The sequence below is a fragment of the Schistocerca piceifrons genome, chromosome 6, assembly GCF_021461385.2.
Source record: "Schistocerca piceifrons isolate TAMUIC-IGC-003096 chromosome 6, iqSchPice1.1, whole genome shotgun sequence".
Classification (NCBI taxonomy): domain Eukaryota; kingdom Metazoa; phylum Arthropoda; class Insecta; order Orthoptera; family Acrididae; genus Schistocerca; species Schistocerca piceifrons.
Window position 1 is genome coordinate 336,430,950 of NC_060143.1, and position 144,179 is coordinate 336,575,128.

The window sequence follows — 144,179 nt, forward strand, 5'->3', positions numbered from 1 at the left end:
AAGAAAAGAGAAAGCGGATTGTATTAAAGAAGTACAACACCGTTATATGGTTAATTTCGGGAAAGAAATAACGGACGGGCAGATAATGAAGAAACTGCACAACATGAAATCTCGTATCAAGGCGAAAACAGATGTGAATAAGACGGGAAACATTAAGATTTCCCTGAAAAATTGGGAGCAGATAATTTTAAAGTTTTTGGACGGAGGTGACTGCAACCCAACTATCCACAGAGTTCCTGGTAAGTCCCATACTTTCCGATTTTTTAATTACGCGCTTAATGCTTTGAAATTGTGATTCAGACAAATACGTATTTTAAACATGTGAAAATGAAACAATGTTTGGTAAATTTCGTCTACTATATCACCACATTTCAGTAAAAGTATCACAGTGTACTATGCATGAAATTGGACGAACCTCTCGCACATTTCTGCGTAAACCTGTTTGGTATATTTACTAACTAGAAACTGAATCCTGACACACTACTATTACTTCTTTTTTTTAATTTTCATTAGGAGCTTGTGCAGTAGGTGGTGGTTCCACCTCTGTCATCACTTCACCAAGGAATTCGGAGGTAGCTGACACAGACTGCATGTATGAACAAGAGTCAATTTTGCAGCTACCACTAACTGTTCCAGCCGACCATATGGATCTCGTGGGCCCCGAAGTCGTCATACCTTCACAATCGCCTGCTTCGGGGCATGAGAGTGTGCCTAAACGTCGGAGATTAAGCATGGAAACAGATGAGACACGTAATTTGTCTACTCCAGAGCTGCAAAGGCTGGTGCTATTGTATCAATTGGACATACTCAAACGAAAGCAGCAGAAATTGATGCGCGAAGAAGATAAATAATAAAAAAAATTGTGTAGTGTCTTATTTACATAACGAATTTTATTAATAAAAACATCTTTTTAATGTGAATGTTCATTTTCATTTTTCATTTACCAAATTCCATATCCTCTTACAAAAATTATTCAGTACAAATGTCTTTTCAGTGAAACAATAAGAGTAATATAGTCCAATCTGAAATTTTAAAAAAGTGTATGCACTTATATTGTTGTGTCTGGCCAGTATCTTCACCACATCATTGAAACAATTTCTGGTAAAGTAAAGCAAAATGAATAACTTGTTTTACTGTGGCATCTGGCAAATACCTTCACCACTAATTTTTGGTACAGTAAAGCAAAAAGAGTAAATTGTTTCTATTTTAAATGCTGCAGGTAAGACAGTTGTGCTCTTATTTACTGTAGCACCTGGCAAATATCTTCACCACATCCTTGAAACAATTTCTGGTAAAGTAAAGCAAAGAGAGTAACTTGTTTGTATTTTAAACGCTGCACGTTAGACAGTTGTGCACTTATTTACTATAGCATCTGGCAAATACCTTCACCACTAATTTTTGGGACAGTAAAGCAAAAACGGTAACTTGTTTGTATTTTAAATGCTGCAGGTTAGACAGTTGTGCACTTACTTACTGTAGCACCTGGCAAATATCTTCACCACATCCTTGACACAATTTCTGGTAGAGTAAAGCAAAAAGAGTAATTTGTTTTTATTTTAAATGCAGCAGGTTAGACAGTTGTGCACTTATTTACTGTAGCATCTGGCAAATACCTTCACCGCTAATTTTTGATACAGTAAAGCAAAAACGGTAACTTGTTTGTATTTTAAATGCTGCGGGTTAGACAGTTGTCCACTTAATTTACTGTAGCACCTGGCAAATATCTTCACCACATCCTTGAAACAATTTCTGGTAGAGTAAATCAAAAAGAGTATGGGTGAAGTGGGGTAAGTGTAACCATGGGGTTAATGTAACCATGGCTTATAGTGCCATAAAGAAGCTGTATTTTTACCTCTGATTTATCACACATGTTAATTTACTCCTTTCTTTGTTGTATTTAACCATAAGTAGTCAAATCTAACATAAATTGGAAATTAATTTTTGGACTTGAATGGACGTCTACATTTTCATTCTGCGAGAGAGTGACATACTCAAAATTTGGTGGTCTGTCATTTTTGCAGTTTTAAAGATAACTGCACAATTTTTTGGTTACAAACTAACTTTTGCATGATAATGCAAAGGTCTTGTTATGCCAGGCATGGTGACACTTACCCCAACTTTTTCCCATGTGGGGCAAGTGTAACCAACCGGCTGGGGCAAGTGTAACCGTGGGGGGGGGGGGGGGGTTTACACTTGCCCCAAACAAACTTACCGGAACCTATTTAGTTATTTAAGCTGTAACCTTGTTTTTGCCACCACACTAGATCAACTAAACTGGCCTTCCTGTACATATGGATACCAGAATACCTGATGTGCTGGATTTGTAGGTCTACTGAGTTTGTGTGAGATGTATTTTATTTTTTATTTAAGTCTACTATATTTTTAAATCACGTTTCCTTTTATAAAATATGACACAGAACTGTAAAGAATGCCGCCATTTCAATTAAAGTGCAGTATGTGAACCATTGTTTGACTTTAGTTCAATTTCCATGAAAAATAATAGAAAGTGAACTTATAAAGTGAATTTTTCTTTTCTCTTGAGGCTAGATATTTTATTATTTTTGTTAAATTGCCTACTAAAGAAAAAAATTACTTTTGTAGAATTTAAACTAATAAATTACTGGCCTAAAACAGAAATAAATCATATATGATGCATTCTGTTTCAGTGTTTTATGGTTCAGGCTAACACTTATTTTTTGCTTTAGCTAACATTTTCTGTGTATTTCATAATATACAAAGAGGCATGTGCAATAAAGTTCATATCTTGAGCAAAATCTAAGATATTTTAATAATTTAAAAACATTCAAATTCAGTAAAAATTGGGTAATCATGTCACTTATCCCAAGTCTCTTTTACAATGATCTGTATGGGTACAACAATGCAGGGTTACACTTGCCCCGAACCATGGGGCAAGTGTAACCTCACAACACAAAATTTTGAAAACAATTATTTGACCATATTATTTTTTTTCAAAAACAAAATGTGTATTGTTTAAAATTCAGTAAGTCAAACTTAAAGCATGAGAAATTTCAAAATCATATCTTCAATAACAAGTTGGCAATTTGGTGTCAAAGTTGAACTATGCCAAAACGTGGTTACACTTACCCCACTTCATCCTAACTTGTTCGTATTTTAAATGCTGCAGGTTAGACAGTTGTGCACTTATTCACTGTAGCATGTGGCAAATACCTTCACCACATCCTTGGAACAATTTTGGTAAAGTAAAATAAAAACTTGTGCCATCAGTCTGCTGAAGGTACAGTACAGAAATTACATTAAGGTTCCAGCAGTTCATGTTAACCTGTTGTGTCCAAAGCTATTTACAGTAGTATCTCTGTTCCAGTTTGAATAGTTACATGTTAAACAATTTTTGTTGAAAGTAAAATCGATGATAGAGAATGAAAAAAAACCAACACTAACCAGCATTTTATTACGTAACATAAGAGCACTGTGCTTTATTTTCATGAGGGAATAATTACTGTAATTACAAAAAATATCAAATTGAGTTTAATTATTCAATGTTTGGGCAGACACCCATACATTACAGTTGTCGTATTACATTTACAATTTCCCGTCTCCTATTTGTTCCACGTACACGTACGTTTGCTGTTTCCTCTTCTCCCAGTACTGGAAGATTGTTGTCGTCATCACTAGGTGCCTCAAAATCCTCATCCCCTACATGTTTTGCTACGTTGTGCAAAACAAAACAGGCTACTACCACACTGGGGATTTTTGTTTGGGGTAGCCTTATTTTATTTTGCAGAATTGGGAAACGCATTTTCACCTGTCCAAAGCACCGTTCGATTATCACCCTTTCCTTAGAGTGAAGTCTGTTGTATGCCTTCTCATCAGGTGTTTCTGGATTTTGAAATGGTGTCATTAACCACGGTGCAATGCCATATCCTTCGTCTCCTAAAATTAGGGCGTTGCACTGGTTCTCACGCAATATACGATAGACATCGGAGTTTCTCCATATCCTAGCGTCATGTACAGACCCTGGCCATGAAGCATCAACACTCGTAAACATTTCACTGTTGTCATACGTCGCCTGGACGTTTATAGATGGAAAGCGCTTTCGATTGACGTATTCGTCTCCATGTGAAGGAGGTTTCATTATAGGTATGTGAGTGCAGTCTAGGGCCCCTACCGCACATGGAAACTTGTACCTCGATTGCCATTTAACTTTCGCTGTTTCTAGTTCGTTAATATTTCTCGGAAATCTGATCCATAACGGTGCTTTCCTGTTGACCTGTTGCAGAACAAACAAAAATGTTAGTGATTCTGTAGTCTGGTGTACTCCCAAATCTTCTCCTACACCTATCTGAAAGCCTGGATCCGCTAAAAAGCGCAAAAATATTTTCATTTTGCATTCATTGGAAACGGCGTCTCCTCTTCTTTCGTGATTTTCCGGAAGAAAGTGATTCGCCAGCCAATTAATGTTTTGACTGTTAAATCTATACAAACTTCTACAGTTCCTTTCTTCTGTGTTCCTGCGTACTACGTATATCTTTTTTTGCCTTTCAAGAAACATAAATTCCGCCATTTTCGTTAAAAACACTCGGTAACGCTTAATCACAACCCAACACAACACAACTCACTCAGCTCGAAGTATGCTATGGAGCTCACTCACAAAACAGAGAATGTTCTCCGCTTGTGAGAAACTTCTTTGGCTTTATTCATACGAAATCGGAGAATATACTTTGCTTTGAGCAACTTCCTCCACCCTTCAACACACACTGAGAACATACTCGGGTGAAGTATGTTCTCAGACTCGCTTAATTCATGCCAACCAGAGAACTTTCTCCGAACATCTGAGTATAAAGTATATTCTCTGTTTTATTCATACGACTCAATATTCTCCATTAAACTCTGCTTCTCTCCTTGGGAATCGTCAGCAGACACTCTCGGGATATCAGCACTCAGTTTGGTTTACTCAGCAGCAGAGTACTGTGCGCCTACCTGGCTTAATAACCCACACGTAAAGAAAGATAGACGTACAACTTAACGGGACCGTGCGCATACAGTTGATCATGTTGTATCGACATGTCCCGCACGTGCCTATAAGGGTCCTTTCGAAAATTTCCTCACAGCGACAAGCGATTTGTACATACACTGGGTAAAATTTTGTGAGAAAATTTTATATTGAACCAGTGTTGGTCAAATGTAGTATCCATTGAGTAGTATCATCGCTGCTCAACAGCGATTGCTGGTCAAGGTGTTATGGATAATGTGATTGGAGTAACACTCTCAAGGGTAAAGACGTGTTGTATCCCACGTGTGCGGAACATATACTTATTCACTACGGGCAGTAATGATTTTTTTATTTGCAAGATACCATACTGGAAATACTTAAGGTAAAGAAAGTTGTTTTGCTACCAATGCAATCCGCGTATTCACAAATAATAATTGAGAGAATGTATATCACTCACATCCAATTATTTTGTAAAGATAATTATTATTTTATAATCAGTTTATTGTGTGTTAATTGTGAGCGTTATTAATTTTCAGATGGTCAAAATACAATTTTTAAAGTTAGTGCCATTTGTTACTTGCCACAAGTCAGTTCCAGTTCCCAGATCCATGTCGTTTTTGATTAACTATTTTGTTCAAGAAGTTATTATCTCAGTCATATTCCATATAATTAAAATTTATGCAATACAGCAGTCATGCACAGTGCAAACTATACAGTTTAAAGTACTAACAGAGAACAGTGTGAAGAGAGTTAGCATAGCGTAGATAAAGGCAAGAAATTCTAATATTTCAGGAATAGCATTGATTAAGCACAATGGCCATCATTTTAAAATTGATCAAGTTTTGTTTTATTACCAGGGCCCATTTCAATTCAATAGAATTGCATCAGATTCAGTTTTTTGTGATGCAGTTTTGGTTTGGTTTTAAGTTATTGACAGTTTACATTCTCGCAGTCAGAAAAGTTCAGTACATGGCAAAGCGCATAAGCGACGAGATAAAATACTCTTCCAAATACGCTTCTAACAGAAGTGTTGTCGGCTACTGAGATACATAATTACAATCGCATTGCAAAAATAAAATGTTTTAGTTGACGATAACTTTGTGCAGATCGAAATTCTTTTCGGAATCTTTTGAAAAAATACACTCATACACTCTGCTCTGTTACTTAGTAAGTGTAGTTAGCAATTTTGCGCTGCGCATTTACAGATCTGCGTCAGTTATTCCTTACAGGTCAACCGCAAATTTCTCCTTATGTCTTGTCTACTTGTTAGTTCTTTAATTGTTTAAGTGTATCGTGCCGCGTAAAACGATTAATAGCACTACGAATAGCTGACTCATGGACAATGCCAAAAATACTCATTTGCCAAATAACTGTATTGCAACGATACCAGTTCTGACAATATTGCATTGACGACAGTGCATCACATTACAGTCAATGAAAGTGCATCTTCAATGCCAGACAGTCAAACTACATTGAAATTCGCTTTACCTACCGATCTCGCAATTAATCAGAAGGCACTTTCTACAAAAGCGGAATCTGCTGGTATACATACTTCTCGCGTACACAATTTGCACTCTGATCATTTACCTTTAAAATCCATTCAATATGACAATACCCAAACCTCACAGACGTGTCAAATGCTGACACTTTTGAACAGCTTACGTAAAATACTTGAAACACTGATGGTCAATTAGCGGATAATAGCATTATGATGATGTTTCAACAAATCACGGATAGCAATAAAAAGTAGCAGCAGGAATAAAAGGAACATTTCACTCAAATTAGTGGCGCGATGAACCAACAGACACAAAACTCAGTGACCAAGTGAATAAAGTCTCACAAAAACAAGAAGAACTGGCACACATTACAAAACAGCATATTAACGAAGTTTTGAACAACAGGAATCGTTACTTGATGAACGTCTTAATCAGGGCGTAGAAGCATGTAAACGATTTCAAGAGCAAGTTACTCTTCCACTCCAAGCGCAAAATGAGACCATTCACCAACAAAACAGGAAGATCGAACAGATAAAATTACGTTCACGAGCACATAAAATTGGCAAAAATGTAATAGCTCACTTTGAAAATACATAGACAATTGCTACAGTAAAGTTTTCGGTGATCTGGAAAGCCTACAAGACACGAACACAGAACCTCAAACCGATTTTACAGAGCGTAAAACACAATTTGAAACGCGTTTGAGTTAACACCACATAAAACACCAATAAGACGTACAAACTGTCACCTGTAGACTTAGAGTCTTAGTAGTAGAATTAGAGCTTGATACTGATTCTACCGTAGTCAAATCTGACATACACAAACTTAATAAATGTACAAAGAAGCTGCAGAATCAAATCGATAAAAATGACACCAACAATACTGCTAAAATTTCATCATTTACAGAAACACTTGATAACCTCTCGTACAGGGTAGGAGTTTTGGAAAGTAATACCGATACTAAATCTGAAGACATATTTCCTTCTCCTTTCATTCGGTCTGAACAATTTCAATCTATCAACCGAAATATTAATGAGCTGATGACACAGCAGTGCACTGAATCGTAAAGTTAACAGTTTGCACAATGAAACTGCCACGTTAAAAGATGGACATCATAAGTCAAGTACATGCTAACCTCCAATGTAACCAGGCAAAACAATTTGACACTACAGCACTAGAGCGCAATCTTGGCAGACTACGACGTGTGAGAGGATTAGAAGTTGAACAACGTCCGCAAACACATCTTTTAACGATAGTGAACTGACACAAAATTTCTAACAAGGTGGTTTCGATTACAAGCATTCCTTATCAGAACGTAAGTTCAAAGTATTCCGCAATAACAGATCTCCATCCCATAGACTGGGTACAATAGTTTTCATTCTCGTTACCACCTAACTGCCGTATTAGCCATAAATTAGAATTCATTTGCAATTTCTGGTGGCCGAGCCCGGCACCAGTATACGCCCCGTTGCAAGATAATGCTCCTCATTACAAGAATAACAAAATGCCTTTTTGTCAGCTTGTTGATCGGAAAGTACACAATGAGGAATTAAAGATCAGTTAGTCAGTTTGCCTTCCTTTGACAATTTTAACTTCCCAACCATTACCCAATTTTTTAACACATTGTTCAACAAAATGAGCACCTTATCGAGCCATATAAAACTATATTACATACCACGCCTTACATATGCATCGCGTTTTGCTATTGTTACACACTGTTATTATTTCAGTGCACTATCAAACGAATTACGTATCACGCATTACATTTGCATCCTGTTTTCTGTCTATCAGCATTAATACAGCTATGTATCTCTAAATTACCGCGTTCATTACGAGTCTCCCTTTTAACGGTATAACAAAAAGAAAGCATTACTGCATTTCGCCATATTTTATAGCTTTTGGAAGTACAACCTGACTATTCCTTTGTCAATCAAAATTTCTCCCAAAACAGCAACAGTTATGACACGTATGGATATCAAAACTCATCCAGAAATTTTAATGACGGGCATAATAAGATAGTTAGGAATGGCAACAACTTTCAGAATAATTTTCACAGATGTCAAAATTTTAATAATCAATATTTACAAAACCAGCAAGAGAATCAATAGTTGTTAACAATAACCAGAATTTTCAACAAGATAACGAACAAGTGGGAAATTCCGGACAACAACATTCTCCGCAATATAAAACAACTTCAATGGTTCGACGCAAATTTCGTGAACACGCAACAGTATAGTAATACTTTCGTGTTTAGAAACCAGACATCGCATTTCAGCCGAAATGTTTCGTATCAGATGAATTACAACAACAAACGAAGAGGTCATAATCGGAATTCTCAGCGTGATTATGGCAATAACAATTTTTTTCAAAATCGCGGGCAACTTTAACAACAACCTCCAGTTATTCTGAATGAACCTGACGTACGTTTACACCCAACTCAAAATCCTAATGACCACAATAGCAGAACTGTACAATTAGATGTCACAACATGATTCGACACGTTATCAAATTCCGAATACTACATGACTAGAGGGCAATCCCGTTGCTTTAGCCTGCAACGACGATCAGGAAATAGAACCTCACGAAAGAGTAACTAAAAATGTAATCACTTTCACCGCCATTAGAGAAACGCTTTTACAAGAAAAGAATCAGACTAAGAAGACATCTTCAACCCCATAATAGAAATACAAGTAGGTACACATTAATTTATTGCTGTGATGGATTAAGATTCGCCTGTTACTTGATAAGTGATGCTGCATTAAACAAATGTAAACAAGGTAATGCCTGTCCGACTTTTCCACTGAGCAAAGCACAAGTACGTGGCGCAGTTTCTAGCAAAGGCCTAGACGTAAAACTTCAAACAAATTTACCTTTCTCTGTACATAGTCAAACATTTTATTCTAGTTTTTGGATTGTTCTCTTACTCACCGCCGACGTAATGTTAGGTATGGGGTTTCTGATCGAACATAAAGCTATTTTGGATTTCAAAAACTTGTAGCTCATGTTAAATGAAAATGATCACCAGGTTACTTTGGAATTTCACCAAACTTTATCATCTATGAAACAAAACGTCAATAAAATTGAACTTATTTTTGTTACCAAAAATATGCATTTGCGTACATCCTTTTACACTGAAACTTATTTTCATTACGCTCATGTACCAGACGATACGGAATACGACTTTGAACAGTTACCAACAAGGTCAGCGAAAGCCAATTAACAACTGATGTCGAACGGTGAGATTTACATGACGTTTTACCACAGCATTCACGAGTCTTTGTTAACATTCCAGGTACTATGAGAGGTTTCATACATGAATTTAAGGTTCAGTTTCGCCGTTCTTTCAAACCTAAACATTGTTCCATAAAATTTTTTATAGAGATCAGGTCAAACAGGAATTTCAAGGATTACAGAATAAGGTGTTGGACACTATACTTTGTTATTAAAAGGGTTGGATCATTACGCTTTGTTCTCGATTCACGCCAGATCAATGATATTATAATAACGGAAACTGATTGACCACAGACTTTAGACGAACTTTTACAGAAACTTCATCGTACATCTGTTTATTCAACACGAGATCTAAAATCGGGTTTTTGGCAGATTAAACTTCACCCTAAATGTAGAAGGTACACCACATTTCTCCGTTTTGGCAATTGCTGTCAATTTTGTAAACTACCATTTGGCTTGATAACATATTCTGCTGCATTCATACAAGGTATGAACACTGTAATACCGGTTAAATTGGAAGACAAAATAACCATGTATGTTGATGACATTTTAATCGCGCAATCCACAGGGACTGACCATAACAATATTCTTCAAGCTTTACTTCATAAATTACTTCACCAAGGCCTCACAGTTAATCTGAGTAAATTCCACTTTGTAAAGCTTCTGTTAGTGTTCTAGGCCATGTCATTCCTGCCGACAACATAGCACCCAATCCAGAAAAACCTCAATCAATTCAAGTAAAATTCCTACTTCAATAAATTAGCTTCGTAGCTCCCTAGGACCGATTAAATTTGTCGTCTATTTAGCCATTATTCTTCTCTCAATATCCCGAGATTATGTCACTTCACAGACAAAATACTATCTGGACATGAGCTGAACAAACTCCTTCAGAATTATTGAACCCTAAACATGCACTCTTAAATGCACCGATAGTATCACACCTTCATCCAACAAGAACTTTTCGATCGCCACTGACAGTTCCAAAACAGTCCTCGGCCTATACATTTTTCAAGAGATAGACGATGATGGCATCATTGTTATTCAAAGCATTGCATTTATGAACCGCGAACTGCAGAGCGCAGCTATTCGAGTACAGAGTTGGAAACCTTATCTGTCGTTTGGGCCTTTATTAAATTTAGACGCTTCTTGTATGGAAACATACCACTGTTTATACTGACCACCGTGCTATTCAATTTCTGCTTTCTGCAAATTTTCTGTAATCCATATTCCCAGTTCGCAAAACGTCGTAGCTGATGCTTTATCCCATTCTATTACTACCAGACAACAAGACATTGCCCCACATTTTCGCAAAAGCAATTACAGTATTTTTGTATATACAAGTTGCTTTTGAAGACGTTATTTCCTTATCGCTTTAAGACATTTCTAAAGAACAGATCAAGGAAAGTATTTGGAAAAAATATTAAGCACCTTTGGCATGACAAGACCAATTCAACAATCAGACATAACTACTTAGTACGTAACAATACTCTGTTTCGACGTACACATCCACACAGTTACAACTGGGTCTTATGTATACTTGAAGATATACTCAAAAAAATAATTTGGAACACACACTTAAGTTATGCACGTTATGATTCACGAATGTGTTTCCTCATTTTCAGACAGAATTGTTACTCTGCAAATATGGAAACATGCATGCAACATGTACTAACAACATGCAAACTTTGTCAGCAAGAGACATCATTGATGACTGCTTATCTCGGCCCATTATATCCCATTATACTAATTTAATTACGTCACATGGCTACTGTAGATATCTATGGACCAATTTCCAGGAGCAAAACAGGACTTTCTTACATTTTAGTAGCAGTAGATTTAACTACTAAATTTGTAGCATTCACACCATTACGTAAAGCTATAGCCAAAACTGTTTCTGCAGTTTTTACAAAACATTTCTTAAAGATTGTTGGTCATGTACAAAAGGTTTTCTAATAATGAACCACAATTCAGATCAGTTATGTGAACACGTACTCTGAAAGCTAGGAAGATTACACCTATATACATATCCAGTTACCACACTTCCTCAAACCCATCTGCACGCATTATGAAAGATATTTGTAAGCTTTATCATCTATTCTGTCACAAGAAACACTCTGATTGGGACAAATATATCTACACATTTCAAGAAATTATTAACTCCATTCCAAATTATTCTGCATTGTTGGCTCCGTACGTGATATTAAACAATGTTGAACTGCCGAACAAAATTAAGCAATTAGTAGCATTTCGTGCTTCACGACGACTACGTCACCATGAAGTCGTCCATATTGCAGTCAACAACATTAAGCGTGCATTTGAACGAAGAAAGAACCAACCGAGACAGGTAAATCATATGCACGAATTTAAAACTGGTGAAAAAGTATTGGTACGTACTCATCATTTTTCAACAAAACGAAAAATAGATGCAACATGCTAGAGTTGCTGTGAAGTAGTCCGTACAGAATAAGACATATTCTGCATTGATACGTTGTTCATGCAGAAACTTTGCATGTGGGAAAGACATGAGGGAACCATCATAATAGTAATGTAAAACATTTTAATGAATGAAAACATATTTTTCCTGATCGAGGCTATATTTGATACTACACTGTCACAGCGAAACTTAATAATCCTTTTTGCATTTTTCTGTAGTTTTAACATTTTAATTTGCACTATTTCCACTATTTCCGCTATGCACTATGCATTTGTTATTTGTCTTGTAACTTAGTATCATTTTATGCGCTAATATGTTTTACAGATAGTACCTTTTAGGCAGAGACAAGCTTCCACTTGCTTCCTGTATATTGTCATTACTATTTACTCATCGTGCTCATTCACTATTTCAGGACAAGTTGTTGCCATGTAAAGTAAAATAAAAGGAAGTAAACAAATATACATTCTGAAGCATCGAGGATATGCAAGATGTTAGTGCAAAATGAAAGAAACAAGTGTAACAAAGGTCATCCTTCGTCATATAACAACAAGTTTTGTCCTTGCAGGTTTTACAGGAAACAACAAAGTATGATATGAAGGGTAACATACGTATGCCACAAACTTATTTATATACTCTCGCTAATCAAGTCCTTATATCAATACCACGAAATAAATGTGCTAACGATTTTTCTTTGTATGCTAGATGTAAATTTCAATTTGGTTATGGTAATATTCTATGAAGTCATAATAAAGAAGAGACAATTATGTTCTGCTAATGAGATAAACTAAAAACAAGTGATACACAGAGGTCACACTGTTACAATGAGAAACGTTTTATGATAATTTAAAGTTCACGAAAACACTTAGCAATGGTAAAAATAAATTTTTTTAGGTATTGTAGAAGTACATGGCATTAATTGGTACACAGATATATTACTTCTTGAATTATAGAGAAAATCTTTACTTCTGAATGGTAGAGTAGTTATGCATGTTTCCCTTGAAACACTGCATTTTTCTGGACTAATGATGCTTTTGCATAATACATACACTAAGACTTAACTTGTGCTGATATTACTCATTTTGGCATTAACTATGCCATCAACAATTACAGCATAATAAATTCCTCCTGCTTTACAGGTACAACAAGCAATTTTCCATCACTGACTTCTTTTTCAGATGCTTTGCAACCTATGCTTATAATATATGCTTCTAGTTGTTAAGTCATTCTGATGTCTTTAACATTTTCATGTCTATGCTTAGAATAGTCGTGTGACCACCCATTTTTATCTTGTTTTATATTGAGTGAGCAATTTGACGACTACGCACGATGTTGTTGTTGTTGTGGTCTCCATACAAATACTTTCAGAAAAGACGTCCTGACACATAAATCTGTACTCGATGTTAACAAATTTCTCTTCTTCAGAAACGCTTTCCTTGCCATTGGCAGTCTACATTTTATATCCTCTCTACTTCGATCATCATCAGTTATTTTGGTCCCCAAATAGCCAAACTCATTTACTACTTTAAGCCTCTAATTTCCTAATCTAATAGCTTTATCATCAGCCGATTTAATTCGACTAAATTCCATTATCCTCGTTTTGCTTTTGTTGATGTTCATCTTATATCCTCCTTTCAAGACACAGTCCATTCCGTTCAGCTGCTCTTCCAGGTCCTTTGCTGTCTCTGACAGAATTACAATGTCATCGTGGAACCTCAAAATTTTAATTTCTTCTCCATGGATTTTAATTTTTACTTTAAATTTTTCTTTTGTTTCCTTTACTGCTGCTCAATATACAGATTGAATAACATCGGGGATAGGCTACAACCCTGTCTCACTCCCTTCCCAACCCCTGCTTCCCGTTCATGCCCCTCGACTCTTATAACTGCCACCTGTTTTCTGTACAAATTGTAAATGGCCTTTCGCTCCCTGTATTTTACCCCTGCCACCTCCAGAATTTGAAAGAGGTTATTCCAGTGAACATTCTCAAAAGCTTTCTCTAAGTCTACAGATGTTAGAAACGTAGGTTTGCCTATAATCTATTTTCTAAAATAAGATGTAGGTTCAGTATTGCCTCACGGGTTCCAATATTTCTACAGAATCCAAACTGATGTTCTCCGAGACCAGCTTCTACCAGTTTTTCCATTCGTCTGTAAAGAATTTGTGTTAGTATTTTGCAGCCATGACTCATTAAACTGATAGTTCGGTAATTTTCACATCTGTCAACACCTGCTTTCCTTGGAATTGGAATTATTATAATCTTCTTGAAGACTGAGGGTATCTCACCTGTCTCAGACATCTTACTCCCAAGATGGTAGAGTTTTGTCAGGGCTGTCTCTCCCAAGACTATCAGTAGATCTAATGGAATGTTGTCTGCTCCCGGGCCTTATTTCGACTTAGGTCTTTTAGTGCTCTGTCAAACTCTTCACACAGTATCGTATCTCCCATTTCATCTTCATCTACATCCTCTTCCATTTCCATAATATTGTCCTCAAGAACATCGCCCTTGTATAGGCCCTCTACATGTATCTTGCACCCTTCAGCTTTCCCTTCTTTGTTTAGAACTGGGTTTCCATCTGAGCTCTTGATATTCATGCAAGTGGTTCTCTTTTCTCTAAAGGTCTCTTTAATTTTCCTGTAGGCAGTATCTATCTTACCCCTAGTGAGTTAAACCGCTACATCGTTACATTTGTCCTCCAGCCATCCCTGCTTAGCCATTTTGCACTTCCTGACGATCTCATTTTTGAGACGTTTGTATTCCTTTTTGCCTGCTTCATTTACTGCATTTTTGTATTTTATCCTTTCATCAATTAAATTCTGTATCTTTTCTGTTACCCGAGGATTTCTACTAGCCCTCGTCTTTTTACCTACTTGATCCTCTGCTGCCTTCACTATTTCATCTCTCAAAGCTACCCATTCTTTTTCTACTGTATTTCTTACCCCCATTCTTGTCAATCGTTTCCTAATGCTCTCTCTGAAACTCTCTACAACCTCTGGTTCTGTCAGTTTATCCAGGTCCCATCTCCATAAATTCCCAGCTTTTTGCAGTTTCTTTAGTTTTAATCTACAGTTCATAACCAACAGATTGTGGTCAGAGTACACTTACTACTAGAATAGCCCAACCATGAGTCTAAAACTTATTCTACATACCATATTGTTAGATACTGGACTGTGAACACATTTTCTCGTTTATATATTGATGGCACTGCCATAAATAATGCAGTTGTTACCTGCATAACTTTAGGATTTTGTGTTTATATCCTCCATTGTTATACTTTACAATCTTAAATCTTGTAATTCCTCTTTAAATCCCATTTTCTCTTGATGATATTATCCTTCTCTGTCTTATCCACAGAGATTGCTACGAAACATACAGTTGTTTTCCCATCTGCAACAGCATAAATATATGCAAGCTTACCGATGTCGACGATAATACACTACAAATGGAGAGCTGTAATGACACGATTCATTGCGCTCACGTCGTACTATCAGCATTTAATATATAATTGGCTGAGTTGTCCTTGGGTAACACATCTACCACTGCCACAAATGAGTCTCCTCAATGCCAAATCTCACTACTTTGACATATATAGAGATGTTAAAAAATATTCAAGACAACAGTACTTGAAAATATTGTCCTCTAATGAAGAAATATGAGCAATTGTCTATGGATCCTCGATTTGCAGACCATCCAGACCGTACCTTTACCTCAGACATGATATTATCCTCACCTTTTTCACTCTTTATATTTTATACTCATGATATAGTTGCGTTATGCCTTGTGTAACAGTGCGTATAGTTAGTGATAACTGTGAAAATTAGCGTTATAGCTGGGTACTTGATCTCACATACTAGTGCACATAAGCACTACATTTCTTAACAAGTTTGTGATTACGTAGTAATGTTTCTTTATGACTCTGTATTATAAAACTCAGGTTGTTTTAATTCCCATGTACTTTGTAAAGAGCGAGTTCTTAGATGTTAGGCTACATTTTAAAGTTCCATGGTGCACCTGAACACTATCGTACCTCACTATTTGTACATTGATCATTCCTAACCACAGAAGTCAGAAGGTTAAAGAAAATACTTCACCAGTTACCCATGATACCTTTACGTTATTCACACAGTCAGATGCTCACAAAGATTTGTGTTTCTTTATTAATTAACTCTTTATGCTACGTTTCCGAACTTTTATCATCCTATACAGGGCTATTACAAATGATTGAAGCGGTTTCATAAATTCACTGTAGCTCCATTTATTGACATATGGTCACGACACACTACAGATACGTAGAAAAACTCATAAAGTTTTGTTCAGCTGAAGCCGCACTTCAGGTTTCTGCCGTCAGAGCGCTCGAGAGCGCAGTGAAACAAAATGGCGACAGGAGCCGAGAAAGCGTATGTCGTGCTTGAAATGCACTCACATCAGTCAGTCCTAACAGTGCAACGACACTTCAGGACGAAGTTCAACAAAGATCCACCAACTGCTATCTCCATTCGGCGATGGTATGCGCAGTTTAAAGCTTCTGGATGCCTCTGTGAGGGGAAATCAACGGGTCGGCCTGCAGTGAGCGAAGAAACGGTTGAACGCGTGCGGCCAAGTTTCCGCGGAAGTCGGCGAATAAAGCAAGCAGGGAGCTAAACGTACCACAGCCGACGGTTTGGAAAATCTTACGGAAAAGGCTGAAGCAGAAGCCTTACCGTTTACAATTGCTACAAGCCCTGACACCCGATGACAAAGTCAAACGCTTTGAATTTTCGGCGCGGTTGCAACAGCTCATGGAATAGGATGCGTTCAGTGCGAAACTTGTTTTCAGTGATGAAGCAACATTTTTTCTTAATGGTGAAGTGAACAGACACAATGTGCGAATCTGGGCGGTAGAGAATCCTCACGCATTCCTGCAGCAAATTCGCAATTCACCAAAAGTTAACGTGTTTTGTGCAATCTCACGGTTTAAGGTTTACGGCCCCGTTTTCTTCTGCGAAAAAAACGTTACAGGACACGTGTATCTGGACATGCTGGAAAATTGGCTCATGCCACAACTGGAGACCGACAGCGCCGACTTCATCTTTCAACAGGATGGTGCTCCACCGCACTTCCATCATGATGTTCGGCATTTCTTAAACAGGAGATTGGAAAACCGATGGATCGGTCGTGGTGGAGGTCATGATCAGCAATTCATGTCATGGCCTCCACGCTCTCCCGACTTAACCCCATGCGATTTCTTTCTGTGGCGTTACGTGAAAGATTCAGTGTTTAAACCTCCTCTACCAAAAAACGTGCCAAAACTGCGAGCTCGCATCAACGATGCTTTCGAACTAGTTGATGGTGACATGCTGCGCCGAGTGTGGGAGGAACTTGATTATCGGCTTGATGTCTCCCGAATCACTAAAGGGGCACATATCGAACATTTGTGAATGCCTAAAAAATCTTTTTGAGTTTTTGTATGTGTGTGCAAAGCATTGTGAAAATATCTCAAATAATAAAGTTATTGTAGAGCTGTGAAATCACTTCAATCATTTGTAATAACACTGTACTTACGTAATGTTAAGAATTTGTTGTGTTATTATGGCCAATTGCCATAGTAACCCTTCCAAATTATTGAGGAGGTATTGAGAGGTATGTACAAAAGGAAAAATTTTGTAAGAAAATTTTATATTTAATCAGGATGATCAGATGTAATATCGGTTGTGTTGTAACATCGCTGCTCAACAGTGTGCTACAGGTAATTTTTTAGAGTAACTTTAGATAGAGAGGTGTATGGATGTATGGAGGACTCTCAAACGTATATAAGTATTGTATCTGATGTGTGCTGAACATACACTTATTCACTACTGGCAGTAACTATATTTTTATTTGCAAGATACCATACTGGAAATAATTAAGGTATGGTAAGGAAGGTTGTTTTGTTACCAATGCAATGCGCGTATTCATAAGTGATGATTGAGAGAATCACATCCAATGACAGTGTAAAGCTAATTGTTATTGTATAAACAGTTTACTGTGTGTTAATTGTGAGCAATATTAATTTTCAAAGAGTCAGAATACAAGTCTTATAGTTAGTGCCATATTATTACTTACCACGAGTCAGTACCAGTTCCCAGATCCATGTCGTTTTTGATTAACTATTTTGCTCAAGAAGTTATTATCATAGTCATATTCGATATAATATCCTAATCAACAGTTATGCACAATGGCTGTACGCCAACTACACAATTTAAAGTACTAACAGAGAACAGTGTGAAGAGAGTTACCATTGAGCAGATAAAGGTAATAATTTTATGATTTGAAGGATAGCATTCATTAAGCACAGGGACCATCATTTTCAAATTGATCAAGTTTTCTTTTATTACCAGGCAAATTTCAAATCAACAGAGTTGCATCAGATTCAGTTTTTTGTGATGTACTTTTTGGTTTGAAATTATTGACAGTTTACATTCTCGCAGTCAGAAAAGTTCAGTACAGGGCAAAGGGCATAAGCGACGAGATAAAATACACGTTCGCATGTCATTCCCATTGTAACAGATGCATTTCAGACTATTGTCAGTTACGTTATTTTAATACTTCTTTCCATGTTATGAAATACATAAAAATCCTTGATATCCATTTATAGCTGTTGTTATATCTGTTATATTATGCTGGAGAGCTGTACTCAAATGTTTACGTAGTAGTTTGGTAATTTTGTTTGTGTAATTCCGTACGATAAATAAAATAAACACTAACATAAATTCTTTACAGAAGAATGCAAAATCTGGTATAAGTGCACGTTGGGAAAGATCGGTTTCGAGTCTGGAGAAATGTAGAAACATGTGAGGCAACACTGACGCTATGATTTCTTTTAGAATGCCAATCCTCTGCCAGGAACTTTATTGTGAATAGTTATCACGTAGATGTAGATGAAGATAGGCTTAGGAAAGGCAGACCTACGTTTGTAGCATTTGTAACTTTAGAGAAAGCTTTTGACAATATTGACTGGAATACTCTCGTTGAAATTCTGAAGGTGGAAGGCGTAAAATATTGAGAGCGAAATGTTATTTACGACTTGTATAGAAATCACAAACCACATGGTAGTTATAAGGATCGGGGTGGGAGGTGGGGGGTGGGGGGTTCGCATGGGAAGCAAAGGAAATGAGAAATTGTTGTAACATGTCCCCGATATTATTCAATCTGAGCAATGAGATACCGGTACAGAAAACTAAAAAGAAATTGGAGTAGGAATTAAAGTTCTGAAATAAAAACCTGAAGGTCTGCCGATGACATTGTAATTATGTCAGAGACAAGAAAGTACTTGAAAGGGCAGTTGAACGGAATGGACAGCGTCTTGAATGGAAGATATAAGATGAACATCAACAATAGTTTTATTTTACCATCAAAAGTAATGATTCTCAATTGGTGCTACTCTGGATGCAAATTGAAATTCATAAGATGAGGAAAAGTTACCTTTCACACAGTAAGTACAACCTTGATCTAATTATAGTTACTACACCGGTGAAAGGCACTTAATGTGTTGATAAAGACTTGGCAGTGTGATACACTACAGGACAATACCGAAAGAGCATTGCTTGCTATCTCCTCTCTTCTTAAACGGAAAACAGAGGCATCACAAACAAGCAGAATGCCTATGACACACATGTGCAAAATCATGTTATTTTGAAACGATATCTATCTGTACTAGCGATGTATTCTGAACAGTGCTTGTGGGGAAAAACCATACAGCACACAACACGCACATAAGCGTTCGTAGTAAGGTATACTGATTACAGGATTTGTGTCTGGCCCATCTGAAGGCTCAATCCATAGGTATTAGTCATGTTCTACGATTTCATCCATAGCTGTATAAGTAACATCTGTGACAGTAAGAAAAGAATTCACAAGGAAAAACAGTTTATAATAACGGGAATTTAAGAAATTGAGGTTGAGTTTCAGAATCTAGTCCATGAAAAAAATGCGGTAGAGAACATTCCAAGTTAACTGAAACGATTATGTGCGGTTCGCGACTACGCAAGGACGCTGTTGAATCAACACTTTCTACGACAGAAGAACACTATAAAAATTTATGACCGGTCAATTGTATTTTGATGGGAGTGATATGATCTAAATTCTTGTGTGAATAAACCCACTGTACTGAATACACATATCATTTAGTGCTAACGTAATTTCAGTAACTGCAGCGTGCACAGTTTTATCAGTTATAACCTAACAACACTATAGCCCACATAATTTTTATATCGAGACAATAAGTATTACCTCAGAAGAAAATTAAATATGAATTGAGTTCTTCCATTACAAAAAATATTTACACTCCAACATAGCCGTCCACCGTATTGCAAGACCATCTGGTTAACAGCCGTCGTATAGAGCAATAACTTCATCGGTCGGGCGCATGGGTTCTGCGGTCAGCGCGCCTGACTGCTATGCAGTGGGCACAGGTTCGATTACCGGCCGGCTTCGAGATTTTCTCCCTTCGGAGACTTGGTGTTGTGTTGTTCTCATCGTCATTTCGTCATAATCGACACGGAAGTCTCTCAATGCGACAGCAGTCGGAAAGACTAGCACCTCAGCGGCCGCAGTTGCCCAGGTGGCGACTCCCGGTTATCAATGCCGTACTATCATTTCGTAATACTAGCGGAGTCAACTGAAGACGCAAGCAAACGGACAGAAGTACGTCTCAGTTAAATGCTAGAAAAAGAAAATGCGTAATAGTTGCAGATCATCTTATTTTTCAGTTTTGTGCAGTCATTCTTGTGGTAAAGGAGGATGTGCATTACTCAGGGGCATCATTTTTCACAACTATATAGTTCTATTTATAAACTCTAAAACACTCAGGGTGACGAAAAGTACTTTGATGACAAACAAAATTAACTTAGGTAACGCTATCGCTAAATTTTGGGCGCTAGTAATTTGAAGCAGCGCCATGGCAGCCGTGTGCGAGGTACGCAGACAGGCACAGAGTCCCTGGTATGTAATTTCACGAGCGAGTCGGTACACCGTGAGATGGCAAGATTGAGGTGAGCAATCTTCGCGACATCGCAGAAGGGGTCTGCAGCGACAAACAGGCGTGTGTTGTGAACCGTTTGCCGGACCGGGAGTTCAACTCGGGACCTCGCGAAAGACAAAGGTCTCGAGTTCGACTCTCAGTCCGTCACACAGTTTTAATCTGCCAGGAAGTTTCATATGAGCGCACACTCAGCTACAGAGTGAGAATTTCATTCTAAACCCAGCCGTGTGGTGTATTCCTACACCGCTGGGGCTCCAAGACGTTGTTTACCTGTACGTGCTTGGAAGCAGTGCTACTAATCGCTATAAATACATTCTAATTGTAACAGAGTTATGTGCAGTCCGGGCCGGCCGCTGGTGCCGAGCGGTTCTGGCGCTACAGTCTGGAACCGCGCGACCGCTACGGTCGCAGGTTCGAATCCTGCCTCATGCATGGATGTGTGTGTTGTCCTTAGGTTAGTTAGGTTTAAGTAGTTCTAAGTTCTAGGGGACTTATGACCTCAGCAGTTGAGTCCCATAGTGCTCAGAGCCATTTGCAGTCCGGGAGCACCCTCCATGACTTGGGTCCACGTCAGTTTCCAGCTTGCTATGGGCCAACCAACAGCGAATCCCAGTGTGAGCAGACAGCCCCACCAGACCAGTTCACGATCACAAGTCCACCGCCGCGGACTTAGGCAATATCAGAGAATCATCCGTTATGGGCCACAGCAGCATCCAATTTCTGCATTGAGGGCAGTGGTCCCAGTCACAACGGTACTGGCGCCATCCGCCCACAGCAGAACGAACTCCTAAGTCAGAAGCTGTGGCCCCCTACGAGAATCCAGCAGATGTACATATTGCTGGTACCTCTCACTCAGGCTCGCGTAGTGTCGCAAGCACTGCTGAATAAGGTAACAAGTGTCAGCAAAGCACCATGTGGATGCCAATCGACTATCACACAGCAGCGGCTTTCCGACGTCATCGGCGTCGCCCATGGACCACGCACCTCGCACCAGCAGAGGGCAGGCATGTACAGGGCTGCCACAGCGCTCAGAAGTTGTAATCCAAGACGAATGAAATATGTTGTATATAGCAGCGGAGTCTCCTTAACAACCCCCGACCAGCACTTCCGCATCTACATCCCGCCACTCCAGCACCTCTGCACTGTAGTGCTGCATTCACACCTGGATCGCCATACTTAGCAGTGGTTGTCACAAAAGTAGCAAACATTTGAAGTTCTGGATTTATTGCAACGTGCTCCTTTAGTTCTCTGCTACGATAAGAGTTACTACAACTTATCACAGTCTAAGCATAGTGCAGTGGCTTTTTTTCTATGTGGAATACATTAATGAAGTAAGCAGCAGTTCCAGTGTGACTGTGATAATTCAAAGGTGTACAGTGCTTAAATTTTAAATTTTGTCCAGAAACACAAAACACACACACACACACACACACACACACACCCACACACACACACACACACACACACACATACAAACGCCTCTAGACAAACAAGTATATTGTTGATCTGTAGTACAGCAAGTTGATACATTCTGCTCACATTGATGTCTGAGCATTCGTTGCTGTTATTCATGTTTAAATCAGCGTCCTAACTCTGGAGTGATGAATCTTGCTGTTATATTGAAAGTGTTCGCAGCATTTCTGCTTATTTGACTGGACTTGTTGATGGAACCAGTAGTATATACATTGTGAAGCTACTGAGCAGGCACTGAGCCAAGGATTTGGGGTTTGAAGGACCAGGACATATCCTTGCCTTCGACGTAAAGATACGTATTGGGTTGGAGCGTCTGCCAGATGAATGACCCGTGGTTCCACAACATATCAGACGTAGATGATTGTGGAGAACACTTTATAGTCTCTAGATTTGGAATTAAAACTGTGTTGGCGCACTGTGGAAGAAGCTACTCGTTTTGCTACAGTGATTCACCACGTAACATCCATTGTAGCGACAGTGATAGATGAATGTAACGGTTCTGTACCGAACATCTGGAGCGTCTAGGAGGCTGTTTTGAAATGGGTGCCTAATTTACTGGTCTACCTGTGGCAAGTCATCGTAGTGACTACTGAACTGTCAAGTGCTGCATTTCTGTGTGACGTATGTGTGCCTGTGCACCGCTATGCATGTAGCAGTTGCGACTGCTCAGAGCTAGTGATTCATCTTCGATAACTGTATCATGTCATCATCAGACAGGCATTCATAGGAATATTCTGATCTGCCAAACGTTTAGTGATTACTGGTAAGTCTTTTGAGCCCCGTTTCACGAGTGTCGTATGGTACTTACCTATTAAGTATTTCTCCTCATCGTCTGTTCTAGAGGTGCAGCTCTGCAGCATCATTTCAAGTTTTATGGTCCGTAGCCGAGTAATATAAATGACATGGTTTGCAGACATTGTGTATTCCATTAAAATACCAGAGTAACATTGATTTTCTAATATAAACGGGCAAAACTCAGTGTTGCTAATTAAAAAAAAAGCATTTAGAGGACCACCATGACTGCTAGAGAAATAACTTGGATGGGACACGTAATATCTCTAATTAAATGCCTATCACTTCTCTCTTTCAGCTAAACCAGTTTCTTTTAACTCGGGTCTCGCGACGTTTTTGTTTAATCAACAAGCAAGATATAAGTAATATTGGGTACATTAACTATAACTCAATTGTAAGCTAATTTATCATTAGCGTATGTTCAAGGTCAATTTAGTTAGTGGTCCAGAATTTCATAATAAAGAAATGTGTCTCTCCACAACGTGCAAGCTCTGTGATCTCATATGCATGCGAATCATGTTTAGATCTTGATATATGTGTATATTTTGTCAACATGTATGGGAAGCTGTGAGTAACAATGGACACTTTTTGACCTTTTGTGATCTTGGTAGCTCATAATCTAAAAAGGTTCATAGTAAGCATTTAAAGCCAAGTGATGTTGTATCACATTTGGTTGGAATAGCTCAGAGCAGGAAGCTGCAGAGAATTATTGGTTCATCGATGAAGTCTAAAATTTTGGCCGATCATTAACACTGAGTAGCCAACATCATTGCTTCGTGAACAAGCAATATCTGTAACACGCCTATTGTTAGCCTTCAACGCAGGCTATCTTTGGAATTATACAAAGTGAAAAGCACTTTCTAAGACCATTATTGGTATACTCCTGCTACTTATCGTTAGAGAGTTGTAAATAATGCGCTCATGCTGCAACTCACTTCCAAAGATCAAGTCAAGTCGGTTCACAGACGGAGCTCGACACTCAAGTCCACCAGACACGACCACTTTACAGAAAAAAAAGTGAACTTCGTGATTGGAAGAACAAGGTAGTAAATTGTATTTTCTCAAGTGAGGCCCTATCTTTTGACCTCTCTATATACGATTTGTAGACCAATTTTATTGGAAGGAGTATTGCTTAGTTGAGGTCATCAGCCGTTTGCATCAGTTAACGGTGTTTCAGTTGTTGTAAAAAAGATGTACTGTATTCCAGAAATATCTGACAGCAAATAATTGTTTATTCTGTTACGGCTCGTTTCGAAACAGCGTCATCAGCTGGCAAAAATTACATTTTAAAGTGGTATGAATATTTTTCAGTACGTGCTGCGTCTCAATTGACTGGAACCTCTTATGCGGTCTGAGATACGTACGTACACTCTTTCACCTAATCGCAGCATTTTGAACTTGCATATTGCGCCATTATACTTCAAATTTAAAAACAATATTGATCCTAACAATGTCTTGCTTAATGTAAACGCTGATGAGCCAAAACGATAGGACCACTGCCCACACGACTTTGAGTATCGCCTGATGTCGCTGTTGGGATGTGACACGGTAACGGAAGCATTAAACAAATGAAGAAACGTTCTAGTGACGAAACGGGCGCAGATGAATAAATACACTGACATGCACTCCTGGAAATTGAAATAAGAACACCGTGAATTCATTGTCCCAGGAAGGGGAAACTTTATTGACACATTCCTGGGGTCAGATACATCACATGATCACACTGACAGAACCACAGGCACATAGACACAGGCAACAGAGCATGCACAATGTCGGCACTAGTACAGTGTATATCCACCTTTCGCAGCAATCCAGGCTGCTATTCTCCCATGGAGACGATCGTAGAGATGCTGGATGTAGTCCTGTGGAACGGCTTGCCATGCCATTTCCACCTGGCGCCTCAGTTGGACCAGCGTTCGTGCTGGACGTGCAGACCGCGTGAGACGACGCTTCATCCAGTCCCAAACATGCTCAATGGGGGACAGATCCGGAGATCTTGCTGGCCAGGGTAGTTGACTTACACCTTCTAGAGCACGTTGGGTGGCACGGGATACATGCGGACGTGCATTGTCCTGTTGGAACAGCAAGTTCCCTGGCCGGTCTAGGAATGGTAGAACGATGGGTTCGATGACGGTTTGGATGTACCGTGCACTATTCAGTGTCCCCTCGACGATCACCAGTGGTGTACGGCCAGTGTAGGAGATCGCTCCCCACACCATGATGCCGGGTGTTGGCCCTGTGTGCCTCGGTCGTATGCAGTCCTGATTGTGGCGCTCACCTGCACGGCGCCAAACACGCATACGACCATCATTGGCACCAAGGCAGAAGCGACTCTCATCGCTGAAGACGACACGTCTCCATTCGTCCCTCCATTCACGCCTGTCGCGACACCACTGGAGGCGGGCTGCACGATGTTGGGTCGTGAGCGGAAGACGGCCTAACGGTGTGCGGGACCGTAGCCCAGCTTCATGGAGACGGTTGCGAATGGTCCTCGCCGATACCCCAGGAGCAACAGTGTCCCTAATTTGCTGGGAAGTGGCGGTGCGGTCCCCTACGGCACTGCGTAGGATCCTACGGTCTTGGCGTGCATCCGTGCGTCGCTGCGGTCCGGTCCCAGGTCGACGGGCACGTGCACCTTCCGCCGACCACTGGCGACAACATCGATGTACTGTGGAGACCTCACGCCCCACGTGTTGAGCAATTCGGCGGTACGTCCACCCGGCCTCCCGCATGCCCACTATACTACCAGTGTTAAAGACTGCGATGGAGCTCCGTATGCCATGGCAAACTGGCTGACACTGACGGCGGCGGTGCACAAATGCTGCGCAGCTAGCGCCATTCGACGGCCAACACCGCGGTTCCTGGTGTGTCCGCTGTGCCGTGCGTGTGATCATTGCTTGTACAGCCCTCTCGCAGTGTCCGGAGCAAGTATGGTGGGTCTGACACACCGGTGTCAATGTGTTCTTTTTTCCATTTCCAGGAGTGTAAATGACGTTCCCAAAGGGCATATTGTTAGCGTCTCGAGCCTGGGAACAAGCATCTGGGAAACGGCGAAACTGATAGGCCGTCCTGGTGTTAGTCTCATGAGCATCTATGGAGAGTGGCTAAAGGACGATGAAACTACGCGTAGGCGTCCACACCTCACCACACAACGTGCAAGTCGGAGGCTTGCCCGCTTTCTAACCTATGGCAGGTATAACGGCAGAGCAATGTGCTGGTAGAGACGCAAATCCTTTGGAGTAAACCGTTCAGCGCACTTTGAGGTACATGCAAGGCAACTCAGTGTATTCCCATGCAGACTGAACGACGTTGTCAATTACAGATACCGTGGAAACAGGATCATCGTCACATTCCTTCTTACACCAGGTCTTGTGACATCAACCAGGTGAAGAGCTGCTCGAAAGATCCACCGCCTGTTGCTGTCGTTGGGTAATAAAGGCAGTGTCTTGCTACGGCGAACATTCACGTGGGCTTCCATGGAACAGTGGTAGTAATTAATGGGAACATGGTAGGTGTTACGTACCTGAATAATATTTTTGACCGTCTTGCGCCATTCATGATTGTCGTGCTACAGGAGTATGAACGCCATAACAACGAAATTATTATGATGTCCATCAAATGTGTCATACCTGAACTTGATAAGAACACCTCTTGGAAACTATCTGACGCCACTTCAGCGTCAACATCCATCTCCCCCAAATTGGGAGGAATTATGCAATCTATCGTTAGAATTCTGGTGCCACATACCTCTGGAAAACCAACAAGCACTTCCTGAATCGATGCTTTATGGTATAGTTGCTGTATAGCGTTTCACATGTGCACTGATACACTATAAAGTAGGTTTTCTGAAGGGTTTGGACTCAACGTTTACGTTTCATTATTTACAGTCGAGCAAGTATTCTGTATGCCTCCTTACTGTGCAGATTCTGAAGACAGTCTTCTGACACTACTCTTCTGCTTAACACACCAGAGAGAACGTGTGTGTGTGTGTGTGTGTGTGTGTGTGTGTGTGTGTGTGTGTGTGTGTGTGTGTGTCTGTCTGTGTGTGTGTGTGTGTGTGTGTGTGTGTGTGTGTGTGTGTGTGAGAGAGAGAGAGAGAGAGAGAGAGAGAGAGAGAGAGAGAGAGAGAGACAGACAAACAGAGATAGAGGGAATGATATATATTTCTTGCTTTGGCTATATTTAAATGTGGATTGTTGTTAACGTGCGTTTAATTGATGTACTTATCAGCCCACAACTACAGAGGAAGATGTGAAAGTTACCAGAACAAATAAGCATGAGATATGTGTCGTCGAAACGCAAGGGCGCTGTCATGTCCACAAAACCCACGGCAGAGAGACAAACGATTGATAAATGGCCAAGCTGGTGTAACCATTACAAACGACTAAAATTGACTAAATACGCGAAATAGATATAAAACACATACACACACAAACTATTGTCAATAGACATCAAATGATTAGTTACTTGCTGACAATGCTACAGAAAATGAAACATAATAACATGGTGTTTGGGGCATCTGCTGAGCTGACAAATATTATTGATGGTGGAGCCAAATAAACAGGTTTACAGTAGAGCAGCAGTGACACATTTAGTACGACACCAACACACAATGTAAATGAGGAGGAAGCCCCCAGCCAGAACTGGCTGCAGTTTGTAAACATAACTGTACAGTATGGAGTTGAAAGTACTGCATTGTGCTGGAAATGTGTGCATATCTGAGACCTTTAAATATGTTTCAGTAAACTGAGGTAAAGCTTGCCTGACTTGAGGTGAATGTCATTTATTTTGTGGCACATAGAAGTAACTTAATATAATTTAAGTAATTTATTATTAGTAACTGAAGGTAGAAGAGTTAACAATTTAAAAAAAAGTGACAAAACATTTGTTTTTAAAATATTTATCAGTGCAGAGGATTGCGTCTCAGGTTAAGCACAGGTGAGATTGGTCGGTAGAACAAATGACGTTAAGCCCATATATTGGAGACCTAATGTGTGGCTTAGGGAGATACTTAACAGTATTGATTGTGAGACTTTGTGCAGGTTGCACAAGCTGGCGTTTGTTTCTTACATAGATCAAATGATATTTTGGACACAGCATAAATCAAGTGGCTTTCTAGTATCAGTCAGTTGATACTTAACAGGAATTTGGGAGACATTAGCACCACTCCATTTACACGAGATTTCGAAAACAATGGTATTACAAACCTATTTCGATCAACTGCAAGTAAGACCGATTTCATTCTTAAAACACCATTGTACACCTTTAGCTCAATGTCCTGCGACACAGAGGAGCTTCTCGAGGTGAAAGTTCTACCTATGTCTTTGAAAAGTTATCCTCCAAGTTAGTGTCAATAGTACATTTATTTTAATGTACAATTGTTTTTAGACGGAACAAAATTTTCTTCCTCATACAGTCGATCTACTGAAACAAGGAGAATTTTTGCTTTAATGCGAGTAACTGATATTGAGTATTAATGAATCACCTATGATCTGGTGTAATTGTTACCGATGGACTACACACGAACATAGAACTGCTCTGTAATGAAAAGGCACTGTATTAAGGAAGACGTCTATGTATTCAATTTGTTTGTACACACAGCTGTATTCTTTGAAACTTTATTAACGGAACTGGGATAAGAACAGAAGCAGAGGCAGTGATTTAAAATTTGTTAAACAGCCGGGAATCGAACGAGGTGGCGCAGTGGTTAGCACACTGGACTCGCATGCTGAAGAAGGACAGTTCAAATCTGCGTCTGGCCATCCTAACTTAGGTTTTCCGCGACTGTTCTAAACCACTTCAGGGAAATACCGGGATGATTCCTCTGAAAGAGCAGTGCCGATTTCCTTCCCCATTCCCCATTCCGCCTACGAGACCAGCATGAACTACACTAGTCCAGTGATCTCCGTAACACAAACTTCAATACCGACTGCTTAAGTACAGAGAAATGAGCTGAAGCTGTGTTAGAACGGACATCACAATGCTATGATGCTGTAGTAGTAAGCGGGAAGCCTGGGTTCAAGTCCTGGCTATAGCACACATATTAATTCATTGCTTAAGCTTCTATCCACATCGATGATAAAGTTGAGATTCATAAGTCTCCAGTGAAATGAAACTCCATCAGATCGAAAGATAACTTGGGATAGATACAGGGTATGTAAGTGGGTGGTGGTTGAACATTGTGACCCATGCAGGCTTGAGATCCTGAATGCCGCTGTGTTTCTCAGTTGGATTATTGGCGGTCTCAAAAGGATGCATGAGGATAATTGACGTATACTGAAATCATTAGCACATGAATAAACTACCAAAGAATGCCGTTCTATGTGCAAGCGAAATTGCTATATAGAAGCCAAGCATTACAGCACAGCGGTTACTCTTCCATCTTGTTGTGGAATTTAAATGCCATTTTGAAGGAGATGTAATAAAGGGCTTTTATAAACTTTCTGGTCTGATACGTAGCATCGTGTGGGAAAGAAAGATAAGATTTGTAGGTCTTATAAGAAGAATTCCGAGGAATATCTAATTTGATGTTAGTGAAGGGTTCTACAATTTTGAACGACACCAAGTAAACATGAAAGTGAATTATATTTAATACAAAAAAATTGTTCGTGGCACTAGGAAAATACGAGTATGCGTGACTAATAAAGGAAGAATGAACGGACTTATAGAGTTCTTATATCATCTACAGGCAGGCGCCTGATTGTGTTCAGGGAGCGGTAGGGACATGACTTCTAAAATAAGAGAAATATATCACTAGCCAGCTCGTATCACAGCGAATAATGGCTGCCCAAAATACTTACTACAGGATGAAGTGGAGCACCACATCAAACTTGTTACATACAGATCACGAAGCAAATAAGTTGAATGTATACACTCATATTCAATTACAACATATTTCCATATATGTACGTTTGCGTATCCAACTTCTACAGCAGCTTCACTATCTCAGTTATTACTATTTTCCCCGTCGTAAGTTTTTTTTTACAGGTTAACTATGTTGGTCAACAGACGCTTTTTCCTTTTATTTACAAAGTAACGTCAGTGCTCATTCCGAAACTAGTGTTCACATCACGTTTCTACATCTAAGTATTTGTGCACGAATAAGAATTTTACTTTATAAATTTTTATGCGCAATTTTCTTTGGGCGTTCATTGCAGTTATTACAAACTATGAAAATACATCCAGTGGCCATTCTGTAACTAGTGCTCAAAATCCGTTTCAACATTTAACTGTGTGTAGGTAAATAAGGATTTTACTTTGGAAATTAATAGTGCTATTTTCTTTCCGTGTATGTTCCTCTTAATATATATTCGGAAGTCGACAACTTTTTTCGTCGTTGTTGGCGGAATCCGAAACAGATGAAACTATACCAATATTTCTATGAAGAGAAATTTCGTGAAGGTTTACAAAAGGGGTGCAAAAAATCAAGAAGCTTGAAAGTGTATTGTGTCGGAGATGAGTGAATTTGAACATCGATAAACCGTTGGTGCTCATGTGGTGGGTAACAAAAGTAGCGAACGTGTTTGGTCTTTCACGAGGCCGATTTATAACGCATACAGAGAAAGTGAAAAAATATCATCTGCTAAGTCACAATGCGGATGAAAATGTGTGTTGAATGAGCGCACAGACGGTCATTGAAGTGAACTGTGGGGGAAAATAAGATGACAACAGTTGAAAACTCATTACATAACTGAATGTCGCACTCGCGAAACAACACGAAGACAGCTCCCTAAGCAGGGGATTGCAAGGCGAGCCGGAATTCTTAACCACTCATCAGCGATGCAAATACTCGTAACAGGAAAACATGGTGCCGAAACCATATAACTTGGACTGTGGAACGGTGGAAGGTACTCATTTGTCTGCATGAGTTTTGTTGCAGCTGTCAACTTCTGGCTGAGTTTCCATCCCAAGAGCAAAACACTGTGAGGGTCCGGTGATAATCTGGGTAGCTGTATCGCAGTATTCCAGGACCTCCATGGTTACATTGCAAGGTCGTGTTACTGCCTAGAATTATGTGACCACTTTGGTGGATTGTGATGCTGTGTTTCAAGAGAACAGGGCCCGTATTCACACAGCTCGGATCGTCCAGGACTGGTTTTGTTAGTACGAGGACAATATTGGCTTCTCTCCCCTGGTCTCAACAGGCAGTAGATTTCAATATTATTGAGCCTTTGTGGTCTACTTTGGAGGGAAGAGAGCATGACAATTATCCAAATTTATCATCGTAGCCCGAAAGTGCCAATATTTTGTAGGAAGAACGGGGGTAGATTCCCTCGAAAACTTTACGGGACCCGTATTTCTCCATTCCCATTCGACGAGAAGCTGTTTTGAATGCCAATGGGATTCCTACAACGAACAAGACATCACAATGTGTTGTGTTTATTTGACACTACGAGAGTGAAGGCATAGTCACAGTACATAATTTTTTTCTTTGAAGTACATTATGTACTGTGACTATAGCTTCACTATTGCAGTGTCAAATAAACATTTAAGTTATATTTTGGTCACACTCCTTACTAACGACAATTACGTCAGAATATAGGAGCGACGTGTTGTGTCTTTGGGTTTTCTGTATTTTTGTTTACCCACAGTATGTACAACAGTCTTCCTACCGTAAGTGCTTAAGATTGCAAAGGTAACTTTGTCGTTACCCCTACAGGGTACCTTCACATGTGAATGGGAAAGTCGGAGGTTTACCATAAATCAATGAAATCCCAATACGAGCTGTCGACGTTGAAGATCGCAGCATCAGCACGAGTCGACTGGGACAAAGATCTATTTACGAAAAATGGGTTCGTCATATTTTTCGCTGATTCGACGAGATTTGCTGGGACTCAATGAGTTGTAGGCAAGTCATTACCTCTGATTTCATTCCCCATACCCACCTCAATACCATCAGTCAACGACTGTTTGCCGGTAACACTGTAGGGTACAGGCACATGTTGGCTTTTTAGTTAATGTAGGAAGATGCAGGATAACTAGTACAAAATTTTTATTTATTGTGATGGACGCAGCTTGCTGCAAATGTGGAAAAATGTAAGTTAATGGGGTAAGTAGGAGAAACAGTGTGGGAATGATCATTGTATTAGCGGTGTTTTGTTTCACACAGTCATGTCGATTAAATGTCTTCACGTTGCGCTACAAAGATACATTAACTGGAAAGAGAACGTAACGTCGGTTGCATGGCAGCCGAATGGTCGACTTCGGTTTCTTCGATGATAACGGAAAGCTAATCTCCTATAAAAAGGAGACAGCAAATAAGAGGCGTACTTCTACGTTCAGTTATAAAGCAAGTATTAAATGAATACAAACTGGGAAATCCTACACCGAACCAGAGTTCTATTTTCGAAACAGTATTGAGAAACTGTAGAACGGTGCTATTGCCACCAACATTCATCTTGGTGTAAGGACCGCGAAGACAACGGAAATCAGGGGTTTCACTGAAGCGTATGGAGATTCGTTTTTTCCTCAATCTGTTTGAGAATGGGGACAAGAAATTTAATAATTATCAATCATTCAAGCTACTCTCAGACGTGCACCATATGGTGATATATAGGGTATATACATGATTGTAGATGTAAATGAATAAACTCCAGGTGGTAAGAAAATATCATTGATTACTTACTGATCAGCGAGGCGGAATACATTTTGACGAATAGTGCGTGATATTGTACATCACATATGTGTCAGACTCCCGACGGTGATGGCAATCAGGTACAGTGAAATGTACGTCGGCAGTGCAGTGCGATGGATTCTACACCATTGGATACGACCTCTGCCATGCATCTGACAGCGCTTTGCAGAGTATAAATGCAGACGTAGAACATAGCTAGACATCCACTTCATAAGAGCAATTTATGATACAACTGCTAAGCCAGAGAGGAATAAGAGCACAATTCATTATCATCTAGAAAATCCCAAAGCCATTTTTCACAACTTGTGAACATCCTGAGGTAGGTTATGTGAACTATGTACATAACCGGACCTTAGTTTATTCCGTTTCACTACATGCTAATACGCTGACTGCACCTTGTACTGACTTCCCATAGTAAGGGCTGAAGCAAATATGTGCAATTCTGATCATTTGTGTGCTGTCACATACCTAGTCATTGGTATGATGTTCAATTTAGTCTCATGCCCCGTTCTTGGTTTCGCAGTTTTGTTTGTGAGGAAAGAACTCTCCCAAGGAGGGTATGCTACGTTATAAATCATGTAGTATAGCAAATCGCTACTACTATTCTTGACGTGTGCGCTGGTGATTATGTTTCACCTGGAGTACGTCAGAATCACGGTCCAAAAACAACGTTATTTATTCAAGTAATATATTTGCTGTGTAGTCGGGCTTATTGCTGTTACTGCTACAGATTAACTTTCATATTTGCGTACGCTGTTCTCATGTCTCTTTTAACGAATTATTTTTCGCGGTATATAAATTAATGGTACTATATAAAGCATCTGGAGCTATCATGAAGAAAATATACCGAGCCTCACAATGAAAAATAAAATGTTGTTGCTCAATTTTGAAGTCGTGTTCCTGTGTAACAGAAGAAAGCGTGAGAAAAGCATTAGAAGCGCGCTATTCCTCTTCATTCTTGAAATTTCGCAGTATTGCGAAGAATGAGTAAGACACATTGACGACCTGTAAAAGAAGAAAAATGATGAGTGCAGATTCTACACATATTCAGGTATTTGTTGAGAATTACTTCGTCGTTCTTCGAGGTCTGTTCAAAAAATTCTGGAACATTCGTAATTTCGCGCCAGTGGTGTGTTGCAGAGAAATGCGGTTGGCATTCCTGCACTTCCCTGTGCTTAATATGTTAACTGCTGGAAGTTTGATCGTTGTGTGTCTGTTAGCTATTGTTCAGTGCTGTATTGAGTAGTTCGTTGTGTCTCGCAGTTTGAGAATTTCGAGATGTTAGAGTTAGAGGAGCAACAAGACTGCATTAAATTTTGTGCGAAACTAAATAAAACCTGTACAGAGACACACCAAATCATGCAGAAAGCCTACGGTGATGAGTGCTTAAGCCGTACTCGGTGTTACGAATGGTTCACACGGTTCAAAAATGGCCGGACCGAAGGTAAAGGTGACTCTCGTTCACGACGCCGTTCGGCGTCTACCGATAATGCTCCTATCAGGAACGCCAACGAAAATGTCCGTACCAGTCGAAGACTCCCCGAGGGATTGCAGAAGAGTGTAACATTTCAGTTGGATCATGTCATGACATCCTCACACAGCATTTTGCATTGCATCGTGTCGGTGCCAAGTTCGTCCCACGGCTCAAGAAAAGAAATACTTTCACCTCGCAGTGTGTGAAGAGCTTTTGGCTTGCACAGATGAGAAAGGGAAGTTGCTTAAGAGAATGGGTCTACGCTTATGATGTTGAAACCAAGGTTCAGTCTTCACAATGGGACAGGGAAGGTTTTCCAAAACCAAAAACAGCTCGTCAGGTCAGGTAAAATGTCAAAGCCGTACTGATAATTTTTTTTTGACTTTGACGGATTAGGTCATGAGTTCGTGCCACAGGGACCACCTGTAAATAGACAGTACTACCGGGGCGGGTTGCGACGCCTGTGAAAAAATATGAGAGGCTAAACGTGCTGAAATGTGGGGAGATAGATCATGGCTCTTGCACCACGATAACTCTCCCTTTCATTCGTCCCTGTTGGTGCGTGACTAATGCACAAAAAACGAAATCATTGTCCCGCCTTATCCCTCGTTACCTGCAGACTTGGCTCCTTCGGACTTTCTTTATATTTCCCAAGTTGCGAATCCCATTGAAAGGATGACGATTTATAACGATAGACGGGATAAAAGAAAATTCGCAGACGGTGCTTCGCGCGATCCAGCAACAGGCGTACGAAGACTGCTTCCGGAAGAGGGAACTGCGTTGGGAGCGATGGGGAGTATTTCGAAGGAAACTATGCTCAATAAGTAAAAGACAAGCTTACAAAAATTTTGTAGATGATGTTCCGGAATATTTTGAACAGACCTCGTATAGTGGCAAATATGAATTAATCATTGATACCAGATTACAAATTCTTATGAAGTCAGAAACTACTAAGCCAATTAGTTGTTTTCGAATTGTTGCCAATACTAACATGTCAGATACGCTATCCGATCCTGGCAACATATTATTACATTTACTTCATTGTCCATTCTATTGGTTTACAATGACATGTGTACTTGTAAACATCTAAAAATGTGAGATTTTAATATACTGATCAGTACGCTGGGAATCTCTGGGGAAGGCACAGCCGAATGCCTTTTACTATATGCAGGCCTGCTAATTAGTGGAGAGGTTATGCTAAAATTATCTACGTAGTATTTACGGTGCCCTTTATAGAAGGTGTTTAGCGTCATTGTACAACCCTCCCACTAAACAGTTTCTTAAAATTTAACAGTTATGTTTTAGTAAGAAAAAAACATTTTTTCATTTTTGCAGGACTTGTGCTGTGCAGATCACCGCTTTAACAGAAGTGAACTGTGTAGTGTGTGTAACAGTTTCCTTCTATTCACCTTTGTATGGATGCCACAAGCTGGAGTAGAGTTCGAGAATAAGCAATATCAATTTTTGCGCGCTGATTAGTTCAGACAAGATTGTAGCCTTTTGGATTCTGTCAGTAAAAAATTATACAAAGAATAAATAAATAAATAGATACGAAAATCCAGTTCTAGAGACCAGTGAAGCCGTCGTCTGTGGTTCCAATATGTGACCATGTCAGTGACTTTTATACTTGTAGAGGACTTCAGGTGGCTACTGGAGGAGCGAAGTTATTACTGTCTCATAAGACTTGACTTTGAGCTAGTTAATACTGCAAACAAGTAAAAAAAAAAAAAAAACAGTAAATAAATCAGGCTGAGAGAGGGCATGGGCATGGTTGACATTATCCTTGTCACGATAGGTTTTTTAACAAAATAGAAATACTTACCAAGTAATGATCACAACTCCTTTCGAAATAGCCCCCTTGGTTATCTACACATATTTGCCAACTTTTCTGGAGGTCTTGGAAGAAACAAGGGAAATTTTCAGCTGCTATGCTTGTAGGATCATTTATCAAATCCCGTACGATGTCTGTAACACACTGATGAAATTTTCCTTTCAGCTATCAGTCGTCTTTCCACTCGCGGAAAGAAGAAGAAGGAAAAAAAAACCACAAGGCGAGAGTTCGAGCGAGTATGGCGGATGTGGGATGGCAGTAACAGAATATCTGGCCAGATACTCAACAGGTGAAGCATTAAGGGGTCTTGCTTTGTCAAGCAGTAAGAACCAGTCCTGAGAAAGTCACAAATCAGGGCGGGACGTTGAATTGCTCACTTTTTCACCTCGAGGAAACATACACTTGGTGAACTAATCCTTTACTATCAAGCAATCAACATTGTCTTTGTTCTCGAAGGTTCTCGTTTGACAGTTTTCGAGACTGGTGATCCAATACTCCGACATTCAGCACTTTGACACTTCGTATGAGGGTCCTACTGGTAGCACCAACTTTCATTCACAGCCATAATCTTTGGCAGGATATGTGGGATCACATGTGGCTCTATCCATTAGTCCAGCAGATTTTCTTCGTGTTTCCTCTTTCTGTCTGCATGTTAGTGTGTGAGATACAAGTTATGCATTAAGTTTCCGTTTCCCTAAATCTGCGCGTAAGGCCTTATAACACACATTAACATTCAAATTAAGTTTTTCTGATACCGCACACATAGTTATATTACCGACCTCTTGCAATAACTGAATTACCCGCACCAAGTTTGCATCGGTATGTGCTGCTGACGGGTGGCCAGCTATGGGATCGTCTTGCACTGAATCTCTGTGTGGTGTGCGTACTGTAAGACCTTCGGTACACACACCATCAGATTATTTGACTTGTCACCCTAACGAAGTAGGCGAGTGTCAGCAATATGTCTCGTGGTCTTATCGTGGCGTGTTTATCTTCTGCCGTTAGGTCAGACGATAGAAATGACACTTGCACGCTTAGAGTAGCAGATTGACGGTGACCAACTTTAAACCGAACTTGATTAATTTCACACACATTTATTAAAATAATAACAAGCATAAACATTACGTAACTTGATTCTGGATGCTATTTACAATTGACAATCTGAAGTTCCTTTGGTCTTGGTACGTTAATCTTATTCTCACATATCTCTGATACTTGACAAAGTATCTATACATTTATCTTCATGGCTATGTACAGGAATATGACAATCTTATTAGGCGCAGACTGAAACGTGACTACAGACTAATGCAGACTAATCGGAGGTCTGTACACTCGTTATAATACCTCGAGCGTTTAGGTATCACTGCGCGAGTGTGATCCGCGAGGAGAAAACGTTCTACGTTAGCAGCAATCTCATTGGCTGCGTTACATATTAATACGCGGATCGGCGGAAGCAGAATTTGGTCCGTCTCTATGACAGCGCCATCTCGTAGTGCGGAGACGGACGAGCGCTGCGCCTGCTCTGTTGTGCTTAGCGGGGCGCGCTCTAGTGGGAAAGTTGTGTACGCGCTGACTACGCGGAACTATATACACAACCCTCTGCCTCCCGAAAACCTATTTTGCCACTCGAAAACACAACTCCTTGAAAGTGCCTCTCCTATGTATGTTTGCTTAATGATTGGCCACGTTCCATTAGGGGTTTTCCTGAGATTAATTCACTGGAGTCAGAGAATGATTTCTGTGTTTCCTGAATCGCAAAATGTTTGGGGAGCTGTGGTATACAAAATGGAAACCTGAAATCGTCACTATGATTCTGACATCAGCTGGTAATGTGTTTAGTGACCCATCGTGAAACAGTGTGGGTACAGTGAGTGTGTTGACGGGGAATGCGAAACGAATGAACAATGTATCATTAGTCTTTTACATTATTAGCCTAAAGGATATATTTATAGAACTCTATTGTACACTGGGGATGTAACTGACGAAGTAGCATGGTTTGTAAAGGCTGGCCTCGTATTTCAGAGGGTGGAGTTGCTAATCTTCATTCGGCCATTCAAATTTAGGTTTTCCGTGGTTTCCCTAAATTACTTCAGGCGAACGACGGGTTAGTTACTACTACATGGCCGCGACCGACTACGTATCCAATCCTTGTCAAACTAGACCTGTAAGAACGTAAATGCTTGTATACACGAATTACGTAATTTTTATTGTCCTTAAATCGTAATACCACGATATGTCTAATACTCTCATAAAAGTGATCGACATGTGAATAAAACTACTACTACTAATACTAAACATGTGGCATGATTGTTTAGTTTCTCAGTGTTGTTGACCTTAAGTCCCTAGAAAGCTCAACAACAGTAGTGCCGACCTTACCGGTCGGGGCGGATAACTCAACAAAACACTTCATCATTTCTTTCCCTGTCGTAGTCCAGGGAAGGAGGTAATACCAATTTTGTACTGGTGAGTCATTATTGAAAAGAGCATTACCTACTCCTCAGTTGCACTGGTATAAAAAATTTACTAAATTTTGAGGTGTGAATATTCATATTAGGCATGAACCATAAACTTGTTCGCAGAAATCATTCTAGATTGGCGATATGGGGCAGTCACTAATGAATTCAACGGTATTAGTATACAAATTGCGACAGTAAAATGGGTATCTGTTTCATTTAATTCTTGAATTATTTATGATAAATATAGATGTACACTGAACACAAATAATATCTGAGTTAATTTTCAGTTTGATATTTCAAACTACAGTTAAAACAGTTTATGTATACTGATTTAACGTATATTTATAATTTAACGGTTTTTCTACGTTTTTATCGTAGTGTCGAATAATTTTAGAATCCCTAATATGTAAAGACCTACTTAATGATTTTTAATTTTTAAAATTATGTTTTGGAAATAATATGTGCAACACACCGTGCCCAGAAATTTTTAACGGAAACTCTCTACTAGCTCTGAGCACTATGGGACTTTACATTTATGGTCATCAGTCCCCTAGAACTTAGAACTACTTAAACCTAAGTAACCTAAGGACATTACACAACACCCACTCATCACGAGGTAGAGAAAATCCCTGACCCCGCCGGGAATCGAACCCGGGAACCCGGGTATGGGAAGCGAGAACGCTACCGCACGCCCACGAGCTGCGGACGAAATTGTCTACTACTCTAGGCTGATTTTCATAAACAGCAGTTTTATAGTTAATGAACCTACCACTACCTAGAACAGAGAATTATAGAAAGCGAGATTTCAGCTTTCTCTTAATCACTATCGATAAAGGTGTAAATGTACCACTCGGAAATGCGTTTTCGTTATTGCTCATTTCACAGTTTTCAGACAGCATAACATTTTCTCTCGTAAAAACAAAAATTGCAAACTAAATGTCAGATATTAAATACGTACATAAAGTTTTCGTTTGCTACTCATGAAAATATTCTACCATGACATTCAGAAGAAAGTGAAAGTGCTTCAGTGAAAGCGAAAATATCTTATGTCCTGTCGATATCGACGTCATAAGAGACTGATAACACATAGCCCAAGAAAAGGATGGAGGAAGGCATTAGCTACTTTAGAAATCATTGTGATTTTTATGAATCGTAAGGAAAATCTGAAGATATCTATAAGAAATGGTCTCGGCCTGGATCTTCCTGAATACGAAAACATTACGATCACCACTTCGCCACCAGAGCTGATAAAATTCTTTGAAAACTTCGACAGATGACGACCACCTGCGTTAGCAAATAGTATCTACCATAGAATTTGAAAGATGTAGGTTCCAGGAAAATGAAAGAGACACATTCTTCTGGTTCAGTTGGCAGAAATTTCCTAGACGGGCTGCGCATCGCTGGAGCTTCCTGGCGTTATTTTATCACAAACAGCAAAAGGTTTTTTGCAAAATTCTTGGCTCTAGAAAAATCAGAGTTAGATGCAGAAGTACATAACAGTCCAATCATGTTTTTTTTAGAGGGCTTAAATCTGTATGTACTCCAGAGTTTAAAACATGCTCTTCCACTGGAAATAGTAGACAAATTTCGAAGATTTCATTTGATTCAGCGTTTAGTTTAACCATTACCGTATTTTTTGTGTAATAATCGGAATCCTTGTATTATACAGAGAAACAACAACTCTTGTAGTTTCAACCTGCATGGTACCAAACAGCTGCCACGCGGGATTAGCCGAGCGGTCTAGGACGCTGCAGTCATGGATTGTGCAGCTGGTCCCGGCGGAGGTTCGAGTCCTCCCTCGGGCATGGGTGAGTGTGTTTGTCCTTAGTATAATTTAAGTTATGTAGTGTGTAAGCTTAGGGACTGATGACCTTAGGATTGAAGTCCCATAAGATTTCACATACATTTTTTTAACCAAACAGCTGAGGTCATCGGTCCCTAAGTTTACGCACTACTTAATCTAACTTACATTAACTTATGCTAAGGACAACACACCCACCCATGCCCGAGGGAGGACTCGAATCTCCGACGGGGGGAGCCACCCGGCACCCGGACCGTGACAAGGTGCCCTAGACCTCGCGGCGAAGTGCAGCCTGATTTACTGTGGCACCCCACAGACTGACGAGACAGGAAAAACTTCAAGATTCGCGACTTGAAGAATATGAATATTTACTGCTAGTGCATTAGAATTTTTTAACAATGTTTCGAGGACCTTCTGGACAACACTTCAAACTGTTTCTGTAACAGTAGCTGCTATCAGTTTTTTTCTTCTTGAGAGCGAGGAAAGGAAAGCTACAGTTTCACGTCAGCTATATACCACTAGATCTTTCACACATAAGGGTGCATGAAGATACGTACGGTGGGCAACGTGTAAAGTGTTGCTGATAAAAGTGAGAGTTCTCCGTGAGATGCGCTGTACTACAAGTGAAATATTAATTACAGAATGGGATCAAGAATACAGGACCAGTCGCCTTACCGAGACAAAGGACTCCCTGGAGAGTGGGAAGAACCCACCGGCGGTGATACACAGAGGACGCTGCGCGCGTTGCATCACGAGCAGCAGCGACCGTTTGATGGACACGGGACACTCCAGCAGCGACGTCACCGCGTCGTACGCCGCCAGGGCCACGTTCTCGCTCTGCAAAAGACCACCACCTTCAGCAAGCAACTCGTTGTGAATGAATACAATCATCTTACGCAGAATAGTTTCAACATTAAAATGTCATAAAATACTGTAACTTGCGAATAAAAGTATGTGATGTACATCGAATTATGGATAAAAGATTAAGGGACTGTGAAATCCTCAGTTTAACGTTGTCAGAATAACTTTGGAAATATGGAATTTTGGAAATAATCAGACTCGAGCAGTAGAGTTGTTACTACAACACGTAGCATGGTGTGAATTACAAATGATATACTGCAGGGTACCATTGTCCGTTCTGTGTTGCGGCGGCCTATGTGACCGAGCGGTTCTAGGCGCTTGAGTCTGGAACCGTGTGACGACTGCGGTCGTAGGTTCGAATCATGTCTCGGGCATGGATGTGTATGATGTCTTTAGGTCAGTTAGGTTTAAGTAGTTCTAGGGGACTGATGACCTCAGATGTTAAGTCCCATAGTGCTCAGAGCCATTTGAACCATTTTTCTTTTTTTTTTTTTTTTGTTGTTCTGTGTTGCGTATATATCTCTGACATGTAATCAATCTTATTTGCCACATTTTGTGGAAGCAGTTTTCTTTCCAGATGCAAAAGTGCTTTTGTATGAAAAATTTGCTGCGCGGCAGGGAGTATAATGATATGAAATTTCTGGAGCGAAACAACATTCTGAACCGAGTCTTGAGGCAGTACCCTTGCCTCTTTCAGAGAGTTCTCTGCCGAATGAATCGTCAGAAAATGTCTGAAGGATTCAATCTGCCGTTGAGAGTTGGTAAGGAAATTCTAGCGGTTGAGTAACGGGTTGAATGCTTGCTCTGAACCGTGTTTAGATGGTCAAGTTGTTAAAGCGTTGCGCGCAAAAACTACGGGTTTGTGAAATGCTCTGAATCGATATTCTCAGGAAAAGGAATCAATAAGGCAAATTAACGAGAATGAATTGAAATAGCTTGTGTCACTGGTATTACAGTGATAAAGTTGTGGGATAACTATTCCGTTAGCAGAAAATTGTTCAACTCTTCTATTCAGTGAGATTTAGTAATAAAGTGGAAGAAAGTAACTAAAACTTGTTTGTGGATTCTGTGTAAGTAATCACTGTTATGAAATTACTAAACGACTTCGATTACTAACAACATTTAGGTAAATATCATGCGACATGTGCGACTTATATAACAACAATTTACAATACATTTCTATATAGATAAAATCGTACTGACTAATCCGTTCTAGTCCTAGTGAAAGTGCAAATTCATAAATTTAGCTCCAGGAGGGAACATTTATTCTCTGTAAACCGTAATTCTAATATAGCTACACGGTGTTCGATACTTATCAAGTAAAATAAGTTTTCTGAAAAGTGCCAGTTTAATTTCTTACAAATAATCTATACTCGTATTATTTTCAGTATTTGTTTATGGTATTTTACAGTTTTGAACATGGCTGTTATTCAGCAACCATATACTAGTTTCAACATAGGATCAAACGGCCAACTGTTTATACATACAAAGACAATAGAAGAAAATATCTAAATACAGGATTTAGCAACATTTCATTCTGATGAAGACACATGTAGTAGGTGTCGAGAACTAAGTCAATGTACCTATCGCTTATGTGCAACCGGTTGGCTGTTTAGTCCTATGTTGATGCAATAGGTGAGTCTTTGGAGAAACATATGTATACAGGCTCAGTGCTAAAGTGCCAGACTACACGCCCAAAGAGATCGGGTTTGATCCCCAGTCAATTCAAGGTTTTTTATATGTCACTAATCACATTTCTTGCAATATTTCGTAACGTGAAAAATGATGAGCTACACTGTGGTTCAGAATCCACATTAAATCTTAGCCTCCCATACTACTGGCTGGGTAAGTCAGTTCAAAGGTCGGAGGAAGGGATCGACATACCACCTCCAACAGGACCATGCCTAATGACGCACTGTGGTGTTCAGAACAACGGTCATACTGATGACTGCTTTACTTGCTTGCTTACAGATCCATATCAATAGCGTGTATTTAAAAATTCAAAATTAACTTTGTACAGCTATGTACTATTTCTGTCCTTCCATGCTACAGAAACATCTGAGTGTCATTTATCAAATATCTAATTTCTCTAGAGATTGTTCCATATTCATGTGTTCAACATTCTCATGACTTACTTTGGCATTAGCATATTTGTTCCAATAGTAAATATTACTCTGTTGTAAGATACATGTACGTAGATATCCTTTTCTTACCATCTGCCGCAAAAAATAAATAAATAAAAATTAAAAAAAAAACAAGATTCACATATGAAAAAGCGTTGAATTTTCATGCATTTCAGGATGTGTATGTCACTATTTAACCCATGTGGTGCTTTGATATGCACTCGATGGCGTGGTATGACCTCTTTACCCAGGTAGGTAAGCAATTGTCTCTACCACATCCCACCTGGGGGGAATGTGAGCTCTCCATTGCGCCGACTTATCGTGGTTCCGTAAGAAGTTGCCCTCACTCGTATACAGCTGTCAGTCAAAGGATCAGTAGTATCAGTCAGTTCGTTAACTGAAATGTTTTTGCGTCTGTTCCAGCAGTATGTGACTTCATACTGACCTTTACTGAACAGATTTGGAAATAGAACAACTTCAGTAATGTCACCATTTTAAAACTGTAATTTCTCAGATATCAAATACTTGATGTTTTTGATGACTTTCTACCAGTTAACTGAGTCTGTCAAATGTAAGTTGTTGGGAAAAGCATAATAACAGTTTGCACAACTTGTTGAATAAAATCGGTTCACCATTTCTGGCACCTTACCACTTGCAGTTCCTCACTTGCTAACCTGTTTCACTAGTAAAGGAAATGTCTACTGAAAGAAATCTTGGTAGTGAAATAAAACCAAGTGCAAGTGCAGATCACATATTCTACAATGAAAAACTCACTTCTGTAATGAGGTCATCTCCAAACCAGCAATATTCAAACAACTCTGCAAGCATTACAGTCAAATGGCAGCCAAATTTTCCTGTCTCTTGCAGGCCGTTTTTATTCTGTAAAAAAGCTGCTATTAGGCACAAGAAATCAAAATACTTTGTGCGCTGCCAAAAAAAAATGTACTCAGTCGAAATAAAGAAAAATTATTCTAAAATGCAGCAGAAGGGAAGAAATTGGAATATAGATACATGGAAATCTAGAAGACAATGCTTAATATAAGAAATAGAAACTCAAAATCGAAAAACCTTTGATGGTGAGACAGACATGAGGTTTCCTAGAAGTGAACACTAGAAGTTAGAAATGCCAGCTGGGATGAAAAAAATGTAGTCTTAGTTCAGAACGTAAATAAATTGGTGAAGGAGTTTGTTTTAGATAAGTCAGCTGAGAGTTTCTTGACTTTGCACTAATAATAATTATTTTCCTTTATTTTATATTGCTAAACAGCGTAAATCAAGGTATAATTCGATCACATGACTGCTGTTATTTACGTGACGTATCAGTGCATTTATCTTCTTCATGTTTCGTTGAAATGGATGTAATGAAATGCTGTACCGCCATCTAAATTCTTTCTTTTGTGTGACTTAGTGCCAGTGGGACTCATCTAGAAATACTGAAAATACATGGAGATACTTCTTCTTTGTTTTCGAAATTTAATAGATGGATAGCTGAATAGTGGAGTGGTATATCTTTCCAGGTATATGGTCTTCGTAGTGGTCGTTTGAAAGTGAACTAGCAATGGAAAAGGAAAGAGTGCATGCTATGATACTGGACGTGAAGCTGCATAAAAATATCTGGCACCAATTTTGTTTCAGAAGAGAGGAGAGTACGTTATACGCTAAGAATTAATAACCAGCTAGGTCTGATTAGATGGAAACCCATTTGTTGAATTGAGACTAAATGCAAATACGAAAATGACTGTTGAATCATTGTAAGAAAAAATCCAGTTGATTTGGCCTACCATTTTGTTACTACAGCAGATTGTGCCACTCTGTGCCGCAAACGGAGCAAAGAGGTTGATGGAAGCCTGTAGTGAGGCGTTTTCTGGAATGCAGAGTACGACCAGTCCTCTGGTCAACTGAATGGAGATAAACCGAATGAAAGGGACCATATCACAAATGATGAAGTGACGAACCACGGTGGGTCTTTTAAATCCCACACGACTTTGCTCGACTAAAGCGTATCATTATAATGATCCTTAACCTGGTGTTCAACTTTATCAGGTCTGGATGTGAAATTTTCATGTTCACCCTGAAGGTAATGTGCAATATGTTTCTTGTCGCTCTTGGTATTCATGTTTACAGCAGAACTTAGTGATGTAACAGCCTCTTGACCACTACCGACTCCCTGTTGTACGGTGAGTCGGAAAGTTCGGGTCTGTTGGTCAGCTGTAGATAAACTCCTTCACGAGTGGGTTATCTCCGATTTATTGCGCAAGGAATTTTCGGCTGAGGCATTTGGACAAATTTCAGACGACTTCATCTCACCTGTCAGCCCTTATCACTTGAGTGTCCCAGACTGTAGCTGATAAGTTGAATCAGCATCTAAAATTGTGCTGGCGTAAGCCGTTGCCGGCACCCTGGTCAGCAAAGATGTAGTAAGTAGAAAGAGGGCAGACGCTGGATCAAGCGCACCTATCAGGAGAGCAATACGCTGCTAACGCCATCTTAACCACAACTATTTAGATCAACGCCGCGGACTGGACAGCTCAGTCAGTCTCAGTCACTAGCTCAGTCTCTGTCGCACGAACTCCCACACTAGTTTGACGTCTGTCATTCATCGCATAGCGGGACTTGTGCTTCATCAGCAGCGAGGCTAACGTGGACTACTACGAAAGAGCTTGTACCACAACACATGGACCCTCTTAAAATAAGTAGCTTCCAGTTAATGTAAAAAAAAGAACCCTTTTAAAACATTTGCGCAGTTGTGTTGTAGAGAGGGGATACTGGAAACAAACAACATCCTCTCCCTTGGTCCCTATGGTACAAGACTCAACAGTGGCGACGAGGACACAACAAAAACTATAACATGGCCGGAAAGTTTACGCGAGATATTCTCCAAATTTCTCCCCAAATGTTCTGCCACTGTTGCATCTGAGGTATCAGGTCCATACATTATTCCTTAGGTCCATATTTTCAGGAAACCATCTGATACCAAAACAGCATCAATTTGGCTTCACAACGGGTATCAGTTAGTGTTTTCCGGAGACGCAGGTCAGATCCAGACGAAATGGCTTAAGGGATTCCACCATATTGGAAATATGACATTTGGGATGACATGATATGTTTGTCAAAGGTGTACTCTTACCTGGACTACAGAACCTGAAAGAAAAGAGTTAGCAGGGAGAAATTCCAGGTATTTGGTGTCAGTTAGCAGTAAGTCCGCTTAGCGGAAAAGTAAGAACAGTGCCCAACGTCATGGTGGAAATAGCACAGTCTTACGTACAGAATGATCGGATCCTGTGCCATATTGCAAATCTGAATATGACAACAACCGACAAAATCTCACAGTTGATGAAAGGAGTCAAAGAAATCATATACCAAGGTTGTCTAGCAAAGAACATCACAAAAGCCGTGCATTTCATCAGATGGTACCAGCACATCCCGAGAGCGCTACAATTGTTGGACGATAGAGGTATGCCGGCCGGTGTGGTCGTGCGGCTCTAGGCGCTTCAGTCTGGAACCGCGTGACCACTACGGTCGCAGGTTCGAATCCTGCCTGGGGCATGGATGTGTGTGATGTCCTTAGGTTAGTTAGGTTTAAGTAGTTCTAAGTTGTAGGGGACTGATGACTTCAGATGTTAAGTCTCATAGTGCTCACAGCCATTTGAACCATTTGAACCAAAGAGGTATGACCGACCTTAGAGTTTGGTTCCTAATGCACATGTGGCACACCATCTCTATGCCACCTCCCTGACATTCCAGGTGGTGCGAGAAGAGATATAGCATTTTATGCAAGCCAGAACTGATGAAATGAGTACCAAATACAATCGACTCCTCCACCTATAGAAGAAAGAGCAACATGCCGTTTTGTTTCCATTGTGGAAGTCCTGAGCATGTTTTGAGCTACTTCAAAGAGAGAAGACGAATGTTCGACAACTACTGCAATGCTAGGTGTCAACCGTCACAACAGATTTTCTCACGCCAGTCAACTGTAGACAATGACAGTCGTCATGTCACACGAAGTTAAACACTGTACCCCGGTCGAAGGACTTTCCAAGACTCCATTGTGTTCCCCTTTGCTGTACAGAGGTCATCCGCACGCCAGATCGTCAAATTCAGGAAAACTAAGCTAGGCGAAAGTCTATAGTGCTGAGACTGCCACGGATGAAGATAATCCGAGTACGTCGGTTATCAAGATGTCGGGAAATCTCATCAACATCATCACTGATGGCAAACCTGTCCAGGATTTAGTCGACTTGTGGACTTCTTTTTCTCTAATTTCATATGTTTATCATCAACCAATTAAGGTAATTGTGCTGAAATTCGCAAATGGGAAATACAGCCAGCTAACAGTAACACGGATTGGAAGTACACCTAACAATGACAAAACTTAGTCCTTTGAATTTTCCATTTTACCAGACTCCAGTGATAATATTATTGCTGGGTGGAATCCCTCGCACACTTCCCAAGCTGTCACGGACGATGGAAGGTCAGAGCTCCAGTTCGAAGAAGCTACTACAACAAGCAAAAATAACTAAGATTCCTTCGAGCGGTTGTTTGCTGTTGGAAATATTGTTAGACCGCCACCATCGACATGTTCCAGTCACAATTCTAGACGCTCAGCGAAACTGTGAAGATTTTGTCGATTACAAAACGCTTCTCAGGCCTAAAAACGAAATCTGCATAATAGCAACCGATCACAATCATTGTAGATGGAAAATTGTGTTCATGAGAGTTAATAGGAAGAAAATTCTTTCACAGCTCCTGATAGGATGTATGACTTCAGGGTTATGTCGTTGGGACTACATTCTGACACCATCGAATGCATGATGGACAATCTACTTCCGCACCTTAAATGGACAGCACGTCTTTGCTATTTGAATGACTTTGTAGTTTTATGAAGTCATTTAATTAAAACGGAAGCCACCTGAAAACCCTGTCGAAGTGTGTTTAGATTGCAGCTCTCTGACCAATTCCGAAAAAGTGCCTCTTCGTTCCCCAAGGAACAAAATAACTTGAGGCAACTAGTTCATGGGCATGGTGTCTTTCCCGGTGCTGTGAAAATAATAAAAGTCACAGATTTTGCAACTCCTTCGCACATTTCAGATTTGAGAAGTTTTATCGGAATGAGCTTGCACTTAGAAATTCATACACAAATTACGCACGTCTCTCACAAGAACTAATATGAGGAGACGCGAAACTTCCATGGAACAAGACAAAGGAAAGATCCATCCTCGTTCTTAAGAGAGTGCAAAAATCTTCTCGAGACATAGCATAGAATAACGACAATGTCGTGAAATTACTTGAAGCCGACACTAGCAGCTACATGATAAGTGCAGTTCCAGTACAAGTTCATGAAGGGTCTTTAGAGGTGATTAGTCATGCTCCCAAAGTACTCTACATATCCAAGGCGAATTACTCCACAACCAAGAAAGAAATCCTTGAAATTGCTTAGGGCTTCAACAAATTCCCGTCATATATTTATTTGACAAAGCATTCATATTTTATTCCACTTTTCTTTATGGACATGTCAGGCCAACTAACGAGAAAGTCACTGAGGTTTCAGGTGGACTCTGTGTACAATGTATGCAAAATCTGGCGAAGAAACGAGGACGATATTGCCTTTCAAGAAATCTTTTGGTGAATCGCAGCAGTGAGAACAGAATTTCAGTTATCGCTGCATTAAATGACATTGATGTTGATCAGGGGAAACACTCAGCATTGCTGGAAACCATAAGAGCCTTGAGAGTTAAGAACTAACCAAATGAAAATTTCAGTATTTAAATGTAACATTGTATTTGCAAAACTATACTCATCCTCATAAATTAAGGATAATTTCAGAATGTGGTGCCACACAACGTGGCACTATACAAAACTGGCGCTAATAGCATAGGCACATAGAGAACACACACGACACAAATCTGTAAGTCCACGGTATTGGTGATAAGTTGAGACAACCGTCCCAAAACACATGTGCTACAAAACGCTACTGTTTACTGCGCATATACCTCCACATCAATATGGAATATGATCACCATGCACATGTACACAGGCCGCACAGAAGGTTGACACACTCTGGATCAGGTGGTATAGCAGCTGCTGGGGAATAGCCTCCAATTCTGGCACCAGTGCCTGTCGGAGCTCATGAAGTGTCGTAGGGGTTTGAAGGCGTGCAGCGATACTTCGACCGAGAGCATCCCAAACGTGCTCGATGGGGTTTAGGTCTGGAGAACAGAAAGGTCACTCCATTCACATGATATCTTCTCTTTCAAGGTGCTCCTCCACGATGGCAGCTCGGTGGGGCCGTGCGTTATCATCTATCAGCAGGAAGGTGGGACCCACTGCACTCCTGAAAAGGCGGACATACTGGTGCAAAATGACGTCCCGATACACCTGACCTGTTACAGTTCCTCTGTCAAAGACATGCAGGGGTGAACGTGCACCAATCATAATCCCACCCCACACCATCAAACCACAACCTCCTTTCAAGGACATTAAGGGGCTGGTATCTTGTTCCTGATTTACGCCAGAAGAAAAACCGGCGAGAATCACTGTTCAGACTATACCTGGACTCGTGCGTGAACATAACCTGAGACCACTGTTCCACCGGCATGTACTATGTTCTTGGCACCAGGCTTTACGGGCTCTCCTGTGACCAGGGGTCAGTGGAATGCTCCTTGCAGGTCTCAGGGAGAATAAATCATGTCTGTTCATTCGTCTGTAGACTGTGTGTCTGGAGACGAGTGGCTGTGGTAAGGTCCAAAGCAAGGCTACCTGCAGTACTCGGTGGCCGTCTGCGGGCACTGATGGTGAGACATCGGTCTTCTTGTGGTGTTGTACACTGTGGACGTCCCGTACTGCCGTCTGCTTCACGTCTGCTGTGCAGCGAGCTACCTTAATTTAAGTATTAACTGTATTTTTCTTACTTGTCACTTCTTCCGTGTGTTTTTGCTTTTAGGAAGCTTTAATTCTCGAGTGCTAGTAATAGTGTTCCATATATTTCGTGTTTGTTTTGAATACAGTCAGAGAGAGTCCCTTTGGTCAACCATAGTGCCAGTAGTGCTAGTGTTTGTTTTCAATACAGTCCAGAGACAGTTAGCGCTATATTCATTGTTTTCTACAAGAAGTGTCTAGTAACCACAGTTTAGTCAACTATCAGCCGCCTTTAGTGAATTAGCAGTCTAGTTAAAAGTTGATTAACTCTCTACAGTAAATTGATTTCTTAGGATGGATAGGATGTGTGACTGCTGTGTACGGAAAAAGGAGAAGCTGTCCACTGTTCGCGAACAGCTGAACGTGTTGATGGCCGCGGTCAGCCGTCTTCAAGCTGCTGCCTCGGAGTGTAGCGGCAGTGGGGAGTCTGGTGCGTCGCATCGTACACCCCAGGTCTTACATGCTTCACCCACTGTCCCTGCTATCGAGACATCTTCGGGCGCGGTTGGGCCACCCTCTCCCCAAGGGGAGTGGCGGGTTCAGCGGCGTTCGCGGTGCACGAGGCGGAGGGTAAATGTGGAGGCTGGCCGTGTGGCATCGCCCGCTCTGCCTGTGAGTGGACATGTGGCCGCTCCTTCAGCAAGGTCCGAGCAGGCACACGGGGGGAGGGGTTTATTAGTTATTGGGAGCTCCAACGTTAGGCGGGTGATGGAGCCTCTTAGGGAAATAGCGCAAAGGTCGGGGAAGAAGGCCAGTGTTCACTCTGTCTGCTTGCCGGGGGGTCTCATCCGAGATGTGGAGGAGGCCCTGCTGGCGGCGATAGAGAGCACTGGGTGCACCCGACTGCAAATTGTTGCTCATGTCGGCACCAATGACTCCTGCCGCCTGGGTTCAGAGGTCATCCTCAGTTCGTACAGGTGGTTGGCGGAATTGCTGAAGGCGGAAAGCCTCGCTCGCGGGGTGGAATCAGAGCTAATTATTTGTAGTTTCGTTCCCAGAACCGATTGCGGTTCTCTGGTTTGGAGCCGAGTGGAAGGCTTAAACCAGAGGCTCAGACGATTCTGCGGAGATCTGGGGTGCAAATTTCTCGACCTCCGCTATCGTGTGGAGAAATGTAGAGTCCCGCTGAATAGGTCAGGCGTGCACTACACGCCGGAAGCGGCTACAAGGGTAGCGGAGTACGTGTGGAGTGCACATGGGAGTTATTTAGGTTAGAGAATTCCCTCGGCCCGACAAGACGCCTCCTGAGACGCCGCAAGGTAGGAGTAGGCAAAATGCAACAGGAAATAACATTATTAATGTGCTAATAGTAAACTGCAGGAGCATCTATAGAAAGGTCCCAGAACTGCTCTCATTAATAAACGGTCACAACGCCCACATAGTACTAGGGACAGAAAGTTGGCTGAAACCAGACGTAAACAGTAATGAAATCCTAAACTCAGGTTGGAATGTATACCGCAGAGACAGGCTGGTCAGTGAAGGGGGAGGCGTGTTTATAGCGATAAGAAGTGCAATAGTATCGAAGGAGATTGACGGAGATCCGAAATGTGAAATAATTTGGGTGAAGGTCACTGTTAAAGCAGGCTCAGACATGGTAACTGGATGTCTCTATAGGCCCACTGGGTCCTCAGCTGTTGTGGCTGAACACCTGAAGGATTATTTGGAAAACAGTTCGAGTAGATTTCCCCACCATGTTATAGTTCTGGGTGGAGATTTTAATTTGCCGGTTATAGACTGGGAGACTCAAACGTTCATAACAGGTAGCAGGGACAAAGAATCCAGTGAAATTTTTTTAAGTGCTTTATCTGAAAACTACCTTGAGCAGTTAAACAGAGAACCGACTCGTGGCGATAACATATTAGACCTTCTGGTGACAAACAGCCCCGAACTATTTGAAACAGTTAACGCAGAACAGGGAATCAGCGATCATAAAGCGGTTACTGCATCAATGATTTCAGCCGTAAATAGAAATATTAAAAAAAGGTACGAAGATTTTGCTGTTTGGCAAAAGTGACAAAAAGCGGATTACAGACTACCTGACGGCTCAACACAAAAGTTTTGTCTCAAGTACAGGTAGTGTTGAGGATCAGTGGACATAGTTCAAAACCATCGTACAATATGCGTTAGATGAGTATGTTCCAAGCAAGATCGTAAGAGATGGAAAAGAGCCACCGTGGTACAACAACCAAGTTAGAAAACTGCTGCGGAAGCAAAGCGAACTTCACAGCAAACATAAACATAGCCAAAGCCTTGCAGACAAACAAAAATTACGCGAAGCGAAATGTAGTATGAGGAGGGCTATGCGAGAGGCGTTCAATGAATTCGAAAGTAAAGTTCTATGTACTGACTTGGCAGAAAATCCTAAGAAATTTTGGTCTTATGTCAAAGCGGTAGGTGGATCAAAACAAAATGTCCAGACACTCTGTGACCAAAATGGTACTGAAACAGAGGATGACAGACTAAAGGCCGAAATACTAAATGTCTTTTCCAAAGCTGTTTCACAGAGGAAGACTGCACTGTAGTTCCTTCTCTAGATTGTCGCACAGATGACAAAATGGTAGATATCGAAATAGACGACAGAGGGATAGAGAAACAATTAAAATCGCTCAAAAGAGGAAAGGCCGCTGGACCTGATGGGATACCAGTTCGATTTTACACAGAGTACGCGGAGGAACTTGCCCCCCTTTTTGCACCGGTGTACCGTAGGTCTCTAGAAGAGCGGAGCGTTCCAAAGGATTGGAAAAGGGCACAGGTCATCCCCGTTTTCAAGAAGGGACGTCGAACAGATGTGCAGAACTATAGACCTATATCTCTAACGTCGATCAGTTGTAGAATTTTGAAACACGTATTATGTTCGAGTATAATGACTTTTCTGGAGACTAGAAATCTACTCTGTAGGAATCAGCATGGGTTTCGAAAAAGACGGTCGTGTGAAACCCAGCTCGCGCTATTCGTCCACGAGTCTCAGAGGGCCATAGACACCGGTTCACAGGTAGATGCCGTGTTTCTTGACTTCCGCAAGGCGTTCGATACAGTTCCCCACAGTCGTTTAATGAACAAAGTAAGAGCATATGGACTATCAGACCAATTGTTTGATTGGATTGAAGAATTCCTAGATAACAGAACACAGCATGTCACTCTCAATGGAGAGAAGTCTTCCAAAGTATGAGTGATTTCAGGTGTGCCGCAGGGGAGTGTCATAGGACCGTTGCTATACACAATATACATAAATGACCTTGTGGATGACATCAGAAGTTCACTGAGGCTTTTTGCAGATGATGCCCTGGTGTATCGAGAGGTTGTAACAATGGAAAATTGTACTGAAATGCAGGAGGATCTGCAGCAAATTGACGCATGGTGCAGGGAATGGCAATTCAATCACAATGCAGAAAAGTGTAATGTGCTGCGAATACATAGAAAGATAGATCCCTTATCATTTAGCTACAAAATAGCAGGTCAGCAACTGGAAGCAGTTAATTCCATAAATTATCTGGGAGTACGCATTAGGAGTGATTTAAAATGGAATGATCATATAAAGTTGATCGTCGGTAAAGCAGATTCCAAACTGAGATTCATTGGAAGAATCCTAAGGAAAGGCAATCCGAAAACAAATGAAGTAGGTTACAGTACGCTTGTTCGCCCACTGCTTGAATACTGCTCAACAGTGTGGGATCCGTACCAGATAGGGTTGATAGAAGAGATAGAGAAGATCCAACGGAGAGCAGCGCGCTTCGTTACAGGATCATTTAGTAATCGCGAAAGCGTTACCGAGATGATAGATAAACTCCAGTGGAAGACTCTACAGGAGAGACGCTCAGTAGCTCGGTACGGGCTTTTGTTAAAGTTTCGAGAACATACCTTCACCGAAGAGTCAAGCAGTATATTGCTCCCTCCTACGTACACCTCGCGAAGAGATCATGAGGATAAAATCAGAGAGATTAGAGCCCACACAGAATCACACCGACAATCCTTCTTTCCACGAACTATACGTGACTGGAATAGAAGGGAGAACCGATAGAGGTACTCAGGGTACCCTCCGCAACACACCGTCAGGTGGCTTAACGAGTATGGATGTAGATGTAGATTTCCTGTCTGCTGAAATCGTTGCCATAACCTTGAGATCAGACTTTGTGGCACACCGAGGGCCTGTGCTACATCCTGCTGTGTTTGCCCAGCCTCCAATCACCCTAGTATTCTACCCCTCACTACGTGTTCGATATGTGTTCTTTGAGCCATTTTGAAAACACAGTCACCATTAGCACGTTTGAAAACGTCTGCACACTTACTCGCTCCACCGTACTCTGACATTCAGCAACATACCTCTGCTTATGTGGACTGCTGCCAACACCACCGTGGGACGCCCGCAGATTAAATGCACCGCATGGTTATACCCCGAGGTGATTTGAACCGGAAAACCGTCCACCAGAGCGTTGTTTCACCATGTATCAGCATTATCCTTAACTTATGAGCATGAGTGTATCTTCTGATGGGCAGAAAATGATTTATCATCATCCTAGAGCATTTATGGCCTGCTATCTTGATGTTTCTCCATAACACAACAACATCTGATCACCAGACGTTCATGAAGGCTCAAGACAGTATAAAACGAAAATGACACTTTCTACAGTAGTTCTCTAACGTTCCGTAACTGTAAAGAGTGCCAGTGATGGAAGCACATCCTACAGTTACCTCCTGAACATCTGATACTACCACTTCCACGGCAGTGTCATTTCAACGATTTAGGAAAAACCTCTTTGGCAGGTTGCCGATGTCTACAAACAGGCCCCGATGGATTTCTACACTGAGTACCACACCATCTATGCTGTTACCAAAGCTGTGCGACTGCCAAAGCTCCAGAAATTGCAAAGTTCCTTGTAAAAGATATCATTTCGAAGCAAGGTGCACCACAAATTATTGGCTGTGATAGTGGAAAGTTTTGTAGTTGTATATTATCAGAGGATATTTTGAATACAGCCACAGGATGACAATGATCTATCACCCCCAGACGAATGGCCTCGCAGAATACTTTTATGAGATGTTGGTCAATATTCTCTCAATATGTGACGGTAATACACAGAAAACATATGATACAATACAGTCTGTCGTAGCACCTTCATATAAGACACTGAAGAGAGACACTAAAGGCTTCATACCATTCTTTGTGTCCGCCTCCATAGCTACGTAGTAAACACGGTAGGATGTCATGCATCGCGCCCAGGTTCGATTCCCGGGCAGGTCCACGATTTTCTCCACTCGGGTACAGATTGCTGTGTTGTCTTGTTCAACATGTCATCCTCATCGACATGCGGGTTGCCCAAGTGGCATCAGCTGAAAAGATTTGCACCAGGAGAACGGTCTACCCGCTGGTAGCCCCTAGCCACACGAACTTTGATTCATTCCATTCTTTCTACTTCACGGTCGCGACGCCGAAATTGCAATGGATACACACGCTCCGTTTGAAATGGGCGAAGTTTAGGTTGACTGCATGAAACATGTCATCATCAAGGGCAAAGAAGCAAGACATCTGGCTCGTATCTACCGTATACTGCGGACAACCAGCGTAACGGCCGAGAACGCTGTAACGCAAAAGTCTGACCAGTGACATATAATCCAGGAAATATGGCATAGATTTTTATGACTGCGGAAAGTGGGACTATTGAAAAAGTTATTAATGCCCTAGATTTGGCTATACGATACCCTTTGTCGCTTGTCAGATGTCACTTACGAAGCTGAGGATTTTGATCTTTCATCAAGAAGTGCAAAGTGCAAAGAGGTCGTCCATGTCCGCTGTGTGAAGATATACAGCAGTCCTGGGGCGAGACCCACCATGGGGTCTTATCGTCCGAGCAAACTAGAGATCCTCTCAAGAATGGAATATACTCGATGATTACACTGTGCAACAGTGAAAATCTAAATCGAATGAAAATAGCCAATTCCTAAAGTGCTGATTGCGAATATCACAAAGACAATTTAAAATTAGATCTAGTTTTTATTTTACACTGGTTTACTACAGTGAGATTGTTATATAGGTATTTTTATGTTAAGTTTAAAATCATATATTATAATGGTTTGTCAAAGTCATATTAACTAGTAAAAATGGATTATATTATTATCCCTGGTCTTACTTGTGTGCAATATTTTGGATGTAAATATTTTTATACCAACATTAGTGATCTCTTTGCCCACCTCCTCTTCAACTTCAGTGACCTTATCAATGGATGCAATAATTAGGCACATTTGTTTCCAGAATAACGACCAGTTGTTGATTATTATTGAAGTGAACAAAAATGCCACGAGTTTGTGTTAACAGGGCTGACACATTTTGCTATGTGTACGGAGGAGTGACATTTGCTTCCCAAAAACAACAAATAACTACATTGATTAAAAAAGCTTACAGTTGTTATTTTGGTAGCAACATAGATGATCAGGATAAACCCTGGGCTCTACATGTGATCTGCAACACTTATGCTAGCAACTTCAGGCACTGGATGCATAGCAAAGGACGTTCAGTGCCCTTTGCAGTACTCATGATCTGGCGTGAGCCAACTAACCACGTCAGTGACAGCTAATTCTGTATGGTTCGTCCTATCAAGAAGGGAATATATAAGAAGAAGAAGAAGCGGACAGTAATCTATCCAAACATTCCATTTACCATTCGTCCAGTTCTACGTGGGGAAGGATTGACAACACCTGAACCACCGACAGAGTACGAAATTACTTCTGATTGGGATTCTGATTGTCCTGAACCATGTACATCACAAGATCCAGAGTTTCTTCTAAATATATCAACTGATGATCCACAAAAATTGTCTGAAAATGAGTTAAGTGATCTCATTAGAGATTTGGAGCTCTCTAAAACTAATGCTGAGATTTTAGCATCAGTATTGCAGCCACACAATTTTCTAGAAAGCAGTGTAAATGTTTCCTTCTACCGCAGAAAAGAGCAGCAATTAAATGTTTTTTTTTAAATATACAAGATAGTCTTGTGGTATGTGTAGACTTAAATGGTCTAATGAAGGCTCTCAGAATTAATTACAACGCTGATGATTGGAGACTCTTTACTGATTCGTCAAAGTTGATCTTAAAAGCAGTGCTTTCTTCTATTCCAGATGGGCATGGAGAGTATATGGAAGAGTCTCACTAAAACATGAAAATTTTACTAGAAGCCGTCAAGTATACTCAATGGCAGATTTGTGGTGCCTTGAAAGTGGTTGCACTGCTATTGGGTATGCGGTTAAGGTATACTAAATATTGATTTCTCTGTGAATGGGATAGCCGAGCTCGTGCATCTCATTACAGTAAACATGAATTGCCCACCAGATATAAAGAACATTAAGAGTGAACTTCTAGTAGACCCTAGAAAGATTCTGCTCCCGCCCTTGCACCTCAAGTTGAGCATCATGAAAAACTTTGTTAAGGAATAACAAAGTTGGTGACGTATTTAAGTACTTAAGCCAAAAATTCCCTTACTTAAGTGATGCCAAAGTAAAGAAGGGCATCTTTTTAGGCCCACAGATTCGAGAGCTTTTTGGAGACCCTACTTTTGATGGCATCATACAAGGTAATGAGAAGCATGCATGGGAATGTTTTAAGGCAGTCTGTTTACAGTTCTTAGGGAAGGAGATTGTAGATAACATGTTGTCATCTTATGAAAAACTTGATTGCAACATGCCATTAAAAATGCAATTCTTACATAGTCATCCTGACTTCTTCCCCAAAGATTGTGGTGCAGTATGTGATGAACAGGGGGAGTGATTCCATCAATAAATTGCCACAGTTGAGAAGAGGTATGCCGGAAAGTGGAGCCCTACTATTTTAGCAGATTACTGCTGGACTGTCATAAGGGATGTTCCCGAGTACGTGTATAAACGTCAAGCCAAGCGAAAACGGTCATCTTCTGAATTTATCACTGAACAAAATATGTAATTGTATATACTGTACATATGGAAATTTAAAATTTCTAATCCTTTATATACATATGTGACCAGTTAATTTATATAGTTTCTTTTGTGTTTTACATAATTATGGTACAAAGTAGACTTACAAATTATTATCATTCATGCAATATTATCCTAATTTCTTCTTAATTTTTACTTTCGTACTTCCAGAATGGCACTGAAATTTGTCAGTGTATGACATATAACATAATAAAAGTAATTATTCATTTAAAATTTGTTATGCTGAATCCTGGAACATGAATGCATATTTAGTTAGAGTTATAGGTATTTACGAAGATGATGATTTTTGTATCTTTTAATCTTAAATGAACATAACTAACTCAAAATCATGCAATTTACACACTTTCATTTCAAATTTGTTGTTCAGTGGTATCATAATGAAGAGGTGGTGACAACGAATCTGCGAGGAAGCGCCAGCGCTGTCACGAAGAGGGCCTCCGACAAGACCCACATCCAGAGTGCTGTGGCCAGCTTCTGAAATAGATAGTGGGTGTGTTGCTCAAAGCGAGAGAGGGCAATGCGGTCAGCTGTACCGTTTGCTGTTTGGTGTAGCGGCTCCCGTCGGTGGCCCTCGTGCTACACGTCACCAGTTCAGACGCGACCGTCAGGTATTACCTGCTGTTTCGTAGTTATAATTTCTGGAAAGTCCTAGAAATTTTCAGTCACTAAAATGTTTTTACATTTTTTAATACTGGATGTTTATATAAACAGCTGCATGCTGAGGCCATGGGATCACTTCTCTTTTATAGTACTTGGTGCTCGGTAATAACGTTCTTCGAGTGCTAGACGTTGTTCTTACTGACTTCATGATTTGGAGTTGATTGTGGATTACGACAAGATGATATCTGCCACAGACTTCCTTCTTTACACCTCCTCTGTTAATAGTGTTGGTTTCAAACATTTAGAAATGTTACGTCTTAGATGCTTCTCAGTTTAAGTTTTTCCAACCACATTTTAGTGTAACGACTGGTAACATGTGCATACTATGACATGTATATTTTTTCGGTGCATGTTCCTATATTCAACAGTCTTTAGTCGCTTCACAGGAGACCAAAATTCTCCCTTCAGCTACTTAACTTATGTCTTCCATTCGGGTTCATCTGATTCTGTGAAAGCCCAACACAGAAACCTATACAGTGATTAAGGGAAGTAACTGAAAAACTGACTCGTTCCACGTCATTCTAACAGATGACGTATAAGGAAATAAATAAATAACTAACATTAAATGTAGAATAGAAAATCAACAGCGAGTGGATAATACTATAGGTTAAACAATATGTACCATCAAATCTCAGTTCGTATAATTACTGTGTGCGTTCACTCACCGTGGCAACTTGGAACATCTGGAAGCAGGCACACGCACCGATGGCTAGGCTCTGCGCGAGTAACATGGCTCCTAGGCTCTTCTCTAACAAGTCTGCATTCCTGTTAAATCACACAGCAGAGGAGATTTACTATCAGAAGTCCGTCAAGAAGTCTAATAAAATTGGGCAATACCAAGCGACATCCAGTTTAGGAAAAGCCGATGTCCAACTGTCCCAAGTGAAGTGCTTTCATAACTCGTAATTGTTTATAATTCCTTTCACATTCTTCAAAATACACGGACGATTTTGAAAATTATCAGCATCAGCAGGCGTGATCTAGTTGAATCGAAATTTACATCATAGTTTAGCTCCACGTAAAAACACGAATGATGTTTTACTTTGAGAAATCAGCGTGGGATGAGAATCCTAAGTCCTGCAATCAGAGCTTCTCAATAATGTGGCCATGTTACTGGGGGGGATCTCTCTGCATGTAGTTTTTTTACGGATACCATAAGTAACAGTGGACACTATAATCCCGCAAAGTACAGCTTATTATTCGACAAAGGGAACCGTGGAACCGGCTGCAGTGAGAACTGACTTGGACGCAATAATATGTACAACCGCGTTGTAGTTCAAGGCGATGCACTTTCTTTTCTGGAGGGTAAGCATGGCAAGTGGTAGTTGGAAATGGCTTAAGATGTTAGCCTCGAAAGGTTATTGTTAACGTTTTTAAATTTATGGACCGCTATAATAGCTAACCAGTGACAGTGCTGACGGAGAAAGTGACGGGATGTGCAATCGAACTGTTAATGTTGGTTTAGTCAAAAATGGCTCAAATGGCTCTGAGCACTATGGGACTTAACATCTTAGGTCATCAGTCCCCTAGAACTTAGAACTACTTAAACCTAACCAACCTAAGGACATCACACACATCCATGCCCGAGGCAGGATTCGAACCTGCGACTGTAGCAGTCCCGCGGTTCCGGACTGCAGCGCCTAGAACTGCACGGCCACCGCGGCCGGCTTGGTTTAGTCGGTGGAATACAAATTATGACAGCAGGGTGAAAGGAGTGGTAACCAAGTGTGTACCCTAAAGAAGCAAAGCAAAGTACCGGTCTGCGTTCTGTCACTGATTGGCCAATCAGGGCCAAGCGATCGCAGTGTCTCCACTGGCAATGACGTCAATGGATAGAGTTGTGGGGTGCGGGATGAGCATGTCGCACTCCCAGCGATTGTTGGCATTCTTGACCTTGGAGACTCTATTTCTCACACATGTAGCTCCTCAGTTGGCATCACGAGGCTGGGTGCGCCCATTCTAGTCCTCACACCTAGGAAAAATCGCTGATAATACCAGAACATGGGTCCTCCATATGACAACCAAAAATTTAGAATATAGATGGACTACCCCAAACAAGAAGTTACAGTAGGTACTTCATTTATGTGATGGTAAATATGTTGTTATGCAGTAAACTGAGAGATATCGTGAAGAATACAGCGAAACCTGCCCGGGTAGTTATGCGTGTTAAACTGCTGGCCCCAGATCACATGTAGGTGACAGATTAACGATGAATATTAGTGTGCCGCACAGCTTGGATAAGGTTTTTAGGCAGTTTTCTACATCCCCATGGGTGAAAAAAGGGCTGGTGCCCGAGTTCCACATCAGTTACACCATTCACAAACATTTAGAGGAACTTTCGCTTAGCCTCACGTGCAAAAAACTACGTGAAGATAGTTCAAGAGCATCTGGCCATCCCTTAAATTAACCATGCCAAATCTGTTCATAAACATGCTGACACTGTGCTGATGCAATACAAAGGCAGAAGAAAAAGAATGGTATGTGGATTACAAAGAAGTTTAAATTTTGCGAAAACTTGACAAATTTTGTGGGACACAACTGAACATCGTGACTTGAAAATAAACACAACAAATACTGTTCTCTCTGTGGGATTTCGTTTTAAAAGAATCCAAAAGCATGCTGTCATGTGCGGGAATGCAACAACATAAATGGTACGGCCAGAAACTACCCAAGGCGTAGTTCAAGCACCCCCCCCCCCCCCATAAACAGTGTTGCTGGATATTAAAAAATACAAATGGAAAGCGTGTGACAATGAAAAATGCAAGAAAATGACGATGTGACATTTAAGCAACTATAAGGTGGCTTGGCATAAAATTTGGTAATACAAAGTTATCGATGGCGTAAAATTTAAAAATTTAAATAGCCACAAAAATTCAAATTGTATTTTTATAAACTCTACCCTTCCCACCCCTCTCCACACAATCTTAGCATAATATTTTAGCAGTTATTAAAATGAAATAGGAAGTCACAGCCTAGAACTTTAGCAGGCACTAAAATAAAACAGTCACTCATAGTTTTTAATGGTAAACCTTAACCAGACGTACGCAAACATCACAGAACTCACATCCTGCGACACCTCACTTTAGTGAAAACTAACCCTTATTCAGAGATGGCAGTAGACCTTTTGAGTTGGCCATAATGCCGGTGTAGGCGTGGAGGGGATCCACCTCTGTTTAAGAGTCAGTCGAAGTGTAGCTGCCAAATTATGTAAGCTTCACCTGAATTGCCTAAAAATGGCACCACGTTCACAAACGATTTTGCCAATACCATCGTACTTCCAAAACAGTTAAATGTTTTACCTGTATTGTATTAAATACTTATCAAGTTCAAAAAGTAATGCCAGTACTACACTACTTCCAAAATTCTGTACGCTTCATTTGCATTGTGTTAATTGGTGTCTTTCAGCACATCACCTCCATATTTCATATGCCAATCAAAAATGTGTTTTGGTCAAATACTGCACTGCCTGATTATTATATTTTATTTACCAGGTTGGCACACAACCTGCTTTATCATAATCAGTAAATTTTGTACACTACAACAAATGTTAATGTCAAACAACGTTGCAGTAAATTCTCTCTCTCTGTCTCTGTCTACCTATGTATCCATTGTCTGCAATCGTTACTTTAATGATGGACCAACATTTTATTTCAGAGTGAATGGGTGGTAAAAACGAAAAGAAAATATTCTAAATATCGTTTTACATTTCCTTATAATAAATCACATTTTCATACACACATTGTTGCCTTGCAGCACAAAACGTTCGAGTTTTATGGCGTCACAATGTGGAAAAACGTGGATTTAATACATATCCTAATTAACATTCATCACCTTTTAGAATATCATGAACTCCAAAAGCAACTATCTGTTCTGAATGTGCAAACCTGTCCTTCTTGAGTGACTGTTATTTTCACTTTCACTTCTGAAGAAACGTTTATATCATAATCACAACCAATGAGATTGTAAGAGGAAACTAAAGATTCTTGTGAATTAAACGAAGAGCCACAACAGTATTCTTTTGGAAAGTAAGATCATTATCTCTTGTAGCTCCACTGTGTGATACCTTATAAACAGAAGCTGACATTTTTATACACACCATTTTCTACCGGGCATATATAAAAAATTTACAGTAGGGTATATGACTCTTCTTGAAATCAAATGTGTCAATGTTGCTCACCCTCTATCACGATATATCATGCACACATTGCCACTAGTCAGAAAGTGAAATTCACTATTACCAATCTCCGAGGATCTTGATAGTCAATATATTTTGCAGACCTTCAGACAGACTTGCGCTGCCACTAAAAATTTGGTGTTGGCACATGTTGCACTCAGAACTAAACGTGCTCTACCTTCTCCAATGCTGGTAGTCTTTCAGTGCATATTATGCTTCTATCCTCACCCAGATGATTCGGGTTACGCAACATGCGAACAGACGAACACTTGCTTTCTGTAATTACAACATGTAACTGATCGCCAAAATATTAAAATTATTAAAGCAACAGCCCATAGTGCAGGCTAGAATATTTTGTATCCAGTAAGAGGAAACCATTGAACAATGACAACGAATAAGCCAACTAGATCATAGATCGTCCAGTATCAGTAACATGCCAACTGCAGTGGTTGCTCTTGTTAAAGACCTTCTTGTTGAGTTAAAATTTGGTTCTGACTTGTTACGACTTCCTCCAAAAGGCAAAAAATGGAACTGATCAACAACGTTTGACATGAGTCAGCAAGTCATGACAAGTCTTTCCCCTTTGACATCTGTAGCGTATTTCAATTCCACATTTCTAGAAACATAAAATACGATCTCAAAGGTATTTGTGGCATAATCAATGCAATCTCAAATGGAAATGTTGTGTCTTCACCTGTGTACTGTCATCATATTGTGCCTCCACATTACAAGGTACAAGAAACAAAATCTTGAAGATACGTGACTCAAGGCTGTCAAATGCAGATGTTGCCTCTCGTCACATCTGTTCTGCATGGTTATGTTGACGGGAAGTAACCACAGTTACGCAGTAAGAAAATTAACAGCGGCAGTTTAGTCACGAGTGGGAGCACATTATAATCGGAGTTGGCCCTTCTCATGTATCACAAGAATTTTGAGTGGCTGACAGCATCACTAGGAGGCGAGATTAGTGTTCAGAAGAGCTGCATCCCACACAGCAACTCTGTTAAGTGTCAGCCGTTTATAAGGGTGACCTCGTAATATTGTTGCTTTAGCTCAGGCTATATTTTCAACCAAATATAATACGTTGACATTTGCTGCCAGAATCAAATGTGTGCTGTTTGATATGTGAAATCCGACGAAGCTTCTATGCGAACTGTTTCCAAATTACCAAAACGCACTTTCTGCAGGAATCTTCCAGCTGACAGAGTGTTCTAATATGCAGCATCCCTTTGTGAAATTGCATACTTCACTTTATTATTTTCGGTAGCCGTCATAAACCTGAAGCAATACTCGACGCTTCCTGCAGCTCCGTAGATATAATTTCATCATCATGTGAATTATTCCCTGCCAGTCTCAAAGCTAGGAACAAATCAATCATTCCACCAATTCATTCTGATTATTCCACTAAACAAAATTATTGTGTTCTTGTGATTTCCTAGAGACTATCTTTCATTCTCGAACTTCAAGTGCATTTCTGTTGTTTTTCATAGGAATATGCATGTCACCATCTCTCATTAATGAGTCACAACTTTAATTTAACGCGGGCTTAATGGTACAGGTATATTTATTGCCTCTAGTAGAATTTACTTGTCTGTGGAAGAGATAACTCTGTTAATGAGTATTGGGAGGTCCGAGTACTGTTCACAATTTTGAAGGTCTGAAGTTGTGTAACTCGTTTTTAGGTGTTTAATTTTAAACAATAGATAATATAATAGTCAGTTCTCCAGTATCTTGTACTGTGAAGTACTAAAGCATTTCATTGTGAAAGTTAGCCTGTTTGAGCGCTATATAAAAATGATCGAGAATGTACGCAAAATCTAGTTTACTGACAACATGTATTTTCCCAAAAAGAAAGACTGACTTAATTTATGCATAACACGTTATGATGGAATATCGTAAACAACTTGCAGGTGGTTTAAGACCACAATGGACAGTGATCTTGGTTGGCAAAAGTGACACAAGTACTCTGGCCCTAAATATGTGAATAACGCAATCTGAATTGATCTGACGCTTAGTAGACTTTGATCGATAATCAACAGAAGTCTATACAGGTGCAGCTGAGAACAAGTGGCGATTGTGATTTGTACACCCTGCCAAGGCCGGAGCAGCAGTATGTTACCCTGTTTGTTTCGTTCGCCGATGTACATTGCAGCTGGCGAGATGTTTGCGGTGGGGCCGAGGCGTAAGGCAGCACATGTGAATCGATCGAAGCCACGAAAGAAATGCAAAATCTCACGGTCTAGCGATCAGGTAGACGGATCGCAATTTACTCTATACCAGAGCACCGAAATCACAGCAGATTTCAGTGTGTGACACACTTGTTCGCTGGTTGCGACAAGGACCAATTTGGCTCACTTATACGACAGAGAGCACAAGGGTACCAAACGCCGAGACTGGTAAACCAAAAACGAATAAGTGGGCTCTCAGCAAACGAGTGGTCCAGGACATTTGAAGTCACACTGCCGGTACAGTAAGAACTTCACCACAGGCTGCCCAGTCTAACTACTCGCAAGTGAATTCAGTCCCAAGTACCAACCACATATGCCAGACCTTCGACCAGAAGTTGCTTCCAGACCAAAGTCCAGATTCCGCGTGGCTCACACCTCTCCCAGAGAAAACAATTCTGTTTTTCTGCAAAGTGCACGAACAACACCGCCTTCACCCATCTTAAGCCAATCACAGGGCTTTAGAGGCGGTAAAGCTCCCCTCCTTCACGACAGCACATACGCATGTTGAACCAGCGCAAGAGTTAAGAAACCTGCATCTCTGGAGAAAAAAGCAACTGCCAATTACAGGATTTTTTAAGTTTTCGCAGTGGGAGAATATGTATTTCTCCTAAGTCGCGTCGCTTCCCACGGCAACAAGCGAACGGATACAATCTTAAAGATTTTTATGTACATTGTCTGTGCCTTGGGGCATGGTAGTCCTAGCTATGAGGTGTCATGAAGAGTCTATCTCTAAACGTTTCTCAGACGCCAGAGTTTCTTATACGACTTAGGCAGCCGACGGAAGTGGGTCACAGGCCTATTTGCAGTATTGGCAATCACGGAAACCTGTGAATTTTTATTAGACGTGGCGCTGCACACAGTCCCGGCTTACAACTCCACTGTGTGGACGCGTCCCTTCAGTCCGTCGCCCCCAGCCCAGCCTTCGGGTGGCGCCAGTGTAGTTATAGTGGCCACTTCGGCGTTGGCCGGTGGGGATGGGATACTCATTCTGGTGTTGGGCGGTCTTCACGGGATGAGGGTGAGGGGAGGTCACTGTAAGGTGTGGAAGTGGGTGGGGGGAGGGAGAGAATAGAAAATCGTGGTACTGCAAGAGGCGGCAGGCGGGCGGGCGGGAGGGGAAAGGAAGGACACACACTTTTCGCGCTGGAGGATCACGTATGCAACCTAAAATGACGAAAAACTTCTGCTGATTATACACACGGCTGCAGGACCACTGCCTGTATGGAACTACCTACGAGTAAGACAGAGACAAGAAATGTTGTATGCGCCGACATACTCGAAAACAAGATTAGCTATTAATTAAAGTGAGGTAATAGGCACAGTCAAATTTCGATTTTAAAATTAGGCAAATAGTGGCTGTTTCAACAGGCAAAAAAGCCATAGGAGAACTTAGTTCAATACCAGAAGAAAAAATGTTGCGTCGATTTGTAACGGTGGTGCACGCAGGTTAAGGTCTGAAAAGTGAGTCAGGGCATTTCTATGTGAGTTACTGCAAACACAGAATTCCGTCGCCTCTGTGGTAATTATAACAGGGAAATGGCAAGATAACATAGGTTTCGAGAGAAGTACACAAAAGTGTTAAGGACAGTTTAACTAGGATTTCAGAGACTATTCAAACAAGTGAGTATGGAAAGGGTACACATTAATTTCACTGGGCACAGATACGTTTCTATGTACCCCAGTCTGGCATCTGCTTGTTATACAGTTTATGTGGTCATTCCACATAAGGTCGCTCCGGATTGACACTCCTAGATACTTTACGGCAGTTAATGTTTCCAGCAATTTGTCGTCGATGTTGTAGTACAGTAGCGGATTTCTCTTCGTATGTAACTGCAAAATGTTATATTTATGTACGTTAAGGGCTAACTGCCCGTCCCAAGCGCCAGTCCCTGTACTGTTCGTCAGTCATTTGTAAGTCCTTCTTCAAATCACTGTCGTCTTCTGGCGCTGAGACCTGCTTATAGACAACATCATTCTACTCCGAATACCGTCCAAACAAGCCTCGGAAGCCGGAACTGTACTAACCGAGCGTAGTATCTTCCTCAGCCGATAGACGTCATTGGTGCGGTCTGGAGGGGCGTGTTTTCACCAAACCGCTCTCACGGCTGTAGTCAGTTTTCGTGATCGGAGCCGAATTTTCTTAGTAATTAGCTCCTCAATTGGCCTCACAAGGGCTCAGTGCACCCTCAGGGCCAACAGCGCTCATCAGAGCCCGGACGGTCACCCATCCAAGGGCTGGGTGTTGTGCCGGGAACCAGTGTTATCACTGCAGCGAGACCATCTTCCGACGCACTCTACCAGATCAGTTATATTCCATGCAAATAGTAACGGTCCAACCGCACTTCCCTCAGGTACTCAAGAAATTACATTTGTCGATATCGTTAAGAGCAACGCGTTGAATTTCATCTGGGAAGAAGTCTTGGAATCAGATATCAAATCTTGTCCGATGCTCGGCGATGTAGTATTCACTAAGCAGCAATGCAGCCCAACTTCAAATGCCTTTTTTAAATTGAGGAACACAGCATCATCCTGAACACAGGTGTTTACAGCGCTGTGGATCTCATGGAGGAAAAGAGCGAGCTGAGTTTCGCTAGCATCAAAAGTGGGACCAAAATGGTATTCGATTGCCTTTATAGATCACCTGCGTAATGAGCTGCATTGGTAGAGCGCTTCGGAGAGATCTTCCAGAATGTCGTCAATAAGTATCCCAGACATGCCGTCGTAATAGGGGGCGACTTCAACCTGCCCGTCTGAGAGAGTCATAATATTGAAGCTGGTGCCAGAGAGAGGCATTCTAGTGACAGTATCCTGAATGTCTCGTCCGAAAATTACTTGTGAAGGTTGCAACACCTTACGCTTCCTAACAACAAAAAGCGCCAAACTTTTCGAGTTAGTTAACATAAAGGAGGGTATCAGTTACATCATCTGTGACTATGGGTATTACAAAGAATGTTAAAAAAGGTAGGAACATATTTTTGCTTAGCAGGATTGACAGGGTACAAATTACAGGGTATATGGGTAGTCGACGTGACGTATTCAGTGCTGAGGGCAAATATGTGGAGCCCAAATGTAAAAAAATAAAAATTGTAGTTCAATATGCCATAGACAAGTATGTTCAGAGCAAAGTCTTAAGGGATGATGGCTACCCACCTTGTTAGAAAACTGCTACATAAACAAGAGAGCTCCATCTCAGGTTCAAGATAAGTCAAAACCTAGCTGACAGAGGAAAGCAGAATGAAGCTAAATTGAGAGTAAGGAGAGCGACGACTCTGAAAGTAAAATTTTCTCAACCGGTCTGGCTAAATGCCCTAAGAATTAGAAGTTTTATCCCTACATAAAATCAGTAAGCGGTTCGAAATCATCTGTTCTGTCACTCACTGGTTACAATGACACTTAAACGAGAAATGACAGAGAGAAGGTCAAAATATTGAATTAGGTCTTCCGAAATTGTTTCAGTCGCATTGTTTCAAGAGAGCCCCGTGTGAAGGCTTTGGAGGAAGTAAAATGGCTCATATGGCTCTGAGCACTATGGGACTTAACAGCTGTGGTCATCAGTCCCCTAGAACTTAGAACTACTTAAACCTAACTAACCTAAGGACATCACACACATCCATGCCCGAGGCAGGATTCGAACCTGCGACTGTAGCAGTCGCGCGGTTCCGGACTGCGCGCCTAGAACCGCGAGACCACCGCGGCCGGCGGAAGTAAAATGGATTAAGGATCTGCAAGTAGACTGTGAAGCTCGAAATATTAAGAGCAATGGCTGTCCCTCACTTATTGTGTTCTGAAAACAGACAAAAAAGAAAAGGAAGAAAATGTAATGATTTTTATAATTACATTTATACCTTTGCACATCAAGAGCTCAGATGGCAACCCAGTTCTAAGCAAAGAAGGGAAAGCAGAAAGGTGGAAGGAGTGTATAGAGGGTTTATACAAGGGCGATATACTTGAGGATGTAGATGAAGATGAAATGGGAGATAAGAGACTGCGTGAAGAGTTTGACAGAGCACTGAAAGATCTGAGTCGAAACAAGGCCCCGGGAATAGACGACATTCCATTAGAACTACTGATGGCCTTGGGAGAGCCAGTCATGATAAAACTCTACCATCTGGTGAGCAAGATGTATGAGACAGGCTAAATACCCACAGACTTCAAGAAGAATATAATAATTCCAATCCCAAAGAAAGCAGGTGTTGACAGATGTGAAAATTACCGAACTATCAGTTTAATAAGTCACAGCTGCAAAATACTAACTCGAATGCTTTACAGACGAATGGAAAAACTAGTAGAAGCGGACTTCGGGGAAGATCAGTTTGGATTCCGTAGAAATGTTGGAACACGTGAGGCAATACTAATCTTACGACTTATCTTAGAAGAAAGATTAAGAAAACGCAAGCCTACGTTTCTAGCATTTGTAGACTTAGAGAAAGCTTTTGACAACGTTAACTGGAATACTCTCATTCAAATTCTGAAGGTGGCAGGGGTCAAATACAGGGAGCGAAAGGCTATTTACGATTTGTACAGAAACCAGATGGCAGTTATAAGAGTCGAGGGGCTTGAAAGTGAAGCAGTGGTTGGGAAAGGAGTGAGACAGGGTTGTAGCCTCTCCCCGGTGTTATTCAATCTGTATATTGAGCAAGCAGTAAAGGAAACAAAAGAAAAATTCGGAGTAGGTATTAAAATTCATGGAGAAGAAGTAAAAACTTTGAGGTTCGCCGATAACATTGTAATTCTGTCAGAGACAGCAAAGGACTTGGAAGAGCAGTTGAACGGAATGGACAGTGTCTTGGAAGGAAGATATAAGATGAACATCAACAAAAGCAAAACGAGGATAATGGAATGTAGTCAAATTAAATCGGGTGATGCTGAGGGGATTAGATTAGGAAATGGGACACTTAAAGTAGTAAAGGAGTTTTGCTATTTAGGGAGTAAAATAACTGATGATGGTCGAAGTAGAGAGGATATAAAATGTAGACTGCCAATGGCAAGGAAATCGTTTCTGAAGAAGAGAAATTTGTTAACATCGAGTATAGATTTAAGTGTCAGGAAGTCGTTTCTGAAAGTATTTGTATGGAGTGTAGCCATGTATGGAAGTGAAACATGGACGATCACCAGTTTGGACAAGAAGAGAATAGAAGCTTTCGAAATGTGGTGCTACAGAAGAATGCTGAAGATAAGGTGGGTAGATCACGTAACTAATGAGGAGGTACTGAATAGGATTGGGGAGAAGAGAAGTTCGTGGCACAACTTGACTAGAAGAAGGGATCGGTAGGTAGGACACGTTTTGAGGCATCAAGGGATCACAAATTTAGCATTGGAGGGCAGCGTGGAGGGTAAAAATCGTAGAGGGAGACTAAGAGATGAATACACTAGCAGATTCAGAAGGATGTAGGTTGCAGTAGGTACTGGGAGATGAAGAAGCTTGCACAGGATAGAGTAGCATGGAGAGCTGCATCAAACCAGTCTCAGGACTGAAGACCACAACAACAACAACCTTGGCACAACTGAGCGGAGTGAATATTATTCTTGAAGAATGAAAAATAATGGTTTTGCACTAAAATACACATTTTGACATGTCTCTTTGGCGGAATAATGAAAAATGTTAATGTTTTTTTATGACAATATGTGGGATGTACACTGCTGCTAAACAATAAAAGAAATGTAATGCTCTTCTTATAATTAAATTTATATTTTAACAAGAGCTTGTGGTTGAACAATGAAATAAATGTTATGTTTTAGTGATGTCATTGAGGAGAACTTACGCTGTTGTTATACAGTGAAGAAATCGCAATATGTTTTTGGTTCAAATGGTTCTGAGCACTATGCGACTTAACTTCTGAGGTCATCAGTCGCCTAGAACTTAGAACTAATTTAACCTAACTAACCAAGGACACCACATGCATCCATGCCCGAGGCAGGATTCGAACCTGCGACCGTAGCGGACGCCCGGCTCCGTACTGTAGCGCCTAGAACCGCACGGCCACTCCGGCCGGCCATATATTTTTAATAATAAAATTAATATCTAGTTTATTTTATTTGTTCTCTCCTACTCCATCTGCAACAAATTATATAAAGAAATACTTCATTGTTGATACCTCATTCTGACAATACATTATTCATGTTACTGCCTTCAGTGTACTCAATGTGTAAGTCCAAATAGTTGAAGTACTGCATAATACATCATGCTAAATTTATCTAAAAAGAGTGCTTATCATGAAATGAACTGATATCCTTCATCAAACAGATGTGCCTGACCTGACTGCATATTCCAAATACCATTTAGATGTATTTTTAGCAGTAATTGACATTGCGGTGGTTCGGTGCATTGCAAAGTGTATGAAGTTTCGTTCACCTCGTAGTGAACCTCTTCTTACACGCACGCCTGTTTGAAGTTACTCACAAGCAGTTCTTGCCCCGAAAAAGCTATACAAACAACTGCTGTATACAATGTAACTACAAATCGCACGTAAATTTGTCGGTGGAAGGAATAGTTAAATTAAAGTATCAATGTGTAAGCCCGCCCGGTTAGCCGTGCGCTCTAACGAACGGCTTTGCGGACTGGGAAGGAGCGCCTGTTCCCCGGCACGAATCCGTCCGGCGGACTTGTGACGAGGTCCGGTGAGTCGGCCAGTCTGTGGATGGTTTTTTTGGCGGTTTTCCATCTGCCTCTTATTCCCGTTATTCCGCCTCAGCTACACTATGTCGGCGATTGCTGCGCAAACAAGTTCTCCACGTACGCGTACACCACCGTTACTCTACCACGCAAGCGTAGGGGCTATACTCGTCTGGTGTGAGACGTTCCCTGGGGGTCCATCGGGGGCCGAACCTCACAGGAACCCTGAAAGAGTGGTTCAGTGTGGGGCGACGGAGGGGTGAAGTGGACTGCGGTAGTCGTCGTGGGGTTGTGGACCACTGCGGCTGCGTCGGGGACGGAGCCTCTCCGTCGTTTCTAGGACGCCGGTTGACATACAATACGATACAATACAATCTATGTGTGAAAACTTTACTCTGTTACGGTAACCTTGCAAACACCAGTCACTACCAAGCCTTACTGTAAACTGTACAAAGTCAAAAAAGTCCACATGTAAACATCATTCATAACCGTAGTAATTATAAATTATTCCTCACCGAAAATTTACAAACGGATTGTTTCTTTTAGAATAGCTCGCTCAGATGTTCGCGAGTGAGCAACACTCCTCCCGGAATTTAGTTATTTAAATGTCACCAAATGTTCTGAATTTCACACTGTGCTTTAAATCGAGCTACTTGCCACACTTTACGGCGTTTCTCAAACATTTTGGTGGCTAAATATCACAATATAATAATAATTTTCAACGGAGCACGTAACCGTAGGCCTGGTCACTATGAGATCCAAGCCCCGACTGCACTCTCTTTACACAAAAGAAGCTTCTAGTTCCCAAAATACTCGCGAATATGCTAATTTCTGCTTGGCAGAGAGACATCACAGGCAATCAGAGAGCAGCATCAAATCCGCTCAATCCCGCGCATATGTTGTTGTTGTTGTGGTCTGCAGTCCTGAGACTGGTTTGATGCAGCTCTCCATGCTACTCTATCCTGTGCAAGCTTCTTCATCTCCCAGTATGTACTGCAGCCTACGTCCTTCTGAATCTGCTTAGTGTATTCATCTCTCATCTCCCGCGCATGTATACAGAACCAATTACAAATTTTCACTGAAGCAAAACAGTAAATTAACATAAATAAATTTTGAAAATCCACAAATATAAAATTTATTCCCTCTTAACAAATCAACTTTACCAAAATCATAATCTGATTTTTCCTCTACCATTAACTGACGAAATATTTCATAACAAATGACTAACACACACACCAGTCTCGGCCATTCCCCACCTGACCAATTATTTTAATGTATAATGCAAATACTTTCCATGAAACATGATTTCACGTTCACACCTTCATTTACTCTCATAACTAAGCACAGTAATAGTAGTTATTAATAAAACAATTAGAAAATTAAACAAACAAACCTGAAAACAAAAATGACAGTATTCTGACTGCGGCTCGAACAACGACCTTCAGCTAATGACCTCTACCAGATCGCAATGAAGCTACATACACACCGGCCTCTGGCGCCAGCTGTCCTGCGCGTAACTCATGCGGCACGTCTTATCATTTCTGTAATGTCAGCACGATGTGAAGGCGCTACGCCTCAATAAGTAATCTAAATATAGATGGATAGTGCCTCTGAATTCGTTTTTAGTACTGAGGTTGCAGATCAATTTAGGACACTGTACCGAAGCTATAATTTGATTCCTAATCATTTGTAAACAGACGTAAGAATTTTACAATGGTCATTTCAAGACGCTAATTAAAAACATAAGAATCATCACTGCCGATAAATTTCCTCCTTGAAAGCTCCAGTTGTTAAGTGATCGAACTGTACTCATAAAGGAAAGCCATTTAAGTATTTCATTGCTCTTTGAAATAGACTGATATAGCCCAATATCTGGTCAGTCGGTATTATCACACATGGAACAATAGCACTCCAGTGATCTATTTCCAGCTAGGGAGAGCTTTGTGCAGTCTGCCGTCTAGTACCTGTTCACACTACATCAAATTAATTTAATGTAAGTATTACGTGATGTAGATTGAATCCAGTGTAAATGTGAAAACGGTAATGGATTCGAAAGCAGAGTTAAAGCTCACAAAAATACTTATATGTACGAAGGACACTCCAAAAGAAATGCACACTATTTTTTTAAAATCCATCTTTTATTCTACATTTTTGAAAGTTTTACAGTGTATAGATACATCCTTTAGGAACAATATTTTCATTTCGCCACATAATTTCCGTCTCTCTCAACTGCCTTACGCCATCTTGGAACCAGCCCCTGTATACCCGCACGGTTAAATTCGGGACCAACCTGTTAGAGCCACTGTTTGACAGCGTTCGCAAGGGAGTCATCACCTTCAAGTTCGTTTCTTTGTTTCCCAAAGAGATGATAGTCACATGGAGCCAGGTCAGGACTGTAAGACCGGTGTTTCAGTGTTGTCCATTCGAGTTTTGTGATCGCTTCCACGGTTTTTTGACTGACGTGTGTCCGTGCATTGTCGTGCAACAGCAAAGCATCCTGCTTTTGCCGACGTGGTCGAACACGACTCAGTCGAGCTTGAAGTTTCTTCACTGTCGTCACCTATGCATCAGAAAATTTATGGTGGTTCCACTTGGAATGATGTCCACAATCAAGAGTCCTTTGGATCCGAAAAAAAACGTAGCCATAACATTTCGAGCAGAATGTGTGGTTCTGAATTTTTTTCTTGGGTGTATTTGCATGATGCCACTCCATTGGTTGCCTCTTCGTCTCTGGTGAAAAATGATGGAGCCATGTTTCATCACCTGTCACAATCCTTCCAAGAAATTCATCTCCACCATTCTCGTACTGTTCCAAAAGTTCGCTGCATACCGTTTTTCTTGTTTCTTTGTGAGCCACTATCAACATCCTGGGAACCCACCTGCCACAAACCTTTTTTTAACCCCAACAATTTCAGTATTCTGCAAACAGTTCCTTCCTCTGTCCCAACGTGGCGTGACAATTCGTTCACTGTGATGCGTCTGTCAGCAGTCACCAATTCGTTAACTCTCTGGACATTGTCTGGAGTGTGTGCAGTACAAGGCCTGCCGCTGTGAGGACAATCCTCAATATTGCCGTGCCCACTTTCATCTCGTAACCTGCTTGCCCACCGACTAACTGTACTGCGATCGACAGCAGCATTTCTATATACCTTTTCCAGCCTCTTTTGGATGTTTCTCACTGTCTCGTTTTCACAGCACAGGAATTCTATGACAGCACGTTGCTTCTGACGAACGACAAGTGTAGCAGCCATCTTGAAGACATGCTATGACGGCACCACTCACGGGAACAGGTTGAACTAAGTTTAAAAACAAGCGGGAAGGATGTATCTAAACACTGTAAAACTTTCACACATGCAAAATGAAAACTGTATTTTTACAATAATACTGCGCATTTCTTTAGGAGTGACCCTCGTAAATGCCCGTTGCAACTGCCCATTTCACGGACAAACACAAGAATTCATACAAACGTTTTCAGCAAACACGTAACTGTACTAATGTGACTAGCTGCTTTTAGTCTTACTTGATAATTGCTTGATGGTGACGCACACACTTCTCCAGGCGATAATGAAGTTCACGATAGGCAGACGTTTTTGAAGAGTGGACCGGTCTCTCGGACATTTCTTTCGCGAGACTGACAAGTTTATTATTGAGCAGCGTGAGTTGTATACGCAGCTGTGCGATGAGGCTGACATTGAAGGAGTCGAAAACCATGGTCATCACCACAACGTGCATGGTCACTATAGAAACGTAGATCCACGTCACGGCGAAGCCTAAGGGCTGCGTCGCGTCAAAGGGCACAGCCAGTATGACGGGCAGGCCCTCGTCACTCACAGGGGAGAAAAGATAGTAGACGACGGCGCCGATGCCGAACCAGATGTAGATCAGCGTGAAGCGACGCACGGCGCGGCTCTGCGAGCGTAGCATCGGAATGTCGTCCAGGGTCAGGAACTCCGCGAAGTCATTACCGACCTGCAGGCAGAGAAACTCGTCAATGAGTACGATCTCGAGGACTTGATCGCTTCCGCCGCTACATATCGTTAAGAGACTTCTCAGCAGAAAATACTTAAACTTATTAATAAAGGAAATGAATTCCCTAAATGAGTCTGTGATCGAGTTTGTTCGACAGCTCTATTTAACAACAACCGAAACTGTGGAATTCAATCTGATTGGCAATGTAATGATCCAACTACTTGGAACGGTATATTCCATAGTTTCTGACGATAGTACTGTCAAACAGAGCGAATACCGTCAAGAGAAAATATTGTCTGCGACATGTGGCTGCCCTAAAAGTTTTATTAAAACAGTGTTTTCTCCCCATGCAGGCAATACCTGCTCTCGCTGAATCCATGATCATTGTGGAATTCAGGGAATAATGCAGTCTTGGTCGCTTAATGTACTCTGTAATACCAAAATAAAAAAAAAAACAACGAGGCAGCACGAAAGATTATCTTAATGGGACGGGAATCAGTAGATAGAAGGCGCTAGTACTAATGATTACCATTTCAGAAAATTTCGATTATTTATTCAAGACAAAAGGATTCACAAATTGAGCAAGTCAATAACGCATTGTCAACCTCTGGTCCTTATTTGGCTTGGAACTGATCGACAGAGATGTTGGATACCCTCCTGTCCAACTGGTGCTTCAGCTCGTCAAAACCTCGAGTTGACTTTAGGGATCTGCTCATGTTGCTCCAAAAATTCGCAACTGCGAAAAGATCCGCCGACCTTGATGGCCAAGACGGGCTTTTGAAAGCAGAAACACAAGCAGTAGGAACCCTCGCCGTGTGCGGGCGGCCATTACCTTGCTGAACTGTAAGCCCAGGATGTTCAAACAAATTTCGGGCTTGCAGCCGGTCTTCGTTCAATACTTCGCACGATATTTCAACAGGGCACCTGCCCATCATCTTGAGGTGAGCCGTCACAGACTGGCGAAAACATCTATTTTTTCTTTTATTGAATTTCTATTCCCCCTAAGGGGGCGGACTGGCAGCAGCTTAGTACGCTGCTCTGCAGCCTACAGAATATTTAAAACGTAAGAAGAAGGTAAGAAACAATAAAAGCAGGCGATAAAACGGTGACTTAAATTGTAAAACGGTGGGAAATTGTGGAAAGTTAAAACATAAAACAAAGGGTTGACAACGCTAATGAAATACACAGGAAGCAGACAGGTAACATAGTAGACAGACAATTAAAAAAAACATGGCGACACTCTGGTTTCTGTTCGCAAGAGATATAAAAATCACACCGAGCGACGGTATGATGTCCATTCGCAACACTTCGGAAAAGGCACACAGCACTGAACACTCACTGTAAACACTGCACTAAAATGTCGGCACAAAGACGACACACCCTAGCCAGTTGCAGATGGGGGTGGGGGGGGGGACCTGGACAGATGAGAGGGAAAACAAGGAGGGAGGAGAGGAAAAACGAAAGGGGGGGAACCAAAGGAGGTAGAGGACATAAGGGGGGGGAGGGGCAGGGCAGACGTGAGAGGGAATGGGAAAAGGCAGAGGAAGGAAATGCAAGAGGACTCGGGGTAGAGAAGGGGGCAGAGAGAGGGTAGGTGGGGAAAAAGAGGATGGAAGGGGGGAGAGGGAGACCAGGAAAAGGATGGAGGAAAGGAGGGGGGGTGAGGGATAAATGGAGGGAGAGAGGGCAGCATCCAGGAGGGGAAGTTGATGGAAGCCACCTTGGGAAAGGAGATGAAGAGTGTAGAGTTGGAGGGTAGGGGGGACACAACAGTGACGACATGGCAGGGGGTAGGGATGGGAGAGGAGAGGAGCAACCAGGAGGTGAGGGGGATCAAGGCGGCAGGACGTGTAGAATATGTGGATATGTTCAAGGAATAGGAGCAGATGGGGGAAAGGAATGAGGTCATAGAGGATCCGCATGGGGGACAGGAGGTGGAGTGCTCGACGCTTAACTATCTGGAGGGACTTATAGAGTTTTGGGGGGTGGGGCAGATATCCAGGCGGGAGACGATTGTGGGCTTTGGGTTGCATTGAGCGGAGATGAGGGATCCAGGTGAGGTGACGGTCAATGGTGAGGCCAAGGTAGGTGAGGGTGGGGGTGAGGCAGACAGGACTGGCGCACACGGTAAGGGAGAAATCCAGGTGCCGGAAGGAGCGAGTGGTACGACCTATGATGATTGCCTGGGTCTTGGAAGGATTGATTTTCAGGAACCACTGGTTACACCATGCAGCAAAAAGGTCAAGGTGATTCTGGAGATGGCGTTGGGACCGTTGGAGGGTGGGAGCGAGGGCGAGAAATGCAGTGTCATCAGCATATTGCAAGAGGTGTACTGAAGGGGGGGGTCAGGGCATATCTGCCGTGTACAGGAGGTAGAGGAGAGGGGAGAGGACAGAGCCCTGGGGCACACCTGCAGAGCGGTAGAAGGTATGGTAATTGGCATTATGGATGGTAACATAGAAGAGGTGGCGGGAGAGGAAGGAGGCCATCAGACGGATGCGAAAACGTTCTCCGTTCCGCAGTATATACGTACTGTAACTATTCTGCGCAAGTGTCGAAAACTTGAGAGATGAACCACACTGCCCACCGGCAGCGCCCTCGCTTGTGGAATAGCAGAACTCAGTTGCCCTCTGCATTGCTGTTTGCCACGGCCGTCGGCGCATTCTGTCGTCTTCGATTAGGGCAAATCGTGGAGATGATGGGATTCCATGCACTGTCCAGCTGGTAGCCGCTGTCACGGTTTAACAGATTTTCCGCCGCTCGAATTTCTACGGATTCTTTAATAATGGCGTCCCAGAAAGACGTTGCTGTGGACAAAATCATTGTTTTCTCATACTCCATTGAATGTCCAGTACAAATACAATGTTCAGCAATAGCGGACTTGCTTGGCTGCAAAAGGTGGGTGCAACGTTGATGTTCAGTGCAGCGTTCTTTCACGGTACGTGTGGTTTGATCTATGTAAGCCATACCACATTGGCAAGGTATCTTGTAAATTCCGGCCTTTTGTATCAACAGATAAATGCACACATAGCCAACAGATTAGTGATTGCCGGCCAAATACACATCGTCTGGCAAGACGACCGACCGACGACCAACCAAAGTGATCTCCACTCCAATCGTATGTGTCAGCAATGGTCGGGTGATTCATGGCGGTCCAGACCTCACTGCTGCTGCGCTCCGAATGAACTTTTGCCGCATGCAAACTCAAACAGTGCCAGGTCCAAACTAACGGCTGGCACATTCCAACTGAGTGGCAGAGCCGAACTAACTCCCTGAACACACGACAACCAGGAAGTAATAGCAGTCAGCAAAGATAAAAAGCCAGGGTTTATATCGATAAGCGCCGCTGCTGCCGCTAATGGGCAGGCAAGGCGGAAACTCAGTGCCACCAGTAATTGAAATTAACATAACGTGGTGGTAGAACAGTAAAAACGGGATGTCAAATAAGGTATGGCACGAACACGATCCATGCACGGCTCACTCAGTACAGGCATTTCTGTATGGTGAGTCTGATTTGTTTCAAATGATTTTTCAGCATCCTGCTGTCACTGACAATCAATTGTTGTGTCGTCAGTGCCAGCCACCTATACCTATGGCCACACCTCAGGATCGGCCCCCCCTCTCCCCCCCCCCCCCCCCTCGTCCATCTCTTGATGGTTGTCCACAGCAAAGGCATTGTGCTGTGCTTTCGGACCCAGACTCCACTTCATTACCATTCTTCCTTCACCAAGACCTCCAATTATGCCACAGGCCCAGGACTCACCACCTGCTGGTAATCTGCCTTCACCCATCAAATCTTGCATGCAGTACTTCATCAACCACAACAGTCCTCCTCGTGATTTCTGACACCAGTTGGTATCATAAAGCTGGAGTGTGTTTGTAAGAAATGCTCCACATTGATCCTTCTTATGTAACAGTGGTCCTGCTTTTATATGAATCGCACCCTCAGGATTGAGAAACTGATACTTGTACCCCATCGTTTGGGATGCTATGCTCACTTCATATAACAGGATTCACTAGGACAGACCTTCAGACAGCTTCCTCCATCAGTCACCAGCCCTCATGCAGGGCCTTTCTGATGTTGTTGTTCTGGTGAATGTCACTCTTTCTTTTATGTTGTACTTCGAGGCTATTTCCATTTGGGGTCGCTTCGCCACCAGGTGGGTCTCCCACGCTCAACAGGCTGCTCCTTCCATTTGGGCCTGTGCACTGTCTTCACGACTCTCCTTGTGGTACTGGCTCTACTACTGCATTATGGCAGCACCCCATCTTTGTCAGTGGCCTGAGTGCATTGACTGCTCTTACAACACTGACCTATACATGTGCATCAGTCCTTTCGATATATCCCCATCTGAGAACATTTCTCAATTACAGATGCCATTACCCCTGCCTAGAGGCAGCGACGAACTATGCCAGTATTGATGGCTGCACACTAAATGGACGTCATCTCAGCTGCAGTTCCTGATCACACTGAATGTGCTCTGCTTCCCTTAACGCGAGGAAGAGCGGTATTACTTCATCTGGGACTCGCCTGACAACATATGGTAAGATGCTGTACGACGGGTTGCACTCTCCACACATTTGGACATTCGAGAAGGTTGACAGCGACGACCGCCTTAAGAAGGCACCACAGCTGATTGAACTACATTGTTGCATCTTCCATGGACGGCGATCTGTCGCCAGAGGACATAGTGGTACGTTGTGAGCCAATGTGTAACTAGCCTGGCGGCAACCAATTACGATGATCGAATGTACTCATCTGTGTGATAGTATAACCAGCGCCTTTGGGCCACAACAGGCAGTCTACACTTAGCTCATAACAAGTACAGCTGGAGTTCACGTCAGCAAACCATCGAGATACGTCCTGCAGAAGTCATCAATAAGTGGTATCACCGAGAATACAGTGAATTTTCAGGAAGCTATCTCAGTATACACTGTGGTTGATACCGACATGTAAGAGGGACTGCCGGACTTGTGCTCCACTGTCAGGTAACGGACTTAGATATTGGAAGTTAAAACTATTTAGGAAGTTATTTGTGTTCATTTATACCAGAGTTCTATGTTCTGTCTGGTTGTTCTAAAAAATAAAGCTATGTAATTTGGATGATTTATTCGTGTAGTTGTCTCCCATACTAATCTTCCACAGTTGTACTGACGTGACGTGCTACTGGACAGAGTGCCACGCCATAACAGGCATCAACGCTGTTTTATAAATTAATTTTTTAAGAAGGTCTGTGTGAGCCATGGCTGAGTCGTGTTATGCTTTGTATTAAACCTTGGTTGCTATTCTGTGATTAGTATCCCGCGGTTATCGCGATTATGCTGTTATTCTCTCTCTCCAAAAGTGGCAGCAGCAGCGTGTATTGATATTCGCACCCTTGTACTATCTTTGGCCTCATGGTTATAGTGTGCGGAAAGTAGGTCGGTTGGCGTGGAGCAGCGAGGAAGACTCTGTGGCACCCGTCTGGATGGGGCCACTGCCAGCGTCCACGTGTGATCGGAGTGTGATGGGCTGTTCCTATTGCTACAAGGTTCGTGGCTCAACCATCCTGGACACAAAACTTGAGTCTTTACTTATTCTACTAGGCAGCCCCAGTTGTTCACATTGTGTCGTTTTAACTTCATTGTGGGCTGTTGGGACATTCCCGCGAGCAAAAACGTGTGTTTCCAAGTTGATGAGATTCTAGCTGCCCTCCTGTGGAGTCTAACTTAACTTGATTATCTTGGAATTGAAATTCACCAGCGGAATGTTGTGCCTTGTGGCCATTAACGTTCCGGTTACCTGCCCTGGCTGTTGACGTAAATTCAGGCAGTGTATTTTCCTCATCGCGTTGTGGCTGTCCAGCATGGCGTGTATTTTGACAGCCGAATATGTAATCCGTTGTGGGCGCCGATACCTTCTCCATTGTTCCACTCAACTCCATGTTATATACTGGTCATGTGGAGTGAAAGTAATCCTGTCGCTTGCTCCGTTGACTGTTTGTCGATTGGATTGCTGTTGGACTGAGAATTGTTGGGCCGACTTCCTGTCTCAGCTAAGGGAGCGTTAGTGTTTGAATTCCAGGCCAAACCTTGGAAACTTCTGAGCGCCGTTTGATGTGCTGCCTTTTTGTCCTTGTTGTTTGTTTATGTATGGCTTCTAGTCGATTTTAAACTAAAGTTGTTTTGCCCTTAAGGCGTGAGATTGTTTGGCCCTTCAGCCTGATTTAAGGAAATTTTCGGATAAGACCCTCTGTCTTTTAAAATTCAAATTCTTGTTTTGAGACCTAAGTTATTGGCCGTCAGCTGATTTTAAATTAAGGTTGTTTTGCCCATGAGGCGTGAGATTGAATGGCGCATTTGGCAGGGAATTATGTTCTAAAATTAATGTTTGGCTTGCTCTATTTTTAATGTTTTCTTTACTCTTGTAATGCTTGTCAAATTAATGTTCGAGTACAACTGGCAGCCATTCATTTTGGCCCCTTTCTACGAATTAAACTATCTGTCCTGTCCTGTGGGTATAGCAGGGGATATCACTGTGTTTTATTTGTGTGAGGGATTGCAGGGCACTCTCACTTTTGATTCGGTGTCATGCTTCTTAATATTCTTAAGGAGTATGATCTTTATTACTTGGTTGCTATATTTATTACGATCTGATTTCATTCATATGATTAAATGGTTGACAGTAGTAAATGCTGTTGCCTGTGTGCTCTATTGAAGTCATTGCTGTAATCTTTACCTGCATTCAAAGGATGAGTGTGCTGAGTTAATTGGCTGCAGTAAAAGTGAAGAGCAGTTGAGGTCAGTGGGGCTCGTTTTTTCTGCTGAACCTGGTGAAAACGTTTGTTGACAGCCAGGTCCCTCAGTCTCATTGTGCAGACACATTGGGTAGTGGCCGGTCGGTCGGCGGCCGCATCCGGGTAGGCTGACTAACGCTGAGGAGTCTCTGCAACTATGAGCAGAGCATTGACGACCAGCAACAAAGCAGAGGATGGGCCCTTGTTAGGTAGAGAAAGCGGATGAGACGCCTCAGAGTTTCTGCGAATTTCCGTGGGACAGTGCAGTGGCACGCAGGCGTCCAGACTCTGCTACAAAAGTTATTTGCGAAGGCACGAGGCATTTAGCGAGTTTATGGCTGTCCTTTGGGAAGTTCCAAATGGACACAACTAGAGAGATGACGATCTTTTTATGGAGGGCTGTGGTTCAATACAAGTCCTGCTTTTAGCAAAGACACAGCGTAAACGCCTAGGAAAGAGGCGGCAATGCTGAATCTTTTTTCCTTTTCTACCAATTAATTTTTAAATTCTGTGTATGCAGAGCCGGGGGTGGTCTCCCAGCTTCGAATGCCGAGGTCGTGATAAAGTGGGAGGAATCTAAGTATGTAAATGTGCTATGCTACCGAGCTGAGGAGGAAAGCTGTAGAGAAAGAGGAGCTCACTCTTGTGCTGGCGTTTCGTTAGTAAAGAACCGCACGTCTTTTCCTAAGCAGTGAGACTTGTGTCCTTTTTTAGTATGCCATTTAGAGCCTGCGCCAGTCACCATCTGAACCACTAGTGGTACTGCTTGTTGCATCACGCGCAAACGAGTGATGTGTGGGTGTACTTATTTGTTTTGAGTCGACTGTCCAAACGTTTGACATATTCCATCATCCATAGTCGTGTCACGGAGTCAGATTAGTTTGGAAGAGCAGCAAATGGGTCCACCTGCACACTGGTATCCACCAGGGTTTTAGAGGCTCATAGGGAAGTATCTGCGAACCCGAGGACGCGTATTTGCATATTTCCCCGCTCGCGCCGTTAATAACCAAATGTTGCTGTTCATGACTCCATTCGGAGACCTTGTCGTGCTGTGCCACCCTCACCTGCAGAAGGGTAAGTATTCGCCATCACGGAGTAAGGCTCCAATATATGTTTCTCAGCACCTTGTTCTTTGGAACCATATTTTTCTTTATGGAATAGTGGAGTATAGATCCTTGATAGTAGTGTAATTTTTCGGCCTTACCACAGATTCACATTTATGAAGTCAGATAAAGCGATTAGTTCTGGTTAGTGTGGTGTGTTGATGCCCAGCTGGTCGCTTTGGTCACCACAGACCGCATATTATCGAAAGCGTTTGTCAGGTAGGGATGTTTGTGTAACGTTTCTTTAGCCATCTTTTGTCACGTGAAGTTAAGAATGAATAAATCAATTGTTATTTAGACCACAACTCCTCGCTGTGTTCTCATTAACATTACCTTTGCCTTTTTTTATTAACGTCTTGATTGAATTGAAAGAGTTGAAGCTTGCTCGTTTTACATGTAATTTGCACGAGTGAAAATGTGGCCTCTTATTCTGTTATACCTCGTCGAATAATTTTTAATACATTGTGTTTTAAGCGTAATTACGTTATCAATTTTAAAACCCATGTAAAAGTTTGTCGCGCTCTTGTACTGGAAATCGTGACTTTGACAACAGGGCCAGTTGACAACACCGGTTATATCTGTACACGTTTTCAATGTTGGAAGACATAAGACGTTGTATTACTTATTTGAATATAGCCACGTATTTTTTATTAGGCCAACGGCCTTGTGACCGATCACTGAAGTTATAGCGCTGTCAGGCTTGGCTAGCACTTGGATAGGTGAACATTCGGCTCTGACAAGCGCTGTTGGCAACTGGGGCGCTCCAAGCACTTGTGAGATCAAATGAGGAGCTCTGTGACTGAGAAGTAGCGGCTCCGGTCATGAAAACTGACAACGAACGGGAGAGCGGTGTGCTGAATACATGCCCCTCCATAACCGCATCCAGTGACATCTGTCAGCTGAGGATGATACGGCAGTTGACCGGTACCGTTGGGCCTTTTAAAGGCCTGTCCTGACGGAGAGTTTAGTTATGCATTCTTTATTAGACAGAGTTTAATGATAGGATTATTGTGCTGAAAATTCATACAGCTATAGATCAGTGCCTTTCGTCAACAACAATCACACTGATTGTCTTTCAATGTTTTATCCATCATCCATGTGTGTCTAATGCTGCAGTATTCTAGTAGAGGGTGAATGTAGACCATATCATATGCAGGGCACTGCTAAATACTTTCTTTGAGAGTTTTTCTTCGTTGTTTCACGTGTTCGTGTTCAGCCTTGTGTGCTTCCTTATTAACCCACATCAGTTTTATAGTCAGCTTCTCAAAACTCCACGACCTTTCTACAGGCAATGATTTAAAATTGAAAGAGCTTCACCAAGGCTTGAGCTCATTGTAAGTGATATTTGCAGATAGTCTTCATTACACTGTACTTGACGTATATCAGGAGATTCATTAGAAGTTCCTTTGGATTGGCGTTTATCTGCAGGAGGCTGATATGCATAGCTTTCAGTTTCAGCATTACCCATAACCAGAATGCAGTCTGTGGCTCTCACTGCAGCAAAATGATGCTCATTAAAGGTAACGGTCTCACGGCTTGAACCGTTAATTGCCTTAGTAACTGTAACAGATGTTAAATAATGAGTGCTTAATAGATGTGACGAAATCGTCAACCTGCACTTGTCAGCTAGCCTCAGTAATTAAGAATGTTTCGTTTATGGAGTAGGGCTAATATGTAGATAACAGTAATAAGTAATCACTGTGAAGCGGACATTGTTGAGAACCTACAACAAAGTATAATAAAATATGTTACAAGCTGTTACACAAAGGGATACGTTAAATGTTTTGAAACTTAAAACACGTCAGGTAACATACTCCAAAATTACCTGGTGCACACTAAACTCAACGTCTGATTCGTTAGTGGCGTCTGTATTAACATGAAACCTAGACGAGTGAACTTAAACTATGTGATTAGTGCTTGAATGGATTGAAAGTAACAGCTAGCCAATTCCAAAATACAGGTTTATTAAGCCTTGACCATGGTTTCGATTGTTTTAAAACTGTCTTCTTCAGAAGCTATTGTACCTCTTCAGAAATATTACGACATTTCATGTGGAATCATTATAGTAAGCAAAATTACGGGAAATGTTTACAATAATTTGGTGAAACATACTCAAGTAGAGCAACGAATTATTTATATTCGATGCACGAGTCTAGTGCATGAACGTGTCATCCTCTTAATCACCATGATTTAAAGGTAGTAGCTCTCTACTGTAGGGCTCTGTCTTAAAACTTTTTAAAATACCGCAAATTTGAGAGGGGATCCAACAACGTGTACAGACGTACCCACCGACTGGCGCAAGAGGCACTAGTCTTAGGTCACCTTTGATAGGTGGGGCTGCTGCGCGCCCTGTATACGGGTAGCTGCAATGAGCACCGTGTGTGATTTCACAAGTACATATTCACTACTGGAATTAACATATTAACTATAATGTTGAAAGGGGGAGAAGGGGTAAAAGGTGTGTCGTTGAAGTCATATGGCTTATAAAGAGCCTGCAGGCACAGGTAAGCATAGCAGACTCTTTAAAATATGGGCAAAAGCGCACAAGAGGCACTTGTGCACGAATACGGAAGTGTAACAAGCATTAGTGTCAAAGCATTAACACTTCAGTGAAATATTATTAATGTATAAAGGACCCAATACTAGACATATTGTCTCCTGCCATGAAGGAATACTGTAAAAGGGCACACTGTGACGGACAAACGGCAAATATTGAAAGAAAAGTGCGAAATGTGAAATACAAGAGGAGAGGGGGGGGGGGGGAGAGGAGGAATGGGGGTTGCTACATGAACAAATATACTAGAAACAGAAAAAAGTTGGAATGTATCTGTGTTTCATTAGTACGATGTTGAACAGCAACTTAACTGTGGATGAGGAAGTGTACGTCGTAAAAGACGAAATAACAGACTTACTGAACATAGAATTCTGAGGAAAAAAAAAAACCCGCGGAGGCCCGCACAGAGTGGTAAAATTGTCTACTCTGCCAGAAGAAGAGGCTTAAAGCTTTCCAGGAATATCGAGTGACGTGGCACAGTGGTTTGAGCACACAGGACTCGCTTTCGCGAGGATGACGGTTCGAACACGCGACCAGCCATCTTGATTTAGGTTTTCCGTGTTTCCTAATTTGTTTCAGACATATGTCGGGATGGTTCCATTCAAAAGGCACTGCCAATTTCCTGCGCCATCCTTTCCTAATCCGATCGGACCGATGACCTCGCTGATTGGTACCCTCCCCCAAGAATCAACCAACAGCAGCAATAATCTTCCAGGAAATGTCTATTTGCAAACTGATGCTGATCATTTAAAATGTATCCATCGTTTTTCTCTAAGTGTTTGAATATATCGAGGTCTTTTCATAAATCTTATCTACTCCCTTTTACTTCTTTGTGTAAGATTACGGCATCCTCAATTTATACGCACATTTTAAAACCATCTCCTCTCCTTCTTTTTATTTTTGTAGTTAATATGTTAATTCTAGTAATGAATACGTACTTGTGAAATCACACACGCTGCTCATTGCAGCTACACACATACTGGGTGCGCAGGAGTGCCACGTACAAGCTGAGCCCTAAAGCCGTCGGCACACGGACCGTGCATCCGAACATTGAGCGTTGAGCGTGCCGAGTTTCTGACGTCATAGCGTGGAGTAGCACGTTCGGGAGTCTTTCCGAACGTGCAGAGCAATATCTGGCGTGTCAGATATTCTGAGCGTGCGTATGAGCGTTGACCAGTGAGATGGCACAACGCCACCTACGTCACATGTACGCCGTCTCCCTTCAGTACAGAAGTGTGAGGCGCCATATTGGCATTCATTTCAAGCCTATATGTATATATGCCGTTTCTGAGCACCAGAAAATTAAGAATCACTGGAAAACCCGTTGTTAACTGTGTGGTTCGTTCCAATGAGATAATGAGTAGCATCATATTCGTGGCAAAAGAATTATTTTAACTTGCGTATTATGAGAGTAGGCTATTTGAAGGCAGCGACACACTGAAGATCCACCCAAAACGAATTGTTCTTGATAGAATTTGTTATAATTAAATTTCAATCAGTAACATATCTGCGATTAAGGTTTTCAGTAACATAATGTGATTAGATAGATGGCGTGTGTTGTTGGTTTAGTGTAATGAGTATGCGTCACTGTCCAGGGCAGTTGTTCGCGTCTTGAATCTTATAATTTTTTTTCGCAACATTCGCGTTTTTATTAGGTTCTGATACTTTATCATTAGTTTAATATAAGTGTATAGTATAATATTTGATGTTACGTAAATATGACTTCACCTTTTTTGAGGGGTGACTTTGTTGGGTTGGCTTAATCTACAGGAAGGCTTGCGCTGCTTGTATAAAGATGTTTTGCTCCTTTCTCTTTTACGCTTCGTAATTCACATGTCGCAAAGATTCTGCTACTGGGTAGGAACAGTGATCAAGTAAAACTGACCTCGGGGTTTTACTAAAATGTGGGAATGTTGAAATAATGTTAATCTCATGCGGAGTAGTATTCCAAATTTGTACCGCACTGTTCGTAATGGAACTTTTATAAGCCTGTGTCCTTATTGATTGGAGATGGGACTTTCCTTTTCGTGGACGATGGAGGAAATGTGCATTTAAATAGAGTTAACGTAGGAATTTTACGCTCCCCCGTTGAGTAATCAGTGTGATTTACGAACTAGAAACATCCCTCAACTGCCACTGGAGTGCGTTGCGATCGCGTACACCACGTTGGGACTCACGTACCGTATGCACAAGTCGCATAGTTCCTGAGCGTTCAGCAGCACGTTGAACTTGGCACGCTCAACGTTGACGTTCGACAGCACGGACCGTGTGCCGACGGCTTAAGGATGGTGGCTCCACTGTCAGCTAGTCGGCGCATGTCACTAGCTCTGTACGTGGCGTAGTTACGCTCTGAAGGATCCAAAGCCATGTTTTATGTTTAAATATCCTATACTTACACATCTTTCAAGTGACACACTACACGTTGTTGGATCCATTGTCCAAAGTGTGATATTTTAAAACGTTTTAAGACAAAACCTTACAGTAGCGAATTACAACTCTTAAATCATGTACTTTAAATGATGAGTAAATGGATGACACGCACATTTATTAGACGGAATCAATGACTCCCACATCGGGTATAGATAATATGGGATCCTACGTAGCTTTGCTTCACTAAATTATTCGTAAACATTTCCTGTAATTTTGCTTATTGTAATGATACCATCTCTGTTCCACACACAATGTTTTAATACTTATTAATAGATACAATATCTTCTGAAGAACTATCGAAAACACGGTCAAGATTTGCCGGCCGCGGTGGTCTCGCGGTTAAGGCGCTCAGTCCGGAACCGCGCGACTGCTACGGTCGCAGGTTCGAATCCTGCCTCGGGCATGGATGTGTGTGATGTCCTTAGGATAGTTAGGTTTAAGTAGTTCTAAGTTCTAGGGGACTGATGACCACCGAAGTTAAGTCCCATAGTGCTCAGAGCCACGGTCAAGATTTAACAAACCTGTGTTTTGCTACTGGCTGGCTGTTACACTACTGGCCATTAAAATTGCTACACCAGGAAGAAATGCAGATGATTAACGGGTATTCATTGGACAAGTATATTATACTAGAACAGACATATGATTACATTTCCACGGAATTTGGGTGCATAGATCCTGAGAAATAAGTACCCTGAACAACCACCTCTGGCCGTAATAACGGCCTTGAAACGCCTGGACATTGAGTCAAACAGAGATTGGATGGCATGTGCAGGTACAGCTTCCCATGCAGCTTCAACACGATACCACAGTTCATCAAGAGTAGTGACTGGCGTATTGTGACGAGCCAGTTGCTCGGCCACCATTGACCAGACGTTTTCAATTGGTGAGAGATCTGGAGAATGTGCTGGCCAGGGCAGCAGTCGAACATTTTCTGTATCCAGAAAGGCCCGTAGAGGACCTGCAACAAGCGGTCGTGCATTACCCTGCTGAAATGCAGGGTTTCGCAGGGATCGAATGAAGGGTAGAGCCACGGGTCGTAACAAAAAATGGTTCAAGTGGCTCTGAGCACTATGGGACTTAACATCTGAGGTCATCAGTCCCCTAGAACTTGGAACTACTTAAACCTAAGTAACCTAAGGACATCACACACATCCATGCCCGAGGCAGGATTCGACCGTAGCTGTCGCTCGGTTCCAGACTGAAGCGCCTAGAACGGCTCGGCTACACTGGCCGGCGGGTGGTAACACATTTGAAATGTAACGTCCACTGTTCAAAGTGCCGTCAATGCGAACAAGAGGTGACCAAACGTGTAACCATACCATCACGCCGGGTGATATGCCAGTATGGCGATGACGAATACACGCTTCCAATGTGCGTTCACCACGATGTCACCAAACACGGATGCGACCATCATGATGCTGTAAACAGAACCTGGATTCATCCGAAAAAAAGTTTTGCCATTCGTGCCCCCAGGTTCGCCTTCGAGTACACCATCGCAGGCGCTCCTGTCTGTGATGCAGCGTCAAGGGTAACCGCAGCCATGGTCTCCGAGCTGATAGTCCATGCTGCTACAAACGTCGTCGAACTGTTCGTGCAGATGGTTGTTGTCTTACAAACGTCCCCACCTATTGACTCAGGGATCGAGACGTAGCTGCACGATCCGTTACAGCCATGCGGATAAGATGCCTGTCATCTCGACTGCTAGTGATACGAGGCTGTTGGGATCCAGCACGGCGTTCCGTATTACCCTCCTGAACCCACCGATTCCATATTCTGCGAACGCGCATTGGATCTCGACCAACGCGACCAGCAATGTTGCGATAGGCTACAATCCGGCCTTTGTCAAAGTCGGAAACGTGATGGTACGCATTTCTCCTCCTTACGCGAGGCATCACAACAACGTTGCAACAGGCAACGCCGGTCAACTGCTGTTTGTGTATGAGAAATCGGTTGGAAACTTTCCTCATGTCAGCACGTTGTAGGTGTCGCCACCGGCGCCAACCTTGTGTGAATGCTCTGAAAAGCCAATCATTTGCATATCACAGCATCTTCTTCCTGTCGGTTAAATTTCGCGTCTGTAGCACGTCATTTTCGTGGTGTAGCAATTTTAATGGCCAGTAGCGTATTTCTAATCTGATGAAGCTCTTGTGTGCACAGTTGTCGAAGCGAAGCCATGTTCAAAACCTTAAGTTGTAAGTCATCTGACCTCGTTCGTCAACTTAGCGTGGTCTCCCCTACGTTAAGCAGGTTAGCCGTTGGCGCAACTAGCAACCGACTAAGAAATATTCACACAGAACTTAGTCACTGAAATATACGAGATACAGCTCGTCAGGAGCTGCAGTAACAACACTCAGTGTAATGTGGTTCCCTCACTAACCTGAAGAGCAAGCTTGTGGAAGGCCCGCTCGCACAGAGTTATGTGAACCATGCGAAAGAGCCAGATGATGTTTGTGTCAGCAACGCCGAGCGTCATCGTGAAGGCGGTCAGGTCTTCCGTGCCCTCGCGGTACAACACGGTGACCTCAGAGATGAAGAACGACAGGATGAGAGACGTCATGGTGATGGTGCAGAGGCGAAAGCAGAGAGGTGACCTGTCGGCGCCGCGAGGGTTTCGCAGCACGGCCGTCCAGTGCAGAGGCTGCAGCAGGTGGTTGAGGTCGCTGGCGGCGTACGCTGCCGCCGCCACTGCAGCAGGCGCTGCTTCGCTGACCATATTCCGTTTCTACCTGCAGACAGAAACAAGGCTGCAATAGTGTGACTTCGGTGGTTTGTGGCTCTTAGCGACGAAGGCTTGGTTAATACAGTGTACAAAATTACACTGATGTGACAAATATTACGGGAGAGAGATATGCAAATACACAGGCGTTGATAGTATCGCGTACACGAGGTATAAAGGGGCAGTGCATTGGCGGAGCTCTGTTCTTTGCACTCACGTGACTCATTTAGAAGTTCTACTACGTGATTATATCCGCACGACTGGAATTAAGAGACACTGGAAGCGAAATGGTAATTGGAGAGAGACGCATGGGACATTCCATTTCGGAGGTAACGCAATATCACGTGATCCACAGTATCAAGAGTGTGCCGAGAATAACAAATTTCATTCATTACCTCTCACTACGAACAACGCAGTGGCCAACGACTTTCACTTAACGACGGGGAGTTAGCCTAGAATTTTCGGTGCTAGCTGGCAGGCAACATTCCATCAGATAACAGCAGAAATCATCGTGGAACGTAAGGTGAACGTAGCCGTTACGACAGTGCTGCGAAATGTGGTGTTACTAGGCTATGACAGCAAACGACCGACGCGTCTGCCTTTGCTAACAGCACGATATTGCTTCAGGGCTCGTGACGATGTTGGTTTGACCCTACATGACTGGAAATCCGCGGCCTGTTTATATGAGTCCCTGTTTCAGTTAGTAAGATCTGACGGTACGGTTCGAGTGTGGCACACACACCACGAAGCCATGGACTCAGACTGTCGATAAGGGGCTGTGCAATTTGGTGGTGGCTTCATATTGGTGTGAGCTGTGTTTACATTACATGAAACCGATCATTGAGTGGAAATGGTTCTGTTCGATTATTTGAAGACCATTTGTAGCCATTCATGAACTACATGTTTCCAAACGACGATGGAATTTTGATGGGTTACAATTTTTCGCGATTGGTTTGAAGAACATTCCGGACAGTTCGTACGAATGATTTGGCCACCTAGATCCCCCGACATGAATGCCATCGAACAGCCATGTGACATAATCGAGAGGTCAGTTAGTGTAGAACTGCACCACTAACACTTTCGAAATTGTGGGTGGCTATAGGGGCAGCATGGCTCAGTATTTCTGCAGATGACTTCCAAAGACTGGACTGCCACATCCAGTTCCTGCACTACGATGGGCAATAGGAGGTCCGAAACGATACTGCGAGGCATTCTATGACTTCTGTCACCTCATCGTATGCAAGCTATCAGGAAAACTTGCGCAAATACGAGGGTTCTAACTTTAATATAGGCAATTATTTATTTACGTAAAAAATAAAGACGAGTTTCAGAGTTTTACTGATCTTCAAAGTAGTCACCAGTATTGTGTAAAACCCATTGGAAGTCGCAGGATACTCTTATCAATGCCAGTTGTGTTGACAGTTTGGGCGGCGCGGTCTATTGCCCGAAGAATTTTTAACAGTTCTGAAGCGAATGCCTTGAAGTGTTTCCTTCAGTTTAGAAATCGAGTTGAACTCACGATGGCCTAGTCAGGGGAGTGCAGTAAGTGGTATAGCAATTAGCAGCCCCATCAGTCAAAAAATCGCTAACAGCTTGCACTGTACGTTCTTGAGCATTGTCCTGCAAAATGATGGTCAGTTCTTGCAGAAAGTGTCCTCACTTCTTTCTGTAAGCCGGTTGTAGGTTGTGTTCCGAAAATGAACGGCATAGAGACAGAAGTGTTGATATTTTCTGCAGGACCTGACCATCATTTTGCAGGACAATGCTCAAGCACGTGCAGTGAAGAATTCTTCGTTCAGGTAATCATCTTTCATATACCGAACACACAATGAGGTGAAAAAGGTCATGGAATTCCTTCTAAGTCGAACTTCCTTTTGCACTTGGTAGTGCAGCAACTTGTCAAGGTACGGACTCAAAAAGTCGTTAGAGGTCCGCTGCAGAAATACTGAGCCTTGATTCCTCTACACCCTTTCATAACTGCGAAAGGAACGCCGGAGCAGGAATTTGTGCACAAACTAACCTCTCGGTTATGTCCCATAAATGTTCGATGGGATTCATGTCGGGTGATCTGGCTGCCAAAATCATTCGCTCGAACTGTCCAGAATGTTCTTCATACCAGACACAGACAATGAAGTTCATAATTGTGTGGTAACATGAAGTCCATGAATGGCTGAAGACGGACTTCATGTAGCCGAACGTAACTATTTCCAGTCAATTATCGGTTCAGATGGACCCCGGAACCAGTCCATTCCAATTTGGAGCCACGATCAGTTTGCTTGGGTCCATAGCTTAGCGGGGTGTGTGCCTCACTCTAACCCTAACACCAGCTCTGGCCAACTGAAATGGGAACTCATCCGACCAGGCACAATTTTCCAGTCGTCTATGGTCCACCTGACATATCAGTTACGAGTCCAGGAGAGGCGCTGTAGGCAATGTCGTGCTGTCAGCAAAGGCCCGCTCGTTGGCCCTGTGCTGCTGTAGTACATTAACGCCACTTTTCGCTGCACTGTCCAAACGGATAAGTTCGTCAGACGTCCAACATTGAATTCTGCCGTTATTGCACACAGCGTTGCTTGTTATTAGCACTAATATCTCTACGCATACGACCTGCTCTTGATCATTAAATGAAAGTAAGTAATAGAACCCAGTGCGTTGTCCTCGATGGTGAGTGTTCATCAGAGGTGAGGGTATTATCTAGAGTGCCCCAGGGAAGTGTGGTAGGTCCGCTGTTGTTTTCTATCTACATAAATCATCTTTTGGATAGGGTTGATAACAATGTGTGGCTGTTTGCTGATGACGCTGTGGTGTACGGGAAGGTGTCGTCTTTGAGTGGCTGTAGGAGGATAAAAGATGAATTGGACAGGATTTGTGATTGGTGTAAAGAATGGCAGCTAACTCTAAATATAGATAAACGTAAATTAATGCAGATGAATAGCAAAAAGAATCCCATAATGTTTGAATACTCCATTAGTAGTGTAGCGCTTGACAGTCACGTCGATTAAATATTTGGGCGTAACATTGCAGAGTGATATGAAGTGGGACAAGCATGTAATGGCAGTTGTGGGCAAGGCGGATAGTCGTCTTCGGTTCATTGGTAGAATTTTGGGAAGATGTGGCTCATCTGTAAAGGAGACCGCTTATAAAACACTAATACGACCTATTCTTGAGTACTGCTCGAGCGTTTGGGATCCCTATCAGGTCGGATTGAGGGAGGACATAGAAGTAATTCAGAGGCGGGCTGCTACATTTGTTACTGGTAGGTTTGATCATCACGCAAAGGGTTACGGAAATGCTTTAGGAACTCGGGTGGGAGTCCCTGGAGGAAAGGAAGCGTTCTTTTCGTGAATCGCTACTGAGGAAATTTAGAGAACCAGCATTTGAGGCTGACTGCAGTACAATTTTACTGCCACCAACTTACATTTCGCGGAAGGACCACAAAGATAAGATAAGAGAGATTAGGGCTCGTACAGAGGCATATAGGCAGTCACTTTTCCCTCGTTCTGTTTGGGAATGGAACAGGGAGAGAAGATGCTAGTTGTGGTACGAGGTACCCTCCGCCACGCACCGTATGGTGGATTGTGGGGTATGTATGTAGATGTAAATGTAGATGTAGAAAGCCGTTAGCTACTGCGTTGGTACTGGTGAGAGGTAATGCCTCAAAAGCGGTATTCCCGGCTCATACTTGACACTGCTGACCTCGAAGTATCGAATTTGCTAACGATATCCGAAACGGAGTGTTCCATGCGTCTAGCTCTAACTGCCGTTCCTCGCTCAAAATCTGTTAAGTGCCTTTGTGCGGCTATAATTACATAAAAAACTTTTTCACACGAATCACAAGGACAGCCTGCCAGTGAACCGCCGTTTTACACCTTGTAAGCGATACTACTGCTGTTTGGATATGCGCATGTTACTATGCCATGACCTTTTGTCTCTGCAGTTTATACCTCGACGTATTCTTAAGTCAAACGTACGGTGTTCATACATTTATTTATTATGATTAAATGGTTATTAACGATATTTGAGGGCAATATGATGGAAATGGAAGAGGACTTAGATGATGATGATGAAATGGGACATATGATACTGCTTGAAGAGTTTGACAGTGCACTGAAAGGCACTGTAAAGCGACGTATAGATCACTTGCTTGTTAAGTTTTCACTGTTTACAGGTGTCTGCAAGTGTTAAATACCTATCTACGTAACTTTGAGGTTTGTTTTGTTGCATTTAACAGAGTGTACGTAGAGTGTTGTGTAGTTTCTTCGGGTATCGTTCAAATTGCGACAGAGGAACTAAAAGAATAAATGTGTTTTTATTGGCAACTCACGGCAGTCGATGAAATGACTGGAATCGTCACTTTCCAGCTATCTGTTCGAAGACAAAGGAACCTGGAGTGTACATGAAACATCTGGATGACTCAAATATCATTAAAATTGACAGTATTGTGGATGGAGTAGAAATCAAAGAATTTCCATGAGTAAGGTCGAAACTGAAAATTCTGTCTTTGGAAATGCAGCTGATTTATCACTCTTAACGAGAAAAAAGTCACTTGGAACAATAGATAACCATTTCGAGTCATATGTTGAGACAGAAAATATGTATTGGCGCAGTGTGTTGAAAAGGGTGTTTGCCGTAGTGAAGAAGCTAACAAGTCGTGGCCTTCCCCTACGTGGACTCGTTGATAGATTCCATTCACTACATTGAACGATATGGAAATCCAGGGCAGGGTCCGACATACAAGTTATCTTTCTGCAACGATCATGTAATGAAATAATAGAGCTTCTTTCTGAACGAATAAAGAGAATTATAGTAAGTGAAATAAAACAGGACAAATTTTTCTCTCTAATAGTAGATTCTACTGCGGAAATTTCATATATTGATCAATTATCTTTCATATTAAGATAAGTGAACGAGAATGGTGAACCTGAAGAACGTTTCCTTCTGGTTTTACCAAACCCGGAACACAAATCCTAAAACTTAGCTAAGGCCGTACTAAAAGTCCTGTCTACAAATGCCATTGATATTACTGACTGTAGAGGTCACTCATATGACAACGCAAGCAATATGTCAGAAACCTACACTGGATTGCAGGCACGCATTAAAGAACGAAATCCGAAAGCGCATTATGTGCCTTGTGCAGCACATTCTTTGAATTTAGTTGGCACTAGTGCTGCAAGCTGTTGTCGGGAAGCATTTTCATTTTTCAGTGTAGTGAAAAACCTTTATAATTTATCTGAGCTTCTACACAGCACTGGGATAAACATCTTTCTTTCATGAAACCAGGAAGCAATACGGTAAAATGTTTATCAAAAACACGTTGGTCAGCAATAGAGAAAGCGTGTGTAAGTATATATGAAAACCGGGAGGGAGTTATCAATGCCCTCATACATATTGCCAATAACACGTTTGAAAAACCTTTTGTGTGAAATTAGTCTTCAGCTTTATTGACTCAACTCCGCAGACTAGAAACAGTATTCATGATGACAGTTTGGAAGTACGTACTCCAGAGATGTAATAGTGTAAATCTGAAATTGCAAAGTGTAAATATTGATGCTAAAATAGTGCATGTAGGATTTCTTGCAGCTATTCGTGGCATGTTCCACTATCATGAAAATAAATCCGTGGATATTGTGACTGATATAGACGATGAATGCACCTATAGAAGATCACGAAAACGCAAAACCTCATGATGACGAAGAAGCGGAGTATTCTAACTGGAAGGGGATAGTTTTGAGTCGAAATATTTCTCCCAGTACTCGACAACTTGAACGCCAAATTAGTGAGGAGGAAGGAAAGCTATAGAACACTGTTGGGCTCCTTCACAATTTTCAGTAACCTTAAGAACAGTTCACCTGACGATATTGATGAATGTGCAGCAAAACTCGAAGCGTCATATGACACAGATTTAGAGCCTTCCTCCCCTAGTGAATGTGTACATTTCGAGGAACTTTTGAAATCTTCTGAGATTAGTAGTATAGCAATCAAAATGAGTAAGTTTTTTACGAAAAGAGAGGTTACAGTCCGTGTTTCTGAATGCTGACATTGCTCTTAGAATATTTCTATGTATGGCACTTAAAAATTGTTCAGCAGATCGCTCGTTTTAGGCTCTTAAAAGACCGAAATCGTACCTACGTTCTACGTTGTCTGCGGAGAGATTGAACGCCTTGTCCATTCTTCACATCGAAGCCAACCTCCTAACTGATAACCGTCTGAACTATGAAGATATGACCAAAGAGTTTTCTGCCATCAAAACCAGACGCAAACTTTGCTGACTGGTGAGTTTGTTTATTTATTCATATTAGTTTCAAAAATTTAAGATTATAACGTGATTTTATTATAATTTAGACCACAGTCTTTGGATTTATAAACTACATATTACCTGTTTATTTTACGTTTGACGATGGCAGAACGCGGAACTAAACCTCACAGACGTAACTGAAGGCGCCCGACAATATTAAACAATACCCGCATGACCCAGACCGCTCGGCGCCGTACAGTCAAGTCATACTGATACTGTAGTATATTACAGCTGATGCTTATTCTTGGCGTCTGCTGAAATGTACAGTTATCGCCGAAATATACGTTATCGGAGAGTACGCTCAGATGAAGAAGTGTTAATAAATAACGTAGTTCCGTTGTGTCACTAAATACGTAAAAGCTTTGCTAATACCGTTAGAAAGAGCTATGGTGACAGCAGTAGCTGCAGTAGAAAACTGTTCAGCCCTTACATGGATTAAAGGTATTGTGTACACTTATTATGCAGCATCTAGCTGCACAGACCGTAATACTTTACACGTCAATTATTACATTATAAAACAAATTTGATTTTTCCACACTAGTCTGCAAAATTATGTAATACCTAATCCAGTTCTGAGTTTGTTCGTCTGTCTTTAGTTATTAGTTCGTTCACCGAAATCTCTATTTCATTTTAGTTTCTTACGCTTTCCCACAGATTCAAATTTTAATACCGAACGTGGTTTTTTATCTGTCACACATTCAAGTTATTAGATCGTTAAACGACAGTTTGTTTAACGCATCTCTGTAAAAGTACGTATTATTTTCTAATGTACGACACGTTCGCTTCAATTTTTCGATCGTAACACAACGTTTTTGTTTTCATTTTCAACGGTTTAGTGTAAAACAACATATAAGAACATATAAGAAAAATCTGCTGAATTTTTAGCCTATAAAATAAATGTTATTTTACTTGCGTTCGTTCCTGTTGTCTTTCGACAGAAGAATCTGTTAACACAATGCAGTTTTTAGTTTGTTTTATCCGCTGCCGTACACCAAGTGCAGTTCATTAACTATATTACATTTTGATTTAGCGCGACTAGACCACTGACGCCTCCTTCACAACAACGAATAGCAGAGTACGGAAACAGTTCATAGTTCTCTCACCCAAAACGGCAATTGTGAAGTGATCGGATGGTAGTTAATATTTAAAACATGTTTTTTTTTGGGGGGGGGGGGGAGGGGGAGCGAATATAATATGCTGCACCTAGTGGCGCAAAATTATTAAATCCGCCACTGACTAGGAGGATTTTTAGCATACTTATTGCGGAAATTACGCTGAACTGTTGACGCCGGTTTCGATTCTTCAAACCAAAACGCACATCTAGCACGCTCGATTCCAGTGAAGGCAGCGATCTTTAATGCAACAGCCGCTAGCGCTGCTTATGGTGCAATTCGGCACTAGTGCACTACGGGAGACAAAACTTGTATTTCCCTGTAAATTGACACCACAGTATCTCTGTTGTTATTATGAATTAATTTATATGAATTTTCAAAGTTGTATAGTTCTTTTTTGAAACACCCTGTATTTGTTGAACTTTCATTTAAGTATGGTGAAATGTATGGTACAAATATATTTGATACTGAAATATGTGTTAAGACAACCCAAGAACAAACAATCTCTTCAGTTTTGTAAAAATACATTTTAAGAAAGCAACGGAAACACACTATGAAGGAATTACCCGAACGGGATTCAAATCGTTAGATTTGATGTACATATAATTAAGGAAACGATTGCAGTTTCAGAAAAATTGGTGGTTTATTCAAGAGTAACCACTCCACGAACTGAGCTAGAAAATAAGGTGTTGGTCCACCTGTGCCGCTTATAGAAGCAGTTATTCGGCTTCCAAGTGATGGACAGAGTTGTTGGATGTCCTTCTGGAGAAATCGTCTCATAATCTGTCCCATTGTCAATTCAAATTGTGAGATACCGTGCTGGTTACAGGGCACAAGCCACAATGCTCCGAACGTTTCTCAGTTGGGGAGAGATGTGGTGACCTTGCTGGTCAAGATATGGTTTGACAAGCACCTAGACAGGCAGTAGAAACTTTCGCCGTTTAGGGGCGGGCATTATCTTGCTGAAAAGTAAGCGCAGGATAACATTCCATGAAGGGCAACTAAAATGGGCGTAGAATATGGTCGACATACCATTGTGCTATAAGGGTGCCGCAGGTGGGAACCAAAGAGTCCTGCTTGAAATGAAATGGGAACCTTACTTCTGGGTGTCGGGGACGTAGGGGCGCGACAGTGTGGTTAGTATTTCACCACTGTCTGGGACGTCTCCAGACACGTCACAGGCACCTAACGGTATTGACTGGCGTAGATCTGTCTTCACTGTTGAGTCCCACTTCGAATTAAGCCCTAATGACCAGCGAAGACGTGTGTAGAGAGAGCAGTGGGGTATCACCTTCGCTGTCGCCTTCCAAGCGGCCTGACATCCAGTAGAGATGATCTGAGGTGCCACGTCATTACATAGCAGGACCACTCTGGTCGTCATCCGTAGCTCCATTATGGCACGGCGGCTCGACACCGATGTTCTACACCCCCTTTGTTGCTCTTCGTGGAAAGTCATCCAGGGCTTATATTTGAGCAACATGGTGATAGTTCCTACTGTTTGTCTTTGTCTCTGCTGAATCCCAAAGTCGCCAAATCCCGAATCGACAACTTTCGGAAGATTATGTGCAGGGTCTTCCAACCATTTCGGCATTCTGATGATGTAACGCGTCAGTTGGGCAGAATCTGGACGATATCGCTCAGGAGGACATCCAACAACTCCATCTAAACCGAATAACTGCTGTTTGCGAACCTATTTCTCTTGATTAATTAAACAATTATTTCTAGGACTGTAATCATTTATTTGTCTATACATGTTCATAACACGTCTGCCGATTTTCATCCCATTCTGAAAATTCGTTTGTGGTGCTTCATTTGCTTTTCTTTTTATGGTCTTAGAGTGTGTGTTGATATAGTGGCCACCTTTTCTGTTGCTAATATAAGAGGTTAGCAGTTGATATCCTCATCCACAATGTTTCGTGTGTCTTGCTAGGAACAGGTTTCAACGTAGTTACACTCAAAGCAAACATTGTTGTCAACAGGAAAGCCTATGAACATATCAGTGTCAATAAAATTTTGGAACTTTCTGTTGAGCATCCACTGGATTCAACTGCTACTTATTTTTTTTTGTGATTGACGATGAGCACGTTTTGAAATTCCTGAGAAACAACTGGAAATCAAAACGAAATCCAATGAAAAATTGGCATTTTCCTGATATGAAAGATCATTTAGCAAACGTATGATCATAATACAGACATTTTGGGTCATTTATTATAGAAAAAATAAACACTATTTGGTTAAGTACGGCCAAACCCTTTCTTCAAAGGTTTCCTCCCCCCCCCCCCCCCCCCACACACACACACTGATTGAGAAGCATAATTTGAAACTGGCATTAAGAATGTCCGATAACAATAATGTTGTAGCACTGAAAAGTGGACAAAAGAGAGTGCCTGAAGTTTATGAACAGGTTAACCAGACAGTTATTTTCCTCAAAATTATTCTGAACTGATAGAAAATTGTTACTGTCAAAACTATGTTTGAAGGTAGAGATTTGATGGTTCTAACAGAGAAATTTCAGAGGAACATTGTGTGCATACGGGAGTTTATATGTGCTACGCGTATTGGTTGAAAATCTGGAGGCTGTCAGTCCCACCAAGGGCTGCTTTGTGTTCACAGATATTTCAGACTTTAATCTTGACTACAGAACCTTTCATTCAGTTAATCCAATATTTGCTTGAAAAATATTTAGTGTACTACCGTAAATCTCAGTCTTACAATCTTGGAAGCTGTTTCAGATCCTATTAACAATTAAATAGGGCAACTATGACATAAGCTACGTCCAAGTGTTGGAAAAAGAAAGAAAACGTAGGCCTAAAAGTAGGCGCTATTTGGTGCTCAAAATATTTATACAGGGTGCTCTAAAATTCCCGTTACAGACTTCTAGAACTTGTAGAGGGGACTGAGTAGACAATGTTTCCAATTGGAATTCTCGTCCGGACACATCATTCAACGACGCTAGAAAGCTGTTGGCACCGGCACCTGTAAATGTATGTATATAAAAGGTGATTCCAAGACCATAGCTCCTCAGGTATGCGCCTTAGAGTCGATGTTTATTTGCAACGTTTTCCTTGTTTTGAAAGTTGCCTCCGCAAAATTTCTTATCAACTGCAATATTGGTACATGTATTGCACTGACACATGTATCAGAGCAATTTTCGCTTGTAACTTTCGACTCGTTCGTTTCCGAACCAGGAACCGTTGCCTCAAATTGATACATTTATCCGTATGCATCATCCCTGAAGTTTTGTAACATCACCAAGGAACCACCCTGTATATACATACGTTAACAGGCACCGGTGCCTATAACATCAACGCTATGTAGCATCGTTGGATGACGTTTTCGGACAAGGGTTCCAGTTCAGAATATTGTCTACTCGGTCCCTCTACAAATCCTAGAAGCCGGTAAGAGAAATTTTAGAGAATCTTGTGTACACTTATAAACTCTGATTACTGTTCGTCATGAACGAGATCATAATACTGGTTAGCAGCTGCTTTCAGAAATACTGAATTTAAAATTTAAGTCAGATGCCATTTGTTGCGAAATTTTACGCTTATTAACACACACGGTGATGAAAGTTCTACAAAAATCAAAATGTTATGCGTACTGCATGGTGTAGCTGAATGAAACAGTAGAACTTGGCCCTTCATATTATGATTTGAATAAGCAAGACAGCTGCAACTGTTATAATTATTTATTGGAAAACATGACCAGTTCCGCAAATTAAACTTGCGTCTTCAGGTGCTTCAAGTCAAAAGATTAACCGTCGTGTTCTCCAATAAAGAATTCTAACATTCAGTGGTCTTGTTCACTCAAATCGGGGAATATTTCGCCTGTGGTTGTCCTACACATAACGTAGTGTGCCGTTCATTAAGGACTTGAATAAAGGTGAACTAAAATAGCCCATTTCTGCTAGGTAAAACACTTTACCAAGAGAAAATTCTGCCAGACATTTTAGAATTAAAGACAGCCTAGACAGATCTGTAACTGCGTTGCAAGATCTGACTAACGAAGTAATCGAGATAAGCAAGCACAAAGTACATTGCCTGAAATTGTTCAGCAGCTATCTGAAAGCGTAAAAAAATAGCTGCCAAGCAAGGGATATCTTTCTAGGAATAATTAGAACTACAACGAAAGAAATTTATTGACCATTTCGCTTCTTGGTTGTCCAGAACGGACGTGAAATAAAAGAAACAATCGATACCAAGCTTCAAGAAGTCAGATTAAGAAACGAAATTACGTCTGAACAAGATCATTCATCTAGTCAGGTATAACTTCAAGTGTGTAGAGTAATGCATAAGCTATATATGAAATGTCACAATCATGTAATGCTGTTAGTAAACATATCAACTGTACACATGCTTTTGAACCAATGTCTAGCGGGATGTACTCTGACATGGAGCTCAATAGTTGCACGAATCCCTTTGCAAATATGGAGGCTGCAACATTATTTAATTCCATGCTAATAGAGAAATATTTGATCAGGCACTGCCAATATTAAGTATTCCTGCCTGACTAAAGGCACATCTACCCATTTCTGTCCATTTGAGAATTTCATGGAGCACTCCCTCGTATACAATCGGATGTTTAGGAAATGGGTTTTATCCACGCTGCTCTCTGGAACATACAAGCAGCAGAATCATGCAGGAACGACTTTGTAAGGGGGTGTGGTGGCGCCCTTTGTGTCAGAAATGATATAGTTGTACTAGTCATGATGCACAGAAGCAGAAGAATGGTTGGACAGAGGAAAGGAAGGCAGGTGGTAACAGAAAAAAATTGCAACATCTTTGTGCTGCAAAGAAGGCTTTCAAAAATGCCTTTCAACCTTTCAGCGTGGCCCCTAAATGCCTTAAACGGAAAAAAGCATCATTGTGTGTGGTGTCATAGACCTAAAAGTTTTGTTTACTGGGCAAAAAGGTAGTACTCTATAGAATCACTGCCGAAATTCAAGAGACGCAAGCATCGCCCTCAGCCTAGCCCATGGTGTAATGCGGATGGTATATGGACGGTCAATGGGCGATCACACCACACTCTCGGCCACTGACGGCATTCTCACACAAGCAGCCCATTAATATGCGTCGTGAGTCTGAGAACACCGCGGTCCGGTCGTCCCCGAAAGGAATAATCGCTGGCAGTACTTAGAATCGAACCTAGGTCCTATGCATGGCTACCAGGCACGATTATTACTACGCCATGGAGGTGGACATTACTTCGTAGCCAAAACGGAGTAAGAAGTGCGGGGAAAGGAGAAGACCAAGGCTGTTGCTCTTAATCTTGTCTGAGTATAGAAGATACCCACTGGATTCCTGCAGGTACACGGCTCATCTGAGTAGTACGCCTGCAGCTACAGTCTGCCAAAGAGAGCGCGAATTCAGTTGATGTTCCTTGGCAGAAGTTGCCGAGGACGACCAATGCAGTAACTCATCTGAGTGAGCACTTTCCGGAGGCCACGCGAATGTCACTCGCTTGTCCACAACGAGACAGTTATTGCTCCATTATTTTGCTATTTGTTAAATAAATGTACTTGTTGATTTAAATAATACAGGGTATACATAAAGTCCGGGAACGCTTTCAATTATTTAGTGCACAAGAACTAAACATTGTACAGATGTCATAGACATTGCATTTCAAGAGAAACTGTTCTTACAAATATTCGATATGCGAACCATGAGTGACCCGGCAGACGTCAGTACGGTAATCGAATTCTTGCCGTACCCGTCTCACCAAGGCATCGTCGACTGTGGCAGTCGCTTCCCTTTTTCTCCCACAGAGCTCTGCTACATCACGTGGTAGAGGCGGTACATACACCAGATCTTTGAAGTGTCCCCACAGAAAAAAGTCACACTGAGTGAGATCTGGTGATCGGGGAGGTCATTTCATGAAACAGCTGACTCCTTCTGCAGCACAGCTCAAAACGCTTCACTTTGTCGTCGTCATTGTGCTTCTGCACTAGCTATAGCTTGAATGGTTTCTGTCATTGGAGCCATTTAGAGTTCACGGGATGCACGACGCACCGATTTCTTCACTCACACTGGGATGTCTACATCTCTTTGCCGGCCACAAGCAACCCGTCGTAACGAATTTGTTGTGCCAGTGGTAAACGGCCTTCCTTGTTGGTGGCTCCTTACCGAACTTGGTTCTAAACATCCGTTGAACACCTGTAGCACTCTTGTTTTTGTCGAACTCCAACACACAGAAAGCTTGCTCCTCACCTGAACTCGCCGTGTTTGCGACTAGCGCTGACTATTGCCAAATTACCAGACTAACTGTGGCGATATGCTAGTAGCACACGTCACCACAACGCGTCTGTTCGTAGCATACAAGTATTGCACCCTAATTTAAGAATGGAATTAAAAGTTAAAGTTGCTTTTCCGAACTTTTTTGGCATGTGCTTTAGCATATTGGTTTGTAAACTGTCAAATCTCACAATGATCAGGTCAGTATTTTTCCCTAACTACATCGTTTTATGAAAAATACTATTGACGCTAAATAATAAAGCTAGAGACCCAAAAATAGGTCATAATGTGCAAATGTATGTCAAAATTAACTGGTACAAGTCTCGACGAGATTAAAGAAATATTTTGGCCAGAATCCGCATTTTTAAGAAAATTTGGAGGTGCTAAATATTAGACATAGAAATATGAAAATTTGTATGAAGTTTCAGTTCAACATAAAAATATTAACTATGTAACCACATTGAGGTACCTCTAATAGTTTTCGAGTAATTTGCAGAAAACTAAATTTGGAACTAAAACATCCTTATTTGTAGTAGATTAAGTATCTGTTATATTAATGCCTGAAAGTTTTGGTTACAGGACATGATGAAACCAATTAAATAGTATAGCTACAATAGGTTTAAAGGCATGGATGCAAATAACAAATACAAGGTCTCTTAAAGTTGTAGTGAGGTCCTACTGTCAGTTCTGTTCTGAAAATTCTAGACGGCAAAGTTTAAATGCAAGCAAGCTACAACTTTTACTGTGACTTTAACCAACTTATCTACATGCATACAAAAATTACGAATATTCTAAATTAATACACAACAGTGTTATAAAATATGTGTCCCAGAAAGCTGCCATTTAGAGGCAGCTACCGTGGACATAGGATGGATGACACCAGGTGTTCCCTTGGCCGTCCGCTGCGACACATATATAGTATAAATACAGCCCGAGAGGCAAGACTAGGCTTCACTTTGCACCCAGGCACTGTACGATCCGCGACAGTCAAACGCCGGAATGCGTGCTGCCTCGGATGACGTCAGAGACAGGCTGTTACGAATTGCATATTTTCAGTAATAATAGAGGAATGCACACTGTCCTGGATCGCTTAGATTTCGCAGAAATAACTGTTAGGGTGCCGCCTGTAAGGTTAACAAATCCGCGTGGCAAATGGTGATACTTATTTTCCACTTTTTTGGTGAGCGATTATTTTGATTAGTAGAAGTCAGGGTGAAAGACATTTAATAGTAACCTCTGAACTGCTCATAGTCCTGTTTAGGTTGAGATATTTACTCTCAGTATGAACATAAAGAATATTACAATACTTGCATGTGGAACATACCAAATATATGTATCAATTAGAAGACAAAAATCTTCATTTATAGTCATAGTCCTGATCTCGCTGAGCAAATAGAGGATAGAAACATTTCATTCGGTGGGCTGGACAAGAATGTGCACTTGCAGACTGAGAACCATGGTCAGTATGATCCCAATCGCTTTGTGATTGACCACAGAAATAGTTTCCAGGTTCTCGTAAAAGACGACGAACAATACTCCAATATTTACAACAATATTCCAGTATTTCCAGTTTCCAACTTATGTTATCTGCTACTTGTTACTGACATATTATTATTATTATTGTTAAGAAAAACCCGCCGTCCGATAGTAGTGTCTTTTAAGTCTTCCTTGGTCGCAGACAGCAATACAGATGAACTATTTGCTTTTAAGTCGTATGTAAGACATTGATAAAATTGTTTCTGTTGGTGCATAATGTGGAAAATAGTCTTCCAGTCCTCTCTTGACATTTATTAGATAAAAAAGTTGCCACTGTGCTGCAATAACCTTGCATGAAAATCGTGGTTCAGGGGGGGGGGGAGGGGAAGGGGGCTTGTTTCTCCGTTGTATTTGGTGTAGGAACATGTGGTCAAATGGCTTTTCTTAAGGCTTTTGTAATGGTTCTGTCAACAGTTGTAGTATTTGGTAACAGACATGTGTGGATTGTGGCATTCATTGCGCAAACAGTCAGCCTCAATAGGTCAGGCTTGAGAATGAACCTGTAAGGTTCGAAACTAATGGCTTAATAAATACTGCAACTGTTGGCAAAACCATTAATAAATGAAATTGCTGTTCACTGTCAACGAAATGCTGAAAATGAGAAAAACGGTTTTTGTTCATCCAGGACCAGCAGCGATTTGTGTAACAATTCTACCACAAGAAACTTCTTGACAGATTAAAACTGTGTGCCGGACCGAGACTCGAACTCGGGACCTTTGCCTTTCGCGGGCAAGTGCTCTACCAACTGAGCTACCCAAACACGACTCACGTCCGTCCTCACAGCCTTAATTTCGCCAGTACCTCGTCTCCTACCTTCAAAACTTCACAGAAGCTCTCCTGCGAACCTTGCAGAACTAGCACTCCTGGAAGAAAGGATAATGCAGAGACATGGCTTTGCCATGGGGGTTGTTTCTAGAAACACATGAATTTGTGTTCATAGAAAGAACGTGTGACCTCGGTTACATAACGGGCTGATAACGGCCTTAGACTTGCGGGCGCGCTGAGCGAGGAGTTATCTCGTACGCGTGCGGTAGTCGTACTAGCAACACGCGACCCTGGTGCGCCGAACCAGCGCCTGGCGCAGAGCTAAGTCGGGCGGGTTGCGTCAACGACTCGCTAGGCGCTCAGCGGGCTGCGTGGCACTATGTTTTCGAATTTTTTCAAACTGTTGCATCCTTAAGCCCCCGGTTCGCGATTTACGCTCCCCGGTTATAGAGGTCACGGATCACACTTTATTAATAATTATAGTATAAAGTAATGTCTCCAGTTACAGTTACATTTTCTCCAAGTACACATCGTTCGTTGTGAAAACGCCTCCTTTCCTGAACTTGAACCTTTCGCCGACAGAGATGTCATCGCCTACAAGATATGGCACTGTGAAATTGACCCGAAGACTCAAAGTAGACCTAGATACGTGTGTAGTAACATGTCATTTACATTGCGTACACGCTCTTGTAGAAAAGTCAGTAATGATGAAAAAATACATGTATGGATGAAAGGACTTGCAGAAAATTATTTTTTCGAAGTTCTTCTGCTTGTTTCGGCCAATAACACTCCTACTTAACTCGGAACTGTTGTTGCAACATTTCGTGCCAAAATTACTCACTTGAGTTCCTGTAGTGGGTTCTGTAAATTTTCTATTTTTATTACTGCATGCTTTACATAAACAATGACACGAATTTGTAGATTAGAGATAATAACAAGATTTATAGTCTCCAGTAGTTTATTATTTGTTTTGCGAATCAGTCAGCGTGCACGTAGTGCATGATTCATTACACAGCCACCTATTTTCTTGTATTGTTTGAGATGCAACATTTAATTTACATCATTCGGGAAAATTTTCGAATACTTCGTAATGATACGTTCACTCAGATGATAGGTAGGTTAGATTTAACCACGGATCTGTAGGGTTCCCAGTAAGTTGGGCATATATTAGTCCATAAGTTAACTGATCAACGGGTTAAATCCTCATCCAGTCAAATTGTAACGTGAATTGTCAGTTAGTCATATCAATTAATTTGGGTGTTATTTTGTTCCTCCTGGTCGTCAAGTCATTAGATGTTCAAGAGCCAGCACATCCTAGCACATTTTTTCCCGCACTTCGTCATTCATTATACAGATTTTATAATGGCCAATTGCCAATTCGTATGTTTATTGTTTTGTAATACATCGTGACATAATTGGGTCACATGGTTCGTGTGGGTTCCTTTGCAACTACTTATAAGAAGCACAGTAATTTACAATTTCGTGTTGCTGTGAAATCAGGCGCGAGCCTTTCGCCGCTCTGATGCTATTTAATAAGTAATATTTTTTAACAGCAGTACGTGGATATGGATGGATGTGCAAAATTTCCAAAGTTTCGAAGCAGCTATATCGCATGAACCATGTGACCACGTGGTTTTCTGTACAAACATTCAACATTTTTTTTCGCATTGTCAGTTTCTCTATGTAATATTGTGGTAATGCAAGTTTATCTAGGTAATATGAACTACTTACATACATTAATATCCTAAGCTTTACACAGTATTTAATACTCTGTTCGGTATCGTATTTATGGTTGTTGCTGTTTTGTGCACTGTATTAAGCATTTATGGTTAATTCCCATACGTTTGTATATACAGGTTCATGCATGTATAAATAAAATTTGTGTAACTATGAAACAAAAAGATTTAAAAAAGCAATAAACGTATTAAATAAAACTTTAAAAAATTAAAAATATAAAAGAAAATAAAAGAATAACAAAAGAATATATAAAATTAAAAATCAGAAAATTAAACAAGAGACCTCCCGTGGGTATATAACCTTCACGTGGTAGTGTGGCTCACATTAGTGTGAGGACACATTAGACTATACTGGATAGGTTCGAGCATACTAGTCAGGTAAACGTAAGGCATCACATAGTTTGAAGGGGACAAAAATGTACATTGGCTGTCAAGCTATAGCGGTGTAACGTAAAAACTGTGGTAGGGAATGAAAAATGTTCCTATCGCAGTCCTAAGGAAGGGAGTATGTAGCGTGCAGAATTAGGGAAGTAAATGACGGGAACTAGCTTCTCGACCTGTGTGGCAGCTTCCCGAGACATTTAACTCCAAACATATTGATATATTTGCGCTTTTTTACGGATTAACCAACTCACAGTGAGCGTACTTAGCTGCAAAGAGTTGGCGCACTTGGATCTGTAGACTTACGTCTCCGGCCCAGTACCCAAAACCTGGAAGATTCGCCAGCCGGAGTAACAATATATACTACCATTTGACTGAGGAGGGTACACGGAATAGCTAAAAGAGTGCTTCAAGGAGGTAAAATTTATGGGGGTGGATTTGTCCTTGGGCAGGAACGAATTTTTTCTTTTTAATTTCTGAGTGGATCGGGGTTTGATTCTTTTCCCCCTCTCCCTCAAACACAGGGAGGGGTATAAGAACTAACATAAATTTTTGTGCTTCTAGACAATGGGATGCATGTACAATAGGAAGGGTCTGAGAGTGGGGGTGCAACTATAATAGGTTCAAGTGGCTCTGAGCACTTTGGGACTTATCACCTGAGGTCATCAGTCCTCTAGAACTTAGAACTACTTAAACCTAACTAACCTAAGGACAACACACACATCCATGCCCGAGGCAGGATTCGAACCTCCGACCGCAGCGGTCGCGCGCATCCAGACTGAAGCGCCTAGAACCGCTCGGCCACACCGGCCGGCTAACTATAATTGGAAGTATCCCAGAGAGGGGATGCATGCATCCAAAACTTTAAAGATACGTTGTGTCATAGGGTGTTCCATCATATTACATGACGTTGGTACTAATACTGACAAGCAAAAAAGCTCGAATATATCAGGATTTTTGATATAAATGTCATGGGAGCTGCAAGGTAAGTCGAAATTCTGCCCAGGACGTGTTCGCATTTTTCGTGTTATGATAATAGCAACCTTCCTTCTGGTGAACTATTTTATGCGCTCAAATCCATTGTCTTTTCCTAAATGTTCCAATATCAGAGCGCTATAGAACTGTGTAGGTGTATGTCGCATCGAAAACTATTCCATCTTCTAACGAAAAACTTATCCATAGTTAATCCTAAAGTGCTTTGAAATGGCTTTTAACATCCATCAGCATTCCACAAACGTTTAGGGGGCTACTGAATCCTTACCTTTTCACTGATTTTGTAGCACTACGAATACGAACGAACTGCGTGATTATATCAACGAGACACCCGTTTTCGGTAGTACTAGAACCTTGGTAAAGTTGAGGAAAGATTTGCAGATTAAATTAAGACTTCTTGGTAAGTGCATTCTCTTCTTTGATTATTTACGTTGAACGCTCTCACTTGTTACCATGGGGAGGAAGGTGATGGCACTACTGTTACGTGCAGGTCTGGTCCATGCCGGTAGTGTAACGGTGAAGGCTGTCCGTGTGCAAAGCATTTTTTTGCTGCGTTCGTTATGGCGTAATGCAATGCTGCATTTTGTCTGAAGGTTTCTTTCAGTACTCCAGTGCTCTACTAGTCATCGAGTGTGTCCTTGACTTCCTCCCACAACTAAACCGACATAGACAGGCAGACAGAGGAGGGCCTACTCCGAATCACGGTGCAACTTGGCTTGGCATTTTTCTCATTGTTGGAAGTAAAACAAGGGATACAGAGAAAAAATTTTAGTACAAACGTCGATACGTACCCCAAAGATTTAGCATCGTTGTCTGGAACAAACCCACATCTTTTCCAATCACCTCTATAACTTCTCCCTGCGCTCAACATGTCTGCCTTCGTTGGCTAGCTTCCTTAGCTTTACTACTTGCAATAACTTTCCTTGAGGCTCCAGTACCAAGAGAGCCACACATGCATATTTTTGTACAAAGCATTAATAATTTATTTATAAAATAAAAACGTCACTGAGCCAGGAGAACGAACACTAGTTATAGAATACATGAAAAGCATACATTAGTTCAAAGACTATCAGTTATTATAATGATATTCAAAATAATTAAACTCTTGATTAGCTGTGTACCACCAGATAGCGCACACAGGAGTAATATCAGTTTTTATATCGGAATATAGATTCTAGTTATATTGGCGACCATGACAGGATATTTATTAATAGTGTTTTAAAAATGTTAACATAATGTTGCAAAAAATGTTTTGCCTCTTTATATTTCATGTTCTGCCAGTGCAGAGACGATATGAAAAAATAACCAATACAGAAAAGTGTGGTACACTGAGAAATCTAAAAACGATCTTTGGTGGAATATCAAAAAAGGAAGCTAAAAATTTCATTTATTTTTCATTAACCTTCTTTCATCGGGCGTTGAGCGCTTAGAATAGTTCAAAGTGCACTTATCAGTGTTCAAGTAGGGCATAAAAAATTGTCTGTGTGACAAGTAAGAACTTAGTGTACTTCGCGAGTGAAATCAGCATCTAACACTACAGTGCGCAAGAGCATGGTCAGAATATATTTCCTTGTTACGTGGTTGTGACGTAACTAGTACTGGCGCAGTTATAGAAAGTCGGGAGTCTATTTATTGCCATATTAAATATGTTTACTTTCATTTCAATATTTTGAGCTAGATGCATGTAATGTGAAGATTTCCAGACAGTTCACCATGGATTGTGAACATGAAAATGATGTCGCATCGGAACCTGAAGTAGGAGGGGCAAATATGCAAGAATTACGAACTGTCGATTCGATGACTGAATTATTGAAAAAAAAATTGGTCAACGGTTTTGTCTGCGTCTGATATAACAAAGGAACAGGAGGCGGTGGCTCATCAGATTTCAGAACATCCTAAATGTAGGACGCCATGGCTAATGAGATTTCAGAGAGTTCTAAATAGCGAGATTGTATGGCTGGGGAAATAGCGAAGATTGAAGAGACTGCACAGAAGTAGTATGACCTTACGCCTGAACTTACGGAATTTTCAGAAAGACAAGCTAAGATCGTCCAATAATTAACTGATAAGATATCAGGACTGAAAAGAGAGCATGGAGGTATTCTGGAAGATGTGCTGACTTTAACTGGAGAGGTTAATGAATTCGATTGCGATAAAACAAGAACAAAATTTGAGCAAGCAGTGCGAAATTCAGGGCAAATATTTTTCAAAACAAATCATCGCCAGGGCATTCAGAAGACACCAAATTATATAAATATTAAATACGAGGATAAAAAGGCTGAAAGCGAAGTTAAGAGCGACTATAATTATAACGATGAACCGTAGGATCTGAACTAGGGACCATAAATGAAAAGATAGGTCAGATCTATCCAGACGGAATGATAGATGAAACAAGAACTGGAAAATGTAGAAAAAGGAACTGAAGAAGTTAAAAACCCTGTGGAGGATGAGCAGTAGAAAGCATGCGGTTCGACAAATAACTCTATTTCTGAACTACTGTTGAGTAGACCGCAGTACTGCATGCAATATAGGGACACCACCACTATATGCTGCGATGTTATTGTAAGAAATTGTAATCCGCTACAAACAATTTCAAATCTTTTTACCAAAAATTAAATCTGTTTATCCCATCGCCATCATTCACGCATTTCACGGAGTCACGCCCAAATCTTAAGATCTTGGTTGGATGCTCGAAGGGCTATGTGCAGGGTGAAGAAGCAGATGTGGGCCAAAGAAGCTCCCGATTTCTGCAGAACGTATGAGGAATTTGAAAGGCCCTTTTGGAAAACTGGTTTCGTAAAGAGATATTTAACCCAGCACCATTTCAAATGCAACAATGGTGCTTGTAAAAATATTTTGAGAAACATATCAAAAAAGGTCAAATGGTCAGACGACGTAAAAGAACGGCATCATAAAGACGCATTCAACCCTCAACCATTTAAAAGTTAGCAAGAGAAGCTCCACAAATATTCCAAAAAAATATATCAACAAAACGAGACTTTACATGAAATCAATGCTTCACAGGAACAGCTCTAAATCCTAATAAAAGGGTGAGCAGAAAACGCCAACAGACAAAGAATGTAGTAATCTTTGTCCACATCCCTGATAGCGAATGTGCATCAACGGAAAAGACTTGAATGTGTTGTACGATAGGGAAACTAGTGTCTTACCGATTGAATATGGCTGGGCGTTCTGGTAATCAATATATTCTGAGCCGTAGGGTACACCCACTGCGATGTGTTCAGCGAGGAAATGTCAAAACCAACGTAGAGAGTTAAGTTTCAACGTCCCGTCGACATGAGGTTATTAGTGATGAAGCACAAGCCCTGAGTCGGAGGAAATCGGTTGTAACCGTTTTAAAAAAGGAACAATAAAGCATCAACCATCAGCGATTCAGCGAAATGACGTAACAATTAAATCTGAATGGTTGGGCAGGAATTTTTACCCCCCACGGTCATACTACTGCACGACCTCCCTAGATGTCAGGAGTATTGGAGAACGTAATCGGATTGCAAATGGTTTCTTTTTAATAAAGACTTAACGAAGTATCGTCCAGTTTTCTTACTGATGGCTTTTTACCAAATTAATTTATTTAAGAGTAGTCCTACATTTAAGTAGAAACAGTTTATTTAGTGCATTATGTTTTGGAATCCAGAAGGACTGCTGGACTGAGAACCCAACTCCTACATTCACTAACCATATACAACATTCCTTAAATAATAACATAGTACCAGTTGACTTTTGTTGTGATCTTTCCAAGGCGAATGGTTACGTGTATCACGTTCCTCTCTATAAAAACTTAAGTTTCATGGAACTATCGGCTTTAAAATCAACTGGCGAGAGTCATACTCAAACAAGGAAATTAGAAAATGTTGCACTGAATATTTAAAACGATGTTGAAATAACAGAAAAATTTAGTCTGTGGAGGGATATTATGAAAGGAGTCCGATAGGGTTCAATTTTTTACCCACATCTATTTCTTACATGTGTGAATTAAGTAGACTTGATAGGTTTCCAGATGACGGTAGTATTATAGGAAATTGTCAATAATGTTTCTCAAAGAATTATTGAATGGCTCTATGAAAGTGCACTCTCTCTAAATTGTGAGGAAGCACCGTATGTTCAATTCTGTGCAACAAACTGTCATACCAAAAATTAATTTAGAAAACTAACAGGTACCAGTGAAGAGGGTGGAATAGTCATAATTTAGGATTTACTTAGTGATGAAAACTTGGAGTGAAAGAAATATGTCACTGAGCTGCTCAAACAATAAAGTTCAGCTGCTTTAGCTCTTCCTGCAGTTGCTGCCTCGTAACAGGGATTGCCTCTTTCTTCTCAATAATGCCTTACGGAAAAGTTGTCTGGAATACCTCATCACTTAGAAATAAAGCGTTGATTACACAGCGGCTGACAAAAAACGGAATCACCTAGAAGACTGTGGGAAAACTAAATGGGCTTCACAGATTTGAAGGTATGTGATGTTACTTCAGTGGTTCCAAAATCGATTTACGTTAAAAAGACCTTGTAGTATGAGTGCGTATGACGTTGCACCCACCATGGCCTAAAAGTGTGTACTGATTCAGGTCCTAAGGGTTTCATATTTATAAGATCTTTCCTTGATGATGTCACAGGCTTCAGAGATGATCGGGAAGTATAATTACATCAATCTGAGGTCAGGGGACCTTGTCCAGAAACGACCGAGTCGAAAGTAATAAGCGAAAATCGTACCGATATCTTTGACAGTGGAATATATTTATCATCAATGTTGGTGCTGAGCTTGTAGGGTAGGGAAATACCAGAGATGCGGCACAGATCGAAAAGACAAAATGACTAGTAAGTATGGACTCTAAAATGCATAGCTTAATTGCTGTCAGTAATTTGTTAATTTTGTTGTGAAACTATTCACTTATGTATAGGAATTAAATTCGTGGTGGATGATGAATTGTTCCATTGAATTAAGGAGCCCATCTTAGGGTTCAGTGTCCATAAAAGGCTACAAAGGGAGCCCCAGAAACATCAAAATTGTTGTAATTGGATTGCAAATGGTTTATTTGTAAGAGATACTTATGTAAGTTCAAATGGTTCAAATGGCTCTGAGCACTATGGCACTTAACATCTGAGTTCATCAGTCCCCTAGAACTTAGAACTACTTAAACCTAACTAACCTAAGGACATCACACACATCCATGCCCGAGGCAGGATTCGAACCTGCCACCGTAGCGGTCGCGCGGTTCCAGACTGTAGAGCCTAGAACCGCTCGGCCACAGCGGCCAGCGTTACTTACGTAGGTATCGTCCAGTTTGCTTACTGGTGACTTTTTACAAAACATGCAAAAAAATCATGTATTTAAGAGTGGTGTGGGTCATCGGCCGTGTCACACCGGTTTCTGTCAGATCACCGAAGTTAAGACCTATCGGGCTCGGCTAGCACTTGGATTGGTGACCGACCGATCTGTCAAGCGCTGTTGGCAAGCGGGGTGCACTTAGCCCTTCTACAGCCAATTGCGGAGCTACTTGATTGAAAAGTAGCGGCTCTGGTCAAGAAAAATGACAACAGCCCGGAGGGCGGTGTGCTAACCACATGCTCTTCCATGACCGCATGCAGTGACTCCTATGGGCTGAGGATGACACAGCAGTCGGTCAGTACCGTTCCGTCTTACGACACCTGTTCGAACGGAGTATTTATTTTACAGCATATTCATTTTAACTGGAGACATTACAATATCTCAAAAAGTACATTGTCGGAGCCAAAAATGCTATAATCATAGTTTGTTTGTCTCGGGGGGGTACATAAAAAAATACCGCACTCCCGGACCACCCGACGCGTGCGTGGGTGATAAGGGGCAACTTTGAAATCTTCAACGGGAACCCCCGTTTTTCATTGTAGTTTACGATTCTACGGCAAAATCAACATACAATTTGTCTGAAGCATAATTTTAATTCGCCACATATGGTGCTGTAATCGGAGGAATAGAAACAGGCACCCAATCGTAATTTACCAAGTGCTACTCAATGACCCTTGAATATCCAATGGCATGTGCGATCCCACGTCAATGCCGCGACGGTAGGACATGTTAGTATTTCAGAAATTATAATTGGGAACCCCGTTCGGAACCTTGTGTTCCTCCGACATATCGAACTATGACGTATCAAAACAGACATACACTGCGACCGGAGCTCAAGTATCCTGCAGACGTAGAACAGATAGCGGCTCTACATAGTGTATTACTTGCTTGCACACTTACTTCTCATTTAGAGTACAGACGTGCAAGTGGACGATGAATGCAGCAACCAAAGAAGCAAAAACAGAAATGATCCTGAACTAAGGAGAATGTAGGAGAAGCTAATGAAATAGTATTACTAGTGCCAGTGCACCACAACACACGGATAAGTGCCCGGCAATTACACCGCGATTTCGGGCTGTCCATAGAGAGTAATGTCACAATACCGCATCGTCATAAGTATCATCGGGATCACGTGTCACTGTATCAAGAATTTCAGGGCGCCGATTTCTATAAACATTAGTGTCCAGTGTATGGCTACGTCAATAAATGCAGACGACCCCCACGTACTTTGTAGAGGTACTATTTTCCTATGAGACTACATTCATAAACCATGGTAGTGTTAACCGGCAAAACACACATTACTGGAGTCTGGACGACACCCACTGGTTACGGCAAGTTGACCATCAACGTTGTTGGCCGGTTGACGTATGGTGTGGCGTCATGGGGAATAAACCCATTGGTCCGTATTTTATCGACGGCACCTTTAATGGATGCAAACATCGAAACGTTTTGGAACAGGAACTAACAGTACTACTGTAGAATGTTTGTTCGACAAAGTATGCGGTAACAGCACGATGGCTGCTGAGCGCATTATACAATTGAAACGCAGAGGCCGTGCTTACACTGGTCGATAGATCAGCAGGGTTGGTCCTGTTAATCGGCGCGCTAGGTCGCCGGATGTCACGTCGGTGGATTTCTTCCTAAAGGTAAGGCGCTCAGGGAAGTGCCAACAGGCCGTGAAGAGATGGCCGACCGCATCATAAAGTCCAGCGCTGAGATTCCCGAGGATAATGTTTTGTCCTGTGTACGCTCATTTGAATAGTGGATCAGTATGTGTACTGAAGTTCGCGGTACTACGTTTGAACACTCTCTCCAACTGGAAAAGTAGAGTAGCTTTCGCATCCAACCACGGGCACAGTGGCGCGTCGGGTAGTCCCCTGTTCGAGATATCGCGCCGGTGGAACACAACGTTGTGAATAGGGTTCCAATTAAAAGTTATGAAATACTGGTCTGTCGTAACCTCGCAGCATAGAGCTGGAATCTCACGTGGCAATGGATATTCAAGAGACATTGAGTAACATGTGATAAATGGCGATTGTGTACCCATTCCTATTCCTCTGATTATAGCACCATAGCTGCCGAAACGAAGAAAAATGTTTTAGACAAAATGTATATAGATTTTACCGTGGAATCGCAACGTGTAATAAAAAACATTCCTAAGTTGTCCCCCCCCCCCCCGCCACATGCCACGGGATGGGATTGTGGGGGGGGGGGGGAGGGGGGTTCGAGTGTGATATCATTGGATGTCCGCCACCGACACATATAAACTTCAATTGTATTTTTTTATCCAATCTGTAGTTTTCCAGATATTTCAGTGTCTTAAAACACTACACGTTTGTATCTTAGAAACTTCGTTGTACTAAATGCTAAAGTAACTCATTAAGAAGATTTAAAATATAAGGAAATTCGGAAGAGGCGCATGTAATTGAGTACTTGATACATGAAAACTAAAATTGTTCGAAAAGCAACTGATTTACGTCTCGTTTTATAATTATACAAACTGGTGTTACAGAAAGAAAACAATACATATTTCAGCATGGCAAGTAATAATGTCTCAAATTTATCCACGTGCTTGAGCTCCGTGGTACTAGCGCTTACTGTATTGCTTTATTTATGAAAATACCGCTTAAATCTTCGTTTATAAACTGCTGTAATGATGAGGATATGAATGTGTAATGACGACACAAGATAGATGCAATCGCTTCTGGGCATAAATAAAGCTATGTGTATGGGCTCATTGCTCTTTCAGGTAAAGTATCTCTCTCTAATGTTTACCGACTTACAACTGTAGTAGTTTAAGATTGAGAGATAATAGAGGTACGATGCACAGACGAGCTACACAAATCACCATGTGTTTGAAAAGTCAGCGAGGGGATATTACGGAAGTGCCGCCGAACGCGTAGTGGCCGAGCGGTCTAAGGGCGCCATGTCACGGATATCGTGGCCCATCCCTTCGGATGTTCGAGTCCTTCCTCGGGCATGGTTGTGCGTGTTGTTCTTAGCATAGGTTAGTTTAAGTAGTGTGTAAGTCTAGGGACCGATGACCTCAGCAGTTTGGTCCTTTAGGAATTCACACACATTTGAACATTTTGAGCAGAAGTGCCCAGCAAGCAATAACTAAACAAGTAAATAAATGTCTGTGCGGCTAACTTGACTGTTGTGTACTGTATGAGAGTTCTTCAGTAAGAATTCGTCGCCCATTGCGGGAAGAATTTCAGCAAAATCGAGGCAGTTCCTGGTGAAGCGTCAGTACAAGACAGGCACCAGCTCCCAGCAACATCTACATTGTTACTCTGCAAATCATACTACTTTCACACTAACTCTCTCTTAGTCCACACACCTATATCTTTCCATGGGTACTCTATTTTACCTTATTTTGTGATGATGATCGTTTGTCCCTATTTAGGTCGGCGGCAATAAAATATTTTCCCATTCGGAGGGGAAATTTGGCGATCAAAATTTCGTGAGGAGATCCCGCCACAACGAAAATTGTCTTTGTTTTAATGATTTACACCCCAAATCCTGTATTATGTCTGGGACACTCTCTCCCATAGCATTCGATAATACAAAAAATGCTGCCGTTCTTTGAACTCTATCGTTAATCTTAGCTGGTAACTGTCCCACACAACGCAGCAATATTCCAAAAGACGACGGACGAGTGTAGTGTGGGCAGTCTCTTTAGTACATATCTGGCATCCTCTAAGTGTTCTGCCATCTTTTTATATATGTTACTTCCCATTTAAGTTCGTAATTACAATTACTAGGTATATAGTTCAATGTACAGACTTTATTTACATTTAACTGATTTATCGAGTAACACTAGTTTAACGGAGTCCTTCTAACACTAAAGTGGATCACTTCACACTTTTCATTATTTAGGGTCAATTGCCAATTTTCGCACCATACAGATATCTTACCTAGATCGTTTCGCTATTGGTTTAGATCTTCTGATTACTTTACTAGTCGATAAATGAAAGCATCATCTGCAAACAACCTAAGATGGCTACTTATATAAATAAGGAACAGCAGAAGGCCTATAACACTACCTTGTGAACGCCAAAATTGACTTATGTTTCACTCGAAGACTTTCCGTCGATTACCGCGAACTGTGATTACCGCGGACTGTGACGTCTCTGACAGGAAATCTCGAATTCAGTCACATGACTGACACGATATTCCATAAACAGGCAATTTGATTAAAGATCGCTTGTAAGGTACGGTGTCAAGAGCCACCTGGAACGCCAGAAATATGCATTAATGTGAAATCCCTTTTCTATAGCACCCGACACTTTGCGTGAGTGAACAGCTAGTTTGTTTCTCAAGAACGAGGTTTTGTAAATTTGTGTTGACTATGTGTCAACAGATTGCTCTCTTCGAGCATAATGTTCGATTACAACATATGTTCTCAAGTCCAGCTGCATGTCGACGTTAGTAATATAGGCTTACAATTTATTGGACTATTCATATTATTTTTATTGAATGTTTGTGTGATCTGCGCAACTTTCCAGTCTTTGCGTGTGCGTCTTTAGTCGAGTGAGCGGTTGTATGTGATTATTAGGTATGGGCTATTGCATCAGCATACTCTGAAAGTAATGTAACTGGTACACAGTCTGGACCGGAGGACTTTCTTTTATTAAGTGATTTAAGGTGCTTCGCTACTCCGAGGATATCTAATTCTAAGTTACTCATGGCAACACCTGTTTTTTATACGAATTCTGGAATATTTACATCTCTTCTTTGGTGAATGAATTTCGGAAGACTTTAGTAGCACTGTCAACAATAGTATTTCCATTGATAGCGCTCAGAGAAGATATTGATTGTGTCTTGCCGCCAGCGTACTTTACCTACGAACAGAATCTCTTTGGATTTTCTACCATGGTTCGAGACAAAGTTTCGTTGTTGAAAATATTATAACCATCTTGCATTTAAATCCGCTCTAAATCTGGAGCTTCTATAAAAGAACACCAATCTTGGAGATTTCGCGTTCGCTTTAATTGGCTTACTCTGTGTTCAGAGAGCTCACGGTCCAGTACGAGACAAGAAACTTATTACTTACTCCAACTTACTTGTGTTACAATGATGACCCCAAATTTAGAGGTATAGGGATTTATGCAGAGGGAAACTGAAACTGTTCACTCACACACCACTCTGGAAAAGAGAGTCATGATTCTCGTAGAGGGGTTTCCAGAGTATGAATTTAGACATAAAGAATAACAATCGATAAATATGAGGATCTACACACAGGAACTAAAAACTGATAAATAGTGAACTGTCTACTTTATATTCAAACTTTTGTATCGGAAGTAAATAAATTCACTTCCAAAAGCATACTTAGAAAGCTCTAGACTTTTATATTATGATTCTCAGAAAATGCAATACGGTACACAGAAGTTACATGTACTCTTGACTTGCTTTTTAGAATGTGCATACGGCCATTATAGCGCGTTCCTATCAAACCGAGAGCATTTGTTAAACCTGTTTTGTTATAGACGACGGTTCTTAATGAGCTAAAAATATCGTTACAACCATTACGACACAAACATTTTTCTTGGTGTACACACAAAAACTCTTGACGCCACGTAAAACAATAATATTTTATGGTATAAATACGGCGTGAATCATGAAAAAAGTGGAATGGTCGTACCAGTGTTGTTCAGATGCACAGAAAATGCCGAGAATTTCTTGACCGCTGCAGCTGGGATAGCCGCGCTCCCACCTCGTGAACAGCTTTTTAAGAGCTCTGGTGCGTGAGAATGCTTGCTTCTCTTCTGTGATTTAATCATGTTTTAATCATGTCAGCTACAAGACGTTGCGCACCTGTTATTTCCGAATTACGACTTGATGCATTTTGTGGTGATCTCCGAAAATCGAGAGCTACGCCTTTGCATAAGTAAAAACTCTTCAGTGAAGCCTCTTGCCAGTAATTAACAACTGAATAAATTTTGTAAAAATGTCGCTGTCTTCCTTTTGTCCGGTGGTCCTTGGAGACAATCACAATAAATTTTTCATTTGTAGCCTCCAGTGACACCAAACCGTTTGCTCCGGAATTTTTTCCGTGCCTGAAATCTGTTACATAATCGAACTGCAGAAACTCAGTCGGAGCAGTTCGTTTATTATGAGGATTAATGTCACGATTCTGCAGGTATTGCATCACAAAAGTAAATTGCTGCCTTCAGTCTGAAGCATGAGATCTCGAGCGAACAAACGAATAGCTGTGACCTTTACGCTCAATTGTCAGTAGCGACCCACCTGTAGAAAGTGTCGAGTGGTTCCAGTCTAGTGTAAGCGTTTCGGCTTGACGCGAGCTCGTAGCGTGTGTGTCAGTTGCATTAACGTTCACACAAAAAGCATTGCATGTTGCCGTGTGAAGTGTAGTCCATCCAGTTCCGACACGCTATAAAGCAAAAATGAAAATTGTCAGCGGAAACTGAACTCATGTCCTCCACAGATTGATGTTTACTTAAAGTGATCTAATTGCAGCTATCAACGTGTCGCACAGTGATTCTCGTATTTCGTGGGTGGCATGTTACGGCTACTCAAAACGTGCCACAAGCTTACGGTGTCACTATAGAGCAAAAGAAACATATGGTGAATCTGTACCCATATGATTCAATGACTTTGCATATCCTATATTTTTAGAGTAAAACTAAATGCTTGAAAGCCAGAACGAGGGTTACACTGTATTGTTTAGAACACTCGAGCGCAATCCACAATCAGCAGATTGATATGCTGACCCGAAAGTTGAATTGTTTGACTTTCACCAATTGCTGCTATTAGGATGCAATACAACGCAACCAAAAGCAGTATTGATTGATAATACAGATGTTGTATCGAAGATCATGTAATTTATACACACGTCATTTGCGCGTAACGCAAACGACTCTTCGATAATATTGGCATCCTTTGCATTATCGCTACTCCCGAAGCCACCCTTTGTTTCACATAATGAAACTTAATTACAAATGACCAATATAAGTATCTTTCCATTCGAGAGAATTGTTAGATTGATTCGTATTATAAATAAAAACTGATTATAATCTTTCTCTATGGCGAAATACATTTTCTCCATACTGGAAAACAAAAGCGTTTCATTGCGTTAGAGAAATAGTAAAACTATCACTTTATATGGCACAAGAAAATCTTCTGACTTCTGTAGTTGTGCCGGCCGCTGTGGCCGAGCGATTCTAGGCGCTTCAGTACGGCACCGCGCTGCTGCTACGGTCTCAGGGTCGAATCCTGGCTCGGGCATGGATGTGTGTGTTGTCCTTAGGTTAGTTAAGTTTAAGTAGTTCTAAGTCTGCAGCACTGATGACCTCAGATGTTAAGTCTCATACTGCTTAGAGCCATTTCATTTTTTTCTGTTGTTGTTTGTGTGTGTGTTTGTGGGGAAAGGAGGATGGAGATTTCTGCAACACATGTTGTGTTGAGCTGGTTACTCTTAACTTGAGATTACTTTTCCAGTCTAAGACTTGACAAATATAGCGAGACATAACGAACTATGTATATTGTACGTATTCTCCTCAAAAATTTGTAATTCGTCATTCTTAATATGTAACAGGTAACCTTCCGAGAAGATTAACAAATATCAATTCCTACAGAATTGATCAGCGGAGAATAGTCCAAGATTGACAATAAGACACCCTAATAACGATACAACAGTGGCCTAGACATTGTGACCCGCCAGTTTAGCCGATAGCGCTAACGCGCTGCTTCCTGGACTCGGGTAGGCGCGTTGACCCTGGATAAAATCCAACCGGCGGATTAACGACGAGGGCCGGCGTGCCAGCCAGCCTGGATGTCGTTTTTAGGCGGTTTTCCTCATCCCCCCAGATGAGTACCAGGCTGGTCCCCACGTTCTACCTCAGTTACATGACTTGCAGACATCTGAACACGTTCGCACTATTGCATGGGTTACACAAGCCGACAGCTGGGGCACACTAATTCTGTCCTGGGGGTATGGGGTATCGCCAAGAAGGGCATCTGGCCACCCTTTAACATTAACCTGGCCAAATCCGTACCTAACCATGCTGACCCTGCAACGCACTTGATAAAGCCATAAGCAAAAGAAAAGAAGTGACCCAGACATTCTCTCACCTTTTACTTATCAAAGAAAAGAAATATTATCTACGTACAATGAAATCAGAGGGAAAAAAATTTTCACACACTCAGCAAGATGTCATCCCAATGACAGGTATTTTTTTTGACTGTTTGTTGTGTTTAATCATCTGGCTTTTTCCATGAGAGCTATTCCTTGAAGTCTTAATACCTGTTCAATCGTCCTCGATCAGTATTCTATTACATGTTTTTCACATATATATTGTCCAAAATAATACACCCTCATCCACATTTGTTACAGGTGTTCTTAATTTTCATCATTCTTTTTTAACAGCATATCTGACACTAAACTATTCTCTTTCATTCAGGTTTTCTTGTAGACCATGGTTCATCTTAATATGACGTTTCACTCCAGACGTACATTCTCACAGATTCTTTGTTAAAATTATGGCTTCAGTTTAATTTCTGATGTTCCCTCAAGAACAGTGACTAAGAGGAAAATATGTGAAGAGAAAAGAAGTTTCCAAAAAATATGGGAAGAAGGGTATTGCTTTATAAGTGGACACAAAGAAGGTACTGCTACTTGCTTAATATGCTAGGATACGATTGTGGGACGGAAGAGATACAATTTATTTCGCCACTACACACGTAAACAAAATTAATTTACAGTACCTTTTCCCCTGAATTCAAATGAAAGAAAGGAAAAAGTTGCTCATCTAAAATCTACCATTCGTCGTCAACAAAACATTATGTTACAGCAGTTGGGCAAAGTGAGGCTGTCACAAGAGCATTATACCAAGTATGTAATATTCTGGAAAAGAAATTGATGCTGAATTAGTGAAGCAATGTATGATAACTGTTTCTGAAACTTTGTTTCAAAATTTCTCCAGCAGTGAACAAATATCAGCTGAAATAAATAAGCTCACACTTTCAGAATCTAGCCGGCTGCTGTGCTTCTAGGTGCTTCAGTCCGGAACCCCGCTGCTGCTACAGTCGCAGGTTCGAATTCTGCCTTGGGCATGGATGTGTGTGATTTCCTTAGGTTAGTTAGGTTTAAGTAGTTCTAAGTCTAAGGTACTGATGACCTCAGATGTTAAGTCTCATAGTCCTTAGAGCCATTTTTGAACTTTCAGACTCTACCTGTCGACGTCGTATAGATGATATTTCAAAATATATGTTTGAGGCAGTAATTAATAAAGTCAAAGTATGTAAATACTTCTGTCTTGCATCTGATTCCAGTACAGATTCAGCTTAGATGGCTCAGTTTTCACTATGTGTGCATTACTGCACAAATGCTGGGATAACAGAGGAAGATTTTTTAGCAAATAGAACCGTGAAAGGTCACACAAAATTATGTGATTTTGCGGATGCAATTAAAGAATTTGTAGAGAAAATGACTTATCTATGAACACATTAATATCAGTATGTACAGATGGTTGTCCATCAATGACAGGCGTCAACAATGGTTTGATAGCACTGATTAAGAAGGAATGGAATTTGCCAAATTTACTCTCCCTTCACTGCTTACTGCATCAAGAAAGCGTGGCATGTCAAATTTCAAATACCAAATTGAAGAATGTTATGCAAACGGTTATAAGAGGTACAAATTTCATTCGTATCCGTGAACTTAATCACCAGAAATTTAAAGAACTTCTGCTGGAATTGCAAGCTTGTTACAGTGAAGTTCTTCTGCATACTGCTGTCAGATGGCCAAGCAAAGGAAAATCTGAAATTGTTTTATTCTTACAACAAAGTGGCAAAAATTATCTTGAAGTTGATGATGATGAATGGTGGAAACTTACAGCTTTTCTAACCGATATTACACAAAAATTCAACACACTTAACCTGAAATTGCATTTGAAGCCAAACTGCAATTATATATAAATGAAGTCGCAGTAAAAGATCTGTTAATTTTCCAACTGTTGCTATGCTCTGATCAGGCTTAATTATCGCCGAAACTATTTACCAAAACATGAATGAATATTTGGAAGCCTATTTCGAAGAAATAAAAAACAGATTTGCAGATGTTAGAAACATTCGAAGCTGTTTCATTCTCGTAGAAAACCCTTGGCATGTTGGGCATGACGATCTCAAATTATTCTGCCAATTTGGATTTCCTAAAACTAACTTGCTAAACGAAATAATCGAACTTCAGCATGACACACGGCTTAAAGCTCTGTTTATAGAACATCGTGAAACACAACAATACACTGAATTTTGGAAATGTGTGCCTAACAAGTATAAAAATTTACGAGACTGTGCCCAGTTCATTTTAACTCCATTTCCCTCAACTTACATTTGTGAAGCTTCATTTTCAAAACTGAAGTACCTGAAAAATAAATACCGTAATCGGTTGTTCAATCATTTAGAAGACGCAATGAGGATTGCATATAGCCCAAACGACGCAGATATAGATGATATAGCCAAGAAAGTTCAACATCGCAAGTCACATTAATGAAAATTATAAATTTGTATTTACACTTGTTTTGCAAGTATAATTAATGAAAACCAGGTTCAATAAGAGACATGTAGCTTTCTTATATAGCCTGTTGCATGTGCAGTGCATCTGTCCTTTTCTTATTTTTTAAATTTATTATTTATTTCTACATTTTTGGGAAGATTGAGGTTAATGCAGTTATAATATAGTTTTTGTGGCCATTTGAATAATGTAATATAATATTTTAATAATACATATATCTCATCTTGTATGAAAGTACTTTAAAATAAATTTCAGGAACAAGATGCACTGATACCAGATTTGTTTTTGGTAGTGGCTCAAAATTACTAATGATTACCTTCCTTCACTTCACCCTCCATATGCTCCTGCCTAGCTACATGAACACTGTAAGATTATGCAAGTCATGTGAATTTTATTTTCACAGAGATAATTAAACTGGAATGAATTAGTCAGATGCACTGTATGCTTTTTTCCAGTTTATTGAAATTTGAGCTGTAGCATTTTATGCAGTTTTCAACATTCGTAAACATGGTGACAGTCATTCTGTGAAAGTCTGTGAATGGCACATGTCATCGTTGATTCATGCTACCACAACGATTATTCAGTTGGTTTCAACACTCGACTCCTGTGCAGTCTGACTAAAAATGTAATTCCTGACATCGTGACACAACTACTCGTATACCTCCTGCGAATATATCCTTCATAATCTAACAGTTATCAAACCGCCGGACGGTTATTTAAAAATCTTTTTCCCTGTATTAGAGAATTTAAGTGTCATAAACATGGCTTACTGTTGTGAGCAACTGCACAGCAAAGTTATTTGGCGAAGGAGTCACATACATGCAACAGTTGCGAGTGGTTTGTTTCCGAAAGTACTACTTCATTTTTACAGGTGCTAATGTTCACGGTTTCTGAAGAACGGTAAATGATATATATCGAAATCCGATAAAAAATAAATGGTTAGCAGCTGTCAACTGTACCTGTCTCCTTCGTCAAATGAAAAATATTCCAAGAATTGTAAATAGGAGCGCGTAAAGTTGTTCTATCACCTTTACAGGTGCCACTTGGCACAGGGTCAGATAGATTTGTTGTTGCAGTGAGAGGGGGCGTAATAATGGAAATTTTTTCTTGTTTGTTTCTCAGTGCTGACAACAAATGAGTGCATGTGCCTCGTACAAATTATCTGCTATTGTTCAAAAATGGTTCAAATGGCTCTGAGCACTATTGGTTCAAATGGCTCTGAGCACTATGGGACTCAACTGCTGTGGTCATAAGTCCCCTAGAACTTAGAACTACTTAAACTTAACTAACCCAAGGACATCACACACATCCATGCCCGAGGCAGGATTCGAACCTGCGACCGTAGCGGTCGTGCGGTTCCAGACTGTAGCGCCTTTAACCGCTCGGCCACAGCAATACTGGACTTAACTGCTGTGGTTATCAGTCCCCTAGAACTTGGAACTACTTAAACCTAACTAACCTAAGGACATCACACACATCCATGCCCGAGGCAGGATTCGAACCTGTGACCGTAGCGGTCGCGCGGTTCCGGACTGTAGCGCCTAGAACCGCTCGGACACTCCAGCCGGCATCTGCTATTGTATCAATCTTAAATGAAAGTGCGTTGGATTCATGAATACGCATTACAGAGACGGTCATATATGTTACATACTTGTTAAAACAAGTAATTAGTCATTTGCTCTTAAAAATGTATGTGTGTGTGTGTGTGTGTGTGTGTGTGTGTGTGTGTGTGCGTGTGCACCCTCCACTTCTCCTCGTAAACCCTCGAATCGATTTCAACGACACAGATACACACATTATGTTCAATCTGTAAAGAAATATTGTGGGGTAAGCAAAGGCAACATCTTATTGGGGCGGGGGATGGTAATGTGGAGGGGGAAGGGGAAGAGGACACGGACACATTCAGGGGGAGTGCGAAATGGACAGATGAAGGGGTGAAGAGATGGTAAGTGAAGGGAAAATGGAGATGGACGACAGAGAGTGAAGGAAGGAAGTGACAGGATGACATAAGATTGGAATATATAGGCTACATATCTAGCCAATGCCAGGTACGTCATCTAGTATGAAATAAAATTAAGGTTTTGTAGTTCAGTCAAGTAAGTTGAAGAAAAATGACTTCCAACACATGTAGAAAACAGATGTGATCGTGTCTCGTGTTACATAATGCATTTACGTGTAAGTCCATTTGCTGTTATCAGCCATCTGTTCACAGACATCGCAGCAACATTTCGTCATACAATTACAGCGTTACGATTTATGGGGCATTTAGGGTGGCAATAATCAGAAAAAGAGAACATTCTACACGTAGTGGTCCGAATGGTATCGATTTTAACTATAGGTGCTAGAAAGTCAGTGGTAAACCTCTCGTTTCTTGACTATAGTTAGTCTATTGGAGGTTCATAACACACCATTTACGTGGGTTGCCAGTTAATAAAAAGACCTGGAAATCTGCAGCCCGAGGTGCCACATCATATCGTTAGTTTTAGCCTTTGGGTAAAAAAGTTTGGCGACCACTGGAATAACCACGGTGAACAACAATCGCATAACATGCGACAGCTCATCTGTGTAACCACACTCGAATAAAATATCTCATTCGCGAGAAACAGCGCACCAAAGGCGACATCTATAGACAAAAACGCACCACAAATACATCGCGCCACTGACCTTAAAAATAATCAGCCCACTGCGAAGACACATTGTACTGGGCAATGGTCACAAATCACTCCGAAACACTGAAGAAAGTCGACACGCCTCTCCCGTGGACAATACACGACCATCCTGCAAAATACCTCCAGGACCTCGCAAATTGATCTCAATTACGCCCTCTCACACACTATACTCCGAATTATATATCGGATCGCACAAGGGCGTTTACTACGATGCACACGCAATAAAAAGAAGAAACTTGATTGTAGACGAACTCTTAGATGTTACGAGAAGAATTCCGTCTCCAGTAATCGTGCACTAGTTTCGGACTCGAAGACATAGAATTCTATCGTTGTTGTGACACCTGATTGTCTTGTTCCGTGCAAACTGCAAAACTGCAATGAGAACATACTAACTCGCGCGAAATAGGACTCAAATAAACAACAAAGTTTACATTGTGAAAATGGCACATTTCTACTTTCAACTATTGTAAATAGTCAGATCTGGAAAGACCATCTGTACATCTATAAAGTTGATACACGTTACGAAGAAATACTTGCACAGTGAAATTCTAACAATGCCTAACTCTTATGACTGGCAATAATGGGAGAGGTTTCTATGCTAATCACCATGGTGGAAAAAAAAAAAAAAAAAAAAAAAAAAAAAAAAAAAAAAAAAACTAAAGAAATGATTGTGGTCTTTAACACTATTATAACTAAACAAAACTTATGCCACCATGCTTATATTCGGCTGTCATCGACCATTAAACTATCTGGGACTTGTTCAGAATAGGAAACTTCCAGCAACGTTTCTTCATGATCAACCTATCTACGCGTAATACCATTGATGAAGCTAGGTCCGAGTTTATTTACAGATAAGTTTAGTGCCTCTTCGGTCTATTCAACTACTCATTGGCGTTGGTTGACGTTTCCTGGTGCCTCTCGTTCTGTGTTCGGTCCCCAAATATCAATTTCCTCGGCCTGATCTCCATTTCCGTTTCCTCCATTGTCCATTCGCGCACATATTCTATTGTTATTGATACCCGATCCATGGTTTCGCTATCCGTTGTTTTGCTGTTCATAGCCTTTATTCCTTCTTCCATTCCAGCATCTGTAGCATAGTACATAACTAGTGTGGTTCCCATTCCAATCTCTTCCCCTTCATAACTCCCGAAATTTCTCGACCGTGAATGGTTTCCGTAAGGCCTTACATTTCGTACATTTCTGTTCCTATTATTATAATTGTTATGTTGTGGACGCGACATAGGGCCTGCGACGTATCTGTCAGAGTTTCTTCTGTGTTCTCTGATATTCTCTATTCGGAATGCGTACTCTAACTCGTGAAGAGTGTTATGAAAAGTACTGAGTTCGGCATTACATCTATCAGCTAATACTTGTTGACATGCTGTCGGAAGTTTGGTGTAACAACGACATATGATTTCACCGGTAGAGCATGGTACATCAAGATACTGGTTCTTGTCAATCATTGTATCAAGGAACTTGACTGGACTTATGTAGCCTAAACTCTCGAAACCTTTACCAACAATCACTTCGTACTTTATGCGCTCTTGTGCCTCCTTGGAACAGTAGATATTTAAGAAGCTGTCCTTGAACTCCTGGTAATTTCTACAGGTCGCTGATATGAAGCACATTTTTTCTGCAACTGACACTTGCAAGTGTCCGCAAATAAAGTCTAATTGGTATTTTAAAAGCCAATTTGGAGGTAAGGAGAGATCAAATTGTGATATTCAAGTGCGCGGGTGAGTTAAGTTACCCTCATCTAGGAAAATTTCGAATTTTCAGACTTCTGAGAAGTGTTCGAAAAGAAGTGGCGTTTCGTCGACAACTTCCGTCCTATGGAAAATATGAGTCCTTTGGGTGTCGTCGTTCGACGTCCCCTCACTTGTGCCGCCTCCACGGTTTCGAGAAAATGCGACGTTCATCTCACCATGTCCTCTGCTCGCTGCTAACGGTATGCATTTATCCGTCCCATCCGAATTTGTTTCTGTTTCTGTTGCGTTCGCTCTTGGCGGCATTTGAAATTGTTTTCTTAGCATCTCATACAATTTCTTCTCCATACGTGTGTTGATAGCTTCCGGTTGAGATTGGAACGAAAGGAGAGTCCGGACCTCTTCAGTCTCGTTAACTGGAGTTGCAGTTGCCACGTCCGAACCAGTCCCTAATTTGCACAGCTCAGATTCAATTTTGTCCATGGCCGCTGTCGCGTAAAGACCGGTGGCTTCATATATTTTCGTGTCGATGCGCTGCTACACGTCATTTTGCCGCTTTTCCACGCTTTCGACCTTCTTGTTTAAATTGATCACTGCCTCTCGTCCTTGCAATTCTGCGCGTTTACTCGTTTTCAGTGCTTCAGCTGCTATTCGCCTTATGGAAGTTGCCACTGTCCTGGCTCCCTCTGTCGTCTTCATTATGAGCCGCACAGGTAGCCGCTCGGTCTAGGGCGTCTTGTCACGGTTCGCGTGGCTTCCCCTGTTGGATGTACAAGTCCTCCCTCGGGCAGGGGTGTGTGTGTTTCCCTTAGTGTAAGTTAGATAAAGTAGAGTGTGAGCTTAGGGACCGATTACCTCAGCAGTTTGGTCCCATAAGAACTTACCACAAATTTCCAAAAAAAATGGTTCAAATTGCTCTGAGCACTATGGGACTCAACTGCTCTGGTCATATGTCCCCTATAACTTAGAACTACTTAAACCTAACTAACCTAAGGACATCACACACATCCATGCCCGAGACAGGATTCGAACCTGCGACCGTAGCGGTCGTGCGGTTCCAGACTGTAGCGCCTTTAACCGCTCGGCCACTCCGGCCGGCACAAATTTCCAAATTAACATCATTTGCAATCTTTAAACTATTGACTGCTTTGGTGTTTACTTTATGTAGGTTTTCCTGGAGTTCACTGGCCTATGACTTGTGTTCTTCTCGCATCTAATTTACCTGAGCACCCATATTTTTTTATGTCCATCCTCATCTGATTAATTTTTTCCTCCATTCCTTTTAGTCCAGTGTCCATTCCCTGTAGTCTATCAAGTTCCTTCTCGATTCCCGTTAAAAATGCCACCAGATTGAAGTCTTCTTCCTTTTCCTCAGTATAGTGATCGACCGTACTCTTACTTGATTTCTGCAGTGTTGTTTCCGCATCATTGCGTTCTGACACCTCCCTGTCTTCTCTGTCCAGATTTCTAATATTTCTAACAATCACCTCTGCTTCGATATGTTGTGGTACGCTCATCACACTCGATCTGTCACTGTCCATCCCCTCAAGATAAACCATATCACTTTCGTCTCCCTGATATCCTTGTTGCATGACATCGTTGTTACTAACACCGTTCAACAGCAGCACGTCCCTGCGTTCAAACTGTGCCTCCACAATTTCATTGCACTGTTCCTCCATTACATACGTTTTATTTACCCGATCCCAGCATACTTGTGTCCGTGTCCCACTTTCCGTTATCATTTAAATTCTCTATCCACAACAAACTTTAATTATCGATGCAACAAGTGGACATCCGTATTATCTAACTCACATGATATACGAACTACAATACAATGACGTCACAGAAGTATATACTGACGTACAGGTGACAAAGTGGGAGGGAGAGTAGAACTTCAACTTTTCTTCGGTTTCAGCATTTTGTTGACAGGGAAAAAGCAACTTTATTAAATTCCTTAAAGCGTTTATTAATGATTCTGTCAACAGTTGTAGTATTTACATTAGGCGAATCCAAAGCACCTGCCGTCTTTCAACATCGCAATTGAATGTTTGTTGCTTGTGAGAGGGGCGTGTTATTTCTTGTGCGAGAAATAGAAACGTCTACCACAACGTATTTCAATTCGGTGGTAACAGGATCATGATCTATAGATTCGGCTCTTTATCTTTATTGCTTCCTGCAATGCTAGGCATCCCTCGACTGTCATGCTAATATGGGATCCATGGAAAGAGAAGGACCATACTGAATACCATACAATATCTTAATGATCCCACAATACTAGCCCCTGAAACACCATATTGACCTATCGAATTCACTTGGTCGTTTATAATCCTAGAGTAACGTTACCAACATTGAGTCGGGAAATAGGCATTGTTCATCACTATAAGTACGCAGACGGACTGAAAATGATATCCAGAATGCCACGAAGTGTCAACATAGCGACAACTGGTGAAGCTCACCGAGATACAGCAGCAAAGAGAAGCACGCCTACGAGAACATAGGACACAGGAGTGGCACCACTTCGTCTTTTCGGACGACTACCAGTCATGATCATGATGGATGCGGTGACCCCAAGAAGAACTTACATGTCCAGACTGTATTCAGCATCATCATATGAGCCCAGCATCTATCGTGATGATTTGGCGTGCCATTTGGTATGCAAACAACCTCAATTATCGTTCGTCTAACCGGTAATTTAGGAAGCAAGCTTTACATTTTTGACATGTTACTGCATGTCTTGTTGGTCTCTGTGACGTTATTTTTCAACAGTTTAACGTTAGACCGTATGTCGCACCTGCTGTCCTGTCCTACGACCATGCAGAGTGAGTTCGACTGTTACTCTGGTCTCCAGATCCCTCACCGATTGAAAACATGTGTCGTGAGGTACAAAGAGACTGACAACTGTACTTGATGAATTCTGGGAGAGAACTGGAGAAGCACGGAATAACGAGCGCATAAGTATCACTGAAGCTCAGTTGTGTTTGGCGTCCAGTCATAGTTTCTGCCTGAAGCATTAACTTTGTGTTCTGAATTTCATATTCTATATTCCTCAAAATTATCTACAAATATATAAGCTTCCTACCATATAGCAACAGCTAAAATTCCGGTACTTGCTATCCTTCTTGGTAATTACATAACAGTGAACAGTGACGTTTCTTTTTTTTTTCTGTACACTTCTTTTTCAAGTGTACTAAATCAAACGTTTGATAATGCTAGGGATACTTAAATCATGTTCTATGTGAAGCTCTAGTCGGCGCTAAAAACACCTACTTTTCTGTTCTCAGACTTCAACTTGGATACATTATTGAACCGGATTCAATAAAATAACAGCTGGCTGTTCAAAACCAAGTGATGTTATTAATAGAAATTCCCTGTTTCCACTATGCCGATTGGTTGGTTGGTTGGTTGATTCGGGCAGGGAACCAAACAGCGACCTCATCGGTGACATCGGATAAGGGAAGGATGGGGGACGAAGTCGGCCGTGCCCGCCCACATGATCTATCCTGGCATTTACCTGAAGGATATCACGGAAAACCTTAATCGGGATGGCCTGAGACTGGTTGGGACCGTCGTCCTCTCGAATGCAGCCGGCCGGTGTGGCCGAGCGCTTCTAAGCGCTTCAGTCTGGAACCGAGCGACCGCTACGGTCGCAGGTTCGAATCCCGCCCCGGGCATGGATGTGTCTGATGTCCTTCGGTTAGTTAGGTATAAGTAGTTCTAAGTTATAGGGGACTGATGACCTCAGATGTTAAGTCCCATAGTGCTCAGAGCCATTTGAACCATTTGAACCCGAACGCAGTCCAGTGTCCCACTATGCCTGGTGTCGTCCCATACAAAAATCTCTCTGCTCCGGGCAATAGTTCGGGGTGCCCCACTACTGATTTGCATCTCTAAGAACCTGTTGTCTTGGTCGCCTTTTGGCATAGCAAATGAAATGAATCGTCGAAAAGCAAATATTTTTACGTTCATACCACTACTCTTCATTAACCTGAGCTGTGGATACGGTGCTTTGTCCAACAACTCTCAACTACTTAGAAGAAATCGAATCCAATAGATACGTGGACTACATGAAAAATAGTGGTTTGTTACTAATTTTACAACTGAGATATTAATGACAAATGAAAGAAATAATAATTAACTATCTGTGTTACAATAATAATTTATACCAGCGAAAGAGGAAATCGCGTAAGGGTAGCTGAGGTAAATTAATACCCTCTTTACAGATCCGTACAGTCTGGAGTCCATATACTTGTGATAACTTCGTAGCTATTACTAGTGAGATGGTGATGTAGCGCTCCTTGTCTGCTCTGATACCGTATCCAGCTAAATTTTCCGGAAGAAAGTTTGCAAATGGAGGCATACATAGTAATTTGTAATGACTTGTAGAGATAAGAACTCACAGGTTCAAATACCTTTTATCAATGCTGTCTTCGCCGGCCGGAGTGGCCGAGCGGTTCTAGGCGCTACAGTCTGGAACCGCGCGACCGCTACGGTCGCAGGTTCGGATCCTGCCTCAGGCATGGATGTGTGTGATGTCCTTAGGTTAGTTAGGTTTAAGTAGTTCTAAGTTCTAGGGTACTGATGACCTCAGAAGTTAAGTTCCATAGTGCTCAGAGCCCAATGCTGTCTTCTTAGCAAACATGAAATCTTACTTCAGTCAAATTCTGAGCCATTACTACAGCATTGGGAGGAATTAATTAAAATTGTCCTCCTGGAATCTTTTGAATCCACAAGGGTCGTTTCACAAGACGTCGACGGGTCCTTCTTTTACGAGACTCAGAAAATGGCAGCAATTTCTACTTCTGAGATTTTTACCCACCTTATCCCTATAGCCTCGTTGTTATGAGATGAATTAGTGTGCAGTTCTGGGTGGAGTTAACGATGGCAGCTTGATGCACCTTCTGCACTGTCAGTGTCAGCTGGGAACAGGCGACGCGTCCCTCGTACACCAGAACACGCCGATGGCACGCTGCTCTCTGCCACTGACTACCGTATCTCGCTCACGCCCACAGTGATTCCTCTCGCTGGCCCCATCTCGGTACTTCTGTTACAGAGAACGGAGAGCTCACTCTTATGTACCTTCTACTGCTTTTGCTGCGCCCCACCAAAAAACGATCTCATTGGTGGTCTTTCACAGGTTATCTTACGTTACCATTTGTGTGCTTCAAAACAGCACCAATTTCAGTAGCTATTAACATTGTCTAAAATAAGTAATTTCACAGATATTCAATGGTGAATGTAGTGGAGTAATAGCTTACTTAAAAGTAAACGAGGTTCCTTAGTTTGAATTTGCATCTCAGGTTTTCCGCCAATGAGAGATTTCAATCTTATCCTAGTATCACGCAATGTCTCATAACTTTTCAACATCGTTTGTCCAAATACATTGTATCCCAGGAGGAATGGTGAGTATTAAGGGATATGACAGGAATTATTGTTCGAAAAAAAAAAGCTTCAGATGGACCTTTCCCCTACTCCGAATGCGTTCCAAAATAAAAAAAAACGGTTGCTGTATATAGTTATTTACTTTCTGTATAATTCTCTATAGAAAAACGATTTTTAAACTGGTATTTCATATGGCCATTGGTTATGGAGGTTCCAAAATAGTCGAGTGAGATTTTTTTATCGATATGTGTTAACAGCGACGTAAAACACGAAGAATTATCAGTTGTTTTATGGCGGCAGTTGTCAGCACGGGACAGAGTGATCCTGTCACTGCTGCCGCGCTGGGGTTTTTCTGTGTCATCTAATACACATCGATAAAACAAATACCGCAGCCGAATAATTGTGGACCCCTCTGTTCAGTAGCGAAGTAAAATTCCACCTTAAAAATCATTTTTTAGTCTTAAATAGTACAGAAAATAAATAATGACGTCCATTGTATGTGTTTTATTTTGGAAACTATTAATATGGGGCATATGTCGATATGAAGCATTTTGCCTCAAACGAACGTTCCTTTCTTGTTCCTGAAAATTGGCATCTCCTCCTGGGACGCCCTGTGTCGCAGAACAATTATAAAAGGTAGCTTCCATTTCTTTATAAAACTGCTGAAAGCAGATATACATTCCGGTATTTATAATACAGTTTGGACCGTCTCCACGGGTGCTAATGGTTTTCTGTCTTTCGACGTCAAAACACACAAAAAAAATTATGGGAAGTGTGAGATGTTTTCAATACCTTATGCATGATACGACACCCCACAGATGCATGCTGTAGCCTACTAAACTAAGAAACGTTCATTCAGTCACTCTCACTATGCACTGCATTCGAAAGTAATGGGCGTGACAACTCCCAGAACTCGCAGTTATTTATAATCATTCAACAAAAACATATTACACCCATTTTTCACTTTGACATGTTTAAGCATCTCATTAAAAACTGTATTACTAAGTATTTTCGAGTGGACAGTATATTATACGATGGACAGTGTTACGAATTGGTTCTGACGAGGTCTCAGTATCCACTTTTGACTGTGAATGTGCGTGAATAATTAGCCAGGAATCGTAATGAAGTAACGTTTGGTGAATTTGGACACAGAATAACTCGCTTTAATGCCAAAGTTATTGCAAATAACACGCTAAAATAGGGGACGAAACCGAAAATGAATGTAAATTACAAAAAAAAAGTCACGTGAATAATTTTGAAACTAAGTGGGTCTTACAGATTTTAAAATCGATAAATAGACTCTACTAAAGCATGTAAACTCACTCGTGGCTTTGAGAATGCTGCAATATGACGAGTTTCAGAACTTACACATAAGCCCATGATATCGAGTAACTATGAAATTCAGAGTTTCCACAGTGTTTACGCTCTTCAAATATGAGAAATGACATGCTTTATTCTGATACCTCGTAACACGAAAACTAATGGCAGATGTAACGGAGCATGCTTTTTACCTAATACAGCATTTAAAGACGTAAAATTACCTAGCAAAATCATTGTGTACACATGTGCTGAAGCATACCCGTTCCCTAAATTTTTTGGGTGAAATAATTGTCTATATGATCTCAGCAGATTTACAAGTTTCAGAAATTTAACGTTTTTTATGGAAAATTTGAACAAAATTACAGTTTCTTTAATTAATTAACATAATGGCATTATCTTCTAACTACAAACATAAAAATAAAAAATGTCTTACTACATCAATTAGCTCAGCATCAAGATTACACCTAAAAATCAGCACATTCTCCGTACATATGAATTGCCTGCTCCATACATATTGGCTTCTCACACTTCGAACGACCATGTTTTGTTTTCTTGTCTTTCTTTTTCAGTACAGTCACCACACCTGACCTATTGACCAGTCTTTTGTTTTGGAACTGGCGATGAAGTTTCTCCTATTTGTTCAGCAATCAATCCTCTTTAGAATTTCCCTTGGAAGACGTACGTTTTCTTGTCTAATGTGAAGACTGTCATTTATCAGATTCAGACCTAAATGACGAATAAAATTTCGGCGCTACATGCGTGTTTTTTCATCTTTGTTATTTTCTCTGTAGACTGTGATGGCATTTACGGCAGCCATATTGCGTATACCATATAAAATTGTCATATAGGCCAACGTTTGCTGTTGCGGGCAACATCACAAGTGGCACTCAGTTCATCTGCGACATCGTCACCGGCTTTAGTTGCATTGTAATAAGTACTAATTTCCGGTTTTATTTTATCCCCTGTCGTTTGGTCTATGTGTTTATCTTGGTGTAAAACTGACATAACCAGCACAACTTTATTTTTTTGAGGTACGTAGGATACCAATGTAACGTCATTCTGGAACCCAAATCGAGAACTGTATACTTCTGTTTCTATTTTGAAAATCTCAGGTACACTTGTCTTTTTTTTACGGGCTGTGCCGCCAGAAGCCAATGAATGTTCTTTGAAGAGATGGATCATGAGGGGGTAACTAGTAAAACAACTATCGAAATGTCCAATTCGTATTTGTTTTGTTATTGGCTGCATTAAACGGTTTAAAATATGATATGCTTTGTTACTAAGCTGGTAAGGTCCTGGTGGTTGTTTTTTCTTCGCATCTGCTAGAGCATATATTTTTGTGTCGTATTTCGCTGCTTTGTTTGGTATCTATATACGGAAAGGACATCTCTCTCGGAAAGATCCAGCATCTCATCAACAGTGTAGTTTAATATTTTCAACTAAATAATCGAAAATATTTCTTACAGCAACCAGATTGTTAGTCTTTTTCCTTTCTTCCCGAGTGTGTCCTTATCACCGAATCTCAAACAATTTTGGAGAAAGTAAAACCTCTGCAGTGACATTGTAGTCCAAAAGACTGCAACTACAGTACCATCTGTATGCCACAAAACGTCCAAGTTTTGCCTATTTCAGCGGTTTACGCCCGATATATGCAATAGTCCCATAAATGCCTTCAAATCCTCAAAAGTTGCATCGTTCATGTGGTACTGGCCTTTATTTTCCGAAAATTCTCCCCTGATATTCTTTATTTGATTATTTGTATGTGTAAGCATAGTGTTCAACATACTGTTTGTTATAAAAGGACTCCCACATTCCGTCCCTGTTTTGGCATGTTCTGCAGCACTTTTTGCGCCTGAATAATTGGTAATAATATTCCATGAACGAATACGAACACTTTGCCTAGGAAAGTCCTTCATGCATTTTGTAGCATCTTTGGACGTACCAAAAATCCCATGCACCTCAGGTGTCTAACTAGATGACGCAAAGCAGAATTTGGCTCTTCCGAATAATACCCTCTTGCTGCAGCATTGGAATTCAATAATAATCGCTTAAAAACACCTCGGGTATGACACACCCAACCTCACTCACGCTGGGTTAATCAGTCGAAGGTAAGTTTGAGTTGATGAAATTACAATGAGAGCACCATCGCTTTCAGTAAGCACATTGTTAGTTTGTACCCATATTAAGAGAATATTTAACCGAGTTATGGGACTTGCACACAATACTGACTGTAATCGTGATGAAAAGAACCTGCCATTTGTCTCTTATCTTCCATTTACTGATCAATGCTGCATTCTGTTTTGTCGTAAATGAAATTATGGGCGGAAAGAGTACCAATAAGTGTAAACGATATCTTCTCGTTTGCTTTTATAGTATCTAAGATTTTTTTTCTCCATTACAATATCTGACCGTTAAGATGCCCGTGATGCCCCTGATTTCATTGAGTTTGTTGATAGTAGTTTAGCACCTCTAAATTCCTAGGTTACCTATTTCTGAACGCCACCGTACTGAATTCTGGGAGATTGAATGAATTATTTCCAGTGGTTTGGTCCCAAACTACCGTCTATGTTCACGGCATACATAAAGCAAATTATATCCGTTGCTCTTCACCATGTTCTTGAAAATGTTTTATTGACCGTTTTAGGTGGCCAAATATAAAGATTGTGTCATTATTCTTGTTAACTGTGTTTCATGTGACGAATTATGTGTCTGTTGTAAAGAACTGGAGCAGTTTGGTATCTTAAGAGGACATATATTGACATCTTTTCCAATCATCTTTAATTGATGCCTTGTACAAAGCTAAATTTCATGAGTTGCCATTTTTCAATATCCTCTTACAAGGTATTGAATATTTGATAAAGGGAAGCTAAATAAACCAACATAAACTATATAAAATTAATTAATACACTATCACAAACCCTTCAGCTTATGTGTTGGAGAAAGTTACCCAGTGATCATAGAATTACTATGAACTCATACTACTATAACTCCCACAGGTTTCACAAATGTTCTTAATGTCATTAAAAGTGCCACTAACATGACTATCATATATTTGTTTCATGTCCAAGTTGTCCTGTTTAGAAGATATAAGAATGTTTGTGTTATCCTGTGCGAACTGTTTTAGAATTCTGGAATTTCTTTGAGGAATGTAGAAAACATCACTATTTATGTCATCCAAAGCAAAAATAAGATATTTTCTATTGTTGCTTTGCAAATCAATGAATTGGATATTGCTTTGTCTGTACGAGATGTCAGTGTTTCCTTATGTAACTGCTTTAGTTCTATCTGGTAAATTCTGTATTAATCACTAATTGGGCTGTAATAAAGTTTTGGAGAATATGTCTGTGTTTTCAAAGTTGACTTAATCTCAATGACCTGGACTTGTCATTATTATATTTGTTTTACCACAGTCTCAAGACTTATGATAATTGCAAATATATAGACAGGATGGACTGCGTAATTTATATCTAGTCTTAGTATTTTCTATAGTATCACTTCATGTAACCACTTGATCTTGGTGAAGACGTTGATTTTTACATGCAGACATAATGCTGACTGTGAATACAGGGCTATAGAGAGGTTTTCACTGGGACAAAAACAAAATGTAGCTGACATTTCCTTTATTATATATAAGCTTTTACAAATTTTGGGATAACGAAGCAAACCTAAATAGGATCTCAGCCCTGTAGATGTGTCTAGTATGCTAGGTTCAGATACATTACAACGCACTGAGGCAGAACACAAATGAAACCTTCTGTATACACTTTCTTCAGTTGAACTTATTTCACAACCAATGAGCTAAATTAAATTTGCCAATAGTTTTAATAAATATTTTTATTGAGGGTGTATATACTTATTCTTGTTAAAAATGTTCAATGATTGCTGAAAGTGTCCATTGCAAACTGCACAATGTTTCAACAACACTAATCAAGCTTCATTGTTTCGACTCTCACAAAGCAGTACCCACTCATCAACTGATAATATCATTTTACTAACGCTAAGGTGAGGAATGTCAATCATCACACCATAGGTAACTTGAAGATCCAGAGGCATGCTAAAAAAAAACTCTTTCCCAATTACTTGTATTTATGCAATACGATGTAGTTGAAATAATCACTGCTAGTTTGTAGTGTTGTGGTGTTTCTTCCATCACTGGGTACTCACAGGTATCATTTGAAAGAATAACAATAAGCAAAAGTTACAAAAGTTATTGGTATGCATGTATAGATCTACAGTACATATAGAAATTTTCACAATAGAGGTTGCTTAGGTTTTTTCAGTGGAAATGTACATGTATCATCTGAACTTTCCTGTGGAGGCTTTGTCAATGAATTCTTACAGATATCATGTGGAACAACAACAATCATGAATAACTAAAATCATGTTGGTAGTACCAATATACATCATTGCCATTCTTACATGATTCTGAGGGTTTGTTCATTTGGGATATATACATACAGTGTTCCATTTTCGATCTTCACTTGTTACCCTCCAACAACTCTTCTTAATGGTTGTTATTTATAACAATGACTATTATATTATATGTAAGGGTTTTTAACTACCGCTACTAGCCACAAAATTTGTTAAGTAAAGTATTACTTATTTATTGTGTGACGCGTTTTGAGGGCATACCTCATTACCCGGCTATTCACAATAATATCATACAGATGTTAAACAGTCTATTCATAAATGCTGTTGTTCTCTTAGTTCTTATGGCGCAGCAGTTTCGTTGTGATCGGGTGGGGTGTTTCAATTTCTGTGGCTCTCTAGGCTTTCTTGGTCATTGTTCACAAATTTTCACATACGTACCAGTAACTTGGAAGCATTATCACAAAAATTAATCTATAGTGCAATGGACCAGATGGCGGTCAAAATACGGCTGGTTTCGATTTTGATTATCGATCTGTCGATCTATGTGGCGTCAGATGTTTACATGTTTACAATGTCTTCTGCATGTCTTGTTATCGTATCACAGATGTAGGTTGACTTAATACATTACAAATGGAGCACCTGTTACAATATTATTGTACAACTGATAATATAAAAACTACTTATTTTACGCAGTTCTAAGCTATTGATGGGGCTAGAGTCCAATGACTGTAATGTTATGTGTCTTTTATTCTGGCAGTACTGTACTGAAATTGGAAAAGAAATGTGAATGTTAGAAGTTTGTCATTTGATTCAGGATCTCGTTATTCCCCATGTGGCCATCGAAAAATAGTTCCATTTCTTCCAAGATACCCATTTTCCATCTCTTTTCTAAATTATGTAATACTTTGAGATCGTTGTCTATTATAATACTGTGTCCTGTTTCATTTATATTTTTCGCTATGGCTGATTTATTCAGTTTGCCATGTCTGAAACAGTCGATGTAATCTTTAAAAGTGGTTTTAAAATTTCTTTCTGTTTGGCCAATATAATATTTGTTACAATGACTGCAAGTAATTTTATAAATTCCTGATTTGGTAAGTTTCTCTGTAGGATGTGAGATGTCATGTATCAGTTTCTTTTGTAAGTTGTTGTTGGTAGGAAAGATGATCCTGCTGTCTGCTTTTTTTTGAACAGCTTGGCTATTTTGTTTGATATGACACCTAAATACGGTAATGGTATATATTTGGGTTTTTCGATGTTGTGTGAGGAACCTGTGTCACATTGTTTTTTATCATTTTTAGTTGTGCGTTGTGAAAGTGATTCTATTTCATGCTCATGATAGCCATCATTATGTGCAATGTATTTCATAGTGTTCATTTCTGTCTCCTAGTCGGCAATATTAAGTGGGAATTTCTGTGCTACGTTTAAGGAGGGTCTGAATGCTACTTGTTTATGTGAGTTGGGACGTGTGGAAGATTTGTTAATGACTATGTCTGTGTATGTTGGTTTTCTGTGTATATTGATATATAGGGTTTAGTCTGTGTTAGTTACTTTCACATCTAGAAAATTAATTTAGTTATCTTTCTCGTGTTCTATGGAGAACTGGATATTATTGTGTAAATTATTGAACCTATTTAATAGAGTTTCTATTCCTTCATCAGTTCCATTGCATACAATAAATGTGTCATCAATATATATAGAAGAGTGTACAATTTTCTCGGTTATTATGCCTTTGATGTTGAGAAGTTTATTTTCAAAGTGATTAATGAAAATTTCTGCAATGATTCAACTTAGCGGACTTCCCAGAGCTAGGCTTACGTCTTGTTTGCACATTTTACCATAAAATATGAAATAATTGTGTGAAAGGACAAGCTGTAGCAATTCTATTAATTGTACTACTTCAGCTGTGGACATTGACATTTTAGTAAATTATATTTCATTGTATCTATGGATTCTTTGATGGGTATACTACTATATAAGTATACTATGTCAAGGGAGATGAGCTTGCATTGGATGGGTTACGAAGATCTTTAATACTTTGAATTGCTTGGTACTTATTTTCCCTGAAATAGAGGTTCTAAATTTGCATTGTTTTTTTTTAAAATTGAATGCAGCTTTTGCATAACTTTGTAGCCTGG

The 144,179-nt window shown here is 41.1% G+C and overlaps 1 protein-coding gene across 1 annotated transcript; it reads right to left on the minus strand.

Moving 5' to 3' along the window:
• Positions 1-33,970: 33,970 nt before the first annotated feature.
• Positions 33,971-91,667, minus strand: LOC124803304 (odorant receptor Or2-like). Its single transcript, XM_047264487.1, has 6 exons — positions 91,332-91,667; positions 75,643-76,091; positions 59,773-59,872; positions 44,349-44,453; positions 41,266-41,427; positions 33,971-34,033 (listed from the first exon to the last, which is right to left on the minus strand). The coding sequence occupies exons 1-6, from the start codon at positions 91,665-91,667 to the stop codon at positions 33,971-33,973; spliced, it is 1,215 nt and encodes a 404-aa protein (XP_047120443.1).
• Between the last annotated feature and the right edge of the window lie 52,512 nt (positions 91,668-144,179).

Excerpts from the sequence above, each read along its gene's own strand:
- LOC124803304 (XM_047264487.1), bottom strand. The coding sequence starts at position 91,667 with ATGGTCAGCGAAGCAGCGCCTGCTGCAGTGGCGGCGGCAGCGTACGCC. Across the intron at positions 59,873-75,642 it reads CACCATCAAGCAATTATCAA|GAATGCAGACTTGTTAGAGA; the intron begins GTAAGACTAAAA and ends GTGATTTAACAG. Across the intron at positions 34,034-41,265 it reads CCAGGGAGTCCTTTGTCTCG|GTCGTCAATGTGTCTTACTC; the intron begins GTAAGGCGACTG and ends CTTCTTTTACAG.